The sequence below is a fragment of the Pteropus medius genome, unplaced genomic scaffold (genome assembly GCF_902729225.1).
Source record: "Pteropus medius unplaced genomic scaffold, Ma_sr-lr_union100, whole genome shotgun sequence".
Taxonomy (NCBI): domain Eukaryota; kingdom Metazoa; phylum Chordata; class Mammalia; order Chiroptera; family Pteropodidae; genus Pteropus; species Pteropus medius.
This window is the reverse complement of record NW_024349519.1, coordinates 9,411,974-9,556,152: the sequence shown is the minus strand read 5'-3', so window position 1 is coordinate 9,556,152 and position 144,179 is coordinate 9,411,974. Positions and strand designations below refer to the sequence as shown.

Here is a 144,179-nt window from a genome sequence, read left to right as displayed (position 1 = left end):
ACCAGGCACAGGGTTCTGGATGGCAGCCGGCTGGCAAGGATTCAACTCCAAAACCCCATTTTAGAATCTCATTTCTATGACCATTTTCAATACCAACTGTCTTGGGTTGAGTTCCTTGGGAAACAGACTCCAGTTGGAGATTTGTGTGTAGGGGGGTTACTGGGGCATATTTTTGGCATCAACATCTGTAATGGAGTGATGGAAGCAGGGTTGAGCAGAGAAATTGAGCTGTGAACAATTTGCAACAGAGGCCTCAGACAATCCTATAGGGGACTCTGGAGCTGGAATTCAGAGTCATTCTGAATTGAGGCAAGGGGGCAGGTCTTTGTACCCTATTATTGATCAGTCGTTAAATGTGGGATGTCCCTGGGAAAGGAGGCAAAATTTTGGGCAAGGCTTTGTCAGAAGGAGAGATGCAGAAGAGGACTCAGCTGTGAGCCATCAGCAACCAATTCTCAGCAGCTGGGGAATTGAATACTTTGGTTCTAAAGCAAGAATCTGGGCCATGCTCCAAACCATTCCCTGTGGGACCTTTCCACTTCTTAACACGTTAAGTCATTTAACAAAATGAAATATTTAAAAAATTAGTTTCTTTGCATATATAATTACCAGTGAAGTGAGTTTCTCATTGCCTACTAGAAACTTCTCTACGAATACTAGATACATATTCAGCAGGTTATGTAACATAATCCTAATTGCTGAAGAAAATAAGCAGAGTCTATTCTCTCATATTAATATTCAAAATATCTTAAATTTGTGATCATAACCTGCTTACCTGCAGTCTTATTTCTCACCACTTTGGTCAGGGACATATTTCAGTATGTGTAGCAGGAAATTCTCCTGAGCATACAGCAGATAGTTCTTTCTATTTAGCACTTAATGCAGGAAGATTTGCACATTTTAAAAGGGGTATCTTTCATTCATGAGGTTCCTGGTTAATATGACATAATTATTTGTGGCTTTTACTGGTATATTAGTAATTTTATACCACAAAGTATGATTTCATATTGTGGTTTAATTACTTACTCACTTTAGGAAAACCTACTTCTTCTCATAGAAACATGTACCTGTTTCAACATTACTGATGGATCTGTGCTTAATAGAGAACTTCTGCAGCTGCTGAAAAACAGAATTCAGAGTATTGTTTATTATAAGGTCTTTAAAAGTAGACTTGAGTTTCTGCTTGGTTTCTTCTTTAGCTGTATTTCATGAATAGGTAGCAAAGTCTGGTACAGAAGGTATCAGAACAGATGCTACATGAGACTTGATAGTGGCTTAGTGACAGCAACAATTATTTTTCTTTCATGACTTGTCTTGGTATAATAGGAAAAATGAGGCTTTGTCCAAAAGACAGGAACAATAGAAGAAGGTGGGACTTTTAAACCTTTGGAATTATATACATGGCTAAAATTTAATGGAACTGGACCCATGACTTGAACTTGGGGTAAGGAAAAGGGCACAAATTAATTCTTGCTGTTTTTATTGTCTTAAAAAGTGAATGGCTAATGTTTAAAAGTATTTTAGAAAATACTCTTTCTCTTAATTGTGATCACTTGAGGTTACCTGATCTTGAATCAGGGGCACATCTATTTTGCAAGTACCCTATGTATAATAAAATGTCACATAAAAATTCGCTTTGATGAATGATCCCTGTTTTATATAGTTCCGTTTTCAAAATGTAAACAATTGTAAATATACAGGCATACCTCGGAGATATTGTGGGTTCAGTTCCAGATCACTGCAATAAAGCCAATGTTGCAATAAAGCGAGTTACTCAAATTTTTTGGTTTCCCAGTGCATATTAAAGTTAAATTTACACTATACTGTAGCCTATTATGTGTGCAATAGCATTATATCTAAAAAAAAAATGTACATTGAAATATATTTTATTGCTAAAAAATGCTAACCATCATTTGAGACTTCAATGAGTAGTAATGTTTTTGCTGGTGGAGGGTCTTCCCTTCAATTTCTAAAAAAACGCAATATCTGTGAAGCACAATAAAGTGAATCATAATAAGATGATATATATTCCTGTAATAGCATTCATAAAGCACACAAATTAAATATTAATAATGTTTTAACTGGTCTCTCACAGGTCATGCCCAACATTTTAAAGTTAGGCGGTCTCATTTAATTCTGAAGCACTTCCCTATTGCATAGTTTACATGCAAATTACAGCAGAGATGAGGCTGTAATTCAGGCTGGGTCTGAAATATGAGCTGTCTAAAGGTCACAGCAGAATGACATCAAAAGGAGTCTGAGGAATTCCGATCATCATAATCGCTAAAATGTTATTCCTACTTGTGTTTTCTCTTTTCTTAGAGATTGGAAGTATAGGCTTTTTCTGAAAGATAGTGACACATAGGATGCAAAGGAACGGGATAGAAACAAGAAATAGAAATTATAGTTCACTTCAGGGATTTAGTGATGGCCTTCCTTCCAATTGAACTATTTCCGTGATATTCTTATTTCCTACTATTTGAGAAAAAGAATAATTTCTAAAGACTGCTTTCAAGCCTTTGTTGTTTTTCTGTAATAATTAATAAATCAATCTACCTCATAATTTCATCCTCTTTCATGGCTTCCCTGGGGTCATTATTCTTGAAACTCACATCCTAAATCCTAAAGAATCCTTCTACCCTACCCATCCTTACCTGCAACCCAATTGCTTCCCTTTCATTCCAAATGAATTTCTTCTAAGAAGTTTGCTCTGCATTAGGTAGGACAAGAGAAAAATGCTCTTATTATCCAGGTTCATCACGCCCCTGAAATGTGTTAAAATGTACAATCGATAATACTTACTGTCCTTACAATAAAGGAAGGCCATTAAATTTGGTTTAAAAGTATAAATTTATCTAAGTGCCTGAAACCTAGTCTACATCCTTTTATTGAAGTTGCTCTAATGCTTTTTGAGCTGGTCATCATTTTAATACCCAAAAATTTTTTAGAAGAAATTAGTTTCTTTTATGCTGTTGGTTATAGGAGAATATTGCCAAAAAAAAAAAAGTTACTAAATGTGCATTTCCTTTCTGTATTGCAGTTTAGAGAAGGATAAACATAACTGTTCTTACTTTCTTTTAAGCTGATTTTGTGGCCAGTGTAATAACCTGTAGGGCTTATATGCACCTGGTCACGTACTCAGCTGAATAATATTTTGAGATATTTATGACTTTGTTTTTCCATTCTTCATCTTCCCCTTTCCGTTTTATCCATTGGAGCAGGTAGTGAGTTCTGTGTGTTAGTGCCTGGGGGAAGTCAGGGAGGAATGAAGAGTAAGCTTGGAACTTTTTATAGCTCTTATTTCTCAAGTAAAAAACATAGAGACAAGGTAAAGTTGAGGAAATAAGCTTGGAGAAGCAGAAGAGAAAGAGACAGGATCTCCTTTATTAAAGAGGACCCCTACCTGGGCAAGAGAGCCTGAGCCGTTAGTCCCATCTGCAAGAGGAGCTGTGCATTTCTCCCTGGCATCAAAGAGATAGTCTCCTGATACACTTAAGGCCTGGTGTTCCTGGCCTCACCCAAAGTTTCTCTGTTCTATTTGAGTCAGAGTAGTGATTGAGTGCCAACTGGAGGCCACTGCAGGCTTGGCCAACCAGCATAGCTAGAGTAACCAGAATAGATTGGAGATTTGAGATATTATTTCCTGGGCATCGTGTAAGATGATCAAATTTTACTTAAAATTTTGGAAGGAGAAAGGAGCCCAGAACAATGGAGAAGCAATCTCCTACCATTATAGTGGGTTAAAGACTCAGAAGTTTGCTCGTTTATTTAACAAATATTTATTGTAAATATTCAATGACTCAGACACTGCCCTAATGGCTTAGGACACATTTGTGAACCAAAGAAAGATATTTGCCTTCATGGAAATGAAATTGTTTCATGAAGTTATATTTCTCTGAGCAGTCCTGTTCTTCACCAACTTCCTTTCTGACCCAGGGTCCTTTTCCACCCCAAGCCTTGGAGCAGAGAGAAGAAATGACTCCAACGTAATTGCTGAAGAATCTGCAGGTTAGGATGGGGTTGTGGGAAAGAAACATTGTGGAGGATATGACGAGGGAAGGACATCCTTTGCTGAATAGCGGTGATCGAGGCGTAGAGTTAAAGGGATCTTGAGACACAGAATTCAAACAATTCTTCCCCTTTCAATCTACAAATGTTTCTTTCTTTACAATTCCTGTACTGATTTTTTTTTTTTCTCAAGTAACTGAATGTTTTTCGTCAAGTAACCCTCCTTTTGCTCTGAGTTTGATAAGAGGTGGTATAGTCCATACCAACATTTTGTTTCACAGACTCTTTGCCAGGGTCATGCTTCAGGAGGATATTGACCAAAAAAAAAAAGTTACTAAATGTGCTGAGGGTTGCTTGTCTGTTTGCTAATGTGATGAGAAAAGTGGTCTTGTCTGCTAGAAACAGAATCTTGTAGACGCCAGTTGTGATTGTATTTTGAAAAGCTTAGTTCAAAAGGATAATATCTTCAGACAAGATAATTTTGGAATATTTCTATTCCTCAAATTACCTTAGTAATTTTCTAGTCTCTCTGACATAATGTCCAAGTGAATCAATCAACTCATCATTGTCCTTCTATCAAGGCCAATTGAATTACAACTTTGTTGAAGAAAAGGTAAAACAACAAGCCATCAGTCTACGTTTTGTAGAGCATTTCCATTTGATTCCATCTATTTTTGCCTTTTTCATTTCAGTGTCTTCAATGTAGTGTCTTTATGTGCTTCCGTTGTAAGTCCTATATAGTCAATTATCTAATGAGAAGCAAGTCTGGAAACACCTCTTTAGCGATTCTTCTATAACATTATAATGAGAATAAATACCTTGCATTTACTTGTGTCAAACAGAAAAGTCAAACATTACTTCCTTCATCCTCACAACAATGACAAGTTGTGATTTAGAGCTGTGGCACAAAGAGCTCTGGACTAGGAGTCACAGACCTGGGTGGTGTCTCAGCTCGACTTCCACCAGCTGTCCTACTTAGGTAAGTCACTTGACACTCTAGGCCTTGGTGTCTTCATTTTACAGACAAAAGGCATAGATTAGTATAGCTCTAAAATCTCATCCAGCTTTAAATTCCTGAAATGCTTGTTTGCTGTTACATTAGTCAAAGGTCACATTTATTGTTTAACATTAGCCTCATTATTTAAGCTGCCGCACTAGAGAAGAGGTTAAAAGTGTGCTCATCTATATCTTCCTCTATTGGTTTTCTTAAGCAGTATAAGCCAGTTTACATCGTTGTCTACGTGGCTGTAATTTGAGTCAAATTGTTTTATGACGAGGTTTGAAAAACGAAGATTTAGAAAGTGACAATTAAGCAATGAAACATGGATCATATTTGCAGAAATGTGCAATCAAGATCCAATCAGTTTTGGTCCCCAGTGATCTCATTTGCAGTTACCAATGGGTGGGAGACCAAACTGGAATGGTCTCACTAACAGAAATAGCGAATGAGAAGGACTCCTCTGTATACACATAGCTATTTTTCCTAAAACCAGAAGAAATTGTGGATACCTGGGTCCCTCTTCCCATTATGTATCTCATGTAACTCTTCTCCAAGAATGGAGTTTAAGGAAAGTTTAGGAGAGTTATGCATCAAGGACACTTTTGCTGGTGTTACATTGTGACCAAATACATAGCACATATCACCAATTGAGACACCTTCCCTATGGACTGCTAATGTTATTTCACACTATACATTTGAGAATGATCTGTGAAAGTAGGTGACCGTGAGCCCTGGTTTAGGTTCCTCTTTCTCAGCCTAATTTTAGGTTTAGGTTCCTCTGTCTCAGCCTAATTCCTTATATGGCCTGTTTGCTCTCATAAGTATTCTGCTATAAAATTGATAGCTCAGAAATTAAACCCACATATATAGGCAAATTATTTTTGATGAAGGAGTCAAAAATTTACAATGGGGAAAAGAAAGCCTCTTCAATAAATGGTGCTGAGAAAATTGGAAAGCTACATGCAAAAGAATGAAACTAGACTGCTACCTGTCACCATATACCAAAATTAACTCAAAATGGATCAAACCCCTAAATATAAGACCTGAGACAATAAATTGCATATCAGAAAACATAAGTACTAAACTCATGGAACTTGGTCTTAGAGAAGATTTTATGAATTTGATCTCAAAGGCAAGGAAGGAAAAAGCAAAAATAAATAAATGGGACTATATCAAACTAAAAGGCTTCTATACAGCAAAAGGAACCATCAATAAAACAAAGAGGCAGCTAAATGAATGGGAAACAAAATTTGAAAACAATGCCTCCAATAAGGGGCTAATATCCAAAATATATAAAGAGCCGGTACAACTCAACAGCAAACAAACGAACAATCCAATTAAAAATGGACAGAGGATCTGAACAGAAACTTCCCCCAAGAAGACATACAAAAGACCAACAGATATATGAAAAGATGCTCACCTTCACTAGTTATGAAATGAAAATAAAAACCACAATGAGATACCATCTCATACCTGTTAGAATGGCTATGAAAATCAAAACCACAATGAGATACCATCTCATACCTGTTAGAATGGCTGTTATCAACAAGACAAATAAAAAGTGTTGGAGAGGTTGTGAGGAAAAAGAAGCCCTTGTACACTGAGAGTGGGAATGTAAATTGGTACAGCTACTATGAAAAATAGTATGGAGGTTCCTCAAAAAATTAAGAATAAAATTACTCTATGGTTCAGCAATCCCTCTTCTGGGTATCTACCCCCAAAATTTGAAGACATTTACCCATAAATATATATGTTTCCCTATGTTCATTGCAGCATTATTCATGGTGGCCAAGACATGGAAACAAGGTGTCTTTCAATAGATAATCAGAAAAGAAGCTGTGGTACATATATACAATAGAATATTGCTTAGCCATAAGAAAAGATGAAATTCTGCCATTTGCAACAATGTGGATGGATCTTGAGATTATCATGCTAAGCAAAATAACTCAGACAAAAAAAGTTGAGAACCATACGATTTTACTCACATGTGGGATATAAAACTGAAAGCAACAAATGAACAAGACAGACAAACAAACAAAAACTCATAGACAGTTTAGTGGTTTCCAGAGGGTAAGGGGTAGAGGGTGGAGGTAGAAAAAGGGTAAATGGGGACAAATACATGGTGATAGAAGGAGATTTGACTTTGGGTGGTGAATGCACAATGCAATATACAGATGATATATTATAGAATTATACACTTGAAACATATATAATTTTATTAACCAATGTCACCCCAATAAATTTAATGAAAAAAAGTGTCCATATTTGATAATAAGTTATACAGTCATTTTATCTAAAGTTTCTATACTGGAAACCATTTATAAAGAACAATGAAATCTTTATATATTTTGGTCTTGATCTTATGAAATATGGGAAAAGACAGGCATAGGGATGTGTATCAGGTTATTCTTTTAAATAGTAAAGTTGGGAAAAAACCTAAGTATCCAAAGATAGAGGACTGATAATATATATTATGATATAACCCCTACTGATATATTTTATAGTCATTAAAATTGTGATTATAAAATAAGTAAAATCAGAACCAAAGTATACATATTTCACTTTGAGGAAGTAAAGAATTCTCTAAAAAGTCAAAATGTGGGGCCGTGCATGAAGAGATTAAGAATATCTGTTTAAGATAAAAAGTGCTGGTGTGTATGTGAAGAAAAGAAAACCCTTGTGCACAGTTGGTGGGATTATAAATTGGTACAGCCACTACAGAAAACAGTATAGAGGTTCCTCAAAAATTAAAAATTGAACTACCATATGATCCAGCTATTCTACTTCTGGGAATATATTTAAAGGAAACAAAAACACTAACTGAAAAGGATATCTGCACCCCTATGTTCATAGCGGCATTATTTATAATAGCCAAGATATTGTAAACAACCTAACTGTCCATCAATGGATGAATGGATAAAGAAGACATATATATATGATGGAATATTAATGACAAAAAAATGACAAAATCTTACCATTTGTGACGATATGGATGGAACATAAAGGATTATACTAAGACAGAGAAAGATATTGTATGAACTCATTTATCTGTGGAATCTAAACAAATAAACAAAAAAAAAAACCCACACCAAACTCATAGGAAAAGATCATATTGTGGTTATCAGAGGCAGGGAGTGGGGAGAAGATGAATTGGAAGAAGGTACAAGGGAAGGTCAAAGGTATGAGCTTCCAGTTATAAGACAAATAAGCACTAGGGATGTGAAGTACAGCATGGTGCCTATAGTTACCACTGCTGTATGATGTACAGTTAGGAGAGTAGATTCTCATTACAAGTGAGTTCTCATCACAAGGAGAAAAATTTTTTCTTTTCTTTATGATCACTTCTATGTATCTATATGTATCTATATGATCATTTCACAATATATTATTGTATCTATATGATCATTTCACAATATATTAAATAAAACCATAATGCTATATACCTTAAACAGTGATGCATGGCAATTATTTCTCAATAAAACTGGAAAAAAAATTTCTATTTGTAAAAAATAGAATGATAAAATAAAAGCATTTGTAATGTATACACAACTAAATTATTAAACATATCTCAAATATATAAAGGGTGCTTAGTAATTAATGAGAAGAAACTAGATGCTCCAATAGGTAAACCAATATCAAATCACACACACACATATGCACAAAGCCCAATAGCCAATAAAACATTTTAGAAAATGTTCAAGTTCACCAGTAATTAATTGCTTGTAGTTTAAGTAATGTTGCTACTATTATATAAAATGTTTGACAATTTGGGGAAATTGAGGTGGATTCCAATACAACAGGGAACTGATAAAAAGCTGAAAATACTAGAAGATCACAAAACTTCTATGCAAATAGGTCAAATAGACAAAGGGCGTGGCACAAACAAGAATAAAAGATCTGAACAGCAGTAAGGTCACTTGTGCTCCAGGAAGAGAAATGTAGCCTTCTGACTTGGAGATACATGTGAAAGCAATAACTAACAAGTTGATCCTAATGTGGAGTTAGATACAAGGATAGGAATAATAAAGTGATAATCCCAATAAAAACAACAACAATGATGAATATTATTACAAGAGGGCATTCAATGGTGTGCTTGCATGTGATATTTGAACTAAAAACTCTTGAGGAGAAATTTCTGATGACTTATAGTTTAAGATGAGAGGAGACATCAGTAGCAAGATCCCAGATCTTTTCTGGCAAAAAGAACATCTGGCCACTTGTACAGATCTTTAAATGGTTTTCATTCAAGAGATATGTACTGGATCTAGTAAGTTCTGAGAATTTAACTGATGGTAAGATGTTCTTTGCTCTTAATGTTTGGCCTGAAACTTACAGTCTGGTACTGATAAGCTTCAGGCTTGCATGAGATGAACTTACATTAGGCTCTGCATATATTTATGATGCTAGTTATGTTGAATTCATTTATTCCTGTTCTTCTATAAACACGTTGTATACTGCGGGGCTTGAGCTAAATATATTATTCCGTCTCTGCATTGCAGCTGGTTCCACCAACCATCAGTAGGTTCTTCCATCAGATATCTCATGAGAATGGAGGCAGATGAAATGGAGGTTCACTATTGCTATTTCCTTCCTTCGCCTTCATACTTCCTTCGCTTCCTTCCTTCCTTCCTTCCTTCCTTCCTTTCTTCCTTCCTTCCTTCCTTCTTTTCTTTTATTGAGAAAATTCTTCTACTCTCTTAGCAAATTTCAATTATACAACACAGTATTATCAACTATAGTCCCCACGTTATACATTAGAGCCTCAGACCTTATTCATTTTAAGTCATGCGTCACTTAACGATAGGAATATTTTCTAAGTGTGTCTTAAGGTGATTTCATCATTGTGTGAACATCGTAGAGTGAACTTACACAAACCTAGGACAGTCTAGCCTAATACACACCTAGCCTCTATGGTAGAGCCTATTGCTCCTAGGCTACAAACCTGTACAGCATGTTGCTGTACTTAATACTGTAGGCAATTATAACATAATGGTTAAGTATTTGTGAGTATAACCATATCTAAACATAGAAAAGCTAAAGTAAAAATATGATTTAAAAGATAAAAAATGGTCCACCTTGACATTTACCATGGATGGAGCTTGCAGGACTGGAAGTTGCTCTGTGAGTCAGTGAGTGAGTGGTCAATGAATATGAAGGTCTAGGACATGACTGTACACTGCCGTAGACTTTATAAACATTATATACTTAGGCCACATTACATTTATTATTTTTGCAATAATAAATTAACCTAAGCTTACTGTAACTTTTTACTTTATAAACTTTTTAATTTTTTAAAACTTTTCGATTCTTATAATAACACAGCTTAAAACACAAACGCATTGCATAGCTGTAGAAAAATATTTTCTCTTTATATCCTTATTCTATAGGCTTTTTCCTCTTTTTAAAATTTTTAGTTTTTTGCTTTTTAAACCTTTTGTTAAAAACTAAGACACACACACATTCACCTAGGCCTACACATTGTCAGGATCATCAATATCACTGTCTTCCATCTCCACATCTTGTCCCACTGGAAGGTCTTCAGGGACAATAAGATTCATTAAGCTGTTATCTTCTAACAACAATGCCTTCTTCTGGAATACCTCCTGAAGGACCTTCCTGAGGCTTTTCTTGAGGAGGTGTGTCACTCTATTCAGAAATATGTCCATGATGGTTTGCTTTCTTTCTTTCTTTCTTTTTTTCATCATAGATTTGCTTGTAAGCAGATAATGCGCTGTGAACTCCTCTCTATTAATGAAAACCTTTCAGTGTTTTTAGTCTTATGTTTTAAGTTTTAAGTCTTTTAGGGAGTTTGTTGAGGTCTGCAAAAGCTTCTGCTATCCCTTTCACTGTGAATTTTCTTGAGGGATCCTTCTTCTTTTTCTTCTGCAGTTTCCTTTTCTCTTGCCTCTTTTTCGGTTATGTGTTCCTGTTCCAGTTCCAACAACTTCTTACTAGTCAAATTCTCAGGAACCACCTCTAGGAGTTCCTCAATGTCATCCTCATCCATAGCCAGGTTAAAATTGTTTGACATCTCAACCACAGTCTTGTTGATTTTTGCAACCTCTTTATCCTTGTCAAATCTTTGAAGTCATGGACAGACCTCTGGTGTGTCTTCTTCCAGATGTCATTTATACACTCTTTGGTGATATCACCCCAAGCCCCAGCAAGGTTCTTGATGTAGTCATAGATGTTGTAATCCTTCCAGAATTGCATCACCATCTTCCTCAATTGCAGCAACAGCCTGGGCAATGGTCATCCACAGGTAGTAGGCCTTAAAAGATGCTATAACTCCTTGATCCATTGATTGGATCAATGAAATGGTGTTTGGAGGGAGAAACATCACTTTGATATTAGGATGAAGATCACCAATAAAAAAAAAGATGTCTGGCAGCATTAACAGCATTAAGCAAAAATCTTGCAAGTTATTTCGTTCTCCAAATAGTTCTTTATTTTGCTGGCATAACAATTCAGAAGGGCACCTTGGAAGCAGAGCTGTATCATCCATGACTTCTTATTGCTCCTGTATATACTGACAGTGTGTGCTTCCTGATATGCTTTGAGGCCCTGGGGTTTTCACTGTGCTAGCTCACAAAGAGTTTCAATTGGTAGCCTGCAGCATTGCTCCTGAACAAGACTGTTATCCCATCCTTAAATGCCTTAAAACCTGGCATTGACTTGGCCTCCTTATGAATGAAAGTCCTTTCAGGCATCTGTTTTCAGAATAGGGAGTTTTTGTCCATGTTGAATATTTGCTCTGGCAAGTCATTTCTCTCCACTATTAGCTCATCTAGAGTTTCAAAAAATTCTTCAGCTGCTTTCACATCAGCGCTCACAGATTCACCACTCACTTCCACATTATGTGATGAATAACAATTCTTGAATCATTTAAACCAGAGCTAGAGGTAAATTCAACATCATAGTCAGTTCCAGCCTTTTCTTTCAACATCACAAACTTTTTGCTTTGTCCATGATTGTCACAGTGCTGAGAGGGATATGCTTTTGTGTCTGGTCTTCAATCCAGGTCATTAGAAGTTTCTTCATGTCTGATATAGGCCCTTTTCCAATCTATGTTAGTCTCATTGCCTTCAATGAAGCAGATCCTTTACCAGCTCTGCCATTTTGTTCTTGTTCTTCAATATTGTAGCTATGGTGGAAAAGGACATGCCTCACTGGCAAGCAATAACCATCACTGAGTTTCCACCTTCGTAGTCCTTTATCACTTTTAATTTCATTTCTCAGTCAATCGCTTGATGTGGCCTCTTACTGGCAACATTAGCAGTGGATTTTGTACACTTAGGGGCCATGACGAACAAAATGACACAAGAGTAAATTGAGGAAAAGAGAAAATGATGCAATCAAGAAATGTGGTAAACAGGAGATGCATGAGGCTGTTGCTGGCATAACACACATACTGTTTTGCAGTAAACTTTTTTTAATAAGCAGAAAGAGTACATTAAAATACCAGTAAAAAGTATATATCGTAAATACCTAAACCAGTAATGTAATCATTTGCTATCAAGTATCGTGTACTGTACACAACTGTATGTGCTCTACTTTTATATGACTGGCAGTGCAGTAAGTATATTTACACTAGTATCACCACAAACCTGTGAGTTATGTGTGTGTTACAATGGTATTAGGTGATAGGAATTTTTTAGCTCCATTATAATTTTCTGGGACCACCGTCGTATATGAGGTCTGTTGTTGACCAAAGGTTGTTATGCAGCACATAACTATATGGTAGTTCCCCCTTACCTAAAGGGGATACTTTCAAATACCTCAGAGGATACCTGAAACCACGAATAGTACTGAACCCAATATATACTATTTTTTTCCTATACATACATATATACATACATACATACCTCTTCACTTAAAGGAAGCACTATATGGCTTTTCTTTGGCATATCCAAATTGTCAGTGTCACTACTCTTGTGCTTTGGGACCATTATTAAATAAAATAAGTGTTACTTGAACCCAAGCACTGCAATACTGCAACAGTTGATCTGATAACTCAGACGGCTAATCATAGGTAGGGAGCATATAGAGCGTGCAGATGCTGCACAAAGGAATGATTCATGTCCCAGGAAGGATGGAGTGTGACACTCAAGTTTTCATTACACTACTCAGAATGGCAAGCCATTTAAAACTTATTGATTATTTCTGGAATTTTCCGTGTAATATTTTTGGATCTATATTGAATAAGCATAATTGAAACCGCAGAAAGTGACGGTGTGGATAAGGGAGGACTGTTGTACTACTAAAAGAATATATATGTGATAAAACATCCACAAATCGAACTAAAAATATAAAAGTAAAAATTCTTATTTTTCATCCTGTATCGCAATGGATAAAATTGCACCCTCTCTGGGGTATACACGCTCCATTTTATCATGAATGCCTTGAAGTTGAGCACAAAGTGCAAACAAGCCAACCTCCTGCAGTGGTAAAGCTCCCTTGGCTTCTCATAAATGAATATTTTTAAACTATTTTTTAATGACTTCATATTAGATTTTTTAATGCCTACATGTAATCCTTTTTAGTCTATGCCTTAACTACTTAATCCTTGATTTTTCTTGGTCTTTTCTGACTTCTGTCACATTTCTTTTCCTTTGCTCACTCTTCTAATTTGTAGTCTTGTTTTCTCTCAGGCAATTTATATCCCATCACATTTTAACATTTAAAAACATATGCATTTACACCAACTTTACAAAATATTATTCCCAGCAATACTGACAGGATACACACATAAGCAAGGAGACAATGATTCCTTTTAGAGTCCACATGGACTCTGCCCAAGATGGAAAGGACCTGGAAGCCATTCAAAGACTGGATAAATTGCCAACTGGGCAGAAAATTTGAAAGTATATTGGGATTTCCCACATGTAAAAGCATGTAAAAGAGACACAAATAGAAATAAAATCTGTACTACTTTTCATTAGAAAAATAACTCTTTATCTAATATAATAAGAACTAAGATCTCAGCCATTTGGCCATCATAGCCTCAGATCGATGTCAAAACCTATGGGTCAAATTTGAGGAATTTAAAGATGGGTCCAGTTTTCTTCCAGAAGACAACTATTGTTACCAGTTTCTTTTGTATCTTTTCAAATATATCATATATAATACTAATAATAACATACTAATAGACTGTTCTGCATCTTTCTTTTTTTCATTGAAGATTATATCTTGGCAAAGTTTATGTTAGGTACACTCTCATTCTTTTTTATAGTCTCATGAGAAGCTATAACTTTATTTTCTTTTTAAAAATTGAGATGTAATTGACAGAAAACATTATATTAGTTTCAGGTGTACAACATAATGATTCAATATTTATATGTTGTGAAATGATCATTACAATAAGTTTACCTGACCTCTATCACCATAGTTATAAAAATATTTTTTCTTGCAATGAGAACTTTTAAGATAGTTTCTCTTAGCACATTCAAATATGCACTACAGTATTATTAACTAATAATAATAATAATATAATTGACTAATAACTAATAATAATATTATTATTATTATTATTATTAATAGTTGCCATGCTGTACATTACAGCCCCATGACTTATTTATTTTATAACTGGAGGTCTGTATCTTTGACTCCCTTCACTCATTTTGCCCACCTTTTGCCCCTGGCAACCACCAACTGGTTCTCTATATCTATGGGCTTGATTTTTGTGTGTGTCCTTACACTACTGTGAATAGTGCTTTATAGTTAGTAAAATCTCACATATTCATTTTTGATCTGATTAACTGTCGTAAAATCAAATAAAGCAATATATGTGATAGAAATGCGATATATATAGTCTTCAAGACTAAAGCATTATGATTTTTCTCAATTATAAATTTAAAATCATCTCATGTTGGACAAATGAGTTTCCAGGTTTATTGCTTCCTTGTCCAGCCCAGGGCACAGAGAGATAAATCAGAGGTAAGCTATCCATCCATCTAAACTCCACCCAAGCCTATAAATTTACATCATACTAGCCGCAAATGCTGTGGCTTCAAAAAACTTTTGCTTTAAGAAAAAAGGATAATGTTCTGTTTTATAAACCAAAAAGCAAGAATAAAGCATTTTACAGGATCTGTTTGTTCAGATGAGGATCAATGCTTGCTTTGTTCTTCCAAGAGCACTTCTTTGGATAAGATATTTCTGTAAACGCCTCAATTGAAGTCAACCTACTGAGCAGAGTATGTTGTTCAGCATTACCTCCAGTTGAAAGCATTTAGGCTGTAAATGAAATCCTATTGGCAGGAAAGATGGCATCAAGATGCTCAGGGTTCTGAATTGAAAACGTACAAAGACAGTGCAGGCATCTATTGGGCTGGGTGGTTAGTGGTCTGGCATTTGGGTTTGCATATATATATGTTAATTTGCACTATTTGTACCTTTACCCCAAATGGTGCAGATTATTATCAATGTCATCCCCATATGGTTACATGAGCTCTATTAGAACTGCAAAGGCTATGCAGAGGATCAAACCTTTGGCCCCAAAGGACACACAAAGAACTTTGCCTTGCTCTAAGAGCTACACACACTGACTCGGACATATTCACTCACATCTAATAGCAACTTAAAGTAAGAGCAGAGGACAGAAAGGTTCTGGCCTGGGATAAGAAGGCAGTTATGCCCAATGTTATTGCTCTGTGATACCCAGAATCTATTTTTAAAGATTCTGTGATGTTGATCCCAATTCAAACAGTTCTAAATTTAGTTCTTTGGTGTTTTTCATAGTTGGTTTAAGCCTGAATCAGCCTGGCTCTTGCACTTCATGATACTTAGGTTAGGCCAATGCATGCTGACCTCTTATCTGTGGTCTTTAATTCTTGATTCTGACCTGCTTACCCAGGTTTTGAATTTTGCAGGGGGCCTCAGGTGAGGTGTAGCTCAACATGTGGCTTTTCAACCTCTGCTTTGCTGTTAAAAGTCATGATAACCATGTGCTTCCTTTCTATAAGACTGGTGCTTGCAGACCCCTGCAGCCCTCATCTTGCTTTAGCAGCTTTACTGGCCTTTTAGGATTCAGATTAGAGTCTCTCTAAATTGGGGGAGCCATATAGTGGAGTAAGACAATCACAGTCTTGAATCTCAGCTCAATTTCTTTCTGGCTGTCACTTTGAGCAAGTTACTTAGCCGTTTTGAGTTTCAGCTTTCTTGTCTGTAATATGGTGACAGTAGTGTCTACTTCATGAGATTTTATTGATGGGATTGGAAGCAATAATGAGCATAACATTTTTGGCAAAGGCTGGCATACTCTGCACTTTATTGTTACAGCTCCATCCTGCAGCCACCTTTAACCAGAACCTACTTTCCCCCTCTACAGTGAGGACTGTGGCGGTCTTGATGGCTTCGATGCCAGCTTAACCTACAGAAGCCTCAGCTACCTCATGTGGAAAATGTAGATATAAGAGGTGCCTTGCAGAACTGATACAGTGGAAGGCCCAGCACCATGCTTGACACCCCATGTGAACCCCCAACATGACAGTTATTACTGCTCTGGTCTCAGGTACATTTCTTTGAACACATAACTAAAGTTGCTGCCTTATTCAAAAATAACTCTAGGTTAAACCCTTTGGAATAAGCTATGTTCACCATGAACCAACCACCTGTGTGGGAGAGTTATATTTGGTGGGTGTATGTCTATGAATAGGTGAGTAACTGTGAATGAACTTGGGAGAAGTACATCTGTTGAAAATCAGATTTCAGCATTGATTAATGCTTTGACCTAAGACCTCTATGAGTATTTGTTTGTACTTCACTCTTGTGGGTGGTGTTTGAGTCACCTGGAACCAGCCCTGTCAGTCCAAAGCCTTTCAGAGTACATTTGAAAGTAGGCTTTCCCTCTTTTAATTTTCGGAATACTCTAGGTCAAATAGAAAATAAGTGGCTTTGTCGAGTTCTCTGGCTGTGCATGCTATGTCTACAGCTATGGTGCCAGGTTCTTCAGGTAGAAACTAAGAAGCATACTGGGCCAATTTTAAATGTTTTTCATTGAAATAGTTTTAGACCAAAGAAAGGGAAATTCTACTTTATACAGTAGGTGAATGATAACTATGTGAAGCTTTTTAGCAGTCCGTGTGTGTATAGAGATTGCTAATTCTCAAAAAAAAAAAAAAAGCCACAGATCCTACAAGGGCAATAAGTAAACTCTATAAGGGCAGGTCATCTTTATCTTGTTCATCAGTTCTGAACACTGTACCTGACACAGAGCAGGCACCAAGGAAGTATCTGTCGAATGAATGTAGAAAGGAAGGAATGGTATCAAAAAGTTTAGGTAGTCTTAAAGATGACAGAGCCTTAACTTAATCAGAGGGAAAGTTGATAAGTATTTTGGGGACACGATGTCTTCTTTATGTTGACACTGAGGTAACAACAGTCACACTACACCACTAAATATTACTTTGTACCATTTTCAGAAAGAAAAAATTTCACTGTCTGAATCCCTGAGCAAATGAAATTCTTTGAAATTCTGGGTGGGTAGGTTTATAGAGTTCCTGCCTGAATGGATATTGTTATACAAGAAGATTGAAGGAAGGAATCAAAATGATGGTGAGGTTTTACATTCCTCCTTTAACATGAACCTCAGGAGCCTTCAGATCCTTTGTGCACTCTTTTCTCTTTTCAGTCAAAACAGATTCTTTCTGCCTCTCGAAATTTCCCATTTTTTGCATAACTTAGGAGGCCACCTCAGGGCTGGCCTTGTTGTTAAGCAGAACTGACCAAAAAGTGATGTTTCCTATTGAAGGCAGAGCCTGAAAGTTACCAAATGATTCTCAGGCAAGACTAAAAGGCAAGTGCTGGGATCATGTTTTGCCCTTTGACTTATTTCTTTGCCTCTAAATATCAGCCCTTAACACCCAAAGTCCAACCAAATGCAGGTGGGATTATTTGCATGGGTAATATTTCTTTAGAAGGCAAAATTTAGGCTTTTATATTTTGTTTTTATTACATTTAAGAAAGAATGCCTCACATCTACATAAACAAATAAAACTGAAAATTCCATGTTACAGCACCTTTGCTACTTGAAAATGTCTCCGATGAAAAATATTCCCACAAGTGAAAGAGGTCTGGACAGGGTACATTTTTTTTTCTTTTTTTTTTTTTTTTTTGCAATTCCATTAAGTTTATTGGGGTAACATTGGTTAATATAATTATATAATTTGCAGGTGTACATTTTAATTTGACATCTATATATTCTATTGTGTGATTACCACCCAAAGTCCAGTTTCCTTCAGTTAGGATGCAATTTTGATAGTCATTTTATAGACTATTATCCGTTATAGGACTAGCATTTTTTCTCAATTAACTTCAAATTTTTCTAACATTTTGCATAATGATTTAGAACATGTTTATGTCATCACAGTTAAATCTTATGAAGCGCAAAGGGACTAGACCTTTATAATCTCTATTTTAACCAGTCTGTGCTTATGGCTTTCCCTGGGAAGGCCATGTGACCTTGAGTTTATGGCTGTTTTTAGCCAAAGGCAACTCCCAGAGAGGAAGATACTGTTGTCAGCACTCTCAGGAGCTGGGGGCGTGTGCTTCAGACCTGAGGTAGGGGATCTGAGTGTTGCACCATGGCCTCTACTATAGATGGGGGTGGGACAAGTGTATGTGACTCTGTCCAGAGCTCTGGCCTTCTTCACTTTTTAATCATAGCTGCTCATCTTTAATTTTAAAATGTTTCAAACTTTTAAATTATGACATATACCATACTAGAGAACTCTTATGTATAACAAATATACTTTTTCCAAAACCTTGGAAGCCCCCGTGTGAATCTCCCTAATTGTATCCTTTTCTCTAGAGGTAACTGCTGACCGTATGGTGTTAATTATTTACTATTCTTTATAGTTTGTTGTTGTTGTTGTTTTAAATAAGGACACTCGTCTGATTAGGTTTGGTGGCATGATTCAGTCTATAATAAGATTTTTTCCCCCCTTTACAAACATTTTTATTGCAGGTGTTCCTAAACACTTCTCTATACACATTACAGAATGTCTGTGACATTCATTTACTTATATAGCACTGTTCTCAACATGGCAAGCAATATTCTCACGAACATCTTGTTTATAAGTGTTCTTAAACACTTCTCCGCATGCATTTTTATAGCTTGTTAAAGCTACACAAGTATCTATTCCCAATCAATATATTTTTTAGTTGTTTTTTAACTTTATGTAAATGGAATTACCCCACTTTAGTTTGTCTTTAGTCTTTCTGCTTAACAAGATCTAATTTTATTTTCATTGATGCTCGTAGCTGTAGGTCATTCTTTTTCTTTACTATTATTCCACTGTATGATGATTTATTGTGAAATGCCGCTGATTTGTTTTTATAAGCCTTTATAAGCCAGTTGGTTGGACTTTTGGTGTTAACTTGTCTGAGAGTTTGTATTTTAAAAGAGATTTTATATTTAACCAGAGCCTCAATTTCTAATTGTTTAATTTCAGGCACTGTGACAAACCAGATATAAATATCTTATTCAAATATGAACTTTTTTAAAATATAGAAATGTCTTTCATATACCACTTAGACTCCGCTGACCCACAACAAATGGTTGGTTTTTGTCAGAGCATAATAAACATTTTATAATTGTTTAATAAACTGTGACTCTGTAGTTGAAAGACTAAATAAGGGAATATCACCTTTAAAAAAACGAGGCCAAAAGGATAAGCAAGAACCAATAAACAACTGATATATAGAAACGAATTCTGTGTATGGGCACTTCGTGAATATCTCTGACCATCATTTGAGTTTTATTTCTGTGATGATCCAACATGGGGTCTCAGCCCAGAGCACACCTATTCAAAATAATGAATCACTGGCAGTGTGTCAAGAAATGTTGAACTTCAGCCCAAAACTCTAAGAATGAGGAATTTGGCTAATTGGTTGGGTTTTTATATTGTACTGTTATGAATAGTCTCGAAAAAGGTTGATTTGCCAAGCATAGCATTGCTGAAAATGGTCTTTCTCTATTGGTTTTCCTGATGCAGAAGAAATTCGTACAAGAAATGGCCTTCAGTATAGTTTCCAATAGTGAAACACAGAAAAAATTGGCTTTAACTGTCTGCTCAACTAAAGCTTAACTAAAATTCCTGAAAGCAAAAACCCCAGTAGGGACTTGTTCAAAGATGATTTTTAAACATCTATAACTGCTAAGTATTCTTGATCCAGGGAAATTTTTTTGAATTAGGATATAAATTCAAGACCTGGAAGTGTCCTTCATTTCTCATAAGTTCAAATCCATTAAACTCTCAAGGACAATGATTTTTCCCTCAGAGAGAAAAAGAAAAAACTTTTTTCTTTTTCTTTTCAAGGAACACTGTTTTCTAATTTTTAATTATTTTGGACATTTTGTATCAGGGCCCAAAGTCAGCAATATCCATATAATGTTTTTTAAAAACATAATGGCTGAAAAAACGAAATTAAAATTTTAAAAAGTGATAGCTGATGAGATAGGTAAAAAAGGAAAGCATAAAACATTAATTACTATGTGTGTGTATGCTTGCAGAATTCAGTCAACTCTAATCAGGCAGCAAAGAGATTAGCTGCAATCTTGGTTGGTGTGTGATCGTGTGTTTGCATAGGAATAAGGAATTTACCCTACCTAAGTAAGATAATAAAATGTTGCTAGAGATTGAGTAAGAAGACTAAGTAGCAAGAAAAAGCACGTGCTTCAAAAGTCCTACTACTCTAAGAAGGCTAATCTATGAAAAAGGGCAGAGAAGGTAGCCTGTGGTTTGGGTAGCTTGGGTAGAATCAAATGGAATCAGCACTGAAACCTTGTGTCTAGGTCTGGAATCTGACTGTAACAAGATCTGAAACAGCGTTTTGGTTCTGGATTTCATATCAAATGGATTCAGCCATCCTGAGATGGTACATCTGCTTTCCTTAGTTGCGTAAGTGACTGAGAAACTACCACATGATGACATAAATCAAAACAATTTTAATACTTGTCTGTATACCTAGAAATGTTTTTTTAAAAAAATCATCATTATAATCTGCCTACATTTGTCACTTAATCTATTTAAGAGAATTTAACATTTTGTACTTGTGATTTTAACTAGAAATCAATTAATACTAGTCTTGTAATTTTTATGAGAAAGGTATTTGATTTGTTTGTAAATAGTATCTGAATGTTTAAAGGCATCAGATATTTTAAAACTCTGCTCAGGTTTCTCAGCACCATTTAACTGCTTAGGAAAGTTTAGTTTGTTAAGAGTCAGGATCAATCCTGTCAGGTGTATGAAGACTTTGAGATACAGTGAAATTTTGTGATTACAATTTAACACACTTAACCGAATATAATTAACTGAAGTGTTAATTATTTGGAGTAAATTACTGTTAAACTTATTAGTTCTTAGAACGTTAATCAAAGATCAAGTTTTATAGAAAAACTATTAGATTTAATTGAAATGACCAGATATTTCAGTTGAGCTTAATGTTTAAGAAATACATACAAATCATTATGATATACCGAAGAGCCCTTTTTAACATAAAAAAGCTCAGTTAACAAACAAAATTAGGCTCTTTTGGTAACCTAATTTCTCGAATTCCTAGAAAAGTATATGAAGTATTGTATCAGGTGGGGTTCAGTGCAGAAAACAGAATTCACTCTAGATATTTAAGTAGAAAGAACTTACTACAGGAATTTGGGTGCTTACTCACTTGTGGAGGAGTCAGTGCAGCAAATGTCAGGTGCCAGCTGCTATTGTTGCTATCACATCTGCCACTATCACGGCTGCCAATATTCAGAAGGCTGGTGACTGGACACTGGTACACTTAAATCTGTTGGGACTTGCTTTCCAACCACAACAGCAGCTAGAAAATGTCTTCCACCTTCCTACTCAACTACATCATACTGGCAGACCCTAAGCTGCATCTAAAACTCGAAGAGTCTGAAAATGTAGTTTTTTGCTTTCTAGTTCCTATTATACAACAGGAGGAAACTTGGAAGAGGTGGGACTGGGTGCTGAGTGCCCAAAGAAAAGATCCATGAAGCAAATCCTTATAGTACTATTTGTTATGACTTGGGAATAGTTCTTGAACACCATAATATGCAAGTCAGGAATTGGATGCCTTTTGTCAAACAGAGCCCTTGTGAATACATTGTATTTGGCAACTATAAATGGTTTTCCAGTAGACCTTTAAAAATATGACCTAAGTCAGGTGTCTACTTATTGGCTCTTTTCATTATGTAGAAACTACTTCTTCTTGACATTTGTCAGCAGATACGTTGTAGAAAACAGGCTTTGCTGGTGACATAGTTTAATGGATTGTATTTCAGGTACGTCTTTTTTTCCCTAGGCAATATGCTTCAAAGCATGCTTCCGAGAGGAAATATGACACAATTAGATCAAGCCTGTGCCTTCCAGTTCCCTGTTGGAATTTTACTTATTTTTCTATTGAGTAGAATTAATTTCACAACATGGCTGAAGACTACTTTGTAAAGACCTTTATCAACAGGATAAAGGGATCTGAAGCCTAACATTAATTCACTGAATTCAATTCTTTCTTTGTATTCTTGCTAACAGTTTAATATAGTAGTTGGCATTTTGATCCAGGACAGAGCATTGTTATCTTCTGGTTTGGAAATTTCTTCTTTTAATTTGATTTTGCTCTAGATAATGGTGTCAAGAAGTAAGAGTTAGAACTGAGTTAGATTATAAAAGTCAAAATAATAATAGCTTAAACACAATAAAATTTTATTTCTCATGCATGCAACATTGAAAGGTACATGGTCCAGAGCTGGTGTGACCAAGTACCTCTCAGGTCACTGTCCTGCCACAATACAGAATGGCTTTCATTTTTGTGGTCCAGGTAAGCAGCATTAGGTAGAATAGATACAGAGGACAAAAAGAGGGCAAATGGCATGTGTCCACTGTCTAAAGAAGGTTTTGAGAAGCTGTTGGATTATACTTCCCATTGGTTAGCATTTAATCGTATGCTTTCACCAGTTGCCAGTAAGGCAGGGGAATGTAGTCTTTATTCTGGACACATGTCCTATAAAAAATCCTATTGTGTTGGAAAGAGCTGAGAAAGGATTTGGGGCGATGCGTAGTCCATGCTACACCAGACTTTCATACATACATAAAACATTTACTGGTTTTCTTTGAAAAAAAAAAATCAATCTTTTTTCTCAGAAAGAAACTAATCTTTATGCATGACTGACCTGATACTTTATTTACTCTTATTTTTAAAATAGAAAAACATATTCCTGATTTTCACGGGTTAAGAACACATTGTCTCTTGCTGTAATCCCAGTAGCAAGAAGGGGAGTCCTTTCACTTTGTGCCCTTGATTCCAATTCTTTAGAAGGATGGAGTTTGGTGTGAAAATAGGCAGGACGATGGACTGTGGGGTTGTGGATTACAGGTCAACAGAAGAAAAGTGTATGAAACCTGGAAGCAAGAGGAGGGCTAGAGGGGGCAAAGAGATGTTAAACTAAACTACAAGGGTATAGTATTCAAAACAGTATGGTACTGGCATAAAAACAGACATAGAACAATGGAACAGAACAGAGAACCCATAAATAAATCCAAGCCTATATGGTCAACTAATTTATGACAAAGGAGGCAAGAATATACAGTAGGGTAAAGACTGTCCCTTCAATAAATGGTGCTGGGAAAACTGCACAGATACATGCAAAAGAATGAAACTGGGTCACTTCCTTACACCTATATAAGAATAAGCTCAAAATGGATTAAAGACATAAATGTAAGATCTGAAACCATAAAACTCCTAGAAGAAAACATAGGCAGTAAACTCTCTGACATTGCTCTTTTAGTAACTTCTTTTTTGGATATGTCTCCTTGGAACAGGGAAACAACAACAAAAATAAACAAATGGTACACAAGAATTTTTTCACAGAAAAGGAAACCATCAACGAAAGGAAAAAACACCCTACTGAATGGGAGAAGATATTCACCAATGATACATCTGATAAGGGGTTAATACCCAAAATTTAACTTAACACCAAAAGAACAAACAATCACATTAGAAAATGGGCAGAGGACCTGAATAGACATTTCTTCAAGGAGGACATATAGATGACCAACAGACATAAAAAGATGCTCAATGCCACTAAGCTTTAGAGATATGCAAACTAAAACCACAATAAAATATCACCTCACGCCTGTCAGAATGAATATCATCAATAGATCGACAAACGAGAGTTGACAAAGATGTGGAAAACTGGTAGGATTGCAAATTGGTGCAGCCACTATGGAAAACAGTACAGAAGTTCTTCAAAAAATTACAAATGGAACTACCACATGACCCAATTCCACTTCTGGGTAGTTATCTGAAGAAATCCAAAACACTAATTAGAAAAGATATATGTATCCCTATGTTCATTGCAGCATTATTTACAATAGGCAAGATATGGAAGCAATCTAAGTGTCCATCGATAGACAAATGAATAAAGAGTACATATATACAATGGAGTATGACTCGGCCATAAAAAAGAATGAAACCTTACCATTTGTGACAACATGGATGGACCGAGAGGGTATTATTCTAACTGAAGTAAGTCAGATAGAGAAAGACAAATACCATATGATTTCACTTATATATGGATTCTAAAAAACAAACAAACAAAACAGAAATAAACTCATGGATACAAAAAAAATTGATAGTTGCCAGATGAAAGGGGGTTTGGAAGGATGGGTGGGAAAGATGATAGGATTAATAAATACAAATTGTCAGTTATAAAAACAGTCATGGGGATATAAAGTACAGCATAGGGAATATAGTAAAAAATACTGTAACAACCATGTATGGTGTCAGATGGGTACTAGACTTAGTAGGCTGATCACTTCATAAGTTACATAAATGTCTAATCACTATGTTGTATATCTGAAAGTAATATAATATTGTTATGTAACCTGTAATAGAAAAATTAAAAAAAAGAATTTAAAAAGGGCTCCTTTAAAAACCCTCTGAAGTGGGAAGGCCAGTGATTCCTGGAAAAAAATTCAGAATCCAAACCCAAGTTCTCACCACTCAGCTAAATTGATATCTCATTAAGGAAACTAGAAATTATCCAATCACCTCAGGCTCAAGTCAACTTTTTCCAAGATAATTTGGTCAATAAAGGTATAACTTAGGTTCCATAATTAGTAGTTAATGAAAAGAAATGACAGATGTCAAGAAAAGAATGAGAAAGATGCATGGTAGCTTCTGAAATGATTTTATTCCACTCCTTTTGTTCAACTGAATATGTTTTACCATCTTCTTTTATTATTCCTGGAAATCATGATTATTGGTTTAACTGCAGTTCCTTGCTCTCCCATCATTCTTTATCCAGAAACTTTCATAGATTTTGTCTTAAATGAAATGCAACAACCATAGCTGAAAAAAACTGGTTTTTTCACCTGCAGCATTTGAAAGAACAGTTATGGGCCAGATGAAAACAGTGAGCTAAAAAAATGTTGAATTCTTTATTCTTTGAGTGTTCCGATATAGGGCAGGCGATGTTGGTTGACTACTCTGCAGCCCTTTTTCCTTACTCGGTAATACTTTTTTCAGGTATTAACCATCATGAGGCTCAGAGAAAACATGCCTATCTCTGGGTGAAGTGTGTGATTGGTTTTAAGAAAGGAATAATAGTTTCATTCTTCTCACCAGGAACTGATTTACAAACGGATGTGTGATATAATTCCAGGCAATATGAAATGAGAGACTGCTGATGGGGCTGTTGGGGAAATTTACTTATTTTAGAAAAAGGATGTAAGCAAGTAATGTTTATTCTTTTCGCTTTTGGGCATGGCTCTGTAAAGATGGGATATTTGGAGCTACTGCAACAATTTTGTCGATATGAAAAAATAAGCCAGGGAACAAAAAGCTAACATGTTGAAGATGTCAGAACAGAAAGATTGAAGGAATCTGGGTTCTTAATGACTTGTATGAGCTGCTGAAATAACCAAGCTGGAGTCTAAACATGGTCTCCCTGTTATAAGATGATCTTTATATCTTTATGCTACAATAAAAACATTTATTGCTTAAGCCATTTTGAGTTGAATTTTTTTTTGATTTTCAAATGCAAATGGAGCATCCTAAGTGATAAACTAAAGAAGGAGAACTAGAACATGAGATGAAGAACTGGGTCACTTTAGGTATGAGCTACCAAAAGAAGTGGAAATGTGCTATTTAATATGTTCACGCATAATTCTTACAAAAAGCTATTTAGGCATAAAATACTACAAAAATAGATTACTTCTATTTTTTATATTAGGAGCTGAAAAAATATCCAACTAGAGCAATGGGTAAAAGAAACAAATTTGTAAGAAAAAAATTTTGTTAATTTTTATTCCATTTTTTAAATTAAGTTTATTGGGGTAACATTGGTTAATACAATTATATAATTTTCAGGTGTACATTATCATTTGACATCTATATATTCTATTGTGTGATTACCACCCAAAGTCCAGTTTCCTTCAGCTACCATATATTTGATCCCCTTTACCCACTTCGCCCTCCCTCTATCCCTCTATATTTGACTCCTTTTACCCCGTCTACCTATCCCCTCCTCCCTCACCCCCTACCCTCTGGTAACCACTAGTCCATTGTCCATGTCCATGAGTCTCTGTCCTGTTCATTTGTTGCTTTTAGGTTTATATCCTACATATAAGTGATATCATGTGATTATCAACTTTTTCAGTCTGGCTTATTTCGCTTAGGATGATTATCTCAAGGTCCATCCATGTGGTTGCAAATGGCAGTATTTCATCTCTTCTTATTGCTGAGTAATAGTCCATTGTATGTATGTACCACACCTTCTTTAGCTTAATTTTCTAAATATTAGAATTTTCACATTCTCTTTTTACAACTTGTCAGTTCTGATGAATCCTGACTAAACATAAAGGTATCTTCTTAATAATTCTCTGCTTCTTACTCCAACCATTTCTTTTTTATGAGAGACCAATTCCAGAGCTCCTTAATCCTCAACATATAGTTGACAGTTTTTCATTTCCCAAGTAAAGCAAAATATACTTTAAATTGTGACAGAGCCCATCATAATGAAGTCAGTTTCACTAAGCTCTGGGCGTACCTCCTCATAAAGATGCCTCTCTCTGGTTTTCAGCTCCAGGAATAAGTGCTCAATACATGTGAAAGATGTAATTAAAAATGGAACCCCTCTTCTAAAACAAAAACAGAACTATACCCAAAGGATTAGTTGTTACTGGGAAGAACATCTTATTATGGCTTAAGAAAATCTGCAACAGTTTGTACTTGTTTTTTACTGCCAGATGTATTGTCTGTTAGCAGCATACAGGTGAAATTCCCGCTTCTTAGAAATTTAACTGCTTCTTGATGTGAGATTTATGAGGAGGTCTGATAAGCCAGATGTAGGCTTGTCTTTTGTCACCTCAACCTGCTTCTGCGGGCTAATAATGACCTTCTAGTTGTCTTCCTGTCTGCAGATTGGCAACACTCCAGGTGGTTCGAATGAAACAAAAGGTTCAGGAACGAGTCCTCAATCTATTGAAATCGTTGATTTTCAGATTTTATCAAAATACCGTTCCTGACTAATCTCAGGCTTTAGCACGATGAACTGGACTAGACTGTACACCAGATAGCTTTTGTTCTCTTGTCTATGGCTCTGATCACTGTTGAGTCAAAGTGTTTATCATAGAAGCATAGCTTCTTCAAGGGTCAAGGGTCAAGAAAAAAAGGGGTTATTGATTCAAACAAAAGGATTGTGACATGCGGCATACTCTACGCTTTCTTGGAGATTTCACAACGCGTATCTCATATTAGGGACTCTGAGAAGCCTTCAGAGTCAAGATTTTTTTGATCTTTGTATAATTCAGCCCTCCTCAAACTTACTTAAGTATGGGATATTCCTTTTCACATAACTCTTATAAATACTCCCAAAGGACTTGTGTTCTGAGGAACAAACGTTCAGAACCACTTGTTTGGGCCATATTTCTTCTCATTTCTGCCTGGCCTTCTAAGGGATGAGTCAGTGTGTAAAATTGGGTGGGTGAGGGGAGAGTTGGGACTTTTAACTGAACCAACCATATCTGAAAAGAGAAATTTAAGAGAGATTTAAAAGGAAAAGCAAAGACGCCCCTCAAACCAGAGAATTCCAAAGAATTTAGTTAGCATTTACTGAGTAGATACACAGGTACTGTTTATAATTATGAAAACATTTAATCCTCAAAACAACCCAGTGAGGTAACTACTACTATCATTCACATGTAACAGATAAGGAAAGCTGAGGCTCAGAGAAAGAAACTTACCAGCTGGTAAATGGAGAAGTCATATTTGAGCTCAGGCTGGCTGGTTCTAGAATCAGTCCTCTTAACCATTGTCAGACCACCCTCTTAACTCTCCAAAGAGATAAGCCAAAGCGATCCCGTTTCCCTAGCAATGAGACATGAGTCTGTCACTCGTGGTTCCCACAGAACCCTCAGTGAGGAGCCACTCAACCTGGGTTCATATGTACCCTCTGCACTATCTAGCTATGTGACTTTGGAATGTGACTTAATGCTCTGCTTCAGGTTATTTTCATATGTAAAATGCAAAAAAAAAAAAAAAATGGAAAAAAGGAAAAGATAAATACTCCATGATATTTGATATAAGGTGTGCTCAATGTATGTCCACTATTTGCCCAAATATATGTTGGGCTAGTCTCACAAGTCTCCACCTATGGACCCTGGTCTGTCCTCTACTCTGTCAGAATAACAGTGTCATCTTTTGTACAATGGTCTTTCAAACATTTAAAGACAGGTAACATGGTACCCTTCTCCAGGCTAAATATTGCCTGATTCTTTAACCGTGTCTCCCAAACTATGGCTTTCAGAATGCTTTCTCTTCTGCTCATATTTTAAACAGCTCTTATGCCAATATGTGGCATTTTGATTTCTCCTTCCTGAACATATCATAAAAGAGAAAGTTCTTTTCTTATAGTCCTAAAGGGTCGAAATTTATTTCATAAGAAATGAAACTCTCAGTACCACTATAAACTAAAGTGTTCAACCTAAAGCAGAATTTTATTTTGAAAAGTTTGTTTCCTTTTTAATCTATTTTCCTTCCAACATTTGTTAATACAATAGTTATTGAGTCTTAAGATGGCCAACAATTACAGGGTCGTTTTGGGCATTAGTTGAATGAATGGACTGCATATTTTTCTTCTCTGTCATTTTAATAAGAACTGAGTCTTTTCTGACGCAAGCAGATACTTTAAGGAGGACTTGGCCAGATGCCCTCTAAATTCTCTCCTAATCCTCAGATTCTGTGATCTGAGACTTCTGCAATTTGCTCAGAGTACACACATACTGAAATCCTCATTCCAATACAGTAAGTTCATTACACATGTTATTTAAAGGAAATTTCATTTATAACTATATTATATATACATTATAAATGGGATTTCTCTTTTTGTCTGGGAATTAATTGCTTCTTTAGAGGGTGATTGCATTGGTTTTAATGTGGTTTATCTACTTATGCTGCTTATTTTCTCATTTCACATGTTAATCTTTCTATTTTGTTAGATAATCCTTTAGTTATTTCCATTAGGTATAAACAAGTGTTTCCAGTTATACAAATTCAAGATAGCAATATCCCATATTTCAGAAGACCTTTAAGAATTCTTGACAAGGCAGCAGCCCTTTGGAACTCTTAACACAAATAAACAAAAAGGCCCAGCTCAGCCCATCAGTTCCTTTGATGACAGAGGCACAGTCTGGGATACATTAAAAAAAAAAAAAAAAAAAAAAGTGCTTTGTGGTAGACCTGTGATCAAAACTGATATTCAGCCATACAAGGACCACCTCCCTTAGAAGTGTTTAGAGGTAGCAAAGTAGTGAGGTTTTTGTAAACAGAGTGACAAGGTAAAACATAGGGATCAAATTATCTTTCACTCCATTTACTAAAATCTAACAATAGCTAATGCATTTGTATGTCTTTCCATTTTTATATGTTTTAGTCACTAGCTAGTCCTATCTTTCTTACAGGAAATGTTCTTGGTAGAGAATTTAGGATTCTAATTAGGGAATTTAGGACTTTAATTATAAGGTCAAATCCTCAAATGTCATGTCAATCATACCGCATATACTAACATACACAGATAAATCAGATATACACAGATATCAATGCAGGCAATGTTATTTTTGCCTCATTTTGTGTTTAATATTATTGAAAACTCTACAAATGCCTTAAAAAAAACACAGAAACTTCGACATACATAATTTATCTAGAGAAATAAATATACTCTAAATGTTTATCATCAAAACTCTGGAAAACTTTTTCTTTTTAGTATTTTAAAAACTGGCATCTAAATAATTATTTAAATTAGTTAGTAACCTAAGTCTTCTTCATTGAGCTTTTAAAATTGAAAAAATTTCAAGTTCTAAATATAATAAAGACATGTACACACTCAAATTGAAAATGGGAATTTATTTTCTATTACACTTTTCTGGCCAAAAGGAGGATTATTTTCCTTCTTTCTTATAATAAACGTTGCCAGATTTTTTAAAAAAGCAAAATACAATAGAATTGTAGTTGAGAAGACTATTTCTATATGAATGGTATTAACAACAACTCAGTTAAAATAACGCTTAATAGATTTGCTTCAATAGATGATGTTGTCAACTTTTAAACACTGGTATTTCTCATATCACTTTCAGGTGCCTACACACATTTTTTTTTTCTCAATATAACTTCTTCATTTTTCTTCTCTAGAGTTTCCTTGGCTTGAAATAATGGTTTGAGGAAGAGCACATGAGATATAGTGGCTCTGTGCTATTTTTTAAATGTTGGGAAAAGTTGACAATGTAATTCATTAAACTAAGCTGTGTTTTCAGAGCCCTGGACTGGCCCAACAGTTTGAAAGGTCTTGGTTCCTTCTGTCGCTAAATGTAAAGTTCATCCTTTTCCACCAGCCCTTTGCAATGGCTGCAAAAGTCCAGGAAATAGATTACATTGAATGCTACTGTTCAGAAGAGATTTACATTTAATGCTGTTGTTACAGGTAAAGTATTTCTTTGTGCGAAAATCTCATTTACTCAGTGTTTATAGGAAACACTAAATTTCATAACCTTTGTTGTCTTTCTCTGTGGAAAAGATTTTAAATCTGCTTTAATCACTATCTTTCAATTTTTTTTCTTATAGTCATGCATGCTCGGTGATCTAAATTTCTTAAGTTCATTTAAAATCAGAGAAATTCAAGGGGATGAAAACAAGCACAAAGTAAAAAAACAAACATATAGTTTTGCCATTAAATTTTCTCCTGAACAGCTCAGCAAATATTTCTCATTTCCATTCTGTTTTAACACTGCAGAAGAATATACTCATGGCTCGATGGTGAAGCAATGTGCATATGAGTGACAAAACATGAGTGACAGAAAATATAAGTGTAAATTATACTTTTAAAATCCTAGCAATATCATAACAGCTTCTTTCCTCATTTATTCTGTTAATGTCCATTCCACATATTAACATTTTGGTTCCAGGAAGCTGTGCACTGTAAGCCCTGATCACTACTATTTGCAGAGAGTAAAACTGAGCCTGTTGCCAGGTGGCAAACTTGTAAAAATCTTCTGGAAGATTAATAAAATTGTATTCTGATTATTTGTCTTCTGGAGTCTGGAAATAGAAAAGAATAAAAATAGGGCATGCTTTTTTTCAGGTTTCTTGGACGAGGAAGTAGAAAAATAGGTGTTTTCCTTTGGGGCTTTTTTTTGTGGCTGAGAATGGTGAAGTTGGTATTTCTGAGAGCACCTTTTCATTTTCCTCAGTCTTTAAGGGAATGGTAGGCTTTGGCAGTCCGGCTGTTGACAAAATCTGTCTTCTTAAACTGAGCCTTCGGAATAAGCAGACAAAAATGTGAAATGTGTCAACATTTTCAAACAAGAAAATGCAGTTCTTAGTGATTTCTAACCAGAGTGAGTCAAGTGGGGCCATTATGATCTGGCTCTGTTAACTATGACATACGCCTTTTCAGCGCTCTTACCTTCTTGTAGGCATTGTGGAGCTCCGTGTGCATCCACAGAGAATATAGGAGAACAGAAGCAGCTTTACTTGCTTTGTTAGATGCGTAGCTGAAAAGAAGAAAAGGACATTCCGAGATCAGTGAGAACCTGTGAGGATTCTGGATGTGGCCTCTGGACGGTCCCTGAATCTTCTTTAATCACTGTTGCTCTGTAACTATCCATTATATCTGGCCACTCACAATGACAAGAGAATTAAACGGGAATTTAAAGAGACCAGTGACCACTTGAAACAATTATTTAAAAAAATCTTTTTAAACCACTAGCACAGTGCCAACTAATAGGTAGTCTATAGAGCAAATTCCTGATATTTATAAGGAATATATCCTTAGATATGTTACAAATCCTTAAATTTATTTATAGAATACAATTTATTCTGTATATTTCTATTGTCTATTTATAGAATATATATTTGTACGTTTACAATACATATTTATAGAAATGCAAAAGCAAGGAAGTATAACTGGAAAAATAGACTTAGTGACTCTATGAAGGTATGAGTAATTTTTCAAGTTAATAAAACACATTTTTGTTAGAGCATTAGTTAAAAGTTTCAAAATTTATTTTTTTTTTTTTTTGTATAGAGCAAATGGAGAATGTGTCCCAGTTTTAAATCCAAGTTGCCACCAAATTTGACATTATATTTAGTTTCTGATGTTCTGCTTTTATATTTGTCCTAAATTTCCTGTTTCTGGCCAAGGAGAAAATGCTTTCTTTAATCTCTTTCTATCACTTGAACTACTACATGGCTAATTTTTTCTTTTAACAAAGAAACAAATCCTTTATTTTTCCTATCTGCTGCGGTCCAGCCACGACAGGATCCAGGGGGCCCCGAAGGTGGGCAAGGCGTCGGCGCGGGAGACAGTCGACTACACAACTCATGTTCTGTTTTATTGTGATTTGAGTATAATTTTTATACTTTCCATTTTGGCATTTGATTATACTTTGTGGTTAAGATAGCAGGGAGTTAAATTTCTGTGGTTAAGCGAAGCAGAAAATCTTATAGAGTATATTATTATTAATATTCATGATTAACTAGTACATTCTTTTCTCAATTATTAGAACAGAACTACCTGATGGAACAATCTAAACTTTTAATTCTTATATTTATTACATAAGATACAGTTTGACTTAAGTAAAGGTGATAGATAGAGGTATTCATAACAGCAAATATTGGCTTGTGGGCAGACATTGTTCTTCTTTCTGCCTGAAGAAATCTTTTAATTGCTATTTTGTTTATGCTATTATCTAAGTTCAAGCTGAACCTTTCTCATAGCTGTTTAAAAGCTTCCTTGGTGCAGTATTGAGGAAAATATTTATAAAAATCAGTTTTACAAAGCTGCTTTCGTAAGCTAAGTTTTTATTCCTTTGTTTTTTAAGCAGCAAGGAGGTCCTGACCTAGCCAGCCTTTCTATAAAACTTAAACTACTATAAGGTATATGAATTCCATCTTTATTCACCATACATATGCTATCTTCATTATAAGCTCCTGTATAAGGCAAAGGAGGATCAGGTAATCTTTTCATACTATTAGCCTCCCTAGGTGAATACCAGAGTTTTCCATTTATCCAGTAGGCCACAAAAGGAGGTCCTTCCATAGTAGGCACAGGCTTATGAGTAAATTTCTTATCCTTTACTAATTTTTCTACTAACTGCGTGGAAACAGGAGTATAAGCTGGTTCTAGTAATTCAGCTTGTTGTAATTTATTCATAACATCTTTAAGAGGCGCGTCAAAAGGAATTTCTCTTAATAATTGTTCAAATAAAGGGTTTATGCATTCTGGACACGTCAGGGTGACTGGAGCTGATTCCATATGCAGGGAATTTACTATGTTTTCCTCAGAGCCAATTTTGAGGAAATCCACTTGTACAGCGTTTACACTTACTAGAATTTGTGCTACCCAAATTCCCCCTATTAATAGGATCGTTCCTAAGAAACCAATTATCCCTAAACACATGCCATGTCCTCGTTCTTGATGATGCATTCCTTGAAGCTTCTGTCCCCATCTCCGGACCTTGTTACGCAGTAGGGTAGAAAGAGGACGCGGCACCTATCATAGGTGTTTCCAAACATGCAACCAAGAATAGAGAATGTTAAGTTGTATGGAAAAGGTCGTGCATTCTGGGTTCCTGCATTAGCTAAAAGACTCTTCCATACCAGCCTTGCAGGGGGTAAGTCAAATTACCAGCTCCAAATTTTTTTAGTACCTCATGGACTCCTCAAAGTAGTTTGCTTATAATTGAAGTACTAATAAAACCATGAAAGCTATGGGTCTCTAATATTTAAAATGTTCTTAAATAGCAAGTGAATGGGAGCAGATTATACCAACCTAAAATATGCCTCTTCAGCATAAAAATTATTTTAGGGTGATTATTTTTAAGATATTGGAAAAGCTCTGAAAACCCAGTAAAAGTTATCCTTGCATAAGAGACATTTACATTTATAAGGGAAATCCTCATGTACAAGAATTGTCTTCCCCTCTGGACCAGGAAGTAAAGGATGACTCCAAATCTTTAGAAATTCTTATAATGGAGAAGGTAAGGACTTAAATCTGCATAACAATCTTACCCTAGTTTACTGTGCTTTTCCTGGTAACCTCCCATTAATAGCCTCACTCTACCTCCAACAACTTCTTTTGTCTCTAACTAGAAGTGTTTTTTAACCTCAGACCACACTGAGGAGCTACTCAGCTTTCCTGGGTCTCTTCCATGTATATAGGAAGTATACATGTCATTAAATTTCTGTTTTTCTCCTGTGAATATGTCTTTTTTTATAACAGGGGTGTCTCAGCCAAGCACCTAGAAGGGTAGAGGGAGAATTATTTGTCCTCCTCCTCACAACGGTGTTATATTTATAGTCTGCCTATAGGTTTTTTTTTTTTTTTTTTTTTTTTTTTTTTGACATTTGGAACTCATTTACTCAAAGATAAAATGTTGTAAATGATCACTGGTTCCCAGGCTAGCCCATGTGAAAGGATTTCAATGTAAAATGGAACTGGAGGATATGAAATGGAGAATGTCATGCATGCTTCCTCAAAAGGAAAGTTCAGAAGGGAGAGGCTGATTCCTTATAAGTGCCTGATTTACAGAAGACAGAGACTATGTCCTGACCAATGAACATCTGCTGAGGATTTCTCCCCATCCTCAAGCCAATGAACTTACTGCTTAAATTTTGTGTGGGCATGCCCCATACATACATCCTTGCCCATAAATACAGCCCACTTCAAACCCTCAGAGGATTCCCTTGTAGCCTGCCACAGCACGTGCTTCCTGAATTGCAATGCCTCTGCTATTCCTGAATAAACTCAAATTCTGGTAATTTGACTTTTCCTCAGTTTATCTCTTTATTTGGCTTGACACCCATGAATTATAAAAATAGTACATCCTGTATGTTGCTAAGCTATAAGAAGTTTTCAAAAGTGAGATGTATTCCCCTGTGCTTGTTAGATCTGAATATTCAAATAATAAAATCATATGGTCTTATGGAGAATTGCTTAGAAGGTTAGACGACTACTTAGAACAGTTATTTCTCTTTTGCAGCAATAATTCATTCTTTCCACAAAGACTGAGCAACTGCTATCTGCCAGGCTCTGGGACAGGTGAATACTATCTGTTCTTGGGAAACCAACATTCTACTCAGTGCTCTTTTTAATCATATTACTCTGAATGCGGTCTTCCTTCCCCATGAGCTTTGCCAGAGTGGGGCTGTAGAGCATAAGGGTTCTACACTGGGTGGGGTTGTGGCGAGGGCATGTGAGTTCATTCCAGGATACCACAGACTCCTATGTTTCCCTGTGTGGCCAAGCACACATCTGTCTACTACAGGTGAAATCCCTTTGGTTTGCAACTGATTAGAACTGGGATATAACATTTCTTTTTTTGGTTATTTACAAAAGGAACTTGCATTTAACAAGTCAAACAAATGAGAATTGTATAAAAGAAAAAGATAATAATCTTCATGCCCCCTTTGGGTCCCATTGCTCTAAATTAACTAATAGTAATAATTTGGTTACACAAAGTTTTTAACTCTCTTCCTCACCTTCTTTTTTTAAATGGAGAAATTTAAAGACAGAAATAGGGATGTGAGATGACATATATGCATTAGACCTTATATTCTTGAAAAGACTGAGGTAAAATAGATGTGACAGAGAAAACTAGGAAAGAACTTGCTATGCTGCCTCCCACTTCTTGTGCTATCACTGCTTCTAAGCCATGTGGGGGTGACCCTGGCTCCACAAATTTAAGTGAGAAAAGGGCCTTCTCTGTCCACAGAACTCCCAACCTTGACTACACTCTGCTGTTCTTAACTCACAGCTGCAGTTCTGGGAAACAAATTAATTCATCAGGTCAATAAAATGCTGGAATGCACTACCCAGAGAAGCTATGGAGTTTGACTATCTCTGAATATTTTAGGAGAGAACGGGCAAGTATTTGGCTTGGAAGATCCACTAGCTTGATCACCAAGGATTGGAGGAGATGATCTGGCCCAGCTTTACAATCTTGCTTTTGACCCTGTGGCCCAGGGTGCCCAATGCCTGAAAGTTCAAAACTAAATTTACATATGAGAGTGGTGTTGAGGAAAGGAGAGACAGCCGATGGGCAGATGCTAAAGGACTTACGCATCGCCTGCGCTGATGGTCATAATTTTCTGCAGGCCTCCGGTGTTTAGAAGATCCCGGGCATTCTGGTAACTATTCTGGATTAAATTGTTCAACGTGTAACAGGCAGAGGCTGTAGTTTCTATGAGAAGGTCAGTACTTGGGACTGTGTCGGGAATTATGGAAACCAAATCAGGTAGAGTTTCTCTGGCTACGAAATGAAAGAAGAAAAAAAAAAACACTTTGATTTAAAAGAGTGTTTCTTAATCTCAAGATCCCAATACATTTCAGCAAAAGACATTTTAGAAAGGAAACACAACTGGTTAACAGGCATATGAAAAAATGTAACCTCTCTGGTATTTAAAATTTAAAAGGATTTTTAAAAAGATGATGCTCTGTGCTCAGTATATTGGAAATCATTTCAGAAAGCAATTTGACAGACATGTCAAGAATTTAAAAAATTTTCACATTTGATTCAATAATTTTACTTCTGCTAATTCATCCTGACATAACTTTAAAAATGAAAAAAGCTTTATAAAAAGCCTAAATACCCCGATAATAACATATAATTAATTAAAATACACCTGCAAAGAATATTATGCATCCTAAAACATGTCTATGAAACATGTAAACGAGAAAATATTTATGTTAATATTTTATGTAAAAAAATCATATACTTGTTTATATAAAGATTATATAGTATTATAACATTAGGAGAGAAAATAAACATAAGAAATTTTGGAAGAAATACACTAAAATATTAATAGGAGTTGATTTTCTACAATAGTATTGATGGTGACTTAAAAATATTTTTTAAAAATTATCTGTACTGCCCAAAGTTTTTTTAATGCACAAATAATACTATTATTAAAAAAAGAGAAAGACACTTTTAAAGATATTTTTTCACTATGTATATAAGTTCTTAATAATATGGTTTTAGTTTGGTTTTCTTTTATAGTAATAGGGAGAGATATTAATAACTGGTGATTTCATTATAATTTGTCCTATGGTATATATATTGTGAGCAATATGAATTTGTATTTGATTTTTTTTTGCAATAATTCTTTTCATGTATGTTTTCTTCTTTTTCTCAAGGTACTTTGGACTCTACTTAAAGGATAGCATGCTTCTCTTGCTTTTGTTGCTCCTCACAGCTCTTTAATACAGCGTTGTATTTATTATGGTTGTGCAACAAATATTTCTGCTTAATTTTATTATTTCTTCATCTGAGTTCATGTGGCACCTGGAACTACACTTCTCTCTCTATGATGTTGGGTTACATGCCCCTCTGAATTTCGGTGGGGTCCTTGTCCTCTGAGGACAATTACTGTATTCATTTCTGGATTTCCAACATTGATCACTATGCTTAAAACGGAGAGGTACTCATAAAAGATACTCAATGATATGTTGTCCTTTGATACTACTTGTACCTAACTGACAGAAAAGACATACCTCCTGCTCAAAGGCCACTTTGTTTTTTACTATTGTTTAAGCATTGCATCATAGTGTTAAGAGCTCAGATCTCAACCTCTGAAGCCACGCTTCTTTAGTTTCAGTCCTGTCTTTGCCAGTTAATGGCTGGGTGGTTTGGGCAAGTGATTTAACTTCTCTTTGCTGCATTTTCCAAATTTGTAAAATGGGGTAATAAAAGTTTCTACTTCACAGAGTTGTTTTGAGGGATTAAGTAAGTTAGTACATGTTAACTGTATCATAGTACCCTGCATATAGGAAGGTCTCAATAGATACGAGTTATTATTGGAAAGCTTCTTCTTTTTAATAAGTTAAACCACAGAATTAATTTTCCTTCCACTGAATTTAGGACAATGACACAGAAATAAGTCTGTGACAATCACAACAGAAAATGCCCAATCAATCTCTCCACAGGATGCAGTAATGGCCTAAACTCAATGCCTTAAAAAGCCAAGACATGAGCTGGATCTCTGAAAACATCTGTAACAATGAGTTTACGTGAATTGAGAATATAGGGATGCATCCAAATACTTCCTGGTGCTTGCAAATGCTGTACATTATGTCATCTGATCCCGGGGAAAACACTGTTAGTTATTATTAATTTCACTCTGTTTAGAGCAGTTAAATGACAAACCAAGGTGACATGGGTGGCAAAGCAGCATTGCATGAAGCAGCGCCATGTCTTCTGCATGAGATCTATTATTCTGTCACCACATTAAGTTGCCTATCTTCAAATTTTTAAGAAAATATAAGTTTTAAGTTTATTACTATAAAGTTAAGTAAAATGTGATGACCTCATTCCAGTACATGACAAGTTTTACCTGGCCCAGAAGTCTCTCATAAGAACACAAAGCACGTATTTCAAACTGAATTTCATTTATTCCTGGTTATTAATATGTGGAATCAAGACAGGTCTTTATACTCAATTTATGTATTTGACATAAAGCCAATTTAGAATTTAAAACTGCATTTGTCTTGCTGAAGCCTCTTCTCACTACTGTCCTTAAAATGAGGAGAGGTTTATCAGTGATATCATCTTATAGAAACGTGGAGCTATACAGCTTTACCTTCCCAATAGCTGGAGGACTACAGGATCTGAGACCACAGTATTTCTGCCCTGAAGGCGAGTGCAGTTATTTTCATTATCAATGTTTTAAAAGATGGAGTCAACATCTCACTTGGGAAAAGATAAAAAAGTTGAAGGATAATACACCCGATGAAAGTGCAGCACAAACGTCCTCAGAAAACAATGGGGAGAACACTTTCATAATGATGACAGTGCCTATAGCAAGGCTTCTTTCAGATTCACTGGAAAACTGCCAGGCTCTTTATATTTATAATGGGCATGAAACCACCTGTCCAATGTTGTGCTGCTGGCTGTCTTTGGAAATGACATTATTAAAACATAACCCTGGACCTCAGTATCTCTGGTGGGGAGTGGTGGTGGTGGTGGTGGTGGTGGTGTGCGTGTGTGCAGTTTCAGAAAAATCCAATCCATTAAAAAAATAAACATAAAAATCTGTTTATAGTTTTAGTGCAACTTTGTGGAGAACTGAATTTCAAGTTCTCAGAAATGACTACTTTGTGGATCATGATTAATTTCAGTTATTATTTTCCCTTTTGTCTCATTTTATAGTTTTTGGCTTGATTTGCAAACATTTATCAGATATTTCTAGGTATAAAGCAAATAAATGAAAAATTGTTATTTGCTAGGTATAACATGATATCACCATTGTCAATAACACAGACTCAAATAAAGGGGGAAATATATTTCATATTTATTCTCAAACCATCTATGCCAAGTCTGCTATATTCAATGACTCCTTTTTGTCCTTTTTTAAAAGTGATTATCGGTCTATCCATATGTTTTTAGTCCAACAATTGCCAAGCTTCTAAAGCAAACAACCACTACGTGCGTGCGTGCGTGCGTGCATGTGTGTGTGTTTTAGAAGAGTGATGCTCAGCAGGCCATGCAGAGAACATTCTGAAAGATAGCTACGTGTTAATTATTAGTACAGTCTAAAATTTCTCTTCTGTAGTAATCAAAACAAAAAAAAATGTAAATATTAAGTAAAATCCTATTTGAGACCCAATTGGTTCTTTATTCACATTTTCAGTTCATCATCGTAAAAAGAATGAGATAAAGACAATGTTCTACTGCATTTGTACTTTCAATATGCATACATTATATCGACATTTTTACTGACTCACCAATGTCATTGTGCAGATAAAGATTGCGAGACAAATTCCTCAGCAGAGAGACTGCAGTCTTTTTCACACTTGGATCACCAACATGTAGCATCTTCCGGGTGTGTTGAAGGCCATTTTCCTTCTGGACAACTGCCTGAGCTACTGACATCGGCATCTGTTTGGTGAGACATGTCCTATCAATATTACTGCATTTGACTTCAGGGTAATATTAAGTTTCAGTAGATTACTAGAGATTGAACAAGATGTATTAAAAACTAGAACTGTGATGAAATCAGTCTAAAGATATTTCCATTAAATTTTTATTAGGTTTTCAGTTTAATTACTGGATAAAAACAGTTTATACAGTGTATTTAAATACAATACTGGATTTGGTTAACTACTACATCTGTTTATAAATAAAATGAACCTGTCTTTTCCTTTCCTTTCTATTCACCAGTTTGTTCTTTATTCACATTTTCAGTTTATCACTATGAAAAGAATATGATAAGGACAATGTTTTAGAATCAAAGTTGTAGAATTAAATTCACACCAATGTCATCAGATTAGTTGGGTAGTGTTTGCCCTTTCTTGTTTTCTTGAACTATTTGTGTAATGCAAGAATAATTCCAACTTTGTGGTTCTGGTAGAATTTAGCTGTAAAGCCAACTGAGCTAAGAAAAATTCTAAAGGAAGATGTCTTTGAGATGTCTTTGATTATTATTTCAGTGTATTTACTGGTTGTTGACTTATTCATCTTTCTTGTTTCTTCTTGTTCCAATTTTGGCATTTCACATGTTTTAATAAACTCACTCATCTCCGAAAAGTCACTGTATTCTGAAAGAGATATTAGGTTTTTTAAAAAAGGAATGGATGGCTAGTTAGGTTATTTGTAATTCTATACTCTGTATCATGTACCAGCAGCATGTGAACACTGGGCACCTACTCTCAGGGCGTATGAGTTCCAGGTAGACCCTTCCTAGAGTCAACAAACCCCCAACAATACTGGGGCCTTAGCTTGCTTTGTTAATTGCTAATTGGTGAAACTAATTTGAGGCCACCATGCCAGAAATTCCTATAATTCATGACTATTCTTCAGGGTGTCTATCTTCTCTATTTATCTTATTGAAACACTGCTTGTTTCCCCCCTACTGCCTGCAGATTGTCTCTTTCTTACATTCTCCACTATACATTTTAGAATAGGAGCTCTTAATATAGGGTCCAGGATAGGTTTCAGGGTTGGGATAGGAGCTCTTTAAAATTGCCTTTGTGTTTATAATAAACTTTCTCAGGGAAGGGTTCATAATTTCTACGAGATACTCAAAGAAGTTTAATAACCACTATTTTAGAATGTTTGTTTTATTGTATGTAAACAAGTTACACTTGGACTTTCACTAATTTGCAAAGCATTCTATTAGACTATTTACTCTCCTCTGAGAAGAATCCTTCCCTCTAGCCATCCAGAGAGGAGGCTATTTATTCTGTACAACTCCTGTATCTTGGCACGGGGGTAGGGTTAGCATTTCTCTCTTTTCCCAGATAGAATGGCCCGTCTAGATATTTGTCTTCCCTCCTACAAAAAACTCTGTACTTCTGAGTCACTGCCAAAAGCTCTATCATCCTTGTAGTATTGTCTGTCATCTCAAGCCTATTGTTTCTTTCCCAACACCCACTGCAGGCTCTGGAGCCTGGCACAGTGTCTTTTTTTCCTCCAACCCTTTGTGGATGACCACATTAATAACACCTCACAGTTCTTAGACTTCCTAAAAGGAACTGACCTCCGTTTCTTCCGTACATCAGCCTTTCACTTCCACGGTCACACAGAACCTGTATTCACCCAGAAATACCTTGACTTTGAAAACTTAAACTCTAATGTTAGACTCTGAACACAATTTCTTGTTCTCCTTGCTCCTCTTCCTCATTCCTACCATATATCTTTTTCAGCCTCATCAAGAATTCCAGTCTCTTTATCTTTACTCCCCACATCTCAAATTATCAATTCTATACTGTCTTAACTTTCTTTCTTATTTGGATTGGGGTATATGAACCATCACATCAAACACTATCTTTCTAATATCCTTAACTCTCTTATCATCGTTAGCTTATTTTCCACCTGCACATTAAAACTGCAAAATTGAGTTTAAACTTGGTCACCAAATATCGCTAAATAGTGCATTTGCAGGTTGCTATTTCTGCAAATGTATGGTCTCCAATTTTTAGTAGGAACAAAAGCTGCTAGTTGGCTTGCTATTTCTTCAACACCAGGATTTCTAAGCCTTATACCAGAATGATCCTTCTAAAATTTAATCTGATTATGTTCTACCTCAAGTTAAATTTTGTAATGACTCCCGATTGCTTTCAGAATGATGTCGAAATGTCTTACTATGGCACATACACTCCTTCATAGCCTGGGTCTTCCTTCCTCTCTTTTCTTACCATTATGCCTTAATTCTTTAGGTCACAACTGTACCAAACTGCATATCTCTCCTATTAGAACATAATCTCCTTGAAAAGATGTAAATGCATCTCATCTATCTTCCCCCTACCACCTCAGTGCCTGTATGGTGCCTACAACATGATAGGTCCCATATAAATGTTTCTTGAAATGAACTATGTAAATAAAAATGCTATCAACTTTTCCTGAAGACTTACTATCACCTGAGAAGGTTCTTGATGAGAAGATAAATTAAAAAGTCACAAAATATTTATTTCTTAAAATGTTTTCTTTTAAAACATAAGATTATCTGAAAACCCTTGCTTTATATATATATATATATATATCATCAAATGGTATAATATGATATATATATATATATCATATTATACCATTTGATGATACGTTCTCATATACAATAAAGAGCTTTTATGTTAGTATATAAAATAATTACTGGAAACATGCAAGGTTAGATGAACTCTGGATCTTCAAATGATGTTTGTTCAACCATGGGTGAGCACAGCATACTCTTATTCTGATTCACTGAGGGAAATAAGTAAATCTGAAGTGGAATGGTCTTTAAAATTTGCTCAGTAAGAAAAATGAACAATCAAATTGGCCAAACAGAGATTTTATATTCCAGCTTCAGAAAATATGTGAGAATGACCATTAATTAGTTGGTCAACTGTATGCAAACAGTACTTCTCATTCATATTGTCATGATTACTAATGAAGTTGAATATGTCTTTCAATGTGTACTGGCCATTTCTATATTATCTTTTATGAAGTACCTGTTCAAGTATCTTGTCTATTTGTCTGGGTTGTCTTTTTGTTAACTTGAAGTTTTTATATTTTCTAGATACCAACCTTTGTTACTCATGTATGTTACAAAAAATCTTTTCTTATTCTGTGATTTGTCTTTTGATAGCATAATAGCATAAGTTATTAATTTTAATTGTAAGCATAAATTTCAATTTATAAAATATCTATTTTATGGTTAGTGCTTTTTGTGTCCACTTTTGAGAAATCTTTCCCTATTATAGGTCATGAAGATATCCTTCTGTTACCACTTAGAAGCTTTATTGTTTTATCTTTCATATTAAATCTCATTGATGTTAGAACTGATTTTTGGGTAAGGTACGAGATAGGGGATACGTTTTGTTTTTTTTTCTATCAATATCGAATTAAATGCTTTAAAGTGTTTTAGAAACTTGAAAACTGTTTATTTCAATGACTTTCAACTTTTACTATGCAATGTTTAATCTACGTATTTATATATTTTATTGAGCTATAACTGACATATAACATCATTAGTTTTAGGTGTACAACATAATTCAATTTGTGTATATATTATGAAATGATTACTACAATAAGTTTAGTTAACATCTACCACCACACAGTTAAAATTTTTTTCCTTCTTGTGATGAGAACGTTTAAGATCTACTTTCTTAGCAACTTTCAAATACAGAAAACACTATTGTTAACTAAAGTCACCATGTTGTATATTATATCCCTAGGACTTATTTATCTTATAACTGAAAGTTTGTACCTTAATATTTTAATTTACATTGCCCCTTTAATTTATACTGTGTTTACAAGTTTATACTTTATACTGTACTTAGTTTGCTAAATGGGTAAATTTTATCAACCCATCTCCTTTCCTTATCTATTATTAGAATGACCATTATAGCTGAACTAATAAAGTTCATATTAATGTAGTTTTGTGACTAGAAATGTCATAATTTGACACTTAAATTATATAATCTATCTTTTAGGAAGCTATTCATTTCAGTTTAGGTTTTTTGCCATTTAAAGCACATGACCATCAATTGCTCAACAGTGTCTCAGCTATGAACACAGTTTATAGACTGGATATTTTCTGAAACTATGTAATGGACCACTTTTCATGTTTTTCTATTCAAGGTTCCTTTTAGAAATGACGAAACCAAGTATTTTTTGTCACATCATCTAAGTATAACAAAATTAGGAAAAGTAATAATTAGAAAAGATATACTTAGAAGTCAAAATTTTAATAAAAAGTATCTCATAACTTACAAGAACAAAGGATACTTATATAATTGTCCCATGTTGCTAATGATTGTCCCTATAAATCTCCAGTCATGTTCAACTCTAACAACGTTGAGTATGGATTAGTACCAGTTTAGTGGAGGCCTCCTTTCAGTGGACTGGACTGGTCCAAAGTTAGCCATGCTTTATATGCCTTGACAAAATTGAGACAGTTATGAAGGTATCTCCATTGCTTGGGTCATTTTAGACTTGAAATCTCGTAGTACCTTAGATTTCTGTTTGTTTATACCAGCTAGATACTACCAAACACAGGGATTTTGTCTTATTCACCACTAAATACTTACCACTAGGTTAGTTCCTATTATGTAGTAGGTGCTCAAAAAATGTTTGAAGGAACTTAGGATCTAGGTAATAAATTACATCTCTGGACTGTTTGGATTCCATGAAAGATCTTGGAATGGAAGAGGCCAAAATCCAAGCTTAAATGGTTCGCTCACACTTAGAACCATACTTAGAACATAGCATGCTTAAACACACACACACGCGCACATGTAGCAATTTAATTTTTGACATTTTCTTGTAAGTTGATTGATAGTTAATAAGGGGACTTCCGTAGTATGGGAAAGTAAAAGAAATGGTTTTAGGAAACCCAACATAGGAAAATGGGAAGATAACATAATAAGTTAATGTTCCTGTGTCATTCGGGGCTCCCTGATAGCTCCCTGTTTCTTTCTCTTTGTGCACAACTACATTTTGCAGAAAATTAAAGAGATTAGAAATTTAGTCGTATTCTTAACCCTATGGTTAAGTGCTGAGATAAGAGAAACATTAGTTTCACTATTTCACAGTTTTATTCAAAACAGAGCAAGCGTCTGTGCAAACACATTACAGAATGATTATGGTTTCTCGAGTAAAGAATAAATATTTTTGTTATTTGCAAGAGTGCTTTTCCCTATGAAGATAGATACCTGGAGACTGGCCATTCAATGAACTATTTTGGGGGAGTTTATTCTAATTGTTTTATGATCAAGGCAAAGCATATAAGCTTAGTTCAAATAATTTATAGAACCTTAACAATGTAGCAAGGTGTAAAATACATGAGGAAGGGAATAAGTTTTTACTATTTTATATATTCTGACTTTGCTGGTAAAAAGTAAGTGCATTTGGAAAGAGAAGCAGCTCTTTATTTTGTAGTTGAATTTCAGGGACACAAAAGCACAGATGTCCTTTCTGACTTCACACTGCAGTGAACACCTGTTACGTATACCTGCCCAGCATTCATTCTTCCTCTTGGTAATAATAATCTGATTTCCCATTAGGGAGCTACTCCTTTACCATTTCAGTCCATTTCGGTGGTACAAGTGAAAGTGACCCTTCCCAGCTTAAACCTACACTCCTGAAATTCACAAAGAGGCATGTTACTCAGACCTGGCCAATCAGAGCATCGCAGGCCCCTGGACACAGGTACTGGTTCAGAAATGGGTAAACAAGACACATTCTCTGAGTTCTTAATGGAGCTATTGGGAATATGGTAGGTTCTTCATGTGTGGGGATGATGGGCTGGATAAAATGTAAGCCTGAAATCAGCCTATCTTTGCTATAGTATAAGAAGAGCCTTTAAGAATGAAACCAACAGAAGAAAACAGAGCCCAGATATAGAGTCAAAATTACAATCACTGAAGTACCCATCGTGACAGAAGGAAGACCCACCATGGGCTATTCAGTTATATGAACCAAGAAATTTCCTTTTTTTTTTTTGCCTAAGCCAGTTTAAGTAGGATTCAGAGCCTTGAAACTGAAAGAGCTCTGACTGGGATCAGTATCTATGAGTCTTTTACTTGCAATGACTTGGCTTGGTAGAAGCTGAGGTTAAAAGTCCAAGAAAGCTGCAGCTCTTGAAATTCCTATAAACTTGACTGATGTGAGGAAACTTTTGCTCTTACCTCGCTGTCTCAGCTCTGAACCTAACACAGGTATGTCTACAATGTCATTTTTAAAAAAAAATAGAAAAATAGGCATGATACTCACTGGTCCACTTCCTGCTGTGAGATTCTGGAGGGCTCCTAAAGATGCCTCCTGGGTGTAGTTGCGGACACTCTTAGCGATCAAGGACAAATACATTCGTATCACAATGGAGTGCCACAGCCACTCCACACCCTTGGGGTTGCTCTTTTCCTCTGGCATAGGCATGTCCTGGTATTGCTAACAACACATATGATGAATTCCAGAATTAATGCCTTAAAGTGATTTTGGCAATTCCATACGCAAACCCAGAGAACAGAAATACTGTCTAGTCTAGAGAGACTAACAATTTGCATAATAAGAAGCCCTTGAAATAGAAATGAAAAAGCAAATATGTATGATTTCCAACCATTTAACTTTTAGCCCATGATGATTTCTCCCTAGCAACATCCCATACCCCCCAACTTTACATTTCATAGTGAGAAAGGAATCAGAGAATTAAGCATAGGCTACTGTAGAATAGTTTTCAGGCTGCTATTAAACTAAAAGCTAAATTAGTCACAACCACGCTGAAGATAAGAAGAACAGGCCTCTTCTCTCAGAGTCTAGTAAGTGGTCCAGGATCACATCAGGATTCTAAATTTACCAGCTGTTCTCCAAGTTCACAAACGCCATGTAGGATAGGTCACATTCTTTCAGTTTTCATGAAATGCTAGCATGGATATTCCTTCCTACAGGTTTGCCTTTAAGAAGTCCAAGATGCGCTTTTCGAATGTCCAAATCCAAATATCAGGGCTGCTTTTAAGGTTAAAAGCATTAATGTTGGCCATGTTGCATTAAGCCTATTTCCTAACCTATAGGGCATAAATCAGTATGGTTTAATGGCTAACAATGCAAATCTGGAGCCAGACTGCCAGAATTCCATCCCCTCTACTAATTTGCTAAATTATTCTGGAAAAACTGATTAACCTTTCTGTACCCCTGCTTTCTCATGAGTAAATAAAGGTATTAATAATACATACTTTGTAGGGTTGATGTAAGGATTTAAAGAATCTAAGATAGTGCCTGACATATACTAAGTACTCAGAAATATACACACATACACACTTATTTTTCAAAGTCCTCTCAAAATACCTCTTTTACTTTCCTGCTTCGACTGCCAAAACACCCAATACTTTTGTTGTTGTCAGTCTGGATGTTCCGGTTTTGACTATAGATACTCTGGGAATATTTCTCTGGGAGCTCTGCCTCCAGCTGGTAGGAGAGGTTATGAAGAATGCACACACAGTTTTCTGTGGCCTAAGAAAACAAAACATGAATATTGATCATACATGTAGAGATATGCAAGTGTGATATCACAGGACTTATTAGGCTTTAGATCTTACAAGGTATACTGGATGCTTGGACTATAGGGAACCTGGGGGAGGAAAATGAGTATGGCTAGAAAGGCTAGATCATAAATGGTTATGAGCACAATGCTAAGAAGTAAAGGCTGAATTTTTTAAAGCACTGGGGAGCCTTTCTAGTTTACGTTTTAAAGACTGTGTGCAGAATAATTCTATATTTTATATAAATCACTTAGAAGCCATGCAGAGTTGGAAAATAGGAGGTGATGTTGTTTAGGAACCAATCTAGAGTTAGTTACAATAATCAGTATGAAAGCTGCACAAACCAGGACAGCAGAAGTAGCACTTGAGAGAAGTGGATAAACCAAAGGACATTTCAGAGGTAGAATGGACATTATTAGTTGCTCCATGAATGTGAAATGTGAGGGAAGGGAGGCAATCTGAGATTACTCATAATTCCATTTTTATTTGGTGGATGGTGATAATTATTAAGAAGGATTACACAGAGAAGAAGCAAGTTTGGGGATGAAGAAAAAGATAAATTTAAGTGCATTGCTGAACATTTAGCATTTGGGCTCCTTTCAAATTTCTAGAGTTGTTAAATGGATAGTGAGAAATTTGGGTCTGGAAAGCAGAAAGAAAAATGAGGCTAGATAGATTTTAATATTTCTAAGCAAGTATGGGAAATCTTTGGCCTAGCGAATGAGTCAATGAATAAAGCTAAACCCAAACAGCTACTTTGAGAATACTCTGTTGTATAGCAACTATACTTAAATTAAAACAAATAAACACTGAAGAGTCTTAGTAAGATGAAATAAGTAATTCAATATGTAAGCTATTTAGCTCTTGGATCACCTTGTCATCTGGCTGGTAATCTGCAATGGTCCCTCTGACATAGTGGACCAGTGAGTCAATCAGTCCATCACACCTTCTCATCACTTTCCTCCCATCAGGGCCAGCTGAACTCATGTTTCTATCAGGGAAAACAAATGAGCAAAAAACCATAAGACTTAGGCCATGTATGCAATAGGTCTTTGTTTTAAAGTTTTATTTGATGCTTCTTCCAAGGGTTTGGGAAACGGGCAAATTTGTAAAAGTGTGTCAGACTTATGCTGGGTCTATGCTTAGTGATCGTCAAATCGAAACGCAACTTCTAAATATATTTACATAACACGTCATCATGTCAATAAAAATCTGTCTACTTCATTCTAAACAATAAGGTTATAGCATTATTTACTTAATCTTTATCCCACTTTTGAGAATATACATGAGGCAAAGATTTTGCAATTAAAAGAACAAATGACAACATAGACATAGTAGTGTACTAGATAGCCAAGTCCCAACTTGTTCTGTGACTTAACTCTAATTTACAAAAAGTTGCTTAAATTCATTGGGCCTCGGTTTCCTCATTTAAGACAGTATGCTGTATTACATTAGTGGGGGTTTTGCAGGTTTCAATGTAAACTTTTATTGACAAATATTAAACCAGATGCTCTAAAATGTGATGACTGCAAAATTAAAATGGAGGAGAGATGTCACAAAAATTGCAGGGTTTCACAGTGTGTTCGACCTAAGTCGAAACTATGACCTATAAATATTTTTGCACTTAGTCTATTTCTAATTTTGCTAAGCCATGACACCTTTCTATAAACAGTAACTAAATCTACAAGTGGAGATTGCTTCCTTATAGAGAACTGAAGCTTAATCAAATACAGCAAAGTAATATGTTTGGGAATCATCTTTGGATTAAGTTTTTCTTGTTAACATTAACCATTTAAAAATATTTTCTCCCCAAAATGTTAATATCTTTATCAACAAGAATGGCAAAAAAACCAAACCAAACCAAAAAACCAAAAAACCAAAAACCAAAACCAAAAACACCCCCCAAAACAAAAAAACCCAATGCTTTTAGGTTTTTAGAATTTTGAGAACCACCCTTATTTCCTTTTACTAACTTCAACTGCTGATAACTACCTCTATAAAATTTATTAGACCGGTTCCTTTTACAAGAACATGACTGTTTTTAACTGACAAAAATGCAATTTCATGATTCAACCTAATGGCTAAGGAGATAAGATTAACAATCGTAAAACTATGAATATACTAACAATTTAGTGGCTGCTGAATTGATGCAACAAACTTCTGATTTTAACAAAGTCCCTTCTGTGACTCTGGTTCTCACTAGACATTTCTAATTAAAGATTTACTTCCTCACTTAATTTTACTGTACCTGACTTTGACACTTTGTCCATGAAGAAAAGATAGTGAATGGGCTCATAAACTGATAATAAAACCATTTTTACCATAGTTTATTCTCAAGAAATGATCATTTGAACAAGATCCTCTATCTATTCTCTGAGTCCATCTCATTATTTTATACATGAAGAAACTGAGGTCCAAAGGGTTTAAGTTACTTTCCTGGTGACAGCAAAGCAGTGATAAAGTTGGGATAGGAGAGCCGTTTTTGTGCCAGGAGTGGCTCCAGAGTGGTAGCAAAGCTCATCTAACATTCATTTGGTCTGCCATTTGTTTAGCAAATATCATATGTCCGAAGCTCCAAGACAATGCTATCATGCTTTAAAGCTTCCCTTTGACTTTTTCAACCCTTGGCTTAGAAAAATGGCAGTAGTTTAAAACTGCTTTGACAAATCAAAAGGTCTGTCTTTCTCACTAGCGAAACTCACTACATACCTAGCAGATAAATGACTTAGCTTTGTTTAACTTCAGGGTGTTTATTTTGGGTTAGAATGGTAATTCAACTTGGCAGTACTGCCAGTTCACACACACTAACTGTTGTCTTGTAGTATGGTATTATCCAGACTCTACTTGCTTGAAATGGGACTTATCAGGGGTTTCTGGCAGCTGATACCTTTGCTGACAGAAAGTGCATGGAACCCCACTGCTTCAGTATTTGCTCTTACATATCAAAAATAGTTCTTACCTTACTCAACTACCCCAAAATATGAATGATAAGGGGGTATTATTTTATAGCACTATATCCATGAATAGAAGTCACTAGTCAGAAAGGAATTTGCTATGGTACCACTCAATAATTATTAGAAAATAATGTATCTATCTTAGGTATTTTTTTTTAATAGCTAATATTTCATTTTGTGGGAATCAGAGAATTAACGTGGCTAATCGTAGGCAGAACTGATCCTTCCACAATGTATCTCTTGAATCCTGAGAAATATTTACCAATAACTTTTCCTTACATATAGCCCAATAGAGGTTTAATATGGAAAAATATCTCAAAACTATAAACAAAACATATCAAAACAATTATCTCGTTGAAAAGTAAAAGAATCATAGACACAACAGTTACTAAAAACTGATTATTAGAGTTACCAATGAATATATTAGAAATGTTTTTAATTTGGTGTCTATTGTTAGAATTAGATTAAATTATGACTTTATTTTCACCTGGTATAATCTAACAGAAGTCTGAGTAAATATGTGGGTGCCTTTTAGGAAACGACAACTGTACATTATTGTACCCTGAAATTTAAAAGCCAGGTCTTTAGACGGGGGTTAGATGCTAGGGGTCGGGGCGTCAGGAGGAGGGGGAAGTGGAAGAGATAAACAACTTTGCACATGAAGTAGGTTGTTCAGGAGCTCTTCGCCTCCACTGAGCCTAAATGGGAGGATTCCAGCTTGAATTGTAACTTGTGTCTGATATTAAGAAGAATATTTCTCGTAATATGAAGTGTGTGTGTGCGCGCACGTGTGTGCACACGCGGGGAAGGGGGAGAATAGAATCTGAACAAAACTTCGTATATTTAGGATTCAGTTGTTTCATGTGAAAGCAAATGTGAAAGCAAATCAGTGATTCATGACTCTCTCCAGGACCACTAATCTCACACATTCCTGAGTGTCACAGTGAAAAGGAGAAAAGAAAACCAAACACTCTGGACCTTGCTAGAATTAAAAGGAAGAATGGTATGTCTTTGTTAAGATTAATGACAGTGTGACTAAACTTTAAATTTATATGACAAACCAAAGAATGGACAATGTCAAATGATAAAAGCAGCTGCAATTTAGTGTATGTGCTAGACGTTATAGTAGGTACTTACAAATATCATGATCTGTAATTTTTACAAAATTTCTGAAATTAAGGCTCACTAAAACCTTATTCAAAATCCTGACCTGTGACTCTTGTTTAAAATCAGAATTATCTGCTTCTAACAAGATTTCTATTGTGGTGTGTGTGTGTATGTAGCTAGGGGCAGGTGGGCTGTCAAATAGCTAGTTTGCCAGCACTGAAAAGAAAAGAAGTTTGTTACAACACAGAGTGTCCAAGCTCGGTGAACGGTCAACTAATTGGCTTAGGGAAACGATGTACTGATATAAAATGTTTAAAATAAGAAGGTATAATTGTTTCCAGGACATGAGAATGACAGACAACAGTAGGGTTGGAGCGACCCTTTTCAAGGCACTTTGCCAACAAAATAAGTAATTCTAAGAGGCAGATTTTTTTTTTTTTTTTAAATAGGGCTATTTCTATTGATAACAGGTGCAGTTGCCTACTACCATAGTTTACAAGTGCATCATGTGCAAGACCTGCTGCCTCTGGGACTAGTTTTAAAGTCTAACCAGCACACTGAGACAGTGATCACCTTGATGGTTTTTAGAAACTTGTAGGTGCATCTTTGCGTTCACTAACAATTATAGGCTTCCTAATACTGTGTGTTGTAAACTGTGCAGGAAGGCCCCAAATGTTACCAGTCAATTAAGTGCTTGGTCAGAGTCCATTCTAAGACCCAATGGGCACTTGGTAAGACCCTAGCTGATAAAGAGGCATCCTTCTTCCTCTTGTTATTTGAGATGGAGGTCTGGGCTTTTGTTTAACTCTCAGCTGATACATATCAAACAGTTGGGCCTTGTCTGTGATTAACCCAGAGAAAGCAGCAGAGGCAGCTTGTGGTTTGCATATAACAAAAGGGCAGCCTCATTTGAACTGGCAGAGCAATAAAAAGTCTCTGCCAAAGAAGGGCTTGTCTGTTACTCTGAAGGCAACATCAGATCCTGAAGGTATCCGCAAACATCAGCCAAAGTCAACTGTTATATCTGCAAACAGAAGCAACATTGGGAGATAGAACAAAGCTCTACAACCTACACATTTTTTTCTTTCCAGGGCAAGGAACATTAACTGAACAAAGATAAGTCAGCATCTATTACACATGAAGAAACTAGAAAGTGGAGGAAAAGAAAATCTATCCTTAAAAATCCTATAGTTCTGCTTTCCTGAATTTTTGGGTCTTCTAAAAGTATTCTGAATAGTCAAAGCAGCCAGTAATCAACTGATTGGTAGGCAACAGTCTTTCTTCTTGATTTACCAGGCTGTTCAAGGTAGAGTGCCAAATTCCATTTAAAATCAATAATAAACAGCAAACGAATTTATAAAATATGTCCAGGAGCCATTGGATCGTGAGTTGATGTTCTTGACACCTAAAGGAGATATCTAGGATGCCAGAAGAGAATTGGTAAAGATGCTCAAGACCTAGAGTAGGATATATGATGCTCAGCCTGCATCTCTAAGACAGGGACAGATTTTAACCACAAGAGAACAAGAGTCATCATTAGCTTTATCCACTTATTTTTTTTATAATGATGAATTTTAAAAAATTTAATAGTCCTGACTATGATGATAGTCTTTAGGTTTTTTTTGAAAAAGACTTTCAGTATTATAAGATATAGTTAATAAAATACTACCTCCAATTTAAGCTATATATAGATTAAAAAAAAAAAACATGAGGAAGCTTTTAAAAATCTCTGATAAAGAGATTCTTGGGAACTTTTTTTTCTGTTCAAGATTCACCTCATAAACTGATGAATAAAGACAAGCAAATATAGTCCTCTTGACATAATAAAAATCATTCCTCTGTTTCCTTTGTTTGTTTTTCCTCTGTATTATCCCTATTCATGTATTTTCTTTAATAATTATCCCAGGGCTGGGCCCAAATGAGGCAGTTGATATTTATGGACTGCCAGGTAAGAATAAAGAGTTTCTCTGGCAAAGAGAAATGTCACATATTTTCTGTGATGCCACATATTTTCTGGAAAGTACAACTTTAAATTTGGGCCCATCTGCTAAGGACACAAATAGGATAGTAGAAAATTTCGTCTGAAGAGTGGGAACCTTTGCAAGGGCGTTAGTTGTAGCTGTGCTGCTTGACAACTCTAACAAGATGCATACATACTCTTAGACTGGGTTCAGGGAGACCAGAGAGGGGTGACCAGGCAAGCATGGCCATATGTGTTTTGTTTGATTTGCTTGCTTTACTAACTTTATTATTGTTAAGAGGTTTCAAAATAATAACCTAAAACCCCTGAGAGTTAGTTTATAAAACAATCATTTTTTAAAACCAAGATTTTATTTACTCATTTAAATACCACTTTCAATTCTTAAAGAGAAATTTATAAATAATTTAATTCCTTAAAGCACATTTGTTTGTATATCTAAAATACCCAACTTATAAAATGTGATTATGACTGACAGTGTAATGTTACTAGAAACATTGCCAATTCCATTATTTATAGAGTTCATATTGCTTTATGTTTATATAGCAAATGTGAAGAGTTAAAATAATTAGCAATATAATCGAGGTTGAAGTTGATGATTCAATTGTCTTCATATTTCTGCAAAAGTCACTCTCCAGGTTGAACTACCTGGATATTTTTTTTAGGTTTACACTGCCTCAGCTAATAGTCTTCTAGTTTTATATTAAATTATTTTCCAGAAGTAAATAACTGCAACCAGATCATTTTAAAAAGTAAATTCTGGCCTGCTTTTAGATCTATGTTGTTACAGAAAAGAAAAATAATTACTTAATAACCAGAGAAAATAGACCTTCATTTAATTAAGTATCTTCCTAATTATCTAAATCCTTATCTGGGATGATGCACAGGGCTAGACCAGCTAAATCCTTTTCTGTTGTGAGTATTCAGAATAAGGGATAACTTCACAAAGCAAAATTAAACAGAATGAAAATGGATAATTAAGGAAATGCATTCAGTAAAGTTCTAAAGTTTGACATTCATATAAGCGTAAAAAATGAATTTCAGTAACACAATAATATGATTTTTTTGTGTGTGCTGGAGAAGATAGATGTAATTGAATATATTAAAATTTTATACAGAGACATTCCTTTTCCAGAGAGTGGCTGGTATTGATATTCAAAAAAACTTGCCCTTAACCATGTGGCTAATTGGGAACAAGACTGATAGTTATAGCTTTTCTTTCTAGAGGTACAGTTTGCTTCTTCTAACTACTCCCCATCCCAACTAGCTTTATAGTGATAAGTGACACTGGAAGTTTAAGATAGTTAAAAATTGTAGTACATATACATTCATCAAAACACATTTACTACACCATGACACATGGGGAAAAGTGAAGTTTAAGTCACTTGTAGAAGAAACGCATTATAAACTGCTTTTCCTCTTTAACTGGCATCTTTAGGCACAAAATATAATTAAGAAAAAGAAATATGTTTTATAATATGCTATGGTAATGTTTTGTCACTTTGTACCGTCATCCTAAACAAACTGGCAAATTCTGGGGTGGCTTATACAATGCAGAAACAATTGTTAGATTATGGTGATAAGATTAAGGCTGAACTTTTATATGCCTTTCTCAATATGACTTTTTCTAATATGAAAAATGATAGATGTGAACTAGTGATAGAATGATGAGCTAAAGATTGAGAGGAACTCAAATACCTACTCATTCTTTAGCCACTCCTTAAAGATGACTCTCCAGTCAACATTTTTTCCCAACCCCCAGGCAACCTCGGTTAAGCAACTCAAGGCCACCCTGACAGTCTTTTCATACCTCTTTTACATGTCCTTTCAAATGTATTGTAATTATCTGTTCAGGTGCTTATCACTTTCACTAACCCTCCAGGGCAAAGATAGGTTCCATTCCCCTCTGAAATTTCAGGACTTTAAATAAAAAGCGTTTTGGATATAACAGGCACACAAGGCATAATGAATGACAGGGTTGGATAAGAGCAGGGGAAAGACGGACCAAGTGGTAAAATCCCAGGAAGGCTGGACTAGTTGCCTTTCTCAAATTTCTATAATTGTGAAAGTCATTGGTACTTAGTTTCTTCAACTGAAGAATGAGACTGCTATCACAGGCAGCCTAGATGTGTTTGGCCTTAAGTGTTGCTCATAACTGAATCTCAAGGCTCTTTGGGGTAAGCATTTCCCCGCTTCTCTAGTCTGAAAGCCCCCACAATTCCCAATGGTCTTATACCTGTCCTCTTAAGTATCTGCCTGACCTCAGAAGGTATATTCATTCCAGACTTCTAATTGTTTCCACCACTTCTCCTTTAAGAGAACAAAGACTTAAGGAAGAGGAGGTAAGACAGGAAAGAAGGAAAGATAGAGGAGGAAAGAAGCCATGAGAGTAATATGGAGGATTGGAGAAATAATAAATCTTTGGTAAAAATTTTGAACTCACCCCTGATAATAACCATTGGTTTGATTTATGTCACATCTGAATGTTTTCCAACTGTGACAATCAGTGAGGTGAAAAACAGATTTGACAGCCATTTCACACCAATTCCCAAGGAGTTACCCATAAGAAACAGAAAAGCAGAAGCTCACAATTACTGTGTGTAGGACGTGTGCATAATCAAGGCATCTAATGCTTTTGGTAATTTACAATTCTAGGATTGTCACATAAATCTTCTGGAATGTGAAATATCTGGAAGAGTATACTGCTAAATACAATAACTTTTCAAATATTTTACTGTTAACACTTTTTTGTCCAAAGTAAATAAAAAATAACTTTGAAAAAAATAGTGAGGCATTTTAGGTTTTCTCTGCTTGAAAAAAGAAAGAAAGGAAAATGCTGAAACTTAACAATACCTTATAAGAAAACAAAGGAACAGTTGCTTCTTTGAAAAGGGATGTGTATGAAGAAATATGCCTATAACCCAATTATCCATATTTTGATGTTAAAATAATCAACTAATGTAAATTCGGTGCCAGTGCTGTGCTGGTAAATGTTTAACAACCAGCTTTCTGGGGGCAGGGGAGCAGGGAGACCTCTGATTTATAGCATTTGCCAATTTCTGTGGTGTAAATACCCCCACGATCACTGAGTTCAAGCTATCAACATGATGTCACACATGCGGAATTATGAAGACATGTTTACAATCACTCTTGCTGGCTCCAGCACAAATGAGAGTATATCTTCTTAACTTAGATTTTACTACTCATTATGCTAGTATAATATTGTCTAAGGAAAAAAGTGAAACTTGCATGAACATTGTTTTTCATATTGCAAAATCTGTATACTGTTCAGTGAGTAACTTCAGTCATGAAAAGTATGTAATTCCAAAAGACCTAAAGAAAGCACCAAGACCCATGATAAATGCCGCTGCAGGCAGATGTTAATCCTATAATAAACGATTTGATACCTTACAAATATCTATTTCTGATACCTTACGAAAGTCTTTTAAAAGGATAAACTGTGCATATTAGCCTATGTGAATGCAATCTCACTGTAGCAGCTCCAAGTGGGCTGAACCAGAAGTGTCACTGTCCCAATTTCATTAACAAAGCAAACATTTTACCTACAGAGAAGAAACACTCTATACCACTGCTATATGCAGACCAGGGAAGTCCCTCTCAGAATTGATTTCAAAGTCATTAAAGGGAGAAAGTCACTGATACATGCAGAAGTTTTTCTCCAAAGTAGATTGAAGAAATTTAGCAACACTAACTTAACTCAATCATAACACCAAAAAATACTACTCTTGTTGCCAATTCCTTGTTGGCTCTACATCCATTGGGGGAGAAAGCATGAATACCTCAAGTGAACTTGTAGCAATTAAGATATTTGCTAACAGTTAGGACCTTTCTATGCAGCTAAGATTCACTCTTTCTAGAACCAGTCAATACCTGCCTTAAAATCTTTAGAGTAATCTGGAGTCCTAAATAAGCAACTACTCTGCAGACACCTGTATTGTCATGGAAACAGAGTATTTACAGGTCTCCTATAGTAAATTTCCTACATTCTGACTCATATCTTCTAGTGGCTTATTGGATTCATTGTGACAACATCTATTCTGAAGTTGTCTCCAATGCCATCACCTCCTCTCTTGGAAATATCTCCCTCTTCATATGCTTCATCCTTTGTATCTTCTCTGTTTATACACAGATCAGGTCCCTAATGAGAAATGAACATGATTATATAACTGGCCTACCTGACCCTGTGAGGTTGGGAGACTATGCAGGGCAGAGTTTTTGTTTTTTTTTTATCCACATCAGTATAGTCTATAGACATGTGACTAATGTATCCAGCATACTAATAAAGAGCTTTGGCTTTGGAGACAGGCTTCCTGGATGTAAATCTCATCTTTGTCTCTTACTAGATGTACAATGTTGGGAAAATCACTTAAGCACCCTGAACCGGTTTCCTCATCTATAAAATAGGGAAAATCTACTTTATACGACTGTTGTGAGAATAAACTGAGAAAATCCTCATAAAGCATTTAGAACAATTTCTAGAACATAATCACAATAAATATTAGCTATTATTATTATAAAGTAAATATACAGATGAAATAAGGACAGAAATTTAGTAAGCATACACTATATGTTGCTCAATTTCCCAGATTTTTTGTAGTTCAAATACTGACAGTGGTTTGGATTGACTTTGCAAACACTATTTAAAATGGCATCATTCTGATAGGAGTGTATTCAGCTCTTACACCTTCTGAAAAATGTGTGCTGACTAGGGCGCTGCTTCTTCCAAACCACGCAAATCTTTTATTCTTCATTCACAGCGGGGACTACGGGAAGAGATTTTTCACAAATATATTTCACTTTAGATTTTTACTTTCTCAATACACTTTTCTTGTTGATGTAGTTGTTCTTCACACAGAACTTATCATATTCCTATCCTCCTCACACAAGCAAATATTGCTTACAGAAGAAAATAATGAACTCTTTAACATGATCTGCAAGGCCCCCACAGTCTAGTCTTAGCCTGCTTCCAACTTCTGCTTGATTACTTTCCAACACAAATTTAATACTCTTGCCAGACTTGATTATTCACCTAATTTATCATGTATTTACATATGCTCACTCATTCATTTCTTTTCATTCATATACTTTATATTTGCTTACTATATGCCAGAAACTTTGCTAGATGTTAGAGATTAAAGATTTTTTAAAATTCACAGGCATGTTTGCATTTGCAGAGAATGAGCCCAACATACAAATGAAGAGCAAACAGAGATGAGATATAAATTTTACGAGTCCCAGGGATGCTGAATTTCTATTCCAGTCCTTGAGGCCATGGTTCCTTCATTTCCACAAGCAACTGTCAACATCTCAGCCACATGAGCCAATGAATCCCTACTTGGCATCAGCGAGTTTGAGTTCAGTATCGGCCATTTTCAAATGAAAGAGTCCTTACTGATATATTGGCCACATTAGGAACTCTGATGACATGGTAAAGCAATGGGAACTAGAGAAATTTTAAGATGCAAATGTATTTAAACGAATCAAAATGTTTTAATGGATCAAAAGTGCATTCAGAAAGCAGCTCTAGTGGACTGTACAGAGATGGATTCAAGGGAGACCAATCTGGCACCTCTTATGCTGTTCAAGAATGTAGTCCTTAATCCTTTAGAATTAAGAGAATTTCTGACTATTGAAAAAGTCTACCAAGGCCCAGTTTATTTGCTGCCTCTTTTTTAGTGTCTTTCTCATCTCACTCAGCTTGAATGAATAGTCCTTTGTTCTGCATTTCTGTAGCACTTCACTTGTACCTCTGACACCAGCCAGTGCATCAGAATCACCAGGAGGGCTTGTTAAAACCAGATTGCTGGGCCCCACCCTGAGAGTTTCTAATGCAGCAGCACTGGGGTGGGACCCAAGAATTCCAAGTTCCAGGTGATGCAAATGATACTGCTCCAGGGGCCACACTTTGAGAACCTCTGCTCTAACACATTTCATTGTAGCTGTATTCTACACTGTTTGCTCATCAGTGTCTGCTGCTAGATTAAAAGTTCCTGAAAGATTTTCTTGTTTATCTTTGTAAAACTCTCAGAAGCTAACATAATGCTTTACATAAAATTGGTATTTGATATGCACTACTGTGTTATTAACTGTGGAGATAAGCATCTTAACATAATAAATTCCCTGATTCCTTCAAAAAATGAACTGTGTAATTAGAAAAAAGATCAAAGGGCATAATATATCTGACTTCTTTCAGGCTAATTTTGATTATGTGTTCTGTTTTCTTTTAATGCTGGGCATAAAGGACAATGATTATTTTCAAATATAAGAAAGCTTGATATGCATGATCCTAGAGAAGTTAAGAATAGCAATTTTCTTCTTCCTTCATGTGTTTCTATTTCCTCTTGATTTAGTTGGCATCAGATAGCCCCAGGGGAGAAAACATTTCAAACGTTTTTCATCCCAATATTTAGAAATGCTGATCACACTAACTTCTTTGTAGTTGTTCATATAGCAAGATATTCTGCCCCTTTAGTTGCCATATAGCTATTAAAAAACACCTAGGAATAAATTTAAACAAGGGGGTGAAAGACCTATTAGTATACTGAAAACTATAAGACACTGAAAAAGACATAAATAAATGGAGAGATATTCCACACTTGTGGATTGGAGCAATTAATGTTAATGTTAAAATGTCTATGCTACCCAAAGCAATCTATAGATTTAATGCAATCCCTATCAAAATACCAATGGCACTTTTCACAGAATTATAAGAAGAAATTCTACAATTTGTATGTAACCACAAAAGATCCCAAACAATCAAAGCAATCTTGAGAAAGAACAAAGCTGGAGGCATGACACTTCCTGATTTTAAAATACATAATAAAGCTATATTAATCAAAACAGTATGGTGTTGTGGAAAAAAAAAAACAAAACAGTATGGGTATTGGCATAAAAACAGACACACAGATCAATGGAATTGAATAGAAAGCCCAGAAATAAACCCACACATACGGTCAATTAATTTACAACAGGGAAAGGAAAGTCTCTAATACACGCTACTGGGAAAACTGAACAGCCACAAGCAAAAGAATGAAAATGAACCACTATTTTACACCATAGACAAAAATGAACTCAAAATGAATTAAAGACTTGAAACCATAAAACTTCTACAAGAAAATACAGGCAGTAAGCTCTCTGACATTGGTACTGGCAATAATTTTTTTGGATTTGACACCAAAAGAAAAGGCAACAAAAGAAAAAATAAAGAAGTAGAACTACATCAAACTAAAAAGCTTTGCATAGTAAAGAAAACTGTCAACAAAATGAAATGGCAACGCACTAAATAGGAGAAAACATTTACAAACCATATTTCTGATAAAGGGTCAATATACAAAATATATAAAGAACTCATACTACTCAACATCAAAAAACAATCCAATTAAAAATGGGCAGAAGATCTGAATAGACATTTTTCTAATGAAGACATACAATGGCCAATGGGTATGTGAAAAAATGCTCAACATCACTAATCATCAGGGATATACAAATCAAAACTACATGATATCACCTCATACCTATTAGAATGGCTATTATCAAAAAAAAAACCCCCCCAAAAACAAAAAAACAAACAAACAAAAAAACAAGAGATAAGTGTTGTAAGGATGTGGAGAAAAGGGAGCTCCTAAGCACAAATTAGTGTAGCTGCTACAGAAAACAGTATGGAGGTGCCTCAGAAAATTAAAAAAAACCTGCCATATGATCAAGCAATTCTACTCTAGGTATTTATCTGAAGAAAACAAAAACATTTACTCAAAAAGATATATGAACCTCATGTTTACTGCAGCATTATTCACAGAAGCCAAGATATGGAAACAACCTAAGTGTTTTTGGATGGATAGTTTTAAAAAATGTGCTACACAAACATACACACACAAACACACACACACACACACAGGAATATTATTTTATTCAGCTATAAAAGAGAAGATCCTGCCTTTTAGGGATGGACTCTGAGGGTATTATGCTAAGTGAAATAAGAAGAGAAAGACAAATATCGTATAATCTGACTTGTATGTGGAATTTAAAAAAAACTAAAAGAAAGCTGAAATCATAGATATAGAGAACAGAATGGTTGCCAGAGGCAGGGAGGGTAAGGGAAGATTGGCAAAAGAGTTGAAGGGAGTCAAAAGGTACAAAATTCCAGTTATAAAAGAAATAAATCCTGGGGATATAATGTACAGCATGGCAACTATAGTTAATAACACTGTATTGCATATTTGAAAGTTGCTAAGAGAGTAAATCTTAAAGGTTCTCATCACAAAAAAAAATATTCTGTAACTATATATGATAATGGATGTTGACTATACTTACTGTGATCATTTTATAATATATACAGTAATGAATCATGTTATAAACCTGAAGCTAATATAATGTTGTAGGTCAATTATATCTCAATAAAAAAACAAAAATAATAAAAACACCAGCTTCAAAATTATTTTTAAACCATGTCATTAAATTAGATTTTTGTAAATTAAAAATAGCATGAAGCCTGCTTTAAACCCTGTGAGACAGGGAAGACCAGTCTGCATGGACTCGTAGGTATTCAGACCCCCAGTTTCTGTAGTAGAATTAACATCCTCTCTCTTATTAGCTCCCGTTGGTAGCTTCTGGAATTGAACATGTCTGGAAACAATACTCTGTTGATACTTGAACCTTTCTCACTGTCTCTACATTGTGGTTCTAGTAGTTGGAATGATCTTTATAATTCTTACAGCATCTCTAGGTAATGGAATAGGGTTTTAGACAGACCTGGACGCAGGATTTAAGGTGCACAGAGAAAAAAGTGTGTGCAGAAGATTTCAAAGTAGCCTTACCTTAGGCATCCTGTGACGTTGTAGAATATATCAAAATCAAGCAAACCATTTGCTTTGGGGTAGTCTCCTTCTGGCCACCCCGAAAAGGGGATGATGATAGTCTCAGTCAGGATAAGTAAGGCTTCTGTTATCATGAGATTCTTGAGTTTGTCACTAGAGGACAAATTCCACAGCAAACCTAGAATGAAAACAGTGCAGGGTTGGGTGAAAATAACTGCTGAAAAGGTCAGTTAAGGCCACTACCCCTAGGGCTATAGCTAGTTATTAAAAATAAGGGGTGGGGGAGATAGCTCCTTCTGTAACTGAAAGAACGTATTTAGAACTCATTAAAGGGCAATGGAAGCTGATTCATGAGAACAAATAAAAACATATATGGGGGGAGGTATAAAACTATAAATCTATGCAGGTCTAAATTAATCTCGAATGTGAATAAAAGTCAGAAACCTTTAAACATTTATTGCTGTTTTTCTTAAAAGATCCTTCCTTAAAGCGGAGGTCACTGAGATGATAAATTCAGGGCTTTCCAACATGGAGGCTTGAAATAATTCTATGTATTTAAGACTTCGACATTTTTAAGGGGTCATAGTTTTTCTCCCTTAGATGAATAGAGGGAACACCTCCTTCTGTCTCCCTGGTCCCCACTGCCTCCAATTCCACATTACATTTGCCTCCCAATAATAGCAGAAAGGGCCTGCAGATAGCCTTTGACTATGCTTATGCCTGTCCACAGCAGGCTGATCAACATCATCAGTTAATATTTATTAACTCGTACTCAATGATAGCTTTTTATGTCCTCCTGGAATTTATGCTGGCTACCTCACGTATTTCTTATATTATAGTTTGGAAGGAAAGGGGAGACAAGAGTATTTTATCAATCTGCCAACTTTCATGGCCTAAGACTGGTACCATAGTTACTCATTTAACTTTTCCTTTGCTTTTGAATTCCTTTCTACACCCCACCCCCATTAAAGAGAAAGGCCACAAAGCCAACTCAGGAAAAAATTATGATAACAGGATACTGTATTTACTAGTGCATTTGTGAGGTAGACACTAAACTGGGTAGTGAGAAAGAATACGAAATGGCATATACATTTAGGGTTTGTTTTTCTTACAAATTTGGAGCTCATTCTGATTCAGTAGAAGGACTACACGCCTATTACTTGCTATTCCAGTGACTCTCTGCAGGTATAAAGTTGCTGCCAACTTTCATACCTCAGTAAGTTAATCTAACTCACTAGCATCCAGGAAAGAACAAAGAGAGAGGGGACAGAAAGAAAAGGGATCTTCATTTTCTTCCCTATTTCCTCCCCCACCACCCAGTCAATAATTCCTACTTGTTAAATTTACTGCTTTGTCTGTATGAAGAGGAAGTGCAGGTACACAGGGAAGTCTACTTTATGAAAAAAGCAAACATGGCAATCTTGGCTGAATTACATGGTGATATCATCTCCCCTAATTTTAATGACTGAAATAATGGTCTGTTCAGTTAAAGTTTGGTAATTATTCAACCATACTTATATTTGGCCCATCAGTTAGAACAATCTAGGCCTAATGCAGTCTTTTGTGTTTAAATAGTTTACTTTGGCTGTGTATAAGTAACTAATTTCTAAAACAACCAAATTGCCACTGCAGCCTATACTCAGTTTCCATTAGATTCAGCGACACTGGGTCCTGTGTCTTGTAAGGACTAGAATTTTGGCACATGAGGAGGTCTTTTCTTGATCAAACTAGCATTTGAGGTTAGTCATCAGCAGTGTCCCTCAGCCACAGGTTTTGCAACACAATGACTTCATTCCTCCCACTTCATCTTAAAAGGCCCTGGAACGGGGAGAGACAGAATAAAACTCTGAAGGTGGTTGAAGACAATTAAAGGCAGGTTGGGTTTTGGTTACTAAGTTACAAAAGCAAGTTAAAAAGAAAAGAGAGAAAAGGGGGGAAAAAAAGCTTCCTGTTCTAAATAAGCAAACAAATTAAGAGTCTCTGCCTATGGGGGTGGGGGTTAAAAGTGTGAAGCACAAAGACTTTTCCTCTTTTAAAAAAGGACCACACAGGGCACTCAAAGGAAAAGTACACCTTACAATAAACACCAGAGAGGATTAATTTGAACAAAAGGAATGGAATTTTCCTTCAACAGTCAATGTCTTTTATAGCTTGGCATGCAGTATTATTTCTATAGAACTATATGGTTTTGGGCGTTTGAGCATAATTTTTGAATTTTTAATATATGATGTTGTATAGAAATGTCATGCATGCCAAATTTATGTATGGCATGAAGCTAGGAAGGAGCTTAAATGTTCAAGAGAGATTTGAGATTATACAAACTTATACACACACACCCCCTCACACATAATACACACAAAATCAAACACTGACCAATTATAAATTGGGAAAATATGTATGACACTATGAGACAAAGAGTTAATACCTTTAATATACAGAGTTCTTATAAATCATTGAAAATTCAATGACTAGTAGGAAAATTAACTGAAGCTAAAAGGTATTAGAATCCAATATACACAGGAATGCTTGCTCTCTCATAACTAAAGAAATGCAAATTTGACAGCTAGATTATAGAAGGTGAAACCAGAACCAATGAGTGGAAATGCTCAGGAAGGAGGTTTAGGCTCACTGAAAGTATAAACTTCTAAGAGTTTTGAAGAAAATATATCTGCTTGTAAGATCCAGCTGTATCGCCTTAACTGATAAAAATGAGCTCATTCTTTATCAAAATATCGACAAGAAGGTTTTATCCCAAAAACTAGAGTGTCAGACTTGACTAGCAGTTTCCAAATGGGCCCAGTGGCAAACCAGAATCACCAAACACACCCGAGTCTCTTATTTATGTGTAATCTATAGATATTTCCAGGCCACAGGTTTCTTTTTTTAATATTTGGTCAGTCATCCACAGTTGTTGAGCAACTTACATGAGCACCACAATTGTCACTGCAATAAACACAGAGGCATGAAATAAGTGGCAACCTAATATTAAAGGATGCAAAGGTAGTTCAGAGAAGTTCCTTTCTTCAAAACTCAGAGAGGGAGTGTTGGAAGTAAAGAACAGAAGGATGGCATTTGAAAATACTTCAGAGGAGAAGTGATATTTGAGACAGCTACTGAAGGATGAGAGAGTTTTCTAGGTGTGAAAAAGGACTGTAGTCCAAGACAACAGTGGCAAAGATATCGAGACAGAAATTAAAGGCAGTTAAAGTTTGGTAATTATTCAATCATACTTATATTTGGCTCATCAGTTAGAACAATCTAGGCCTAATGCAGTCTTTTGTGTTTAAATAGTTTACTTTGGCTGTGTATAAGTAACTAATTTCTAAAACAACCAAATTGCCACTGCAGCCTACACTCAGTTTCCATTAGATTCAGCGACACTGGGAATAGACCAGCAGATCCCATGGTCATCAGGCTTGTATCATAAGATCTCTGTGTGGCTACAGAGCATAGACTTTATCTTATAGGTAATGGGGAACATAATGGGACAATATTTTCATTTTAGAAAGAAATCATTAGCAGAATGGCGGATAGATGGGGAATGTGCAATATTCAGTCTCAGAGCCAAGTACGAGGCTACCACAAGAGCAGACCAGAGGGCTAAAGAGGCCTTCAACCCAGGCGGTAACAAGAGCAAGAGGAGAGAGGGCAGGTCAGAGGAGTGAGGGAGAGCTCTCTGACCTGCGATTCCCCCAAACAACTCCTCCGCAAAGATGTGTCACCCTCTGCTGTGTAGCCTTGGAAAATTAACTCCCTTGAACCTCACACTGATCATATGTGAATCTTCAATAAAGCCTTATGGAGCTGTCAGGAGGAACAGAGATGAAAAATGAAAAGCCAGAGCTGAGTGACTAGCTCAAAACAGAGGCTTAATAAAAAAAGATGTTTACAAAATAGACAAGAAGAGATTCACATATATGGTTACCTGCTTAGTGTTTTTAAACAAATATATAAATATGTCTTTTTAAGTCAATAATTTATTTCTGAGGCCTAGAAAGCACTTATTTAGCTTTTCTATTAATAGAGCTAAGGAAGTCATTTCGAAGAATTTGTATCAAACACTCAAGTGTTGACTAAATTCAATTAACATGTAATGAACACGCCCTGATAGGGATGTTTGGCTTGTACTAGAAATTCTGGGACTTGCACAATCAACCTCCATTTATTAGCTCTGCAGATTATCTGAAGTAGACTGAACGGTTTCCATGGCATCAATATCACAGACCGGTCTTTAACCTTAGTTTCCTATCCTCTATACAAAAGAAGAGGAAAAGCAGTTCAATGGTTTACTTCCTTGACACACACCCACATATCTTCCCAAACTTTCTAGCTACCATGTACCCTAACCTCAATCGCTCTATTATCTGAGCTTCCTCTAAATGACCAGCAGTTTCTTTCTGCTTCTTTGCTTTGCTAGTGATGTTCACTGTGCAGGAATAACTTTCATTCTCCTTTAAAACACCAGACCAAAACCTATTCTTTTTCCAGGTCTGCAACAAAACATATCTCCTTCAATGAAGTCTTTTTGAGTGTAAAACAGGATAATCTGATTCTCTCTTGTGGTTTATTACTATATTTTATTGAAGAAAATGTTAGCTTCTAAATGTGAGGTTTTTTAAAAATGCCAACCATTACATAATTGTTCATGTTTTAGTAGCTGGAAAATAAAATCCACAACCTCTCTAGACTGTGCTTTTCACTGCCTGGCACTTGAAGGCTACCTGTAAATGTTGGATGAATGAACGGATGAGTGAGATCACTCTTAATTTCTGTAGATATTTTAATATAACTGAAATATGAAAAGAAATCTCCCAGGGGATATGATAGCATGCCAGCAGAGTGGTAGCATCACGCAACCCTTCATATAGTTTTATAAAATTAAAATATATTAATAGAAAAAAATGTGATATTTTAAGATACAAATGGGTAGAGGATATAACATTTATATATATATATATATATATAACATTTATTTATATATATATACACACATATATATGTATATATGTGTATATATACATATATGTGTGTATATATATATATATATATATATATATATATATATATAAACTGTTGTACAATAAAATGAGGATGGCAGAAATGCAAAATGATATATTAAAAAGGGTTAATTTCTTTGGGTCTTAGTTTCCGCACCTGTTAAATTGAGATTTAATATCCAATAATACCTAAATATACCTCAAAGCCTAAGGTTTTTGTTATAATTAAATTTTAAAATGTGTATCACCTGGGACATTGAAGATATTTCAAGTGTCCCCAAGGCAATGCTACTGATGACTGCACTCGGTAATGCTTCCTGCATTCTTTGTAATGTATGCATGAAGCACTACCTGAGAGCTGACGATGAAGGCAGAAGGGTGGGCCTGAACACCTATGAACCATTTTCTCTTCTACCATATGCACAATTCATTTAAATGAAACTATGCTTCTCCGTGCTTCATGGATTACTAAAACTGTTGCTTTAATACTATCTGATTAGTTCATCTTTCTAATCCATTGGGCAGAAAGGAGATATTTATTTGTTCAAATCAATATTTGAATAGAAATATGAAATATTTTTTCTGTTTTTTTGGGGGATGTGGGGTTAGGTGGGCTAGGAAGCTGGTATTTTGAGTTCTTCAGGTGATGGAAGGATTGAAAAATACAGTTTCTGATCTTTTGACTAGTTTGATTAAGTTGATCCTCTGCATTAGGACATTATTTGATGCCCCAATTCACTTTCTTTGTATAGATTTAGCAAGTAGATTGTTGAGTAAATAATAAAAAGAATTGGATGTTCTCGCTGGGTTTCTTCAGAATTCTTTGGATACCTCAAACAATACTGAAACCCCACATATCCTCAAAGTACAAACTGCAGAATTTTCATGCTGTGAGTCTTGTCAAGAAGTTGTTTTAAAGACATCTAGTCAAAGGTGCATACAACTTCTAATTAAAAATATTAAACAAAGCCTCAGAAAAATTTCCACTTCGGTAAAAAAGGAATTCAAACTTGACTTGAATCTGGAGTCTAAGCCAGAAGGTGACTATGTTCCCTGAAAGCCATCTCTCAAATAACAATGAGCCTATCAATCATCTGTTCCAGAAAACTTAAGAAAAATAGGACATAAGACATCTGGCTGGGGTGCACCATGCTTGCTCTTTAGCATTCAGTGAGCACTACCTGTTATTTGCTTTTTAGTCTCCAAGTCTCTGGTCTGTTTCAGCACCTGGAGCAGCCGAGGTACCCCATTGAGTTCAGCTACCTCCAACTTGTTGTCATTGTCTTCAAATACCAAGTTTCTCAAGGCCCCACAGACGGCTCGCTGAACATCTTCATTCTGAACTTTTAGGAGCTGCAGAAGCTTGGGGATGCCGTGAAGCTGATTAACCTGAGGAAGAAGAAGGTGCATATTTCAGATGTTTATTAATTTTGATGTGGCATTAAAGACGTTAAATGTAATATGAGTGAACAGATGAAGTTTACTAATGTTGGTTATAACTCCCATCAGTCAACAACTATGTGTTGTATAATCTGAGACTCACAGTGTACAACATACTCTGGCTATACAGTATCTCTTGTTGAGGAGCTTACAATAAATTTGGGAAGTTAAAACAAAAACCTATGAAAAAATTGAAAGGGAAACTTTAACAATAAAGGGTGGATAAGTGATAGCTAAGTGGGTAGAGAGTCAGTGATAAAAACCTTGAGAGAACTGGGAATTAGAGTAAAGAAAGTTTTATGGAAGAATAACCACATTACATGAGCTTTTTTTCTGAACAGAACTTCAAAGTCAATTTAAACTGAACAGAAATTACCTTCAGCAATGGTAGAAATAAAAATTCATTTACCATGACAACCATAGTAGCAATGCAAACTAACCCTAAATGTAAGCCATTTTTATGATCGATCGCTTTGAGTATTTAAAAGGGTTTATGTAAATTATTCAAACATTTTAAGTAACATAATATTACACTTGTTAACGTGCTATTTTAAACTATTTCTTCTATCCAAATATGCAAGAGAGAGCATGATGTCTATTAAAAAAAGGGCCAGAACTAGGACTAAGAAGAACAATAGATGGTTTAGATTCTGAAATCTATGGCTATTTGAAAAGAGGCCAAGTAATAGTAATCTGAGCAAGGTGATTTTGTGTTTTAGGTTGCAAATATTACTTAAAGAAATCAAAAGTTGGCCAGAAGATGGCTGAAGAGATATAAGAAGTTGCAGATTGAATGCTTTCTTTCTCAAGGCTTCACTTAGCATCTGATTAAAAATTTTTTAAGTTGGTAAGAACTTTGGTAAAAGATCTCATTTTCACCATCTTAACGCAGACATTCTAAGGAAATAAGCTGTGAATGGGCATGAGTTTCCCTTTCAGATAAAGTTCATCACTTATGAACAATGCCTAATTACACAGCAGTTTACACTCAGAGGAGAGCTGCACACCTGGCCAGGGGCACATTTTCATATTTTCTATGTATCATCAAACTCTGGCCTCCCTTTAATAGACAAATAAATGGTATTTAAGACTCAGTCTTCCAAACTGACATCTTCCTTTGTTAGAATTGGGGAGGAGACTAGCAAAGCAGAAATGAAAGTCAAAATTGTATAATAATCTAAATAATAAAAAATAACCACAATAATAAAAATAAAACAAAAATAACAACTCTTCCTCCCACTTCTATCATTAGGAAGTGTCGGCATAGTGTTAAGAGTATTATGTATATTATCTAATTAATAGCTTGCAAGAACCTTAAAAAGAAAGCACACTTTTGGTTCCTTTAAGGCTTCACTGGTGGTAATGAATAATAAATACTTCACTTATTGGCTCCCTTCAGAGGAGACATTTGCAGAACAGGAGACAATTGGGAAACAGGCCACAGAAATTTTCATGAGCCACGTCTACAGTCATTTTAATATATTTGTATAGCAATGCTAATGATAAAGATTTTTTAACTATCAATTAAATCTGTCCAACAGACCATCTATTTTATCACTTCATCTATTCCCATTATTACATTTCTTTAAAAGCAGAAAGGCAAAATTTATTTAAAAGCCTGTAACTCACGTTCCCCTAATTCCATCAATTTCTATTTCATAGTTGGGTTTTAAGGTGGTTAAAAACACTCCATAAACTTCATAAATGCCAAACAGACTAAATTTTCACAGTAGCAACATAAACATTAGATGAAAAAAGAAAATCTTGTTTGTCCTAGAGGTATTTTGGTAGCTTTAGAAATATTATATTACTTAATTTATAATTTATAGGTTGCCTTCTTCAAAATATAATGTGAAGTGGCTTACCAGCCATACTGCATTTCCTGCTGTGATGACAGCATAGTGACAAGTGGCATGTGGAGGCCTCCATTGCTCTGACTGGGGACTGTGGATGGCAGGCTTCTGTTTAACAGTCTTCTGACCTGTTCTCTTACCCTGCCACCTTTATCCCTCTGGCTTTCAGCACTTGCCCCAGCCCGGAAAGAAGGAACTGCATTCACACCATGCTCAGATAAATGCTGAAATCCGACTACAGCTACTTACTGTAGAAACTGACTCCTTAGTATCTGGCATCTACCCCACATTTAAAAATAGATTTTATTTCCTTTTATCCACTTTATCAAGCAAATGGATATAAATCATATCAAATGCATGAAGTGGATGACATTCTCATTGCATGTAACTAAGATATTAGTGATGAATCCTATACACATTAGGGCCAATGTCACGTGTGCTATTCTTCCCCCTTTAAATTCAGGGAAGCAGCTGGAACCAGAGAGGTTACATATGCGTCCCAGTTATACTAAATCCTCAGGGGATTTGTTCTCCCTTTGGGGAAAGGAAAAAAAAAGAAAAAACAACATGAATGTTTCAGAACTTCAAAAGAGCTTTCATTTGAGACTGGTTTCTAAATATATAAAGAGCAGAATCACATATTAGAATTTTAACTTTCTCTTTGACTCTATTCTGATCCTCTTCCCAGATTCCGGTGGCAAATAAGCAGAGGGAACAGGCTGATTCTGCTGGGGTAAAGGCTCCCTCATGCCCCGGTGCATTTTCTCGCACTTCCTTTCCTGTTGGGAATGCCCTACCCACTCTGCCTCTCTTCTGGCAAAGCTCTACTCATCCTGTATGAACCGGCTCAAATGTCACCTCCTCTGTGAAATGTCACTCTCTCTGTCTCTCATTAGAGTTAATCACTTCCTGTAAATTGGGATAACCTTTCAGGAAGTCAATTGGCAATTTGTGTCAAAAACTAAAGATATTCACTTCTATAAACCTTCATTAGGAAATAATTTGAAATGCACACATGGACTAACACAGAATAATAGTAACTATATTATTTATAATAGTAAAAAATGAGAACCATAACTGTCCAACAATGGGGGAAGACTGGGTAATGATTGTTACATATCCACATGCTGAGGTTTCCTTGTGAGGGGCAGAACAATGTTTGAACTGACAAATATTTTATTTGTCATTACAGTTCCCTCATCAGTCAAATGGGGATTGTGTAAGATTAGCAATTGTGCACTAGGCACAAGTCATTCAATACATGGTTGCTACTACTATGCTACCATAAAATATTTACAAACTATTAATGTTATGAGAAAATGCTTATGATATAATGTTATTGATTAAAAGGTGACTAAAATATCTATGCATTTCCATCCATAAACACATACATAAAAAAAGGAATGAGATTAAGGGGTTTGGGAGAAATGGTGGGGGTATAAATTATGAACGGGGCTTGCTACTTTGTATTTTTTTTAAAAAATCAAATATTTGTGCATGCTTTTAAAATCAAAACAAGAAAATCCTACAAATAAAACTACCTATTCAGTTTGATTCCAGCTATGTACATATATGCACTAAAAAAAATCAGAGAACAAAACTAAAATGATAACAATAGTTGGACTGTGGGTATATATTTTTCTTTGTTCTTAATTTCTCAAATTTCTTATTAATGAATTTGTATTAGGTTTATAAAAAGATTTTACAAGACAGTTATGGCAGTCACTGTTTTGGTGATACGATCTGAAGCAGGCATAAAAATAAAACCAGTTTAAGAGAGCTTTGCAGATTAGATTAAGGAATTTGTCTTTTATCCTGCAGGCAAGCAGGGAAGCCTTTGGAAGGTCTCCCAGGGTGCTGTGAGGAGTGGATGAGAACAGAAGGGAGATCAATTAGGAGGTGGCTGGATTAACAGAGATGATGGTGACAGGGATCAGCTGTCACACTACCCGGGTGAGCTAACACTCACTTACATAGGAAATAATATTCTTTGAGTTATTATTTCCAGGCAGGCCTTGTACAATTATCCGACTGCATTCTCACAACAACTCTGCAGTAGGACTGTTATTTTAACTTTAAAGATAGGAAAGCTGAGTCTTAGGTAAAATATCTTGCTTGAGGTCACCACCCACATAATTAGGGTGCTGGGACTCAAACCCATCACTGAGTGACTCCTGATGTCAATGCTCAACCAACCAAGTGTCTCACCTCCCAAGCCAGCAGGAAGAACAAGTTTAGAAGGAGGATTGGATAGTGGAAAAGGAAAACAAAAGAAGATAACATGTTCATTTTTGACAGTGATGATGAGTTTGGTGGAAAGTCTAGGAAATAGCTGGAAATATGGTTTGGAACACAGGAAAGAAATATAGGCTGGAGATGCTATGAGTCATCAGCATCTAGATCCTACATTAATGGAAGCCACAGAAGTAGATAAGGCAGGTCAGGAGATGGTGTTGAATAAGAAAAATCCCAGGAGAGCATCTAAAAAACACTTAAGGGATAGGTCGAGGATACATTTTTCACAGAGGAAACCTGAAGGAGACAGAAAGATGGAAGAAGAAGCAGGAGACTCTAGACCAAAAGAAAGTTTCAAAAAGGACAGAGGGATTGATGGGTATGAAATGCTGAGAGTCCCAATCACATAAAATAAGAATAGAAAATTTGCCACTGGTTTTAAAAGTTATGACTTAAAATTTTGACCTTTATGTCCAAATCATAATTGTGTTTTATACATAAATTAAAAACCATGGCGCCTTGCTTAATATTAGAGGAATTTTGTTAATGTTTCTGGATTATAACATCATAATTCTTAGATTTTCTACAAAGCATATTTTTAGTTTTCAACAGTTTTCATGTTTCATTATTGTCAAAAGCAGTCTTTGTTCTAGTTTTATCACTGAGTAAGTTAGAAGGCGAGCAGAGCTTCAATTCTAAAATGATATTTGTAATCAAATTAGTAATTTAAGAGAGAACGGAAATTGAACGGAAATTGAGCCCAACTTGGGTAACGAAAGAAAAATCCAAGTAATTCCATATTATAAAATGAAAGCATGCATAATATGCCTAGTTTTGAAAGACTGGGAATAAAAATGATTTAAACATCTGTCTGATTTAGCCATAGAAAGGACTAATTTTAGCCAATTCTCTTCATCTATATTTATACAAAAAGTATAAATATAGCTAAATATGTTATTTAAAAAAAATCTTTACTTATTCCTCCTATGGAACAAACATATAAGCAAAGGGTCAGTGAGAAATACCCAATAATTATATAACTTTTTAAACTAAAAATAAACTAGAAGTGGGGATAGGTTTTTTAAAGCAATACCTAAAATACAGATGCCAAGAATAAAAATATTGACAACTTTGACTTCATAAGAATTTTTAAATCCTGCATGATGAAATAAATATACCATAAGATACGTAACACTGGATTATATATAAATAAAGAACTACAAATCATTAAGGAAATACCTATCTTAGTAGAAAAAAAATTCAGTGGATAAAAAAATGACCATCAACTAAAGAAATACAAGGTAAAAAAAAAATACACCAGAAAGTGCTCAACTTTATGATAAAAGAAATGCAAGTGAAAAAATTAGAAGCTCTTTTGTCTGACTCTACTTTCCTGATCTTCAAGATTAACACATTCTCTTTTCCCTTTGTGAAATTTACTGAATCTCTGAGTACTTTCATGGCTGTCAGGTTACTCTATGTTGGGCTTTGCACTCTCATTTCTACTAGTTGAGTTACATGTTTACCAAGAATAACTTAGGTTTGATTCTCAATGTATTTATGTTAACCATACTTGTTATAATTACGTAATATATTTACCTATTCTGAAAATAAATGAAATATAGGGATAAAAGGTGTTCTGTCTCCCTGAAAACTAGTCTGAATGCTTTGGAAAGACTAGATTAAAGGGGAAGTGCTTAAGAAAGCTCTGTAATTATTTGTGGGCAAAATTAATGTAAAAGACTATAGAAAATGTAAAAATTTAGAAGGATTTGAACTCAGATGAATAAGTGCCATTAAGGTCTCATTTCATTTTAAAGAAACTAAAACTGGCAGATGATACATAATGGACACAGTTTATGTATGAACAATGATGACAAACTATAAATTTGTGTGTGTATAATTTTAAAAAAGATTTTCTCTATAACTGGTTAACTGACCGTTAGTCTCGATTTCAAAAAATAGGAAAATTTTTACTATAAAGATACTTTTTTTTGCTTATTAGATTAACAAAAGCAAACAAAAAAGAACAATATCTTGCAGTAGTAATAGTGCATATAAATGAGGACTGTGACACCATGCTGATGGGAGTATAAATTTGTACAGTTTGGGGGAGGGTTTCTTTATCAAAATTTTAAATGACTCAATAATAAAAAGAACTGGATTTACTTATTGCCTGAAACAATTTTATAAACCATGCAAAACATACAATAATTTCAACAATTGGACATGAGGCAATGGTGGATAGTGATCCCTAAGAAACGGAAAACAAACAGGTGAGCCCTGCTGCTGCCTCAGATCATGGCCTCCAGAGTTCCTAGGCTATGGTGCAGAGAGGGAAAACCTAAGTGGAATTCAGCAAGCAGATTTGAGGGCACACAGTGCAGAGTCCGAGAAGAACAAAGAGGCCAGTGTTTGCAGGGATGAGGACCAGCAAGAAGAGAGCTGCGCAGAAAGAGAACTCCTGAGATCTGCAATGGGTCTCCCTCCAGTAACAAGTAGAATATTACTTAGTGCATTTGTGTGAGGAAACTGACTGAGGCCAGGGAAATAAACACCTAAAAAGATTTAAGAGATCAGCTCTTCATGATCACACAGACCCACGAATGCTGCCTATTCTCACTAGCAACCAGAAAACTTTATAATTCATGGTGCATTAGATGGAGTTCCCAGAAGTGTATTGCTTTAAGAAGTGGAGACTAATTAGTTCTAGAACAAATGCTGCTCTGGTCCCACCTAACAAATCCTAAAAGCAGGGTTTAAAAGAATCAAATTGTTTTCAAGTAACTTAACTGCATTCTAGAGTAAAGCTCAAGAATATTTACAGAAAAATAAAAATATCCAGCACCCCAAAAGATAAAATTCTTAATACCTGGCATTTAATAAAAAATTTCCAGGCGTGCAAAGAAGAAAAATATGACCCATAATGAGGAGAAAAACCAATCAACTGAAACCCACCAAGAATGGACACAGATGCAAGAATGAGCAGACAAGGTCATTCAAGTAGCTGTTTTAACAGCCTCCTATATGTTCAGAAATCTTGAGGAAAGATGGGACATGTTAGGTAGGGACATATTAGATATTTTAAAAACTCAAATTTTAATTCTAGAAATGAAAACTATAATTTATGAAATAAAAAGATCACACTGAATGAGATTTATGGCATATTGAAACATTGCAGGAGAAATGATTTATGAATTTAAAGTATAGCAACTGAACTTATCCAAAAGGAAACACACAGAGGAGGAAAAAAAAAAAACTAAAAAAAGAAAAAGAATACAATATGAACGAGCTGTGAGACAATTTCAAGTAGCCTAATACGTACGTAACTAGAGTTCGCAAAAGAGGGACAAAAATATTTGAAGAACTAAAGGTTGAAAATTTCCAATGAAAATACCAAAATCTGATGAAAATTAGAAATCCACAAATTTAAAAAGCTCAGTAAACTCCCAGGTATAAGAAACCTAAGGAAAACTTCACCAAGGCACATTGTGACCAAATTGCTCCAGAAAATCTTAAAAGCAGCTTGGGTGGGTGGTAGTGGAGGGGGTGGGGAAAGCACATTATGTACAGAGGAATAATAAGGATGACAGGAGATTTCTTGTCTGAAACACTGCAAGTGAGAAGACAATGGAGCAACACCTTTCAAGTACAGTAATCAAACCGCTGTCAACCTAGGAATCTATTGCTAATGGAAATATTTTTTGAAAGCAAAAATGAAATTCTTTTTTCAGACATTCAAAAGCTAAAATAATTAATCACCGGTAGACTTTCATTAAAATAAATATTAAAGAAAATTCTTCAGGCAAAGGGGAAGTGATAACAGATGACATCTATACAAAGAAATGATGAGCACCAGATACTCAGATGAAATGAACAAAGTCTTTGAAAGACACAAACTACCAAAGGTCGCTAGGAAGAAACAGCCCAAATAGTCTCATATCAATTAAAGAACTAGAATTTGTACTTAAGAAACTTTTCACAAAGAAAATTTCAGGATGAAATGGCTTCACTGGTGAATTCTACCAAACATTTAAGGAAGAAACAATATCAATTCTAATCAAACGCTTTCAGAAAATTGAAGAGACCACTTTGCTATTTATTCTATGAGGCTAGTATTATCCTCAATCTAAAACCAAAGACATTATAAGAAAAAAAAAGCTGTTGACCAGCTTTTTTAATCCTTTATAAATGCTGCTGTATAAATTCTTAACAAAATTTTAGCAAATCTAATTTAAAAATAAAAAAGGGACAGAACCTTATAACCAAGAGAGTTTTATCCCAGAAATGGAATAACATTTAAAAATCAATTATTACCAAAATTAAAGTAAAAACCATGGAAATATTTCAACAGATACATAAAAAGCATTGGATAAAATCCAACAGCCATCTCTGAGTAATAAATAAATAAATAAATAAAAGTAAACTCTATTAAATTGGGGATAAAACAGAAGTTATTTAACTCAATATGGTGATTTATGAAAAATCTATGCCACAGAAAACATCACATTCAATGGTGAAAAGCTTTCAGCTTTTCCTTTAAGATCAGGAACAAGACAAGAATGCCCAATCTTGCCACTTTTATTTGACACTGTATTGGAAGTCCCAGCCAGAGCATAAGTCTAGAAAAAATAATAAGAAGCATCCAAATTCGAAAGGAAGAAGTAAAACCTAAACAAACAAACCAAACAAAACCAAAATCCTACATACAGAGAAGGGGCTGGTGATTGCCAGAGGTGAGGTTGGGGGATAGGTGAAATGGGCGAAGGCAGTCAAAAAGTACAAATTTCCAGTTATAAAATTAATGTACAGCATGGTGACCACAGTTAGTAATACTGTACTGTATAGTTGGAAGTAGCTAAAAGAGTAATCTCAAAAGTTCTCATCACAATAAAAAAAATTTGTAACTATACATGGTGATGGATGGTAACTAAACTCACTTCGATGATATCATTTCACAACATATACACATATAGAATCATTATGTTTTATACCTGAAATCAATACAATGTTATATGTCAATTATATCTCGATTTAAAAAAAGGGAGGAAAAGCGGTGTTAAAAAATACTAAAATCTAAAAAAATTCCCTTTCTTAATAGCCCACAAAATTCCTTTAGGTTAAATTCCTCAAAAATAAACAAATAAACAAACCAACAAACCTAGAGGTAGCATCGTACTTAATCGTGAAAGACTGAATGCCTTTTCCTTAAGATCAGGAACAATACATGTCCACTCTCACTTCTTTCTAACATTGTTTACTGGGGGAGGGTCTAATCAGTAGAAAAAGAAAAAAGAAATAATGAAATTTAAGCCATCCAGATTGGAAAGGAAGAAACAAAATTGTATTTGTAGATTCATCAAATTTTCTACATAGAAGGTCATGCCATTTGCAAATAAAAAAAGTGAATTTAGTAATTGTAGACTTAATATAGACTTAATATAAATCTACAGTAATCAAGACGGTGTGGTATTTGCATAAAAACAGACAAACTGATCCATGGAAAAGAATAGGTAACCCAGAAATAGACTTACACATATGTGATCAATTCTTTGTCAACAAAGGTGCAAGAACAATTAAGTACTAAAAGGATAATCTTTTCAATAAATAGTGCCTGAACAATTGAATATACATATATATTTTTAAAAGAAACTTCTACCACATCTCGCAATATATATAAAAATTAACCCTAAATGTACCATAGACCAACTAAAAAATCTAAGACTTAGAAAACTTCTAGAAGAGAATATAGGAGATTATCTCTGTGACCTTAGAATACAGAAAGATTCTTTGAATGTGCCATGAAAAGCAGGATCCATAAAGGAAAAAAATTGATAAATTAGACTTAATTGAAATTATAAACTATTAAGAGAATGAAAAGACAAAATGCAACTGGGAGAAAATATTTCCATATTGCATATCTGAAAAATGATTTATATCCAGAATATATAAAGAATTATCAAAATTCAATAATAAGAAAACTAAAGACTCCACCTAAAAATGGAGAAAAGGTTTGAACACACATTTTACCAAAGAAGATGTATGGATGGCAAATAAGCACATGAAAAAATGTTCAACACTATTAGTCATTAGAGAAATGCAGATTAAAACCACGATGAGATACTGCCACAAATTTATACCAACTATATCAAGTACTGGGATGTAGAAGAAGTGGAACTCTAATACATTGCTGTGGGGAATGTATAATGGCACAGTTACTTTGTAAAACAGTTTGGCAATTTCCTAAAAAGCCAAACATTCACCTACCATGTCATCCAGGCTTTCCATTCCTAGGTATTTACCCAAGATAAATGAAAACATGTGTTGTACACATATGTTCACAGCAGCTTTATTTGTAATAGCCAAAGCTCAAATGAGCATTAACAGGTAAATGGATAAACAAAATGTGTACCCATATAATGAAATACTACTCAGCTACACACACACACACACACACACACACACACCTTTTGATACATACAACATGAACGAAACTCAAAAGATATAAGGTGAGTAAAAAGAACCAGGACCAAAAAAAAAAAAAGTGCTATACTGATTCCACTTATGTAAAATTCTAGAAAATCCAAAACAATCTATAGTAACAGAAAGCAGATCATTGATTGCCTGGAGTCTGGAAGTGGGCAGGGGAAGAGTGGGATGTATGGATTACAGAGAGGCAAAAGGAAATTTTGGAAGTAATTGATATGCTCATTATCTTGATTGTGCTAATGGTTCCACGGTGTCCAAACATATGTCAAAACTTTGTCAAATTGTACCTTAATAAAGCAGTTAAAAAATGAAAAAAAAAACCAAAAACTGGTACATTTATATAACAGAAATCTATGCAGCAGCTTAAAAAATGAAGTAGGGCTAATATATATTGAAGATTTCCAAGATACAATAATAATTGAAAACAAAATACAGAGTACTATAAGTAATCTGCCACCATTTGTGATTTTGTTTTAAACAAAAAAGGATACTCAATCAACCCATCCAATAATTGTTTATACATGCATAGAGTATCTCTTCAAAGATACTCAAAAACTGATGAGAGGGAGAGAGGAAGAGAGGGTGGGAAGGAATGAAGGAGGGAGAAAGAGAGAGGGAGAGGTAGAAGGAGAGGAAGAAAGAAAGGGAGAGGAGGAGGGAGGGAAGGAAAAAGGGAGGGGGAGAGAGAGAGAAAGAGAAATTAAAGAGGGAGGGAGCAGAGAGAGAATGGGAGAGTAATAGACAAAGAGGGAGATGAGAGTAGGCTGAGTTTGGAGTGAAAGAAACTCACTTTTCACTGCACACCTTTTGAACTATGATCCCCGCCCCCATAAATGTACCACTTTTTAAAACGAACATAAAATTGACTTCCTTTGTGGGCATCTGTCCTATGGGAACACTTGTGGAAATGCCAAAAGATATATGTAAAAAGCTGTCCACTGAAAGATTGATATGTTAATAAAATTATTTAATGAAAACAAAAATTAGAAAGTACAGATTGTTAACAACTGTTTCTGGGGATGGCTCCAAGGGGGAAGTTAGAGAGACATAGAAGAGGGACGTTTGTGTGGCAACCTACTTTCTAAATTTCTGAATTGCAAGAAATTTTTTTGGCAATGAGTGTATATTTCCTTTTAAATTAAAAAGTCTCAAAGTTTTTTATTTTTATTTTATTTAATCAATTTATTTTTAAAATTGAGCTATAATTGTAATTGACATATAAATCAATGAAAATGTTTAAAAATTTAAGTAAATTCTTGGTTTCAGTTTGCAGGGCCACCACAATAGATGAGAGAGTGTGCTAGTTTTGCACCAGACTTAAGTGATACTCACCCTTTTCCGTGCTTCAGATTTCTGGAAGCACTCATGCTGTATGAAAGTAGCTGCAGCAGAAATCCTGGCTGGTGGCGTGTGGTCTGCATCAAGCATACTCACTGCCCGCTCCAGAGTCATCTCCACGTCTGCATTCCTAGACAAACAGTCATAGTTTCAGCAAAATTCCAAATCTTCTCCCTCCTGCCTACCAACCTAACCCACTGGAGATGACTCAGCAATATCAGGAAGCACCTAGAGTATCTGAGACTTGGCTCTTCTTCAGCCAAGAGAAACGTCAGCACCTGAGATCAGAAGGTATAGGAAGCTGGTAACAGGAAATACGCCAGCTCCGATCAGATCAGCATCGGAAGATGTCATTCAATTAAGAAGAATTATAACATACACCAAAGAAAAAAATGAACTCTGTTTAAGATAATTATATCTTAAAAAGTGACTTTAAAAGCACAATAAGACTTTACATGGAATTTAAAAGAAATCTGGTTACAGAAATTTAAAAAAACTATTGCTACTCTGGTAATGTAACACCTATAGAGAGAAAACACTTTTCCTCAATAATCATTAGATTTTTCTCAAAGCTGCTCAGAAATTATTTCACCTGAAAATAAGTTTTTAAGAAAACGATTCTAAAAATGTTCTTGTTTAATGAATTTAACAGTATGTATACAGTAAGAGCACCAGGAAAACTGAGTTTGTTTTGTTAAAATAAGTCATGCTGGTGCGACAAAATCCATCAGGAATTATAAAAGCAATTACAAGTATGCTTTTTCTTTAAAAAAAAAATATATTCTGTTATTATTTGTTTGCCACTGTAATGACATTGAGTTTATGTCTAGCTAGTAGCATATCTTTGTTCTTTACTAATTACAAGTATTTACAGTGGTGATAAAATCTGATGCAGTTTGACATAGAGAAGATGATTTATAGAGGACAAGTAACATTGCTTCTTGTAAAAACCAATAACTCCCCAATGCCTCATAGAAGGATACTGTTTTCTCCCTTATTTCTGCCTGGAGAGTGACTAGATTAGGAAGTTTATTATCAATGCAGTCCCTGCTTCCTTAAGTACTGCCTCAGAGAAACTGCTCAGGAGGATAACATCTCAGAATTGTGGTTAACACATGCCTTGAAGACGGTAACCCAGGTCCCTTCTTTGGCTTCAAAGTAGGTTATGCCTGATTCACTCCAGGTAAGAGACACCAAAGACACCCTAAGGGGTGTTTTCCAGTAACTGCCAAGCAAGCACAGTGAGTAAACTCTCTCTTAAATCAGGCTAACCCACGATATATGCGCATGTGTACAGATGTGAGTATGCATAGTGTTGTGAATGGTGCATTTGTGTTTGAGTGAATGTGGCGCAAGTGAGGGGATAAGAGAAACGAGCCTCATGACTAAAAACTAATACTCACTGCTTCTGAAACGCATGTTCAAACACAGAAGTGTTACCTCATGAGTATAAGAGTATTAAAAATGAAGCAGAAAACAGTTCTGGCATTCACACTGAGGATTATATAATGATCTCATATTTTAAAATATTGTGCCTCAGGAATCAATTTAATTGGTAAAAAAAAATGCAAGCTATTATCATTAAAACAAAAATGAGTCATTTTTATTTAATATTAACAAACCTTTTAAAAGAGATGGAAATGTTTTAAATGCATGAACTCCAATGCCTTTATAGAGAAGCAAACTTTAACAGTCTCAATTTTAACAGCAATTTTAAGTCTTTACCATCTAAGACTAGAGATTTTAACTGATATCAGATCACTCATAAGAACAGCCTTCTGTTTAATGCAACTTTTAAAAAAAAAGATTTAGCCACTAATCTACTTCATAAGTCATAAATGACTCAGGAAGGTTTGAATTTCCCAAGTCTCTAACACCCACAAATAGTTTCATTACTCAAATCTTTATTTTCCGAAAGGTAATTCACAAAGAAGCTCTGCATTAACTCCTAGCTAATCCAAAGTCATTTTACTTTATCATTAAAAACAATTCCCAAACTGAATGAAGACTTCCTCAACAGAAGGTTTGCTGGAGCTGTCAGGATGTCAATTTTCTATTTTGTTACTGTCTGTGAAGTCCAGTTCTGAAACAGAGTATGTTCTCACCCCAGTCTGGCTCCATCTCCTACCATTCTCAATACCCTCTCTCCTACCTCCTCTGCTGATGACCCCATCTTCCAGTCACACTTGACTTTTAATCATTCTCTAAACAATGTGTGCCTCCTCACAAGCCACTCTCTCTGATTTTTCTAGAAAGTCCATCCTTCTACCTAATTCTTATCTATTCTTCGAGACTCAGTTCAAATATCCTCATTTCTGTGAAACATTTCCTGTGCCCCTATCCCCAGGTAGAGCTACTCCTTTCCTTCTCTATTCTCCTACAGCACTCCCCACTCCATTCTTTTCTCCCTCTCTTTTTCTCTTTTTCCCTCCTGCCTTCCCACTTCCCGTCTTCTCTTCCCACTCACTCATACAACACTTCTTGAAGGCTGCATAAATGTGGCTTGGGAACGGGCTTGGGGAGGGGAGAATCAGGAAGAGCAGTTATTATCCTTAAACATACTCTCCAGAAGTGAGTCTTTTCAACAATTTAGTTAATATGTTAAAATGATGCCAATTTAAATGAAAAATGTAGAAGGAAGCACTGTAAAATAGCCTTGGTCAGAATATGAGATATTACATACAGCAATAAATAACAAATGGTACTTTTTTATGTGTGCAATCTCTCAACAACCAGCATTCCTGCCAGCCAACAACATAGCCCTTCTGCAGGCTGATTCCCAGGTATTAGAATAAAGCTACACCTCTGAAGGCCACGAGCATGGGAAAATGAATGGAAAGCTCCTGCGTGTTGCCACAGCTGCTTAGGAAATGCAAATTCCCCTACCTCACAAAGATTTTAAGTGTGATGAAAGCACTGCTTTGGAAAGATGACTTTGGAGTGGTTATGTGTTTCTAGAGACAGTCTGAGAGTAAAAGAGTCTCAGCAGAAGCAATAAAGCCTTGAACGGGGCTGTTAATGGAAAGAAAGATAAAGTCGAAAGAGACCTGAAGAATCAAAGAACTAAAGAAGTTGGTAATTAAGGAGATGTGGAGGGAAGTTAATATGATACCTTTTCTGCTCTATGCCATTCTATGTCACACACTTGACTGATGATCCCCTAGAGATCCAGTCTCTCTCCTTAATCTCCTTAGCACATCTCTTGTTTGTCCTGAGTTCCTATATACACTAGTGTGTACCACACAACCTAGCACTTGATGGTGTGTCTTACTTTTTTTTTCACTCGTCCTCTCTAGACTTTTACATATCCCACTCAATTCTTCTCTCTTATGGTGCTTACTGCAGTGCTGGGTACACTGGAGGAAACAAATATTCATTTGCTGAACTACCAGTAGCCCATAGGTATAGAAATTATAGGTTCAGAAAACTGATCTAGAATTTTTTACTTGGTGATTTCCTGAACCTTTTTCATCAGTCTGATTTAGAACAGGTGTTAACTGTTTCTCTTCTACTCCCATGTCTCGGTTTTCAGCTGCATTAGTAGTAACTGTCTGACCAGTCATTCTTCTTTTGGAAAGGAAGATCCATTGTTTAATATCTTATGTCATTAGATGGGTTTATAGTTTTATCTAGCTACTCTACAGAGATGTTCCACAAATATGAAAGAACACTTCTTTACAGGTGAGACTTTCTCTATACATCAAAAAAATAGATTCCAAAAATAGGGGCTGGACAGATTTGAAATGTGAGACAACACAAGGCAAGAGAGAACAGTTTCAGAAGTAGGACTCTCGGGAGACAGCCTAAGGAACTGAAATGAGCCAAGGGGCACACCAAAGGAGGGGAGTCAGGTATAGACGCCACCTTGATCATTTATTGTCCTCATTATAGGAAATACCTCTGACTTTCCTTTTCACAGAGAGTAAATTTTTCAAGAAGAGTTCATTTCTAGTTTCTAGGATGGCAACTTTAAGAATCACTGAGAATGGGTTTCTTGTCATTTATTTTAAATTTCTCGACCTAAAGTATTCCGTCTATTCTTTGAGATATAATTATTCTAATAAAATTTACCCTACCCATTAAAAAATAACCTGAAATAGTATGATTAATATTTCTAGAATTTGAACAGCAAAAGAACCTAGATGGTAAAAAGTAAAGAGTTTATATTTCATTTCTTCCTTCTTTAATCCTTTCATTCTTTCACCATTCATTTTCACAGTGACTATTATGGACCTACTTCTGTTTTAGGGTGCTGAGAATATAAAGATGATAAGACACATTCACAAGAAGTTCAAAGTCTAGACAGAGAGCAGATAAGTAAATGAATAACCACAGTATATTATTCAGTGGAGACACCCACCCCGTGCAGCTAACTGGGGCATCTAAACTAGATTGAGAGGGGAGTGTTCAGGGAAAAGGTGGAATCTGAGCTAAGCCAGGCAAAACCAGAGCTACTGGGGGAAAAGCGATAGATACGTAAATAGATGAATGGATGGGAGGAAAGGAGGGAGGAAGAAAGAAAATATATGAATGAATATCTTCCATTAAGAGAAATAAAGAAGTTCCGAGTGGTTTGAGTGTTTATATGGTTGTATGTTTGGGGATGGTGGTGATGAAGGGTGGAGATTAGAAAGAGAAGACACTGGTGATAACCAGGGGTGAAAACGTGGGCCTTGTAGGGTATGTTAAAAAGCAGGAAAACTTGGTGGAATTATGAAAAGGTTACAAGCTGGAGAGAGAAATAATCAGATTTGAGAAAGTCATTCTAAGAGTCCTAGAGAAGGGTTCTGAGCAAGTAGAACCAGAGGCAGAGAGACTTATGCAATAGAGATGGAAAGAAGAATACAACTTTAAGACCTATTAAAGAGATAAAAAATATGGCTTGGTGATAATGTGACTGTAGAGGGAGAAAATAAGAATGACCACCAGGTTTGTAAATGGTGAATTTAGTATGAAGTGATGGTTAGGAGCAGAGGGCAGGAAGTTAGTTATGGACATACTGAGTTTAGAATGTCCAAGAGGTTTTTAGAAATACATACAGATCGAAGATTGAATTAAACATGGTGGCGTGAGAGATGTCCCCAGATCTCTCCCCTTGAAACAACAATAAACTGAACACCGAAAACTTAACAAAAAACACACAAACTGCACACCAGCACGTCTGAGCATGCGATCTGTACTTAAGAGCTACCACAGGTCAGAACCCCGATTGATGGGTGGTGGACTGGAAGAAACAAAGAAGCTGCCTCTCTCAGCTGGAGCTCCCTGTAGGAAGAGGGGGAGGGGAGAAAGAGTGGTGAGTTCCCTGAGCAGCCCTGCCTGAGAGTGCTGTGAGTTCCACAGGGATGGTGGCAGTGCCCAATCATCAGGGCAGAAGGCAGAGAAACAAGGAATGCAGAAAAGCGGGGACAGCAGAGAAACAACAGTTGATTTTTACCAGTCGTGGCTGCAAAACTGAGGCTGAGCAGCAGCCTCCAACTCCCAACCTAGAGGGCCCATCTCCCCATACCCTCCAAGACTGAACACCGTGGAGCCCCAGGGGAATCTGAGCAAATGTTACCAAAACTGTCACTAACACCGACAGGAACTGAGATTGAGGGTAGTGAGCATGATTAAACATCTATAAGGAAAAAAAAGGCAATATTAACACTTTATATAAAGCAGAGGTCAAAGAGGCTTAGACACTACCTATTGGAAACCAAAAGAAAAACACCTTATTTGCAACAGGCTAGAAACCATTATATAATAAATCTTTCTGGGAAGAAAAAAAAAGCAGAATATACTTCCATTAATGCCCAGGTGGAGAAATAGTCCATTAAACACCATGAACAACCAAGGTGACAAGGCAGCTCAGAAAGAAAGAGAAAAATTTCCAGAAAATAAGCTTACAGACATAAAAATATGCGACTTAAATGACAGAGAATTCAGAATGGTACTTCTGAAAAAACTCAGTGAGATCCGAAATGAATCATATCAACAATTTCAGGAATTGGAAAAACAATTAGATGAGCAGAATGAGTTCTTTAGCAAGGGGATTGACACCCTCGAAAAGAAACGAATAGACCTCCTGGAGATAAAGAAGACACTGCAAGAGTTGAAAAATGAAATAGCAAGTTTGGGAAATAGAGTCGACCAAATGGAGGAAAGGATCAGTGATACTGAAGACAGAAATCTAGAAATATATCAGAAGGAAGAAGAGAGAAACCGAAGAATGAAAAATAATGAAAGAGAAATACAAGAACTAGCTGATACTATCAGGAGAGGAAACATAAGAATAATGGGAATTGTTGGAGAGAAGGAAAAGGAGCATTTTCAGACAAATAGTTGAGAATTTCCCAAATCTAAGGAATGAGCTGGAACTTGGAATTCAAGAAGTCAATAGAATACCTAATTATCTCAACCCAAAAAGGCCTTCACCAAGACACATCGTATCAAAATTATCAAAAACCAACGACAAAGACAGAATTCTCAGGGCAGCCAGGAAAAATAAGATGGTAACTTATAAAGGGAAACCCGTTAGAGTATTGTCGGACTTCTCAGCACAAACCTTACAAGCCAGAAAGGAATGGAATCAAATATTCAAACAATTAAATGAAAGGAACTACCAGCCAAGAATAACGTATGCAGCTAAGCTCTCCTTTAGATATGAAGGAGAAATAAAGACCTTTCCAGACATACAAAAATTGAGGGAATTCTCCACTACAAGGCCTGCGCTACAGGAAATTCTGAAAGAGGTCAGCTCACCTAAAAAAAAATGACAAAAAAAGCCATGCATAATTAGGAGTAAGGTGACTAGCAGGCTGATAAAAGCAGAGGAGTGCAAGCCTTACTAGGAACAGGGCATTATAAGCTTAAAATAAGAAGAGATTTGCTATAGCAAGATAGTAATGAACGTTCAGCTTACATAGGGACAAACTGAGACAACAATGACTGAAAAGGGGAGGATTCAAAGATCCATATTCACAAAGGGGAACTGAGATAAGGCACACGCAGAAGAAAAGGGATGACTGTATATATACAACCATCCTTTTCATATTCATAATAATAACCATAGGTCAAAGATTTAGAACTGAAGTATATAACATAAAACAAGAAGGACCAGAGAGAAAACCTACAAAAACCAACCAAAATAAAGAAAACAAACACAAGGACAAGGAAGAAATGGGAGCACCGAGCTACCAGAAAGCAAAAGATAAAATGGCTATAAGAAGACTTCATATTTCAATAATCACCCTAAATGTAAATGGACTGAACTCACCAATAAAAAGGCGCAGAGTTGCAGATTGGATCAAAAAACAAAACCCAACCATATGCTGCCTCCAGGAGACACATCTCGGTTCCAAACACAAATATAGGCTCAAAATGAAAGTGTGGAAAATGATATTTCAAGCAAATGGCATTCAGAGAAAAGCGGGAGTAGCAGTACTAATATCGGACGAAATAGACTTCAAAATCAAAAAGGTAAAGAAAGATACTGAGGGCCACTTCATAATGATAAAGGGAATCATGCACCAAGAAGACATAACACTTATTAATATCTATGTTCCCAATCACGGAGCCCCAAAATATGTAAAGCAATTACTAATAGAACTAAAGGGAGAAACAGACCAAAACACTATCATAGTAGGGGACCTAAATACGCCACTGTCAGATATGGACAGATCATCCAAACAGAAAATCAGGAAATAACATCCTTAAATGATACATTAGACCAATTGGGCATAATTGAAATTCACAGAGCTTTCCATCCCAAAACAGCTGCTCATACATTCTTCTCTAGTCTACATGGAACATTCTTAAGAATCGACCACATACTGAGACACAGAGATAGCCTCAACAAATATAAGAGGGTTGAAATCATACCAACCATATTGTCTGATCATAATGCTCTGAAACTAGAGATCAACTGCAAAAAGAAAGTGGAAAGAACCACAAATAAATGGAGATTAAACAACATACTACTGAAGAATAACTAGGTCGGAGAAGAAATAAAAAGGGAGATCAAGAGATACATAGAATGATGATGATAGTACAACATATCAAAATCTTTGGGACATGGCAAAAGCGATCATAAAAGGAAAGTTCAAAACATTACAGGCCTACCTCCAAAAACAAGAACAAGCCCAAATAAACAACCTAACGCTTCACCTTAAAAAACTAGAAAAGGAAGAACAAATGAAGCCTAAAGTCAGCAGAAGGGAAGAAATCATCAAAATTAGAACAGAAATAAATTAAATTAAAAACAAAAAACAATAGAAAAAATAAATGCAACAAAGAGCTGGTTCTTTGAGAAGGTTAATAAAATTGACAACTCCCTGGCTAGACTCACTAAAGAAAAAAGAGAAAGGGTACAAATAAACAAAATCAGGGATGAAAAAGGGGAAATTATGACAGACACTGCAGAAATACAACGGATCATATAAAAATACAATGAAAAAGTATATAACACCAAATTTAATAACCTAGAAGAAATGGACCAATACTTAGAAAAATACAACCTTCCTGGACTGAATCAAGATCTGGAAAATCTAAATAGACCGATCAACTGTATGGAAATTGAAACAATCATTGAAAACCTAACAAAAAGTAAAACTCCAGGACTAGATGGCTTTACCAGTGCATTCTATCAAACATTCAAAGAAGATTTAATACCTATTCTCCTCAAACTCTTCCAAAAAATCGAACAAGAGGCAATACTTCCCAACTCATTTTATGAGGCCAATATTACCTTGATACCAAAACCTAGTAAAGATAACACAAAAAAAGAAAACTACAGCTAATATCTCTCATGAACACAGATGCAAAAATCCTAAAGAAGATACTAGCAAACCGAATACAGTAGCATATTCAAAAGATTATACACCACAAACAACTGGGGCACAAAGATGGTTCAACATACGCAAATCAATTAATGTGATACACCACATAAACAAATTAAAAAATAAGAATCATATGATCCTATCAATAAATGCAGAAAAAGCCTTCGATAAGACACAGCACCCATTTATGATCAAAACACTTAACAAAATCGGTATAGAAGAAAAGTATCTTAACATAATAAAGGCCATATATGACAAGCCCTCAGCCAAAATTATACTTAATGGCAAAAAACTAAAAATCTTCCCTCTAAGATCAGGAACAAGGCAAGGCTGTCCACTATCACCACTCTTATTCAATATAACACTGGAGGTCCTAGTGAGTGCAAGAGAAAGATATAAAAAGAAACATATAAAAGGCATCCGAATAGGAAATGAAGAAGTCAGAATGTTACTATTTGCGGATGACATGACTCTCTACATAGAAAACCCTAAAAACTCAGTGAGGACACTATAAGAAACAATAAGCAAATACAGTAAAGTCTCTGGATACAAAATCAACATTCAAAAATCCATAGCGTTCCTATACTCTAATAACAAAGTGTCAGAAAAAGAAGTGGAAAAAGAATTCCTTTCGCTATTGCAACAAAAATAATTAAATACCTAGGAATAAATCTAACGAAAATGTGAAGGACTTATATTATGAAAACAACAAGACCTTATTAAAAGAAACCGAAGAAGATACAAAGAAATGGAAAGATATTCCGTGTTCTTAGATTGGAAGAATCAACATAGTTAAAATAATCATATTACCTAAAGCATTATACGGATTTAATGCAAACCACATCAAAATGCCATAGGCATTTTTTAAAGAAATAGAACAAAAAATCATCAGATTTATATAGAAGCACAAAAGACCTTGAACTGCCAAAGCGACCCTGAAAAAAAAGAACGAGGCTGGAGGCATCACTCTGTCCTACTTCAAATTATACTATAAAGCAACAGTAATCAAAATGCCATGGTACTGGCAGAAAAATATACACATGGACCAGTGAAACAGAATTGAAAGTCCAGAAGTAAATCCATATTTATATGGACAAATAATTTGTGACAAAAATGCCAAAAACATACAGTGGAAAAAGAAAAGCCTCTTCAATAAGTGGTGCTGGGAAAACTGGAAAGTCACCTGCAAAAGAATGAAACTAGACTGTTGTCTAGCACCACACACCAAAATTAACTCAAAATGGATTAAGGACCTAAATATAATATCCGAAACAATAAAATGCATAGAAGCAAACATAGGAATTAAACTCAAGGACCTTGGGCTTAAAGAAGATTTTATGAATTTGACTCCAAAGACAAGGGAAGTAAGAGCAAAAATAAATGAATAAGACTACATCAAACTAAAAAGCTTCTGCTCAGCAAAAGAAACCGTCAACAAGGTAAAAAGAGAACCATCCGAATGGGAAAATAAATTTGCAAGCAACACCTCCAATAAGGGCCTACTATGCAAAATATACAAAGAACTCATATGACTCAATAACAACAAAAAAACAAACAATCCAATAAAAAAATGGGCAATGGACCTGAACGGACACTTCTCCCTAGAGGACATACAGATGGCCAACAAAGATATGAAAAGATGCTCATCATCGCTAGCTATTAGGAAATGCAAATCAAAACCATGAGATACCATCTCACACCTATTATAATGGCTATAATCAATAGGACAAGTAATAACAAATGTTGGAGAGGATATGGAGAAATAGGAACTCTCATATACTGCTGATGGGACTGCAAACTGGTATGGCCACTATGGAAAACAGTATGGAGATTCCTCAAATAACTAAGAATTGATCTACCATATGATCCAGCAATCCCTCTACTGGGTATTTACCCCAAAGACTGGAAAACTCATATCCGAAAAGATATTTGCACACCGATGTTCACAGTGGCCAGGACATGGAAGCAACCGAAGTGTCCTACTATAGATGATGGGCTAAAGAAGCCAATACATAAGAAGTACATACATACAATGGAATATTAGTCAGCCATAGGAAGAGATGAAATACTGCCATTTGCAACAATATGGATGGATCCTGAAATAGTCATACCAAGCAAAATAAGCCAAACAGAAAAGGTTGAAAATCACATGATATTACATATGTGGGATATAAACCTAAAAGCGATAAATGAACAGGACAAAGAAACAGAGACTCATGGACATGGACAATGGACTAGTGGTTACTAGGGGTGGGGGGCGCAGGGGGAAGAAGAAAATAAAAAAATAAAATGTTAAAAAAAATTATATATATAGTATGAAAAAAATAATAAATAAACACATTTAAAAAAGGAAGGAAAAAAATATATACAGATCTAGAGTTTAAGATAGAGGACAGAGCTAAAGATAAAACTTTGGGAATCAGAGGGTACAAGTGTAGTACATAGGGCCTCCTTGGAAGAGCACAAGACCTGAAAGAGAAGGATTATCAAGGAAGACTTCTTTGGGCATGCAGAAAAGTCTTTTTAGAGAAGACTAAGAAGATATGTCTGGAGAGGCTAGTAGAAAACCAGAGAAGATTGGTGCCCTGAAAATCAAAGGAGGGAGAATTTCACATCAGTGGTGTGAAATGCTGCCTATAGGTTGAATACTATAAGGACTGAATATGTGTCTGCTTCGGATGTAGTAACAGGCAGTCACTGGTATATTTATGGGGAGACTGTTTCAGTCAAATCGTGGGGACTAATATCATATTGCAGTGGATTGATGAGAGATTGGGAAGTGGCAGGGTGGTTTAAGAAGCATGGGGCACAGAGATGAAGGAAGAAAGAATGCCAGTTGCTGGAGGATGTGCCATGACAGTTTTGTTAGTGTTAAAATCATTTTGTTAAAATTGTGCCTATCACAAATTCTAGAATATAGCAGGCTTTCAATAAACTTTGAATTGTCCATTTAAAAGCCTTGATCAGCTTTTTCCTCCATAAATAATTAGCTTACACATTTTTCTTCTTTATAAGTGTGTTCCTATTGACAAAGATCTGCTTTATACAAGAAATGTTTGACATCTCATGCACAATTTTGCTTAATAAAAAACATTTCCTGCTTCAAGTTTAGATTAACCCTAATATCTTTTATCAGCAATATCTCCATAGTCAGTAAGTACGCTGCACAATTTCACTGGAAGTGATGACTAAAGGTACCAACTTCCATTAAGCAGTGTTAGAAAGCAAACAAAAATTACATAGTGTTTTACTGTAATGATACTACATCAGGAGTTAGTGATTTAATCATTCATCCATTCCTCAACCTTCTCTGTATAACTTTCTCCTCAGTTTACAAAATTTGTGCTCCAGTATTAAACCTGAGTAAGAGTTAAGTTCCCAAAAGACTAGATTAGTCAAGCCATAAAGTAAACAGGAGAGGCAAAGGGATGACTTTGAAATTTTAATTTTTAAATTATTCGATATTGCCAAAAAATAACCCCAAATCACTGATACTAGAATCACAAAGTAGAAGTGTCTGGTATAAAAGGAAGAGATATCCAAAAATTAGCTGCCTTGGCTTAGCTCTCAGTCATTTTATGGTAGTCTTTTGAGTTTCCCTCAGCACCAGAAATAAGCATTTTTGCCTTTTTCCTTCCTATATTTCAAGAAAATGCAGGCAATGATCCATTTCTTGGTCTACTTTGGAGTTCGCTCTCACTCAGAGCAGATTTTCACATAGCCAAGGGACAGACACCCCTTCAGCCAGCACCTAGTTTGGAACGACAGATGGACTCATCATTACATTTCCCTGTAAAGCTGCCACATGAGCAGGTAGCCTGGCCTCTGTCCCTGAGGTAAATAGGCTAATCTGTTAATTAGGCAGCTGCCTGAAAAGTCATTATTTTAATCACTTATCTCTGGAGACCTTTCTCTGCAGCCCCAGAAGTACCAGCTCATGCTGTAAGGGCTGTGGGAACAGAATGTGCTGGCACTGACTGCACTGCAGATTGAGAACGGGACTCACCCAAGCTGGGAGTCGGTGAAAGTGCTTCTCTCCGTGAGCATGTTCCCACTTACTCCTGCTGCCACTTGGCCAACGGTCATGTGCGTCCTCCTGCCGCCTGAATCCACAGTGACACTGGGCCCGGCTTCCCTGGCTGTGCGCGTGCTGTGGAAGGAGCTCTGATGCCAGGAGGACCGAGAGGCCCTGTTCTGAGTGACGGGCTGTAGGGGTACGAGTGGCCTGACTTGCCCAGCGACAGGCCCTGAAGTCAGGTAGTTCTCCTTCTCCAAGAGGTTGCCCATGCTGTGACTGGTCCCAGGCCTAGGGTACGTGAACACCACTGGGTTGACAGGGGCACTGTCAAAAACGGTGTCGTTTACAGACCCGTACTGGAACCGTCTGTGATAAGTGTCATAGTGGCGCTGTCTGCTCACGGGCCCTGAGGTGAAACCCACAATTTCCGAGCGAGCGTATCTCGGGGGCATAAGAAGGGTAGACCTCCTGCTCTCCTGGTGCCGCAGCGAGTGCCCGGCCTGGCTTCTCTGGTTGTACTGGTGATCGCTGTGCGAGTAATGCACCCTCTCAGGGCTGCTGTCAGGAGAAATCTCAAGTCTTCTCAGAGGCTGCCTCAAGCATCTTTCCTCCACTGACTTCTGTGAGCTGTACTGTGCAGTTCCTCTCCCCCAGCGGCCTTCATAAGCGGTGGGTATGCCTGGCTGCACGAGAGAGAAATAAAGTTGAAAGGAGGCACACATCAGTTTTCATCTTTGTTAAAGACTAACAATTCTGTGACTCTTATACGAGGTGTCCGTTTCTCTGAATCACATGGAAAAGTCAGCCAACCCCTTTCTGGGTAAAATCTGTTTTTAAACAAGACTTGGTTAACTTGGTTGACTAGTTATCTGCACCAGGATTTGCTACTGTTTAAGGTCCCCAGTTTTCTATGGTGTCCACACAAAATCAATCTTCTCATAATTCATTTAGGAACTAGTAATATTTGGGATGATAACCTTAAAAAATAATCTATACAAGTTTAAAAATGTTTCCATGGTAGTCCAATAACTTGGGTTATACTCTTTGGAATCCTACCTTTAACAGGTCATATGTTTTAGTGACAGGGGAACGCCCACCAGCAAAATCATTTTCAACTAAGTGTAGGTTGTAGACATATTCAGGAACACTGCTAGTTCGGTGAAGACTTCCTGCAAACAAGCATATAATAAATGGGCCAATCAGTCGTTAAAGATTGTACAACAATAAATTATAGATTTATTAAGATCTAAATTTAAAATTAAGTCCTCCAACAAGTATTAGATTTATATTGGTATTTGTAAGTGCTGGTTTAACTTCACCCTTGGATGTGGCAAATGATCAAAGGTGATCACAATATTCTCTAGAAGCTTTTAAAAATAAAAGTCAAATTAAAAAAATTAAAAAATATACATTTAATTAATTTTTTTTTTAGGAGAGTAAGGGGAGAGATTTTTACAAAAATCCAAAAATGTTTGTTTATCACAGTGCTGAGGATTTGGAAATCATTTATTGGCTTAGATGGTCCATACTATAAAAGTTCAGTTTCTTAAGTCAGAGGAGGAGAACTCTATTCGCAAGGCAGGACCTTAGAAGCTTCCTGAGGAGTCTCTAAGTGTAGGCAATAAACAGGAGTGACTCAACACTATGAGATAAGATAGCTTGTATAAACAACAAGGTGGCTTACTGTGGTCGAAGAAAACATGGACCAGCTTGAAAAAGACCAAACCTGGGGTTGAGGTATTTGGCCATGTGAGAGGGAGGCAGGAAAGGAAACTGATCTCTGAGCTACGCTGATTCTGTTTGTGGAATCATACAGGTTGGCTCATTCTTAGTTTGGGGGTCTAGCGGCCAGCCCACTCTCCTGCAAACAGAGTAGGACACAGCCCTTCCAGCTCAGCTCTGTGGGGCCTACAGGGACTCTCAATTGATGCAGGTCTCTTTAAACACTCCTCGGAGGAGTTAGTGGTAGATAACAGTATTCCCACTCTCTTCAACCTCTTTATTCTTCTCCCAGCTTTTCATTTGCTCTTTTATAACTTCTCAGGGCCTTAGCGGGGCGGGGGAAAGGGGAGGCGGGGGTTAATGCCAAGCAGAATAATCAAAGATCTCTGAAACCTAGGAAATGTCTAGTTTCCTAACTTTTGCCAATTTTTTTTCCTGTCATGTAGCATTCTTTCAGAAGTCAGAGGAAAAAATACTCAACTAACTCTTCTAAGCTTCAGAGAGTTGTGAAAAATACTGAGAACGAAATGCCATAGGTAGACCCTTTCCAATATAATTGGAAAATACCAACATACTTTTCCAATAAATTGCTATAAAGTTAAAATTTTAAAGACTATCAAGGTATCTTGAGGTGGAGGAGGAATGGAGATTGTTACTGCCAGAAAGCTAAAAAGTATGAATGCATCCCAAAATATGTTCGTACATGTGTCTTATTTCCCAGAGCTGAACAATCTGGCTTCAGGCCTCAAGGGGTCCTTAGGGAGGCAGCATAGGTTTGTAAATGTCACTCTTAAAGACCAGGGAAGCTGAGGAAGGCCAGGCCTCCCCTGTTTCCAGGGGCCTGATTTCTCCCCAAGAGATTTCTCCCCTGGCTAAGGTTAGGCAGCCCCTGGCTCTAATTATGAAGGGCCTGAGGGCTGGGTTGCCCTTAGGGCTGGGGATGGAAGGAGAGAGTGGGGAAGCCAATGGAATGTTTAAACTGTGCCCCACTCCAGGAAAAGAGAAGCCTTTTCTACAGAGGTTGTGACCAGGCAGAAAATTATTGGTCAGTTGATATGTAAGAAACCAAATTTATGATCTTAAAAAAAAAGTAGTGTAAGGGTGTCCATGTTCAAATTTTTAGATTGTATGAAAACTGAATATATGAAAGTCAGGAACAATCTAGAATAGGAAAATACTAATTGCCTATACGGATGGTAGCTAGAACTATTCATTCCTGTTACTCTATAATAGAATGGCAGATGATGAAAGGAATTTTTGGAATCCAAGAAAATTTTTGGAATCCAAGAAAATTTCTTCAAGGGGGGCCCTCTAAGCCCATCATTGCTGGCAGTATTACCTTTACCCTTCCAGGAGCAGGTAGATAGTTAAGGAACAGTTAGGAGGGGGCTACTGCCATCTTTAAGCTGAGATTCCTGCAAGGATTTTTTAAATGTGGAAGAATCTTTGGACAGGACCCACTGAAACAGTGTATCCTATCAAACTAGCTAATAATTGAGTTTTATAATCAGACCTGTTGAAGTGAAACATTTAATTCACATTGTTGCTGGGGGTTATGTGTTTTTAAAACAGTATTTATATGAACTCCTTACATTTCAATATTACTTTTCTTTCAGGAGCTCAAGTAATTTTGTTTGTTTTCAATATTCAGTGATGCAGAGCCAGCTATTATCATCTCCCTTTATAAATAGGTAAACTTAAATTACGTGCTTTAAATTGCAAAGAGATTTAATATCAGGTTGGAAATCATAGTAGCTTTTCTGAATTTGCCATTTATTAATACCCTGGAGGGATCGTCATCATAATTTTTGATATGAGGACCAAAAATAATCATTCTCTCTCTTCTAGAACCTTAACTTGAGCAACTCCAAATACTCCACAAATATTAGTTCTTTATTTGCTAACATAAGTCCTTATAAGGAAGCTTCTTCAGTTTTCAGATGAATGAACTGAGACTAGTTTAATAGTTCCCAAAATAACTACAACACATTCAGTAACGGGGAACAAAATAAGATTGGATCTTTAAGCTATGGACTCCCTTCCTCTGCCAGAAAGGTTGTGACTCCTGATATTCAACCTACGGCCTGGCACAATAGATGGTTTTTCTGGTTGAAAGGTTAATCTCAAACAATAATGCAGATTAATTTGCCTAGGCAGTCATGACTTTGAGAATAGTATAGTGGATTAAAGGTGAACTAGTAGCTATGTTTAAGATTTTAAAGAAATTTTGAACTGGGTAGAAGTTTTTTCTTAAAAGGTAAATATTAATCAGATGGAAATCAATCTCTTTAAGGAAAGTCATTATTTTCTGTTCAATCAGAATAAAATATTATATGTATAATAATGATTACTGAATATATAAAATAATTCAGCCATGATTTATTCTTCTCCATAAATAGAAACAAGACAGCAAACAAAAGCATATTACACATACAGGCACATCTTGCTTTAAATAAATACAACATGACAATCCATATTTCCTAACATGAAAAATGAGGGCGTGGCTATATTTTAAAGGGTTCAGTTACTTCACAAAAAAAGTCTTATCTTCCCTAAATCAAAGAAATCTGTGGACTTGGCCTGGTGCATCCACTTTACTGCTTTCTGTGTGTCTGGTCTAATCACTTAGACACCTCAGTTTCCTTAATTCCAGCTATCAACTGAGTTGCTGAGAGAGAAGTTTACCTCAGAAAGCTGACATTAAATGCTTTTAAAATTGTAAAGCGACATGCAAAAGTGATACATGGTTTTTAAAATAATTTGAATCACAAAAATTTGTTTTTCACACTTTTTTTTCAATCGGTCTGTTCTAGGAGGAGGGCTAAACTAGTGTGCAAGCTTTAATTTATATTATGTTGTACCTCAGAGTTTTTATTCTGGTAAATTTATCAGTGGCATTGAATTTGACTTTTTTATGGTTATTTTTAATTGACTCAACCATTGAGGATCATAATGACATAACTGTGAAGTTTCTGGCCATTCATTTCGATTGTGCTGTGCATTATGTCCTTTTGGTTTTTCCTAAAGAAGGTGATGATTTATAGGGAATATTGTAAATTAATATTAACTCATCCAAACCTTTCCTTCTAAGAATACCAGGGACATTTTATGGAGTCCACTTTAAGGGAAATGAGGGAAGTAGTTACAGAACAACTTTAAACTCCACCTTCCTCAAATAAGCAATTCAGGTGAGAGAAATTGTAGGGGTGGGGTGAGGGGGTAGGCCTGGGGAGTGAGGGTGAGGAGGGGTGGTTTTGATGGAAGGATTCCAAATTGCTCAGAAGATGGCAGAGGTGTAGACCTCACAGGATAATGTTATTTTCTTTTTCCTGGTCTGAAAGTTAATCTGAATGATTCTATCCCTAAGCAGCCGTTAGGGGAAAATATCTTGGTTTCTGGTCATCTATGCGAGTATTGTCCAAAATAATGGGTTATATAGGGTTAAAAATAATAGGTTGATTTCCATAATCAGTGTCTTCTTTGTGGGGTTTGTGAGCAGCTATATTACCTAATTGGCTGAATTTACTGTATTTATGAAATTGAGTTGACAAGCCTCTATTTTGACATAATTACCTATATCTGGGCACATTTGAAAAATCAACTACAGCTTCCCTTACGGTAAGTAGACGAGAGAATTGCTAAACAAAACCTTTATATAACCTGCTTCAATTAGAGATAAGAGAGTAGCATTCTCATTCAGCAAAGCATTTTTCTTTCAAGCTTCTCTGAGCACTCTCTGGGCATGGGTAAAAAACTGATTTGGTTCATGAGCTCTAAAAAAAAAATTTGTAGAGATGGAGGCATAAAAACTTCCAAATAGATATGCAAATAGATATAGTTAAATGTACGTACAAAAATCAGCAGGCATTCACTACTGGTATTGATTTAAATGCTACACTTAATTGTGCTTACAAGCAGTTGCCTTCACAGTGTGAACAATTTACAATGTGTGTTGTGTGTGTGTGTGTGTGTGTGTGTGTGCTGTGTAGGAAGGCTTGAAAGTCTAAAAGCTATCACCTTATGGAATTTGGTCTTCAGCAACCTTCGGGGAACACCTCTCTTTCTCCTCATACCTTAAAAAGATTTAACTTCTTCCATTAGAGTAAAATTGGGGGGCATGCTATTACAGGTGAGACATGGCATCTTGAAACTTATAACAAAGCATTTGTATAGCAATTCATATTTAAGTGGATCCTTAAAGTCATTTATTAACAAAAGCAGAAATTTAAAACATGAACTATGTCAGGACCCATCAAGAACCATACATTAGGACTATTCGAGTTGGTGAAGCGCTTTTGTTTGTCTGTGTAGCCATATAACATAGGATTCATTTCTCTGGACTTCCATTAAAAAAAAAATACTTATTTTATTTTTTCCTATTCTTATTTTTTAAGAAAAATAACCCAATATTTACGGAAACCACCATGCATACCATACAACTCAGTTAGGCAACTGCTCAGTCTAGAAAATGAATAGAATTGGTTGGTTTACAAATCTATGGCTGGAAAGTACCCCCAGCTATCAGTTCTTGTGAAGTTGAATATGCCAAGAGTTGGTGGCATAGTGGGTAGAGCTGCCTTCCAACAAAATTGAATAGGCCAGGGATAGACCAGCTCTTCTATGAGCATGGGCCATATGCTCCAGGTGCCACCGTGTTATTAGTTAATGGTATACCAATCAGCCACCAGAAGCCTTTATTTTTCAGAAGCCTCCTGAGCAGTTTGGTTATCCTCTGATACATCAGTTTATGGCATTTTTGGAATAATCTGCAAATTTCTGCTCTATATAACCACAAAAATATATATTTAAAAGGCCCATTCATATTGCTGGTATCTATATCATATATTTTGTTTGAGTAGCCAAAATATGTGATTATAAACTAGAAACTTAGCACACCGGTGGAGTACTAAATTGATAGATCCTGAAAGTTTCTAAATCTCTTACTTCCTGTAATTTGTCTCCTTACTTTGGCATTCCCGCCAATTCACTTGTTGAGATATCCCAAAATGATTACTTTAGAACTGCAATGACATATATCACATTATACTCCCAATGATGCAACAGCCAAAAAAGGTCAGTTTATAAAACTCACAAATTCAATTTTTTTTCTTTAAAAAATTCGCTACAGTTTTTTATAATGGGTCATAAATTATGATATTTCCATAGCCTCTCACTTGCCAGGGCTAACCTCTTCCCTCCCAACTGATTCAGAATTGCTGTCCCTTCTCCTTTAAATCCACTGAGACTGCCAAGTGAAGCTTTAGAAAACCCCTGCATTTTTCATGTTTCTCCTTGCTGAAACATATTCTGTGACTCACAATTATCAAATCTTTAACTTGCATTTAAGATCTCCCTCTACAATGTAAGGTGGAGGAGGGGTGAGGGAAGGCCGCCTATCAGAGGGCACCACTGAAATGAGTTTTGACGGACTTGTAAGAGTTAACCAGGTCATGAGAAGGGAGGGAAGATTGTGGGAGGGAGGGGAGTGGGGTAGGAGTAAGAATACCAAATAAGATAAATAGCACATGTTTGGTGGAAAGTGGGAGCAGTGGTGATAGGATGAAGTCTGAGAAGTTGCAGACATTAGATCATGAAGAACTTGAAATGCCATGCTGAACGAGGATTTTATTTCTTGTAACTAACAGCAGAAACTGAAGGAATTTAGGTTGGAAAATGATCCAATAAAATTTTAGAAAGTTTACTCTAGTAGGTATGTGGAAAACGGACTGGAGTGAGCCCAGATTAAAGCAAGAAGAGATTGTCTTAACTTCCAGGCATATTTTTACTTCCTTGACATAAAGAATCACATCTTTTACCATCATTTCTATCACAGTCACACATCAGCACTTGACAAGTTAATTGCTGATTAGTCATATTTTCTTGTACATTCAACATGTCATAGTTACACAAATTCAGTTTGCACTTAATCCTTCAGGTCGACATCTACCCTGTTGATCGCCACATTGGAGTCAAAATGTGAGGGCAGTAGTTGCATGTGCGCTTTTGTCTTGGAGTGGATGGAAGATACTCAAATATTTTCTACTGCTTCTCTGTCATTCTGGGAATAGAGGGAGGAACAAATCTTTCTTTCCCCCAAATGTAGGCAGACTTTCCTTCTGAATGATTAGAAAAGCAGACTATGTTTAGTTCAGCAAGGTTGATTCTACATCTGAATAATATATATTTACTGTCATTCTCTCATCTGTATGGCTTGTGTATTTATCTGTAATATTTTGGTGGCCTGTAAGAAGTTCCTATTATCTGCCAAGAAAAGTTCCCATTTTCCTCCTTCAAAGAAAAGAGGTAATCAAGACGTTTTAATTCTGATGTGATCCTTCTCAACTCCATTCCATGGATGTATTGGTGAGATTTAAGATTTAGTGGGAATCTCATGGACATGGACAATAGACTAGTGGCTACCAGAAGGTAGGGGGAAGGGGGAAGTGGGGAGGTAGACGGGGTAAAAAGGGTCAAATACGTGGTGACAGAAAGAAATCTAACTATGGGAGGTGAACGCACAATGTAAATATATATGTGCCTTTCTGTTAAAATGTACAGCTGAAACTTACTGGATTTCGTTAACCAATGTCACCATAAAAAAAAAAGATTTAGTGGGAGCAATTTATTAAGCTACTAATGAGTAACATTTTCTTCTGGAAATCAAGGAATTGCAGAAATCTGGTTATGATGCTTTGGTCAATTAATATCGTTAAGCCTAAAGCTCATTATTCTAGGAATATAAATCAGTAAATTCTTTTCATGGTAATGGTAAATTATGTTTCCTTTTTTCAAAACGTGCATTTTTAGTTAAGTCTATATATTGGGCTCCCTAGCTCATCATTAAGCACTTAAGAACATCTGTTTGTATGTCTAATAGTCAATCACCATTAATGGCGTTACCCAAAAATACACAACAGATTTCTTAATATTTCTATTGTAAGAAGACCTGGAATTCTGTTATTATTCTTACCCTAATAAGTCAGGGGAGTGAGATGACTCACTCTAATACAAAAAGATTAAGTTTTCTCCTAATTTTGTCTATTTCCACTTGTAACACTGCCTTTTGCTGTTCACTTCTCCAGTATGGTGTTATACTTTCATACATTTGTGGACATGGACAAAATAGCTGGAAAACATTTATCTCAGAATTGTATAAAATTTTTGAATGTCATCTGTGATGAAACTAGAATGATCTTTTAATAGGCCATATTACTTTAAGTCTGATTTTTAAATTTCAGATGTATTAAGACCATTTTTGTTATTGTATTTCATTACTATCATAGATAGGTTGCCAATAATATGCTTGTTCTCTCATAAAATAATAAAGCTTTTAATAATTTTTATTGATCAGATTGGAAATTCAATTTGAGAGGAAAGTCAATTTTAACTACTCTAAGATAAAATAATATAAATATGTACAGCCTTATTTCAATACATGGGAAAAGAATTTAAAGTCTATATCCAAAACAACGCTTTAGGAGAATGAGTCAATGTGAACAACAAATACCTAGAATATCTAATTCAAGTGAGCTATGCTGTTCCCATGATTGGAGCTACCAGCACAGGCAAAGATAACATTAATGGGCCTTTTAAAAAGCCTAAGTGAACAGTCTTCCTCTCTTTAAGGTAATTTCCTGTATCTTTGCTGTGACACATAGAGCAAGAAACTTTCATAATCACACAGTTACTGTTCCATTGATTCTGAAGCATCCCTACCACACCCTCACTAAGACCTTACCCATAAAAGATATGTTCTCATCATTTCTAGGGCTGGGAAGTTTATTTTTGCAATCGTCATTGTGTTAACATTCTATTTCCTTTGACTAATTACAATTGAAAGAAATTCTAAAAAACAGACACACCTTTTTTATACTCACGGCACTTGATCTACTAGACACTTAACAAAAATTGGCCTATGGGCTATATTAGGCAGACATGGAGGTACATTAAATCAGGTGGCATTACCAACACATTAGTTTCAGAGCATGGTCATCCATGTCCCTGCCGCCCCACCATGGAACTCTTTTTTTCCCTCTCTCCCGATCCCTCCTACCTTCTGAATGACTAGTCACCTAGCTTCCAGAATTGCTTCATTCCTGGAATTCCTTTTTGGCAAACAACAAATTCATACAGGATTTGCAACCCCCAGTAATATCTATTAATTGCCTTTTTTGCTACCTTAGCTAGTTTGCACTCTTCTCCAGATATTCAAAATATCTTGGCCAGGGAAATGATCTAAGCAAATGACATGCCTCAGTTTTTATGGTGGATTTCCAGAGAAGTTATAAATTTTATTAGGATATCATTCATTGTGTTTTATAAGTATTACATACAACAATTTACAACATGAATTTCTTCCTACATAGGCATGGGGTGGGGGGAGTGTAATAAGTAAACTAGTAGTACTTTCAAAGTAAGTGTAATAATTAGGATATGGACCCTTTAAATCTTTCCCTTTGCTAATAACAATTCTTTGATGTCTTCTCTGTGACTTTTACGACAGATTTTTTGAAAATTCTCTACAATACAGACTCATTTCAGAATGCTGCTATATACTTCTGACCCCCTGCCCCCTACTCCCAAGAGTTACAGCCAACTGTAAAATATCCAGCACAGTTTAAAATAAGAGTTAGAGTGATTTACAATGAACATCACCTACTTACATTAAGGCCTTAGAGAGAAACTGATGGGTTAAAGATCCTTTCAGGGCATTTATCAACAAATCAGTACCATTTATCTCATCAGGTATGTCAACAATTCAGAATTCTCCAGGGCCCCCGAGCTAAGAGCAGTTAACAACAGGGTCATTTCTTCCCAGAATTTCTTGTGTTGATACAGGATTCTTTCCAGACCAGCACTGTTTCAGCAATTGCTTGTGTTTCAACTTTAGACATGATAGTAACCCGAAAATAATAAAAACAATACTTACAACCATTAAGAGCCCCCAGATCTTTTCAAAGAACTTTAATTAAACAGCATATTCAAACCACCCCTGGTAATTGTTCCATGGCGTGTTAATGTTAAATTCTTTTGAAGCCGATTACTTTTTTGAGTCACAGAAAGCTAAGGCTTTAAAGTAAGTAGGTGTTGTTTGCTGCCTTATCTCTCTGCCTGACTTGCACTTCTGGGTAGGCTGCTGAGTGTATTTCAGCTTGCTGGGAAGCTCCTGTTGTAATCAAAATATTTCAAACACTTTATTCCTTAGTTGGAAGAGCCACTCAACCAGTTGCCCTAAGCATTAGAGCAGAAGCACCGTGACAGTGCCCTTTGCTCTACCATATCAATTCTGTGAACTATGAAATATTCCTGCTATTCCCTCTTAGATTGGTCTCCTTCAACTATCTCACTAGGCCCAATCCTACTGAATTTTTGGGATCTAGAAACCTAATTCCTCCAAGAAGCTTTTCAAAATTCCCTTTAGCTAGTGGTCTAACTCATCCTTCTATGGAGATAATGTGTTAGCTGTTCTTTTTGGTTGCTACTATTTTTTATTTGATAATGCATTTTTTAGAGGAAGGTTTCCTTCTTCAGACTTTAAACCTCTTGCTTTAAAGCAAGCAGAATCCGTGTTCAATTCAGCACCTGCAGTGTCTTGCGTGAAGAACAAACTCATTTGACAGTTCTTGAATTCACCAAGCAACATGAATTCACCATGTTGTAGAGATGACAAATCATGTGTAGGTTTGGGACTAAGTGTCCAATAAATGTTGAGAGACCAACACATTCTTTGTGTGTGAAATGGATCCTTATATCTACCTTACATAATTGTTTTAAGGATATAATGAAATGCAAACATATTCTTGAACAAGCTTATGTACATTGTAAATGCTCAGCAATACTCTTTCCCTCTGTTCATTCCCATTTATTGAATAGTTGATGGCTGGTTGCTCTTTCCAGCCAGCCATTCTCAGGGGGTAAGAAAGAATATCTTTTTTGCATTCCCCCAAGTAGAAGAAGCTAGTTTGGTTCCAGTTTAGCATTGAACCTGCACAGACTAAAAGGGTCCAGTGATTCCACTGGTCAAAAATTGGCCTTGGTTGTTCTGGAGTCATTAGACTCTTAAACAGTAAATTTGGGTTCTTTTTTTCCCTATGTACTGTGGCAGTTCTTTTTTATCTAGACCTCCCATTCTCTCAGAACCAGCTCATTTTTATTTAGAGAAAAATGGGAGGGGGCTTAGGGTCTTAAAACAATTCTATTTTGTACTAATAACCAAAAAGCTTAACAATATAACTGAGGAGCGATTTAAAAACTCAGGCTTCGTAGTTTAAATATCAGTCTGCTACTTACTATCTGTGGGAACTTGAGTGTTATGTAACTGCTTAGTTTCTTCATCTATAAAATTGGGGTTGAAAGACTAACAAGTTTTTTTGAAACATAAATAAAATAATGAATGCAAATCACATAGTCCAATTCTTGGCACATATTAGGCACTCAATTACATTAACTATAATCATTAAACATTTCTCTTTACATTTCGAGTTTTTAAATATTGACTGCCTAATCCTTTAGGATTCTTTTACACACACTGAAAACAATACAGCCTCCCAGGGTCTGCTGCTTTAAATCTCTAGTCTGGTATTTTTTTCTTTTTCCTAATGGACTCTTCATTGGCCATGCCCAATTCCTAGAAAAACAGTTTAACATTGTAGGAAACAAACTGATATCTCAATTTAATCAATTTATTTCCTCCTCTTTTCTGTAATACTTTTATAATAATACTGAAAAAATAAATTAGTAAAAGAGTACTGTGTGGCTCTGATCATCTGACTTTTAACAGGGGAGAAAAATTATATATCTATTTTGTTTTCTAATTTTCACAACTGGTTTGCCATCTTCTTCCCCTTCAACCTCTCCTATCAATTACTGATATAGTGTTTTACTTTAAAAACAAAACACAAAAAAAAACCCCTTTCACCTCCAAGTTTAATTTTTTGGAGAGACCAGCGCTGCGCCCATGGGTGCATCGGCGCGTGTTGCAGTGAGGCGGAGGCGGGGAGGGTACTGCTGCCGGCGGGGCCAAAGTCTTCTTCCTCCTCCTCCTCTTCCTCCGAAGGGCGGTGTGATTGTTCCCTGGCCCAAAGCCTCCTATCCAATTTTTTCACCACTCGCTCTGTACACTGGGTGGAGAGCCCTTAAGTACCTGGGCAAGACACCGCAATCCCAATTTACAGTTTGTAGGAGCGTCAGTACTTTAAGGTTTTCTTTTTCAAAATACTTATTGAGGTCTTAGACTCTTTTAAAAATCTAATAAAAGCTAGGGGTGCTTTCTCCAAAATGATCATGCCGAATTTCTGCATAAAATTTCAAAGTGTTTATAGACTCCCGGAGCTTCTAGATTAAGACCCCTGTATGGCGGGGGCCAAATAGAGCAGGTTTAGGAAGGAGTGAAAATCTTGGACTGAATTCTTTCGTATAGATATATACATGCATTTAATACATGTAGATACATATATGACAAAGCTGAATAGGAGGCTATTTTAGAAGAGTGCTTTCCCCACGTAAGCCGGTCTCAGTCTGGAGGCGCGGCGGCTCATACAAAGGAACCGCAAGCAACAGGTGGGCAGGACACCAGGTCCCACACCCTCAGGAAGCAGCGAGTCGAAGCAACAGGGCACTGAGGGTGAGGGAGGGGTAGGTAAGGGATAGGGTCGAGGCGTTGCAGAGGGGTGGCGGTCTCCACTCACCGTTGGCCACGAAACTGCGGCCCTTCCGGGCCAGGGTCTGCTGCACCTGCTCCTGGATCCGCAGGCTCTTGGCCGCCTGGCCGCTGCGGCCGCTGCTCCCCGCCAGCTTCAGCTTGGCCTCGGAGGGCAGAGCCAGGCTGGAGCTGTCCAGCTGCCCCAAGATCTGCTGGCCCAAGACCGTACGGATGTAGCCGCACTCAGCCGGGGAGCCGGGGAGTGCCATGGGACCGTAGGAGGCGACCGAGCCGCTCTCCTGCCGCGAGACCTGCGGGCGAAGCTGCAGCGTAGCCGGGGACACTGGTTCGAGCCCCGCCCCGCCCCGCCGCCTCCGCCCCGCCTCCTGCCCCGCCCTCTGCGCGGGTGCGAGGCTGGAGCCGAGGGCAGCGCCGCCACCCGAGTCCAGAGTCCAGCCTCCCCGAGGGAGGAGGCGCGGCTCCCGCCGGGAGGGCGCACTCGGCCCGGCAGCGGGGGCGGAGCCAGCCGCGTGCGCAGATACCTGGCGAGTCGGACCCGTCCCCGGGGAGGTAGGGGAGCGCGCGGTTCTCCCGGGGTCGCGCACACTCTGGAGTCGCCCAGGATACTGCCTGCCGGGGCCGCGCCCAACTTCAGTTGCCTTGCTGGGCCTCTGCCCCAGCCCTCGGAAAGGACGTGATTTCCGCTTGATTGTGGAGGGGCCGCCCTCTGGGCAGGTGCGCCCTGGAGAGTCACTTCTCTTCCTGGACTGAGGTTTGCCTCTGGGATTCCCAAATGCATAGTGATTAGTCAGGCTCTGTTAGACTCTTGGAAACATTTCGTGGTTTTCCTGGACCTGAGAGTGAGAAAAGGCTATTTGGTCAGGCAGAAGAAGCAGTAGGAGGGAAATGTGTCAAGAAGATGACCTGTGTGAAATCAAAGACTTTTTAAAATACGGTAGTTTTTTTTTCTTAGTACAACTTCAGGGACTATGTACTTTTGCACAGATGCAGTCTCAGAAACATATGCTCTTTCTCAATGAGAGCTTCTGTTTTCCCTTACAAATACACACTGTACCCAGTACACTCTATGCTCACTGACTCCTCTTTTACGAACACACCCACACGGAAACTCAAATAAGAGGCGCTAGGGAAGAGCATACTTTTAATACGTGATAATTTTTAATAGCCCTGTTAACATTGTTTAATCCTCTTTATGATAGGCTCTGTACGGGGACCATGGAAGGGGCCTCTGATTTTCAATCGCATCTTCCACAAGTTATATTTATCGTGCTACTAATTATGTTTCACACGTAGTTGAGAACTTGAGAGCTAAGCTCAACGGAAAAGGTGCTTGACCTTAAAGTTTACAACCTAAGCCACTCGTCCTGATTTTCCTCTTTGGACCTGAGAGGCAGAAGGAAAAACATCTATCCTGGTATTAAGATAATCTCCCATTGATTGCTTGGGCTTGTATGTTCATTTTTCCTCAAATCACTCAATCACTGCAAACACTTATGCAGATCTGGAGTGGCTGGAGAACACAGCTTCTCCTTTTTCCGTTTTCCTATGCATACTCTTCTGTCTTCACACACACACACTTAATGCACAGGTATCTGAACGTCCAGGGAGTAAAGAGGAAATCAAAGGCCCCAAGCCTGGTCAAGGAATTGGTGAAAGAGAGTTCTGCCACCATTTCTCAGCCAGCCACATGGCTAAGACCTTGTGGAATTTAGTGCTTAAGTGAAGTCATGCAGATGGTCGATATTGGAAACAATTCCTCCCATTCCAGCAGGACCAGTCTTGAAGTAGATTATACCTTGTGAAGAGCTCAGTTATGTAGCTAGATGAAAACATCCAACCCTGATGCTGAGATTCAATCGAAAGGAGAAGAGTGAACAGAAGGGGAAGTGATGATAGAGACTTCCAGTAACAAACTGTTTCTTTCCCTCTCCTTCCTCCTCTCTCCTTTTCCTTTTTTGGCAGTCCTGAGAGTGCTGCTTTGAAAGACAATTTCAGTACCTTTCCCCAAGGGTCAGCTAGGGCATCCTTTGTTTTTTTTTGTGTGCCTGGAGAGCCATAACTTAAAAGTTCTGCTCTGCCTCTATCTAGATCCCTCACTGGGGAGTAGAGAGACATTTTTCCATTTATTTATTTGATTGAGCCAAACTTCATTTACTCTTTTCCTCTTGAATTGATTTTTTTTTTCTTTTTAAGCATGATGTTGTAATTGACTATCCTATTAGGTAGGTACCAATATTGAGCATGTGGAAATAAGATTGTTAGGTAGTTGGGTAATTTGATAGGAGGAAGATGGTTAAAAGCACAGCTTGTGAGTGAGGCAGATCTGAATTAAATCTGAGCTTGCCCTTTATAAGTAGTGTGGCTTTATGCAAGTTTCTTTACATTTTTTAAGCCTCAAAACTCTCGTACCTATAAAAGGGGAACAATAAAAGTACCTGTCATGGAGTGTTGCTAAGATTAAATGGTAAGTGGTTATAAGAAATACTCAATAAATAATTGTTCAATGCTCTTTAACAAACATCCCCCTTAGATCCAATTTTGGACTGTCTCACCTCCTTCAGGTCTCTGCTTATGTCATAAAATTTGAATAAGACACACACACACACACACACACACACACACACACAGAATCTCTGCTTCACATTTCTCTATAGCACTTATTTTCATTACACATGGTTTATACATGGTTTATACTTTTAATCATTGATTGCTTCCCTACTGAAGCATAAGCTCCATGAAAAAAAGGGATATTATTTTGTTCATTGTTGTTCTCTAGGTTCTACAATAGTACACATAGTAGGTAATAGGTATATGTTGAACGAATGAATGAATGAATGATGCACAAAAATGCTTAGTATATTACATGGTATATAATGATATTCAACAACTATTAGGAATAATTATTTAGGTTTTCAAACTTTTGGTAACTTATCTTTGAAAGTCAGATAGATACCATTATGTATTCTAGGTCTTCTATAAATTAGCTATGTAATATTCCTTATAAATTAGAAGCAAACTAAACAGATAATTTTTTAATACTTTCAGAATTCAATGATTTAAGGGAACAATCCCTTTGAAAATAAGATAAACATATAAACTCATTAAAAGTGTCCAAATGGAGGTGAGAATCCTGTTGTAACAACAATAGTTAATTACAGGGTGAGGAAGTATGCAGACTTTGGCATTGTGCCCCAAAACGTAGTCTAGATGTATTTCTATTTCAACACAGTGCAGGTCCTGCCGTGTTTCCTGGGAAAGCTGCCTAGCTGACTTCCTAAATTGTGAGCAAGCCCTGAGATAACTGCTAAAGGTAGGTTCTAGCCAACAAATTCAAGATATAAAATACTATGAATACTTTTGTGGTGTTTGGCTGTTCTACAATCTGCTGCTACTTTTTAATATTTAGGCTCAGTTATGAAAATTTTCTATTTCTTTTTTCTTCCATTTACCAACAGAATCTGATAAAAGAAAAAAAGTAGAACCATAGGAATGTTGAAGTGGAATGTAAATAAGAGATAACTAAATTATGAGGCTATAGTTCCTTCTACTGGGAACTTACAATAACGATATAGAAATTCTTGAGTTTTGCACTTGCATTTTTATCTGATTTATACACTAGAGCTTTAAAGCATTAATCTTTTATCGTTTTCAAATCTACAGTTAAAGCTTCTTCCGAGTAATTTTATTTCCTTTAACTAAAAAAATTCCGATATGGGAAATTTCAGCATGCAAAAAATTCAGGAAGTTACTAGAAGACTAAATGTAGTATAAATTTTAGAGCAGAAATACTATTTTAATGGCGAACATTAAAGAACATTAATGGCACCAAAACTTTTTGATTCATATTTAAAAAATAAACTAACACATTTTCATGAGTGTCTTCTCTCATGAGATATTTTCCTGTTACTCTTTGAGGTTATTATTATCTATTGCTTTTGAAAAGTATTTCCTGAATTAGTAAGAGACCTGGTAGATAGAAAATTCTAAGTAAACCTCAGGTTTTATTTCTATTTTTAGCAACGGATGTGTTGCCAAGGCAATGGGTAGCAGTTTTATCATCTGCCACCTGTAATGAAAGTGTATCAGGGCTGGAAAAGGAAGTTCTGAACACGGAGGCATTGAACACCGCTCTCTGATGGGGACTTTCAGTGAGGGGTAAGGTGTTTCTCTTTAATGCAGACATCTGTTTTGTCTGCTATTCTAGATATACTGTGAGTCTGAAGGTCTAGAAATTAATCGTTTTAAAAGTCCCCAAATATGGTGTGGGAGGTGGAAACCAGGTGGGCAACCATGAGGGCTGGCAATGAGCAATTAGTTCATAGTTGCTAAGGCTTTCAAGACAGTTCCTTTAATCATGGCTCATGGGCATGTAAGCGCTCCGTACATCAGTTAAAATGATTGCATTCTGGGTGGACGATCACAACTGATACGTTAATGGTTGTTATATCTTTCATCCGATGGCCAGAGAAGCTTAAGGGAGGTGACAATTTGCTTGATTTCTACCACACATTCCTATCTTCATTTAAGAGAATGCGTCTTTACCTCTTTGTCTCTGCCAAGAATCTAGTAATGAGATAACTAGCAGGTACTCAATAAATAGTTAATTAAGCGTAACCTCTCACCCATCAGTATTTTGATTAATTAGTTTGCCTCTGAGAGCACCCAGGTGCAGTTGAATAAAAGGATCTTGAAGGAGGTGGCCTGGCCTGAAACACAATCTCTGAAGTGACTTGAGAGCCTAGGGGAGCATAATGTTTACTGATTTGTAACCTTATGAAGGTATCAGAGAAACTCAGTAGAATTTACTTTTTTGTAACTTTGTAGAGGATCTAGTACCTCAGTCTCATGTATTGTTTAAATCATTAAAATTATTACATTATATACTTTTTAAATTGTTTGAAAGTTATTTGAATATAAGATATTGATTGATATATGTGTATATTCCTTTACAAATAAATTATCTGAATTTTTAATTTGTCTACTTTTTTCCATACACACTATTGTTTCCTTGAAACTCCCAAAACAGAGATATTACATTCCATATAGAAAAATAATACTAAGAATCTGACGTCGATTTTAAAAATCCCCCCCCCACCCCGCCCCTTGTTTTCCTCACAAACATCACCATAGAATGATAGAGCGATCTAAATCTGTGCTTGATGCCAGAGCTGGGTTTGATTTTTTGCTGTACTGTGCGACCTTGGGCAAGTTACTTAAATTCACTGAGCTTCAAGCTCTTTATTTGTAATGTGGTGTCATTAATAGTATTGGCCTCACAGGATTGTTAAGAAGATTCATTTAGATACTAAATATAAAGCACTTAGTGTATCAGTTATTTATAATTGCAGAAAAAAACAAAAACAAAAAACACCCATCCCAACATTTAAGGACTTAAAACAACAATGATTTCTTCCTCATGATTTTATGACTGAGACCACAATTCTTTTGTGGGGTTTGGCTGGGGCTGGACGGTCTGAGACAACCATCTTATCAGTCTGGTCCTTCACTGGTATGGCAGGAACAGCAAGGATGGTCAAGCCTCTCTTTTCATGCGTCCTCATCCTCCAGTAGGCTAGTTTGAGCTTCTTTACAGGGTGGTCTTGAGCAGGGCTCTAAGAGAGCAAGAACAGAAGCAACAGGCCTTTTTAGGCCTAGGGTCTGGCATTTGCTCAATGTCATCAAATTCCATTGGTTAAAGCAAGTCGCAAGACCAGGCCAGAGTCAAAGGATCAGGAAAGAGATGCAACTTCCACAAAGTTTTATTACAAGGAATATACATGTAGGAATGGGAGGAGATTCTGTGGCTATCTTTGCAAATTAACACCCTTAATGCTTAATAAATGGTAACTGCTATTATCATTATTGTTATTATTTAGATTGTCATATCTCTCGGAGGTTGGCAGTGTTTTTGTTACTACCTATTGATGGCTAGGGGACTAAGCCATAGGAAAGCAATGTTGATTTACCCAAGGTTAATGGATACATGCAGCTCTCTGCCTATTATATCCGTGGAGTTTAAACTCTATTCAGAGGAACCTTAGATACCTTTACAAATCAAGTGCAGTTAATTCAGACATATTTTACAAGATGTGAAGGATTCCCTGTCTGTCCTCTAATGCTTTAAAAGTAGATGGGCATTCCAGTTTGTTCACCATCTCAGTGATGTCATTGGTGCTTGAACAATCACCATCTTGGATTTTATTCAGAGAGTACTTATTAATAATTTAAAAATTAATAAAAATGCGCAATTGAAACTCAAAAGTGATTAATAGCATAATTTAATCTTATTGTGGCATTCTTACTTGTTATAGGAAAATACATGATACCTTTACCATAGTAAGAAGGAAAGTACGCTATTCACTTGGAATATAGTGGTTATAGTCCAAAGAACAGCAATTGCCAAGAAAGGATGTGAATCAGAAAAGACAGATGATTGTTAGTCTAATCTCATTATTTTACAATGTTATTCTATTATCGTCTTAGTCTGTTCAGGTTTCTGTACACAATACCATTAACCGTGTGGCTTAATAACAACAAACTTATTTTCATAAGTTCTGGAGACTGGGAAGTCCAAGCAGATTCAGTGTCTGGTGAGGATCCATTTCCTGGCAACTTTTCAATCTGCCCTCACATGGCAGATGGGGGAGGGATCTCTCTGGGGTTTCTTTTATAAACCACCATCCCCATTGATGAGGGCTCCACTCCCTTGACCTAAGCACCTCCCAAAGTTCCCGCCTCCTGATACCATCACAGTGGGCATTAGGTTTCAACATATTAATTTTCCGGGGACACAAACATTCAGACCATAGCAATTGTGTTCTATTCTCTTGTATTAGATCTGTAGCATGGACCCCACTTTAAAAATTGTCCAGGTGAGTTTGGGTGGTGGGTATAGTGTTCTTTTTTTTTTTTTTGATAAAATATACTTGTGCGTTAGTTCTTTCTACTTCCTGAAAGATGCTTTCCCCACATCTTCATGGGATTGACTTCTTCTTGTCATTCAGTTTTGTTTAGATATTTCTTCATTGGAAAGAATATGTCTGGCCAACCTGTCTGAAGTAGCTACCCTGTCACTCTCTACAAAGCACTTACCATGGCCTAATAGTTTTCTTATTTACAGAGGTATATATATTCATATGTGTTATTTCTCTAGAATGTAAGATCTATGCAAGCAGAAACTTTCTTGTTCACCAATTCATCCATAGTTCTTAGAATCCAGACATATAGTAAGCTCGCAGGACTTGTTAAATAAATGCATAATAGAAATACATTTTAATTTTAGTTCTCTCTTTTTAAACAGAATTTATAAATGTGTAGACAAATCTTTTAGTAACAGATTGTTTTAGTGTTTTTTAAAAATGGTTTATAATGAAAGATGGGATTCTGAGGCTTATTTACTTATTTTATTTCATTATTATGTCTTTAAACTTAATATTCTAAGTAACAATGTGTTACATGAAGGTAACAATTGCCTGTTTTCACAATTTGTTGTAGATCCGGGAACCTGAAACCTGGAGCTTATAGCTGAGTTCTGGCAAATTTCCCCGAGTGACACCCTAAATCTTCTAAAGGTCAAAGGCCTTTTTGGAAGCCCTGGATTTCCATGGTTTCAGGAACAGGTCTAGACAGGACACATACTTTTGCATCCCTGAGCCTACTTCTATTATCTTTACAGCCTCAGTTTTCTGAATCTGTAAAATCGAAATTCCTCAATATCACTACTGCATTGAACTAAACAAGTTCAAATTTAGAACCTGGTCAGGTTTGCTTTTTTTTAAGCTTAAAATCTTATATCTCAGATAGCAGGAAACTTTTTGAAGAAATATTCTGGCCATAGAACCAAAGTCAAATAGTGATTGCTCTGTGATAAAGAAGAGGTAAGAAAAAGTCCCTCTGAAATTGTGTCTGTGGTAAGAGCTTCAGAGAGAATGGTTCAGAACAATTCGTTGGGTATTTTGATTGACTCTGCTAATATTTCAAACTTCTTCTAGATTTCTGCAGAAATATTAAGCTTTGGGGCCATGAATAAAAAGGCAATTATCGACTCAATAAATCATATTTCAAAGACGTTACCAAGAAAGTACTTAAATGAGGAAATGACTTTGGTAACAATCAGTTGCATAAAGGATCAAGACAGCCTTAATTATCCTGGCATTCTAAGATCTTCCCCACCAGCCTCTCCATCCCAAGCCGCCTTTATCTCACAAACATTCTGAAGTAGCCAAGCTAAAATTCTTATCAGCTCCTAAACTGTTGGTGCTCATCCCCTCTAATTTTCAGTGGCTGCCTAGTTTTTTTCTACCTGTCCTTTAAGGTCCAGTTCTTACTTCCTCTCCTTAGCAAGGCTGACTTTATCTGTCCTCCTGGGTTTGACTTGCCCCACTCCCCAGACTCCTGAGAATCATTTGTTTTTGCTCTTGATAATTAAATGAAATGACATTTTTTAGGAGCTTAGCCTAGTATCTTAAATAAAAATGCCTGTTTTAAGTTTGCTTGCATATATAAAGTACTTAAAATAAAAATTAGGGAGTAAAAATGCATAATAAATACATGATATATAAAGAAATATAGAATATGGTTAAGAGCTTAACCTATGGAATTAGATGAACCTGAATTATTTTCCCTACTCTGCCACTCAAGGGTTAATTAACCTTGGTCGGGTTGTTAGACTTCCCTAAGCCTTAGTTCTGTCTTGAAGATGGGGATAATAAATACTACCATATTTAATAGGATTAACTTGACAAGGAAAATAACATATGAAAATTCTTTACAAATCATAAAGTGCCACATGAATGTTAAATATTATCTTGCATATTTTAGAATTTTTAGATATGTGTCATCAAAGAAACAGATTGTTTTAAAGCCAGAAATATGTAAGACAGTAGCTAGAAGCTTGGTGTCACCTGAAAGAACAAGGCACATTCTTGCCCTGGAGTCTTTTTCATTGTAGATTTTAGATAAGGAGATGAAACAAAAATATGTAAAAGTTAAATAACAATGGAATGTAGAAAATTATTTAATACAACAATAAAGGAGGTGGTATGGTAAATTGGAAAGATCAACAGTATTCTTGAAGTCCCAGAAATAAGAGATTGCTTGCTTTCCTTTTGGTGCAATCAGGGAGGATGTTTGTAGAAATTGTGGCTGGGTATTAACTGAGCTGAATCTTTAGGGTGGGTAGGATTTGATTAGGTGGAAAGTGGTTAGAGGGTATTAGAAGGTGGGCAGCAGAAGTATAGAGGCAGAAGAAAAGTGTGATAGTTGGAAGGCCGATAGGAAACTAGTCTGATAATTCTATCTCCTGTTCCCAGACCCAATTGAACATTAAAATCAAAGAGGAAACTTTAAAAATTATACGGATTCCTGGGCTCTATTGCAGACCAGTTAAGACAGAATCTCAGGGGTGGTGTCTAGAATCTGTAGTTTGAAAACACTTTCAGTGTAATTCAGATGAACAGCCAGGATTGAGAACCACAGGTAAAAAAAAATTAATGGGCCATAATGCAAGAAATTTAGTTGAGGTCCAAACTCCAAGGCCTCGAATGTTAAGAGTAGGTTTTGTACTTTATATAACAGCATTTCTCAAACTTTAGTAATGTGTGGATAATTTTTAAAGGGAAAAATATCTCTGAGGACCCTATGAGAAAATTGCAATTAGTGCAGAGTCATAGAAAGTTCTGGGGGAGAGACAGTGCTCTGAGGTATGAATCTGAGAAACTGATCTACTTACTTATAGTCTCTGAAATGGCCTGGAAGGGAAAAGAAAGTGGAGATGAGTTGATAAACTAAGATTCCACAATAGTGGTACAAGGGTTAAGAGGATCATAAGGCAAATTCGGAGCTCGAGAGCAGGAGTTTTCTTAGCCAGAGAAAGAAATGGTAGCATTTGTTGTATAGGAGAGAGGTTTAGCACCATTCAAAAGACTCCCTAAGAGTGTGGTTGTTTAGGAGGTTCAGACTGTTGCTTTTCTTTTCTCTGTCTTCTTCAGCTCTTAACACAAGCAACTATTGCGACACTTTTAATTGATTTACTTGGGGATCCCAAAATTTTAATCCTGCCCTTAAAAAGCTATTCCTGTATAACTTTTCTCTCAGTAGCTTCTAAGTTTAAAGCAGTTTACAGATCCTTAGGTTCCCTTAGACCTTTTCAGAGAGTTTTACAAAGTAAAACTATTTTCATAATAATACTGCTGAAACTTTGCCTTTTTCACTATGTTGAATATTTGCCCTGATGATGGAAAAACAGTGATGGGGAAAACTGCCGGCCAGGCAGTGGTCCTGCACTGCACTAGTAGGCCTTATATTCTTCACTGCCACACACTTGCAGTAAAAAGAAAATCTGCTTTCATTTAGGAATATCTTTGATGGAACAATAAGAATTACTAATTTTATTAAATCTTGATCTTTGAGTATATGCCTTTAAAAAATTCTGTGTGATGCATTTGGAAACACATAAAAAAATTCTGCTGCATACAGAAGTATGAGGGTTGTTTTGAGAGAGCATTTTTGCAACTGTTTGGATTGTGAGTGAAACTAGCATCTTTTTCATGAGATATTTGTCACTTGTAAGGACTGACAAAATATTATTATTCAGACTTGGGTAACTGGCAGGTATTTTTTTTTTTTAATAATAAAATACGCCAACTATAAGTATTTGTTGCAAATGACAAGATTCAAGGATCTAAGTGAAAATTAGAATTTTAGAAAATATATATCTGCCACCATCATGGCCTTGAAAATTTCCCATACTTTTCTGATGAGATTGATGGTTATATTAACGAATATGATTTTTTTGTTACTGTATAAAGAGACGTGTATCAACATTTGCAAGAGATACATAACTCAGTGAGCCAACACTTATAATGTTACAATCATGCATGGATGAAAGTTATTCAAAGTGCTAAATAGACAAATGGATTTTAATGTAACCGAATAAGAAAAATTCATTAATATAATTTCAGATTCCACATCACAACTAACCTTTAAGTTTCTACCATTTCTTAAGTTTTCATGTAGTATCAAAGAAAATGCTCATAAATATCTGAAAAGGCTATTGAACCACTCCACCCATTCCAACTGCATATCTGTGTGAGGCTGGATTTTCTTCCTGTACTTTAGTAAAACAACTTACTACAACAAATTGAATGTAGAGGCAGGAATGAAAATCTAGCTGTCTTAACATTTGTTGCAAATATACAAAAATTCTACTCTTGTCACTAAATATTTTCATTTTGAAAAAAAAAGTTACCTTTCCAAAATATGTTATTTGCATTAATATATAATGGCTCCATTGTTTTTAAAAATTCTGTTTTAATTTTTAATACAATAAATATTGATAGATATGACTCGCACAATCAAAAACTCTTTGGATTCTTTAAAAATGTTTGAGAACATAAAGAGTTATGGAGACCAATATGTTTGAGAACTTCTGGTTTAGTTGAAGTTGTTCTATCTACTCCTATAGTTGTTTTTTTAAAAATCTCATTGGAGGCTGATGACAAGAGATGTGCTACAAAAAGTGTCACTCTCTAGCCCTGCGTGGTAGAGAGTCAGTCGCCGCCCGGCTAATAAAGGCTCATAATTAATCTCAATTGGCTCCGTGGGTCTCAGAATCGTTTGCGCCATAACATTTGGAGGCCCCAGCGAGATTTTCCCCAGAGAGAGAAGGGGAGTTTTCTCTGAGACCCACGACCCTGGTCGTTCCGGGCGTTCCTCAGCCCCGAGACGTTCCTCAGCCCCGGACATCGGGCGGCCCTAGATCAGAGAGACCGGTGGACAAATATTCCTGAAAATTGGACGCGAGCCTTCTGTTCCTGTCTCACCGGTGAGTTAGTCTAAGAGTCCTCTTAGACCTGTTTCTGTCTGTGGGCCCTGAGAACTCGTGGAAGGCTGGACGCAGCACAACTTCTCTAGTATGGTCAGGTCTGAGACGTCAGACCCTGACCCAGTACCTGTTTCGGTTTCGGTTTCTGATACGCTAGCGTTTTGTGTTACCTATAGTCCGTTTTGTCTGTCTGTATTATGTATGTTGTCCGGACCAGTCGAATGTACTGTTACCCTCCTATTGCCTTGGTCCTCCGTCAAGTTTGTCTCATTGTCTGATCGTTCTGGTTTCTGAATATCTCTTGTGATTTTTCTTGTTATTCTTTTTAGTTTATTAATTCTTCTTTTTGCAGGGTTTCTTGCTGCTACAGCACCACCCGAGTGGACCTTGTCTAACATTCTTACCTTTCACAGGACTTTTATTCTCATTCATGTCCATCCCCGCCGCCATGGGACAGGCTTCTTCTAAGCCCACTCCCTTGTGGTGCCTTGTGGACAATTTTAAGGATTTCAGGCAATGGGCCTGAGGTTACGGGTCGTCAGTCATTATGTTCGATCTCCAGAGGCTCTGCCAAGAAGACTGGCGGCCTTCGGAGTTGGATGGCCATCTGAGGGTTCCTTTGATTTGCAGACTGCATTCAGAGTCAGAAGTGTTGTTTATGGGAATCCTGGTTACCCTGATCAGGCCCCATACATAGATGTTTGGATAGACATTGTGTTTGATGCTCCTAAGTATCTGAAAAATTGTCAGAGTAAGTCAGACTCTCCGGTGGCTGACTCTCTGCCGGTGCCTGCCTCTCATACGGTTCTTCTGACGGAGCCAAGGAGCACTCCGACACCTCAGAAACCCCTTGAACCTATTCTACAATCACCTCCGGAGGATCCAGAGATCCTCAATCCCCATCCCTATTGCTCTCCTGGTAACCCCTTTAGGCCTCCTGATTCTCGGGAGGCAGCCCCTCTTCAGAGCCTACCACATACTCAAACGGGGGCTGTTTACTACCCTCCACAGGATCCTGACCCCATCCCCGATTCGTCGCAACCTGCAGCTGTCCTGGCGCCTCTCCGACAGATAGCCCCACCTGGGGGAGACACCCAGACCTCTTTCATAGTGTATGTCCCCTTTTCAACTAGTGATCTGCGTAATTGGAAATTGCAAACTCCGTCCTTCTCAGAAAAACCCCAAGGCTTGACCTCCCTTTTAGAATCCATCTTTTTCACCCAGCAACTTTTAGAGGTTTTGTTCACTACAGAGAAGGAATGCATTCTAAGGGAAGCTGCAAGGGGAGTCTCAGACCCCACTGGGCAGCCCACCACTGACCCCACATGGGTACAACTTGTATTTCCCAGCACCCGACCCGACTGGAACCCCAACACAGATCAAGGTAAGGAGGCTCTCCTGAGGTATCGCCAGTTGTTACTCCAAAGTCTCCGGGCAGCGGCTCGCTGACTAGTTAATTTATCCAAAGTAAGTGAGGTTATTCAGACTAAAGATGAGTCACCAGCAGCATTTTTAGAGAGGTTACTAGAATCTTATAGACTGTATACTCCCATTGACCCGGAGGACCCAAATAATCGGTGAGCCATTAATCTAGCCTCTGTTAGTTAGTCGGCCCCAGATATCAGAAAGAAATTGCAAAAACTAGAAGGATTTGAGGGAGAGAACTTATCTAAGGTTCTCGAGATTGCCCAGAAAGTGTTCAACAACAGAGTTGATGTCCAGAAGGTTATGTTGGACAGGATAAGTCACGGGGCCTATCTGGCCGGGATGGGACTGGGCTGGGGCCGAGGGCCAACCCAACGCCCCGAGGGAAAGGCAGACCGGGCTCAGAGTAACTTAGAGAAGGACCAATGTGCATACTGTAAGAAGAAAGGACCCTGGAAGAGACCCATTGCATACCTCTCCAAAAGACTGGACTGTGTTGCAGCAGGGTGGCCTAATCGCTTGCGGGCCACTGCGGCCACGGCCATCCTCACCAAAGAAGCACTGAGGTTGACTTTAGGGCAGACTATCCAGATTATAGCCCCCCATGCAGGGGAAACCATGCTCTGTAGCCCCCCTGATCGTTGGATTTCAAATGCATGGATCACTCAATACCAGGTTCTTCTCCTTAAACCCCCACAAGTACAATTCTTGAAAACCTCTGTTCTTAACCCAGCCACCCTTTTGCCTGATGATGACCCTCAACAGCCATCACATGATTGTCTCGAGCTTTTGGATAATATCACCTGCCTCAGGCCGGACCTGACTGACGTCCTGTGGCCACAACCGGATGCCACACTGTACACCGATGGAAGCAGCTTCGTCGCAGAGGGAGTCAGGTATGTTGGGGCGGCACTAGTTACCGGAGGGACTGTCATCTGGGCTCAGGCCTTGACCCACGGAACATCAACTCAGCGAGCCGAACTCATCCCTGAGACCCAAGCACTCCAATGGGGTAAGGAGAAGACAGTTAACATCTATATAGACAGCAGGTATGCCTTTGCTACTGCACATATTCATGGGGCACTCTATAAGGAGAGAGGATTTCTCACCTCAGGGGGGAAGGAAATCAGGAACAGAAAAGAGATCCTAGCTCTCCTAGAAGCCATCTGGCTGCCTAAGAAAGTAGCTATCATACACTGTCCAGGTCACCAGAGAACTGAGTCTGAGGTGGCCCGGGGCAATGCCTTTGCCGACCTAATCGCAAAGGAAGGCGCCTGAAAACCAGTGGGGCCTATTGACATTCTTCCAGTTCTGCCCCCCCAGGACACTCTCAGACTCACCCATCTATACCCCGGGGGAACTTGAATTAAGCAGTAAGCTAAAGGGGGTAAAAGGAGCCACTGGGTGGATCCACCTCCCAGATGTACGCGCCCTAGTACCGGGTGCCCTAGGTCGAGAACTAGTCTCACTAGTCCATCAGAGCACCCACCTAGGAGGGACAAAGTTAATTGAACTTTTGAAAAGAGACTATTATATCCCAGGGCTACACAAAACTGCCAAAGAGGTAACAACAAGATGTCATATTTGCACCCAAGTTAACCCTGGGCCTCCTGTTGAAGTGCAAATTGGATCAAGACTCAGGGGCCAAGCCCCGAGAGAACATTGGGAATTAGACTTTACAGAAGTAAGCCCTGGAACTTTTGGATTTAAGTATCTACTCGTGTTCATCGACACCTACTCAGGATGGACTGAAGCCTTCGTAACTGAGAGAGAAACTGCTCAGGTAGTAGCTAAGAAATTAGTATCAGAAATAGTATGCCGATTCGGCTTGCCATTAGCACTGGGGTCCGACAATGGCCCAGCGTTCATCGCCAAAACAAGTCAAACCTTAGCCAAAATATTAGGTATTAATTGGAAACTGTATATATAGACCTCAGAGTTCAGGCCAGGTAGAAAGAATGAACAGGACTTTAAAAGAAGCTTTAACCAAGTCTAAACTTGAAACTGGTGAGAACTGGGTGAGCCTCCTCCCCTTTTCCCTTCTTAGGGTGAGATGTACCCCTTACCTCCAAGGCCTCACCCATATGAAATCATGTTTGGGAGACCGCCACCTCTTCTACCCAAGATAGGGGTAGAAGAGGCAACTGAAATTCACAATTTCTCACTACTTAAGTCCTTACAGGCACTACACTTAGCAAGGAAGCAGATTCAACACTTAATCTCTGCCACCCTGGAGAGCCTTGGACAGTCACTTAAACTTCATAGCCACTCCCCTGGTGACTGGATTTAGGTAAAGAAGACACAGCCAGCCGCCCTTGAGCCCCGCTGGGACGTACCCTTTCCTGTCATCCTCACCCCTCCCACCAAGGTCAAGGTTGCTGGGAGACGTCATTGAATTCATCACACCCGCAGCAAGGCTGCTCAACCACCACAAGAGACTGAGAAATGATGCGTTCGCCCAACAGGAGACCCTCTCAAGATAAGACTCTCGCGGGTTTAATTATAATTTGATTAATTGCTATTAATAATGTAAGAGGGAATCCTCATCAACCTTAACTACTGGAGAGAAAATGCTGGATTTTGTGTCCTAGTTCATGTCATTCCTCAGGTCTACTTTTACTCTGGTGAGGGGGGGCGAAAACACTTCCAATATCTAGGAGCTAGAGTAAAAAGCGGTCCTATTTTAGTTCCCCTTTTAATAGGAATAGGAGTAGCAGGATGTACTGCAGCAGGAACGGCAGCCCTTGTTACTGGAAATTCCAAATATAAGGCCTTAAGCCAACAAATAAATGAAGACCTATCAACTCTTGAAAAATCTATCAATCACCTTAAGACCTCTCTTTACTCTTCGGCTGAAGCAGTCCTGCAGAACAGAAGAGGACTAAACCTTCTGTTCCTAAAACAAGGAGGTCTTTGCATAGCACTAGGTGAAACTTGCTGTTTTGATGCTAACCATTCTGGAATTATACGAGACGGCTTAGCACTAATAAGACAGAAGGTTAAAGACAGAGAAGAACGACTTAAGTGCGGAGAATCTTGGTATGAAGGACTTTTTTAATAACACCCCTTAGTTAACAACTCTCCTAACAGCCATTACAGGCCCCCTTATTCTAGTCTTCCTGGGCCTTTTGTCTGGGCCCCGTGTAATTAATTGGATAACTGCCTGTGTCAGAAAGCGGGTATGGGCAGTAAAACTCATGGTTCTCAGAACTCACTACCGGCCACTCCAGGTTGAAGATTCAATGGTTTGAATTCCCCTGAAAACCAGTGGAGAATGTTAAGGGTGGAAAATTTTCAAGTGAGCAAACTAGCTAAGTCAGCTACAGGGAAGAAATATCTTTAGATATCAGAAGTTGTCCTACTTGCTTGTGTGTGGTTTAGGAAGTGTATTGTATAAAATATGTAGATGGCCAATGTCTGCTTCTGTAATCCATTTACTTGTTAATTAAGGGTATTGTTCTGGGCAAAGATATGCTAAAAGCCAACTTCCACTTCTGTAATCTGCTGGCTTGTTCAGGGGACCACCAGGATATGGTCTTGAGCTTTATGAGCTGCCTGCTCTGAAAGCTCGGGGCTGATCTCCTCTAGCCCTGCATGGTAGAGAGTCAGTCGCCAGCCGGCTAATAAAGGCTCATAATTAATCTCAATTGGCTCCGTGGGTCTCAAAATCATTCGCGCCATAACAGAAACACTATTCAAATCGGCCAAAAGGTGATTATATAATATAATATAACATGGATGGACCTTGAAAACATTACACTAAGTGAAATAAGTCAGGCACAAAGGGTCACATATTGTATGATTACATCTATATGAACTATCTTGAATAGATAAATTTATAGAAACAGAAAGCAGATTGGTGGCTGCCAGGGACTGGGAGAAAGAGGAATGGGGAGTAACTGCTTGGTGGGTACGGGTTTCCTTTGGGGTGATGGAAATGTTTTGAAAGTAGATAGAAGTGGTGGTTATATAACATTGTGAATGTAATTTATGCCACTGAATTGTCCGTTTTAAATTGGTTAATTGTATGTTATGTGAACTTCACCTTAATTAAAAAAAATCAGAGCTCGATGATCACTAGATATAGGACTTAGCCCTGGACATGGATTCGGAATTTCTTTTACAATTTTATGGAAGCAAGCAAAATGAATGGTATCTGTTTTCTTTTCTGTTGGCAGTGTTTCAAGTATCTGGTGCTAGTATAATCATTATTTTGGCTAGTCTCAGACTTAGCTAAGCAATTTTTGCTTTGGAACTCTTCCCAGTTGTTGTGTCAGGAAAAAAGCAGAATTAGGCAGTATGCTAAAATTAAATCAGTATTTCTTACATAAATGGTTGGTTCGGTGGGTCTGTATTTGGTTACAAATCTCCTTTGAAATTTCAAAGCAAATGAGAGACTTGAGACTGTTGACATTTCTTACAGAAGAGCTGAACTGCACTGCATGCTGTAGAAGGAACAAAAGCAGACAGACAGGTGGGGCCACACATGGGGTTTTCTCCCAAGGTATAGATTCTTCTGTCCCCCACTTGGCAGAATTTTGGGAAATGTCCTAAGCGTATTGGATCATGACAGAGCCATTGGCTCTCGGTTCTGGGGTTTGCCATTGGCCTCTCTTCCCTGATAACCAGAAATAATATGACTCATCAAAAAGACTGCCTATTATGTCATTATGTAGGGTTCTTTATATTTAACTTGTAGTCTAATTTTTTCTTGAATTCTGCACATTGGACATTTAATAAATTGGTCAGTAGAATGGTGATCATACTTGTAATAAGACAAAGTAGCATCTAAAGGAGAGAGCAAATGCCTGAAAAGGTATTTGTGTTAGGATTTCTGACTTTAAGAATACGGTGTGTGGGTGGAGGAGGCAATATTCTGATTTCAATTTTTTTATTTGTAAAGATACATTAATGGCACTATTCACATAGGTTTTTATCAGAGAATGTATGTATGTATATAAACTAACATATAGGATCAGTCATGTAACTGGCCAGTAAAGGGATGTATATTTGACATATAACTTTGTGTTAATTTAATAAAGGAGTTTATTTTTATTATCGGGAAGAATTCTGGAACTAAGATAGTGCTAGTCATAAAAGGGAAGACCAAGCAGCAAAGGGAGGTAGAACTAGCTCAGCTTTCCTTCGGTTGAAAAATAGATATATAAGTAAAGCAAAACATATAATTATTGCTATTATGGGAGTGTATACTATGTAATATTTGAAGAAGAGAAAAATACAGAAGTGCTATGAAGGAAAGGAGACAAAAGAAAGAAAGGTTAAAAAGGTTAAAGTGCATCCAAAAAGTTCATTTTGAATGGCATATGAGGATGTGAAACTGTAAAATTATTCATTTTTATAGAATATCAGGTCACTTTACATTCTCTAATAGTATAATTTAGGAGAGGTGTAGGGCAAAGTGGAACAGATTTCCAAACTTTACTGATACTCAGAATCACTTTGAAAAATGTACAAAAACATAAACGCCTATGCCCCGCCCCAGAGATTCTGATTCTGTAGTTCTTGGTTAGAGTCCAGTGATCTATGTTTTTAAAAAGATCTCCAGATAGATTTTGATACACAGCTATGGTTGAGAACTGCAGACACGGGAATAAAATACTTGCTTTGTCTGGTAGTATCTGCTCAGTCCCTTCACATAATTCCTTTATATTTGCAGAGCCAAAAAAGAAACATAGTGGAATAACCCAATTTAAAACAGAAACAATCATTACCTTTTAAAAAAGTCCATAAAAAAATATTAGAACTGTATTCCTCTCATTTTTCTTTTCTGGTGACTTAGGAAAGAGCCAACTTCTTTTCTTTTCCAAAGCTGGAGATGAGCTACAGCAGTGACATCAAGTGGTTATTATAGAGTATTTTCTTTTTTATTTGGGACTTTGATATTTAAATAAATTAAATAGGGTATTGTTTTCCTTCCCCTCCCACCTTGTCCCTGCCACATCAGTTTGAGAGTGTATTCTTTAGTTCCAGGACACTTCACTAGCCAGAAATCCTAAAAGAATGAAAATACAACAAACAAAATTTGACCCTGACATGTGATCTCCTTAGTGCTATCCAATGTAAACATCTTTGTTTAGTTGTTTCTAGAACCAGGTGGTTTCAGTGAAGTGAAAGAAAGCCTAAACTAAACTCTACATTCAAAAACTATGATAAAATTGGTGAAACTGTCAGTGGTTTTAAAATAATATGACTTATAAATGAGAGAGCTCTGTGAACTTGACTAAAGTGAGAATACTTCAGGCCGATACCAAGAAAACTCAATGAGCCTATGTTGAAGGTCAAATCTCCTTTCATAACCATCTACAGTGAGCTAAAACTTAGATATCCAAAGAATAACAACATTCAAAATGTCTCGATTAAACAACACAACAACAATGAGGTAAAAGTAGATTTGGAATGCTTTTTTACTTCAAAGACCAAAAATGTTTTTTGACACATCCCATTTTATGCAACTCAGTGAGTGGAAACCAGATTTTATAGGAGAAAAATTAAGACGTGGCTCTTAGGATTTTTATCTTATAATCACATTCAACAAAGATTTTCTTTAAACAGTGACCTGACAGTATATTTATGCTATGACTAAGTTTATAAAAATTTGATATACACAGTTTAAAGAAATATAGTTGCTAAACAGAGTAAGACACACCCACATTACAAAGAAGGGGAAGCTGGGCAATTAATTGGCATGTAGACATTTAGTTACTCTGGATTGTGGTACTTCAAAACACTGGCAGAGGAAGAACACTCAATTATAAAGAAAAAAAACGTAGAGGAAATAGGATTACTCTTGGTCCCAAGGACCATCATTCTGTACATAGAACCGAAGATTTGGTTAAAGACCATGTGACTGCAACTAGATTAGCCACTAATCCCAGCCTACCTATGCTAGTGTAAGAATTGTAAAGTCACTAGTTCATAAGAAGTGCTCTTTACTTTTCCTCCTGTTTCTCAAATGTCATTTTCTTATTTTTTTTTATTCATTATGTCTATCCTATGCTTCTAAAATATGAAAATAAAAGGAAATATGTTTCATTTAAAAATTCTAGATTTAGCCACCTTCTAAGTGGGGAAAGAACGGGTCCTCAGTTTAGCTCTTTGATGCTTACTCATTTTATGTCACAAGTGAAAGGCTGATACATTTAGAAAATTGACAAAAGGAAAATTTATATGAAAACTAAAAACGGCAGTCAGTTGATAATGACCAGAAACAATAAACAGGGAGAGAATTTTTATGAGTTATCTATTTTTGAACTAAATGTCGTAAAATTTGTGAATGACTAAGTGATGAGGCATCCCTCAGCATGTCACATTCATATGTGAATAATAGGGAGGGAGTAATGAGTGTTTTTATTTGGCTTCCAAGTAATAAATCATTCCAAGATGAGGAAGAATACTTTGCTTTGCCTTACACTTAGAGTATGCCTCAACTGAAATTCTGGAAACTTTGTAAATCCTTATGAAATTATCTAAAGGCCCCAAATAAAAGGATACAGCTTTCACTTTTATTTTACTCAATTAAATGTTAAAATGAATTAAACAAAACTATGTTCACTTGGACTACTGACATAGCGTAAACATTTATATTGTAGCCAATAATAATGTTTTTTGCCATGTCATTCTATCCTCTCCCCCACCCAATAAGTGTGTAACACTGAGTAAGCATGAGATAAAGCTGGAAAAGTAGACTGGGGCCAGAACATAGGTGAGTCTTATACTTTATTCAGAAATAATTGGATGTTGTCAAGAAAACAAACGATGATCATGTCTGTGTCTTGGGAAGATATAACTGGCAGTGGTGTATAAGACATATTAGTGGAGGATGAGACTGAAGGTAGGGAGACTGGCAAATATCTGGCTGGAGAATGGAGCGGAGGGCAGAATTAATGGCTTGTATGAACTTTCTCTCTCTCTCTTATTTAAAAAAGAGTGAATGCTGGAAAAAAAAGTTAGTTAAATACATGCTGATCATTTGTTGAGGAAAGGAAATAGTCAAAGGTGACAGCGAAGTCTCAAGTTTTAATAGCTCGGTTCAGACTGCCTCATTCTGTTCCTAACAACGCTGGCATTGCTGCCAGTGCTAGGGACAGCCTATAAGAGCCTTTGTGTGAATTAGAAAAGGTTGTCTTCTTAAAAAAATGTCATAATATAGTGATATTTTTTGGACAAGATAGTTTACTGTCATCGGTGGAAAAGTTTTATGATAAACACATAGTTATGATGTGTTTGATTGAAGCAGAGCCCTTTGGATGTGTTAGATTGGGCGACGCCCATTCTGTACAACCATATGCAATGTTCTTAAGTGTTTACTCTTAAGGAATTAACAACCTTTCACAGAAATCAAGAGAAAGAAGAAAATGTGATCAAGAATGCCAAATGCTGCAGAGGCAAAGGGAAATGAGCAAAAACTAACGAATACTATGTGTAACAATTAAAAGGGTCATTGGTGATTTTTTGAGAAAGAAATTGCATAAAATTATAAACCTTTTGGGCTGAAAAATCCTACAGATATTTTAAACTCCAATTTTTCTTCCATTTTTAAATGTGGAAAACTGAGACCCAAGAATTTGAGGGTCTTTAAAAACTTCAATTACACATATATCAGTCCACTTGAAATTGTTCTGTAGCTTATCAGTGTGCTGTTCCAATTTTTTTTTTCAGGCTTTTTTTCCTCAGTGGTTCATTTTGAATAGTTTCTATAGTTATGCCTCAAGTTTACTAGTGTTTTCTTTGGCAGTGCCTAATCTGCTATTAATCCTAACCAATATATTTTTTTTGCTTAAGACATTGTATTTCATCTCTTAAAGATTAATTTTTAATATCTTTTATTTCTCTACTTAATGTACTTAGTTTTTTCTGTCCTTGAATATGTAACATATAGAATATATGTTTGAATGTCTTTGTGTATTAATTCTATCATCTGTGTCTTACTGAGTCTTTCTACTGATTGATCTCTTTATTATTGGTACTATATTCCTGCATCTTTGCATGTCTGGTTCTTTTTACCGGATGCTAGAAATCGTGAATTTCACCCATTGAGTGCTGGGTACTTCTTATTTTCTATTAGTATTCCTGGACATTATTTTGGGGTAGAGTTATTTGGAGCAGTTTAATTTTGAGGCTTGCTTTTAGCTTTTGTTGAGCAGGACCGGAGCAGCCCTGAGCCTGAGGCTCATTTGGCCCCACACTGAGGCCTTTTGAGCACTCCTCTGGGTGGAAACCCGATCATTTTCTCGCCCTGTGGGAGCTCTGAGGAGTGCTTCCTCTGCTCTTTTCTGGTCATTTTTTCACTGACCTCAGGTAGTTTCCTCATACACATGTGCTGATCAGAGCTCAGCTGAAGATTTGAGGGAGTACTTCTCTATGTGGCTCCCGTAAGTGAGGAAAAAGTTGTCCTTGACTCTCGTAGCACCCCTGGCTGAGTCTAAAACTACACTGACAGACAGATTAACAGGAGAAAAACATACACATTTATTTAATAAGTTTTACATAACATGGGAGCCTTAATAAAGAAATGAAGAGCTAAAGAAACAGAAATTTTTGTACCTTTATGCTAGGTTTGATGAAGAGTGGACAGTCAGGGAGGAATATGTTAAATTAAGGAGTATGAGGTAATTGGAGTAAACTGGTGAAATTTAGCAAGGCATGTTCATTAAGATTCTTCTCTGTGTCCCTTTTTCTTAAGAGATAAAGATACCTTTTTCCTTCAGGTCTAGGGAAGGTACCTCCCACATGAGGTACCTCCCACATGAGGGTTTTCTGACCTGTTTCAGGAGAGAATGGCTGGGGGAAGGTCAGAGTGACATTCCTGTTTCTGCTGTTTTCTCGAACTCCTTCAGCTTAAAATATACAATATGCCAAGGTGTCACATTTTGGGGTAGCATATCTCGAATCCCATCAGCCTCTCTCCTCTGGCCCTCTGCTCATGAATTCTAGCTGCCTTGGCCTCCCTGGACTCCCAGCTCTGTCTCTTCAACTCCAGGTGATCCCCAGACTTCTCCTGGGCTCCTTTCCCCTGTGTTATGCCTGGAAACTCTTCGTGGAGGAAGCTGGGCAATTATAGGGTTTACTTCATTTGCTTTCCTTGTCTCAGGGATCACTGTGTTGCATTGCCTGATGTCCAGTGTCTGAAAACTGTTGTTTCATGTATTTTGTCTTATTTTTTAATTGTTTTAAACAGGAGAGTAAATCCGTCTCTGAACATGAGACTCTCAAGCAGTTGTATAGAGAGGTCCACATGGTGAAGAGCCAAGGCCTCTGGCCAACAATGAGCACCAAATTATCAGCCACGTAACTGAGTGAACTTTGAAGTAAATCCTCCAGTCACAGCTAAGCTTTCAGATGACTGCGGCTCCATCCGATATTTGGACTGCAACCTCATGAGAGACTCTGAGCCAGAACCACCTAGCTAAGCCATTTCCAATTTCCTGACTCATGGCAGTTGTGTGAGATAATAAATGTTGATTGTTATTTTAAGTTACTAAGTTTTGAATCACTTGTCATGCAGCATTAAATAACTATTATATATTTTGGTACCTAAGAGTAGAGTGCCGTCATAACAAAACTTAAAAATGCGGGAGAGACTTTGGGACCTGGAGGTGGGCAGAAACTGGAAGGATTTTGAAAGTAAATGAAAGCCTAAGGTGTCCTGAAGAGATTATTAGTAGAAACCTGATGGCCTTTAAGAAGGTTGCCAATGAAGGCTTAAAGAAAATTGAAGCAAATGTATTTGGAAACTGGACACAGAGGGGATCATTATGTCGTGGCAGAGTCATATGAGGTAATGTAGAAAGTATAAACATACCTAGTGAACTGGGCCATCTAATTAAGGGGATTTCCAGGCAAAGTATTGAAGGTACTTTCTTATAGCACAATGAGAGAGAGAGAGAGAGAGAGAGACAAAAAGGCAAAAGCCTGGCCTTCCTGGTTAGAGGGAGAGAAAAATAGGAGGACTTCACATCTGACAGGTGCTTCTTTGTCTACGTGTGGAAGAGAGGAGTAGTGGTAAGTCTGTCATCATTTGATTCAACATTCCCTAGAAGCTTTGAGAATATCAAGGCAAATATCTATAAACATGAAAAGTGTGTGTGTGTGTGTGTGTGTGTGTGTGTTGAATTGAGGCCATTTCTCAGTGATCTAATTTAAGTTTGTGGTTTTTCAGGTTTTAATACAAGTTTTGTGGTTTGTATAATTTACGCACATTGAAAAGAGAAATATGATTCTATCCCTGCCTACTTCTCCCTATTCACATTGATAAATTGGATTTTTCTGGTTGTATCAGTGCTTTGTTTATGAATAAACTGATTCTTGCAATATTTATGATGTTGCTTTCCATTGTGTTCTTTGTGTCTGGAAAATATCTACCACTGCAGACTGGAGAGTGTCCTGAATAACTTTCTATATGCACTGGCTATTTACTTTGGCAAAGTTCAGGTTATGGTCTCTACTTATGACCTGGTATTCTCAGCAGGTATTTTATGGTTATTTATACAGAATGGAGACATTAAAAATAATCTCTTTCTCACTGGCTAATATAGCTGAAGTACTGAAGTCACTTGACAGTTTATAGTTGTCCTCCTTCACGTTAACAAGGGCTCCGATTTAATGTGATCTTTGGGACCACTGATTATCACAGGAGATGTTAAAGTACAAAACACCAACAATAAGGAGTTTAGTTTCTTTCTCTGTGCAGCCTACTACTTCTGATATTGAAAAAAATTATTTTGGACTTTTTTTTTCCCCTCCAGAGTCCATACTCTAAGCCTAAGGTATGTTTACCACACATACACACAGAAAATTAAAAAACAGTAATTATGGACTAGATTGTTGTATCTCCCTGATAAACTTCCCAATAAGAGGCTGAAACAAGTGGGTCATTGACCCCATTGTGAAAATTAAGTGAGTGAGGTTTCTGCCAGCTCAAACCTGACTGTGAGCTCTGTCTCTGTAATTGCCTTTTGTAGGTTAGGTGTTGAAAATTATTCACACCAAGGTTTATGCATGAAAATAATTCCTCAAGAAGAGAATTAAAGTGAGCAGGAGATTAATATGCACTTTGATTTTTATTCAGGCCATCGGTGTCTTAGAAATCAATGGAGAAATTATGCAAGAAGAAATTACTCCCCAGCAGGTGCTTTGTGAAAAGGTTGCGCCATATCAAATGACATAGGTAATAGATACTGCATAAATTTAAGATGCGATTGAAGGTTGGATCTCATTGGGAAATGGAAATGCCTAGATGACAAAATGATAAGTGACTACATTAAGCATTTTAAATATTTCATTTTTACTAAGTGCAGTAAGCTAGATGTTCATGTCTCCTCAACTGCTATTGGCAGCCTTTATTTCTGATGATGACTTTACATGGAAGATAAATGTGTTTTCCAGTAAGCGTTTATTCTGATAAATAAAAGCACGGATGAGAAGCAAATCCAAATGGAAAAAGTAATAAATTAATTAGCAAAACCATCTCTATCCTTGCAAATAACTGGAACTTCTAGTCGAAGTTGTAGTTATTTTGCGTATTCTACTTATTCTAGAAGTTTGATAAAGTTTTACAGTTTCCATTGCTAAAAATTAATGTTTGAATGTGTATATTATGGAAACATGAATTTACTCTTAAACATAGGTTTGTTATAAACTGAATTGTGTCTTTCTAAATTCACATGTTCAAGTCCTAACCCCAGTTGCTTCAGAATATGACTATATTTGAAGATAGAGCCTTTAAAGAGGTAGAATGAAGTCATTTGGGTAGGCCCTAATTCAATGTGATTGATTTCCTCATAAGAAAAGGAGATTAGGACACAGACATGCACAGAGGGAAGAAGATGTGAAGATACAGGGCGAAGAGGGCCATCTACAAGCCAAGGAAAGAGGTGACAGAAGAAACAACCCAGCCAACACTTTGATCTTGAACTTCTAGCCTTCAGAACTGTGTGGAAATAAATTTCTATTGTTTAAGCCAGACAGTCTGTGGTACTTACTATGGTAGCCACACCAGACTAATATAAGGTCAAAAATGGCTGCTTTGGGAAAGAATGGGAGAGTTTAGGAAAACTGATATTTATTATCTCTGGGGAGGTATACCTTTTCCTTTTGGTGGGGGGTTGTGCATAAAAGAGAGGGTAGGGGAGGTATACCTTTTCCTTTTGGTGGGGGGTTGTGCATAAAAGAGAGGGTAGTTGAGAATAGAGTTTTCACATTTTGGTAAACAATGTCATGATCTGTCTATGATCTGTAATTCTCCTTATTTAGAAGATGCTTGGTAATAAATAAGATAAGACAGATCAACATGTTATGAAACCAAAGAGTGTTCATGATACGTATCATTATAAGCATACAGAAAAAAATTAGAGTAGTAATAAAAGATAATTCCATTAATGTATAAATCCAGATTCCTGCTAGCGCCTATGTCTAGATACTGGAAAACTATTCCGAACTAAGCACAGAAGGGTAATATTAAGGAAGAAGATCTTATCTGTTGAATAAAGTCAAACATGTACTTCTGAAGTTAAAATTTTGAAAAAATGCTTGGATTTTACTTATTTAAAAATTTTTTAAAGGGAATTTAAAGCACTAATTTTTAAAATGGCTTTTTAAAAGGAGAAATTCATGGTAAGACCTGGCAGACACTTCCTGTGGTAGAGGTGTTATAAGAGTTTATTTAATGTCTTACTTCTGGCTGAATATATGTATATGTGTGTGTATATATACACACACATATATATGTATATATATACACGCACACACACATATGTATATGTGTGTGTGTGCGTGTATATATATACATATATATGTAATATATATAATAATGTGTGTGTGTGTGTGTGTGTGTGTATAGAGTATGTGTTTCAGCATTGGGAAAAAAATCTGGTGTTAAACTAAGCTTACATTGATATCTTCTTAATTGAATAGATATTGTGAGTTTGGCATCATTATAGGCACTATAACAATAAAGAATAAGGCAGACAAGGCCCCTGACTTACATTTATATTATATGGTAGTATTGATAGTAAGATACATAATAATCAGTCAATACATAAACATGGTCTGTTGTGACTTCTATGCACAGAATCCCTGTGTTGGAATGACCCAAAAGGAATGGCATTTTTTAGACAGAGGCACTAGCAGAATGTTGGACTTATTTATGATGGTTTCCAATGTGATATTAGTCCAGTTATTTCTCTCTAACTCAAAATCTCTTTCTGAGACAAATGATTTTTCATTCATTTTAATCTTAAGATAAATTAGCATTAAAGACTTTAATTCTTTAATTTTTAGCCTGGCAGAAGAGACCAATAAGGGACTTTATTAAGTGATAGTAGACAGATTACAGGGTACTTAATATTTTGATTGTTAGATTTTATTTTATCTTTAATAAGCACAATCAGGAGATTTTCTTAAAAGAGTGTCCATGTCTAGTGGAAAGTGATGGACAGCTAAGTTTGAATAGCTAAAATTATGGTGTATATGTATTTTTAGAACAAAAATCATAGTTTGTTACACTCATCTAATTACATATATTCATGAGTGTCTCATAAAACCATAGCAAAATAAGAATGACAAGAATTGGAATTTATTGAGTAATTTGCCACGTGCCAGGCACTGTTTCTAAGCACTTCTGTGTGTCAGTTTGTTGAATCTTCACAACCACCATAGAAGGTAGGCACTTAAATGAGCCCTGTTTTACAGACAAGTGAAGTGAGGCCCAGAGACTTACGTAATTTTCTCATATAGAAAATTTACTTAATGACATTTCTCACCTTACCTCCTCAGGCTGGTCTGTGGATTTGTTTTATGTGTCCAACCATCTTGGACAGTTCTGGTGTTTGTACTGAAAGTCTCACATCCTGGGAAAAGCCCTAGTTTTAGGTCAACCAAGACAGTTGGTCACTCAAATGTTTCCAGTAATTATTTAAATCCTGTGTCGATTAGACTGTTGTCACAGAAGCTTGCTTTACTTACAAGCTGTTGCTCATTCATCTTTCAGGGGAGAAGTCCCTAATCCAAGCTCTACTTCTCCTCTTTGAGGTATTGTTTTAAAGTACTCTGAAGCTATTATTATTATTTTTTTAATTCTGCTGGTTACTACACTATTATGTCTAACTTCACTCTTCATCTGTTTTCCAATTTATTTACAGTGACTACATATAACTAATGCTAACTTTGGCATAAAGTGTTTAAGCAGGAGCATTTCGAAAACACTATTCTGGGTATAGGACTGTGGACATGAGCCAGGCAAGGTAAGTCAGTGCTGAGGAGTGTAATGCAGGAAATGGCCCCAAGGGCCAGCGTGGATAGTGAGGTCCTGACGTACATTTTGTTTTTGCACAAGTCCGCTGACCACCATGGGTTCATTTCTGCTGCCTGAAGTAAACTTGACTAGGAATGTTTCTGAGATTTTAAACTGGAAATTCCAGGCAGTGTCCTCAAATGAGACGAGACTGTATTGAAACTTCAAGTTTAAACCTGAAATGTGGAATACATTGATTATTAGACAATCTATTAGTAGTGGAATGCTAGGTTCAGTGTTGAGTTCATAAGTTCTATTTTGTGTTCCTTCTTTATGGTTTTACCCTTGACCAAAACTCAGTATCTCTGTTCCTCTGTTTAGTCACTTGTCAAATGAGCAATATTATTTTCTTATTTTACTATCATAGGACTGGTTCAAAGGGGTAAAACTGTAATTTTTGGGTTGGTGTAATTTCTTTTTTTTGTTTGTTAATAGAGGAATCATCTTCATTCTTATTCATCTATTTATTAATTCATTTATTTACTCATCTAACCCACAATTATTTACTGAATACCTCAAACTGCTCGCAATTTAGATTTAATAAAGTTAATTCGGCAAGGCAAAAAAGCTGAGAAGATTTCATGTTATCGTTCTGAGATATATTCTCATTGTAATGGAAGTCTTAAATCAAAGGAATGGATGTATAAGAATGCAAATTCGGATATACACTGAGTGAGTGGAAAGGTTTGGATTAGTCCTCAAGAAATTTCTGCAGATGAGCTTCTCCAGTGAGGTTGGGAATTAGAGTGGTCTTGCTCGTTATACAATGCTATTATCTACTGGCTTTCATTTATTCAACAATTATTTATTGAGTGATTTCCATAGACAAAGAACTGTGTTGGTCCTGAAAGAAACATAAAATTGAATGAAATTCTGTCCCTTTTCTCAAGTAGTTTATATACTAAGAGGAAGATGACACATTTACATAGGTGACCATCTGTAAGGCAGCATACAACAATCTCCATGTCAAGGAATCTTATGGGAAGAATTACAACTATTAAATTATTGGGTATATTGTAGAGGAACTTGAAGTCCAGACTAAGGATTTTAAATTTATTTGGTAGGTGGTAGGAATCCATCGAAGCTTTTTAAATGGATTAATGGAATTAAAGCAGAATTGGACAGCACTAAATTGCTCATCATAGCACATTAATATGCATATTTGTTTGCTAGTGTGTGTTTTTCTTCTTTTAAATGTAAGTTCCAGAAGAGTAAGGACTTTGTTTTGTTTTATTGCTGTTATGGCCAGTGCTCAGAACAATGTCTGGTATCTAGTAAATTATCAAATATTTTTTAACTGGTAAAAGGATTAGTCCAGAGGTTCAAAAACATCTTCGATTCATGGTGCTCTTTGTGTTTCAAAAATTCTTCATAGCATGCAGGCAAAAAAGAAAAAAAATGAATTGTTCCATTGATTCTCAAACAGTACTTGTTTTTATCGCAGTTACCATAGAAAACTCAGCTTCACAAAGATATGACATCAATGAAAGGAATATAATGTAAACTAATGGTGAAACTGAACTACTTTGGGCTAATAGTTAATGTAGAATCTGACAGGTGTCATGACAAGTTTCACTTGAAAATTTAAAGTATCTTTCAGTAGCTCTGTAAGTTGCCCACAGTGCCCTGGGATTCCTTGGTACACTATTTGAGATTTTAAAAAATTATATTGAGTCCCTATATCCTCACCATTCTTCTATAGGACATATTCCTATGGTCCTATTAAATTTAGTATTTTTAGCCAGATTTACTTTTCCCAGCTGCTCTAATTGCTGAACTTCAAGCCATTGAATAGATCACAAAGGTAAAAGTGACTGAATCATAAGCATGACAAAGTAAGGGCAGGACTGACCAATTTTTCATGATAACCATTCCAATATAAGTAGATCAACAATTTTTATTTTCTCTCTGATAGGAATGTGTTACGTGGAGTATAATCCTATGAGATACTAAAAAAAATTTTAAAAAGGACCAATATTTAAATAAAAGTTATGAAATATGCATATTGTTTTATATATATATATATAATATATATATATATATATTCAATGAAGGTATAGGTGTAATTGTGCACCTTGCCATTGATTTAATAACTTTTGGAGAAAAGTCTATAGCTACTTTAAATACACACATAAATTATAAGTCAAATCCTTGATTCCAAAAACATAACAAGATGAATAAAAATGGACATCATATAATTTAGAATATATTGAAAATTCTTTTTCTTAGAGAGGCAAAATGCAAAATAGCATATTAAATGCCTTGAGAAGCCTAACATTAAAAAAGCTTGTTATTTTTGTTTTACTCTGGGTTATCCAAAATTACCTGACCATGAACATCTCTTCTTACATATCACCTACTCATATATTGTGACATCAGTGATCATACTACAAGGAATGCTGCCTTATCATTTGGCTTTTATTTCATTCAGAGGTGTTCGAAAGAATTTTAGGAATATCTTGAATTTTTTTCTGATCAGACTTCCCACTAGGTGGTAGTGTTACAACATCAAAATCCTTCTCTATAATGGCCCAGCAGCTCTAATTCAATTCCATAGGCATTTACTGAGTGCCTGCTTTGTGTAAGATACTGCCTGATGCTGTACAGTCTAGTGACTACTGAAACAAGGATCCAGCCCTCTTCACTCTCAGGCCAATGCTCTTTTCATTTTACACACATATGCACTTAAGAAAACAACTTCCTAGTTTTCTTACTCAAGAGTCTTTGAGAAGTTATATACTTACAAATTTGTAAAAGAAAAATTTCAAAGGAGTTATGCAAGAAGGCAAATCTCTTTATAAGAATGCAAACCTGAGCACAAAAGATCCATGAAATCTTATGAGAATTTTTCATAAGTTCCTAGCCCCCCAGAAAGATGAGAGATAGATACAGTCAAATCTATAAACAGTTCAGCTCAGGAACAACTTACAGAGCAGAACTAAAGCAGTTCTACCACATATGATTCATCTATAGTGTGACCTATGGCCTGGACATTTGATTTGGAAGCTGATTGCCAGGCCAGTATAATGACCTTAAGGATTAGCTAGTTTGAGACCTTTATTTTACAAATGAGGCTGCTGAGGTTAAGGGAAAACAAGTCATTTGTCAGAATCACAGGGCTATCTCTAGCATACACATGAGTAGATTAAAATCTAAGCAGATCTGTCTTTAGGTCGTTATTCTGACCCTCATCATTTCCAGGACCTCTGATACATATCTTTCTCCATGAAGTTAAACCCAGTTTTAGGGCTGGTACTTTCTGAGTCTCCTTGCCTGTCTAGAACTCATTACTACCACGCTTTCTGTATTATCAGCAGGAATCTATCTGATTCGCAAGATTCTGAGTTCTTCCATAGTAGAATAGAATCATCTCTGCATCCCCAGAGCCTGGCACGGTGTTTAGCACATGAGCAGTAATCTGTATATGGATGTGTCTATTCTGAGCCATCCCCTCATCACCATGCAGTAAGATAGCTATGCCAGTGTACTGGAGGCAAGGGGATACTGTGATGAAAACTTCACAGCCCTCCTTCATTTTTGGTAACATCTAGTTTTTAACAGTAACTTTGTAGAAAGAGCATTGCTGCTTTTCTTGCCTATCTTATATGGTTTCTATATTATGATTTTATATGATAAAATCCTTCCTTACCCTGATATTTACAGACATTTTCCTATATTTTCACCAAGTACTATTTATTTTTCATATGGACGCTTAAATCTTTAATCATTCTAGGATTTATTTTTGCATAAGGTTAGATCAGTTTCTAATATCACTTGTTGACTTGTCTACTTTTTCCTCACTGATTTGAGGTGTTACATTTGTCATAAATTTTATATATAATTATATATAATAAAATAAATATATAATTTATAATTATATATAACAGTAAAATATGCAATTTTATATACTACACATAATAAAATATATAAAGTATATATTTTTATATATAATATATAATATAATATATATAAAATCTGTTTTTATAGTTTTATTATAATTTACTGATTTGTCTGACTTTATTGTGGAAAGGATAGAATATATTACTTTTTTCCTTGGAAGAAATGAGTAGCATATTTCACGTCAATGTTGTAGATATTGAATGTGGAGATGGTTAGCTAAGTGAACAATATTCTTAGTCCCAATAATATGTGAATTGACAGACATATGAGGAGCTAGTTTTAATTGCTATAAATGCTTGAAGATTATGGGACGTGACAAAATCCCGGAGCTGCATAAAAGTTTGCACATTTTCCTCATCTATTCTTATAGATTTCTCAGGTAAGTCTTGTTTATGTTTGAGAAATATGGTCATCGAGAATTATTCCATGGAACACATTATCTTCTTTCCTTGAGATACAATCATTAAATATTTAAGGACAGTTGAAGGTAGGATCAGAATGATCCTGAGGAACAAGATCATAATTTTCTCATTCTTAAGTTTCTGAAGTAGGAAAAAAAAATGATGGATAATAGTAAATTGTGTGAGGTTATTACGAGGATCATATGAAATACCATAATGTTATCCAGTCAAATTAGATGACTAATGATATTATTTTCTCTAAAAGAAGTTCTGTGAGATCCTTGTGGGCAATAGAGCCTTTGGTAAGAAAAGAAAAAAGAAAAAAATGCTCAAATGTGGAGTTGACTAGTGTTCCCATTTGCTGAAACAACAACTAGATGGATCAAAAATGAATATTAGAGTTAAATTTTTTAAAATGTCAAATGTTCTTTTTTCTCTGTAATACTAACAAGGAATATTTGCCTAATGCTACATCATGTGCTTTGACCATAAGGGTAGAGGAACTTTTTTTTTTTTTTGTGGCTGGATGGTCTATGTACCTTTGTTATTTAGTCTATACATTAGGTCAAATGTAAAGTTATTTAATTGGGAGGTATACTGTAGAGCTCTAGCAGTTTTCTTGTTAATGAGAAAATTATTGATAGGTTAAGCTAGGACATATTTGATGTGTTATCAAGAAGGAATGTCAAAAGTCTTATCTCTATAGGTCTGAAAATGATTTTACTGGGACAAAACAGTTACTGTATCAAGTCAAGAGTTTCATACTTCCTTGTTTTTGCAATTCAAAAGCCACAGTTTAGCCAGTTAAGAGGTCAAGCTAGAGTTGCTGTTTGTTCAAAACATTTCTAGGACCTGAGGTGCAATCACAGGCCTGAGACATAAATCCATCCCTGTGAATCATTTTATTGGAAACCCAAGAACAGAACAGTGAGGTAGCAAGCCATTAAAAACCTTGCGTGATAGACCGACTGATTATACTAATGACTTCCTCTATCCATGTTCTTTGCCATATAACTTTGCAGGGCCCTCCCTACTCTGAGTTGGAGCTAGGCTAAGTTACTTGCTTTGTAGAGATGTTGTAGGGTGACCAACGGCCCAGGTTTGTCTGGAGCTGGGGGGGCTTCCTGGATGTGGGACTGGGCAAATCAGAACAAGTTGGTCACCCAAAGACTTGGCAAAGCAGACAAGCAGAGGCTGGAAGGAAGCCTTTACTTGCTGCTCTTGCCTCATCTTGAGGAGGATGCCCAGGTTAGCCTCTGAATGATAAGGATGTGCGGAGCAGAGCTGTGTCCTTCCAGTTGTCCCAGCTGAGGAGTCCTACATCAGCTGATTCTTAGTGGCCTATGCACCCATGCATGAGCTCAGCTCGATCAGCTGAAATCCACAGACTCATGAGCTAAATAAATGTGTATTGTATGCCACCGAGGTTTTGTGGTTGTTTTTTATGCACCATTATTGTGCAATAGATCAATGAGATACCTACCTACATATATTCAACATATACATTATTTAGATTTATTGACAAATTAGGAAATAATGAGCAGAACAGCCCTTAATCTATAAAATTTGAGCATTTTAAGTTTTAGCACTTAAAATAGTTTTATAATTTAGATGTCATTATTGTCATATGTGAGATGATCGAATTGGTGATTTTTCGGGTATGGCTGGAAGGTCAAGGATATGACTTAGCAGAACTCAGTGCACAGAGATTTGGTAATCATTTCCCAGCAATGCTTGTGCCCTTTGCTTTAGGGCTATTGGTGGTTCTGTGTGAATTGCTCCATAATGTTCTAGATGAAAATTCCTGGTCCTTCTGCTTTTCTACCTTCTCAGCAGCTTCTCTGCATTATTTGAAGTTATGTTTCAATTTTCTGGAAATTTCTTTACTTGGGCACCTGTTTGAATAGTTCATTACCATTTATTTTCTGTGTACATGCAGCTCATGAAAAATAGAATTCTGAAGTTGGAAAGAACTACATAAATAACCATCCTCTCATTTTTTTCACGAGGAAACTAAAATTTGCAAAAGTTAAATTACTTTGCTTCCAGAGCAATCAGCAATTTGTAGAAGTACGACTGGAACTTGAGAGCACTGAATAAATGTGGTTTAATCATCTCAGGGACATTTCCCTAGAGACAGTGAAATATTCCTCTGCCCTTTCACTAAAGAGGACTCTGGCCTAGTCTTCCCTACCCTCAGTAGAAAGGTTTAGTGTTGCCAGGCTGAGTGAGGTTAAGCCTATTTGCATACGTAAGGGTATATACGAAACAAAAAAAACCAAACAAAATACACAGTTTCTTTTTTTCCTGGTGCAGGAAGAAACAGACACGCCCACGTCTTTTCTTTTTTCAATTATATGTATTGGAGTGACACTGGTGAATAAAATTATATAGGTTTCAAGTGGACAATTCAATAATACATAATTTGTATATTGCATTCTGTGTTCACCACCCAAAGTCAAATCTCCTTCCGTCACCGTATGTTTGACCCCCTTTACCCTATCTACTTCCCCTTTCCCTTTCCTTCTGGTAACCACTAAACTGTTGTCTGTGTCTATTAGTTTTTATCTTGTTCGTTTGTTGCTTTCTGTTTTGTTATCCTGTATATGAGTAAAATCATATGGTTCTTAACTTTTCTGTCTGACTAATCTTGCTTAGCATGATTATCTCAAGATCCATCCATGTGTCGCAAATGGCAGTATTTCATCTCTTCTTAATATTTTATTGTAATATTAATAGGGTAATATTTTATTGTTTATATGTACCACAGCTTCTTTAGCCAATTATCTATCGTAGGACACTTTGGTTGCTTCCATGTCCTGGCCAATGTGAATAATGCTGCTATGAACACTGGGGTGCATATATCTTTATGGATAAATGTTTTCAAATTTTGGGGGTAGATGCCCAGAAGAGGGATTGCTGTGTCATATGGTAATTCTATTCTTAATATTTTGAAGAACCTCATACTGTTTTCCATAGTGGGTGTACCAATTTACATTCCCACCAACAATTTATGAGGGTTCCTTTTCCCCACAACCTCCCCAACCCTTGTTATTACTTGTTTTATTGATAATAGCTATTTTAACGGGTGTGAGGTGGTATCTCATTGTGGTTTTGATTTGCATTTCCCTAACACCTAGAGAAGTTGAGTGTTTTTTCATATATCTATTGGCCATTTGTATATCTTCTTGGGAAAAGTATCTGTTCAGGTCCTCTACTCATTTTTCAATTGGATTGTTTGATTTTTTTTGCTGTTGAGCTGTATGAGTTCTTTATATATTTTGGATATTAGCCCCATATTGGAGGCGCTGTTTGCAAATATCACCTCCCATTCAGTTAATTGCCTCTTTGTTTTGTTGATGGTTTCTTTGCTGTGCAGAAGCTTTTTAGTTCGATATGGTCCCATTCATTTATTTTTGCTTTTACTTTCCTGGCCTTTGAGGTCAAATTCATAAAATCTTCTCTAAGACCAAGGTCCATGGGTTTAGTACTTATGTTTTCTTTTATGCAGTTTATTGTTTCAGGTCTTATTATTATATTTAGGTCTTTGATCCATTTTGAGTTAATTTTGGTGTATGGTGACAGATAGCAGTCTAATTTCATGATTTTGCATGTGGCCTTCAAATTTTCTCAGCACGATCTATTGAAGAGGCTTTCTTTTCTCCATTGTATGTTTTTGGATCCTTTGTTGAAAATTATTTGCATGTATATATGTGGATTTATTTCTGTTCCATCGGTCTGTGTGTCTGTTTTTTTCTGCCAATACCATACTGTTTTGATTATTGTCACTTTGTAGTATAATTTGAAGTCAGGCAGTGTGATAGCTCTAGCTTTGTCCTTTGGCTACTCAGGGTCTTTT

General features: G+C 36.5%; 2 protein-coding genes and 1 long non-coding RNA gene across 4 annotated transcripts; 2 read left to right on the top strand and 1 right to left on the bottom strand.

Annotated features, from left to right (window-relative positions):
* Positions 1-30,108: 30,108 nt before the first annotated feature.
* On the bottom strand, positions 30,109-107,771 carry PKP2 (plakophilin 2). Its single transcript, XM_039882329.1, has 13 exons — positions 107,486-107,771; positions 95,133-95,245; positions 94,065-94,759; positions 81,234-81,369; positions 69,066-69,273; positions 62,888-63,065; positions 48,888-49,005; positions 47,821-47,985; positions 46,753-46,926; positions 40,287-40,440; positions 36,627-36,816; positions 31,971-32,058; positions 30,109-31,820 (listed from the first exon to the last, which is right to left on the bottom strand). Exons 1-13 carry the CDS (start codon positions 107,706-107,708, stop codon positions 31,752-31,754), a joined length of 2,511 nt encoding a protein of 836 aa, XP_039738263.1. The 5' UTR covers positions 107,709-107,771; the 3' UTR covers positions 30,109-31,751.
* Positions 107,772-108,026: 255 nt separating this feature from the next.
* On the top strand, positions 108,027-131,286 carry LOC120618286 (uncharacterized). Its single transcript, XR_005657212.1, has 4 exons — positions 108,027-108,211; positions 110,690-110,770; positions 111,478-111,615; positions 130,908-131,286. It is a non-coding gene; the product is annotated as an uncharacterized LOC120618286 (long non-coding RNA).
* LOC120618285 (RE1-silencing transcription factor-like) lies at positions 119,135-123,541 on the top strand. Of its 2 annotated transcripts, XM_039882328.1 has the most exons (3): positions 119,135-120,668; positions 121,443-121,605; positions 122,883-123,541. In XM_039882328.1, the coding sequence occupies exons 1-3, from the start codon at positions 119,801-119,803 to the stop codon at positions 122,902-122,904; spliced, it is 1,053 nt and encodes a 350-aa protein (XP_039738262.1). In that variant the 5' UTR covers positions 119,135-119,800; the 3' UTR covers positions 122,905-123,541. The 2 variants fall into 2 exon arrangements, 1 of the variants encoding a protein (XP_039738262.1); XR_005657211.1 differs by lacking the exon at positions 121,443-121,605 and having other exon boundaries at positions 119,135-119,284.
* Positions 131,287-144,179: the final 12,893 nt, after the last annotated feature.

Coding starts and splice junctions, on each gene's coding strand:
- PKP2 (XM_039882329.1), bottom strand. CDS start 107,708: ATGGCACTCCCCGGCTCCCCGGCTGAGTGCGGCTACATCCGTACGGTC. Junction 95,246..107,485: donor CCGCAGTTTCGTGGCCAACG/GTGAGTGGAGAC, acceptor GCTTGTTTGCAG/GAAGTCTTCACCGAACTAGC. Junction 36,817..40,286: donor TTATCTGCACAATGACATTG/GTGAGTCAGTAA, acceptor TTCATTTCGTAG/CCAGAGAAACTCTACCTGAT.
- LOC120618285 (XM_039882328.1), top strand. CDS start 119,801: ATGGGCCTGAGGTTACGGGTCGTCAGTCATTATGTTCGATCTCCAGAG. Junction 120,669..121,442: donor GAACCCCAACACAGATCAAG/GTAAGGAGGCTC, acceptor TTCTTAACCCAG/CCACCCTTTTGCCTGATGAT. Junction 121,606..122,882: donor TTCGTCGCAGAGGGAGTCAG/GTATGTTGGGGC, acceptor TCACTACTTAAG/TCCTTACAGGCACTACACTT.